The sequence below is a fragment of the Asterias rubens genome, chromosome 10 (assembly GCF_902459465.1).
Source record: "Asterias rubens chromosome 10, eAstRub1.3, whole genome shotgun sequence".
Taxonomy (NCBI): domain Eukaryota; kingdom Metazoa; phylum Echinodermata; class Asteroidea; order Forcipulatida; family Asteriidae; genus Asterias; species Asterias rubens.
This window is the reverse complement of record NC_047071.1, coordinates 20074094-20218272: the sequence shown is the minus strand read 5'-3', so window position 1 is coordinate 20218272 and position 144179 is coordinate 20074094. Positions and strand designations below refer to the sequence as shown.

The following is a 144179-nucleotide window of genomic DNA, read 5'->3' as shown; positions in this document are numbered from 1 at the left end:
AAGTAAGTTTTGTGGTCATTTCCTTTTGTGTTTACCAATCTATGACCCTAATTCTTTGTGTGTGTTTATCTTTTTGTCTCTTGTAGATGTTGCCTGCAACTATTGACTGATTGTCCGTCTGGTGTACAGGAAGAGTTAGATCTCATAGCTAGCCTGGCACTTCTAGATGATTACAATGTGTCCATACTCCCACTGCAAGGTAAGTATATACAAACTAACTCTAAACCTTATAGCTAGCTTGGCACTTTTAGATAATTACGATGTGTCCATACTCCCACTGCAAGGTAAGTATATACAAACTCTAAACCTCGTAGCTAGCCTGGCACTTTTAAGTGATTACAACTAGTAAATTACATTGTTCATGGTCGAGCGGTTTAGCGCAGCGGATGTATCCTTGACTTTAAAGACTTCTCTTTACCCAGGGGTAAAAGGCTACCTGTGAGGGCAGTGATAGTTCTTGTGATTGAATTAGCCTTGATTGCGCTACATATTTGGCAGCACAGGCTGTATACTCCCCAGGGAGCTGAGATGGTTTAAGGAATTAAATAAATAACCTAAATGACCAGGAGTACTAATATTGGAGAGCCTAGTGTCTCAAAGTTTCTAGTCATGTGCTTGATGATGAGAATAAATAAGTTACATTATATTATTATTTTGTTTGTGTGTGTTTAGTGAGGCTTAGTGCAAATCGACTTGAGCTGGTTAAGACTGTCTTAGCTTCGATGCCTAGTGCTTACAAAGACTCCAAACAGGTAAAATTATTATTACTATATTTTTATCTAGATTTGCAAATGGTGCAGGGGTCAAGAATTCAAATTCCACTCAAGTGGTATGATTGTTGATTCTATTTTTCGGCAGGACTTTAGAAGCACTGAGCAACAATACATATCACTAATGGGAGTTGGTTAAAACCACAAATGTGCTACCCATTTTTTTAATTTATTTTTTTAATGGTAAAACTGATAAATTTTGGCTAAAATTGTGTTTAACATTGATTATTTTCTATTTCTATGAAGATTCATAGTCATGGTACATGTATCAATACATGAATTTATATATTTCCATTTTAGCTTCTACGTCTATCCAAACTTCTGCGAGTATCAGGAACCAATGCAGAGGATAGGAAAGGCCTTGTTCTGGTGTTAGTTGCTGAAGCCGCGTTGGCCGTCTCAGACTACAGAGGGATGCATCATACATGTACACAGCTTATACAGGATGGGTATAGCCCTGGTTGGAGTGTCTGCTATACACTAGCCATGGCAGAGGAATTCAGAGATCTCTCTGCAAAGTAAGTTCTGAACCTTCAAAGAATTGTCTTTAGGTTGTTGTTTGTAACTCATAAGATAAAGTTCAGTTTACGGTAGTTTCTGACTGGTGAAGGCTTGCGTGTACAAAATTTATATGATTGTCACAGTTACATATTTCTGGAAATGTAACCAAGGATGTCTTACAAGTGAACTTCAGCACTGTAGTTCACAGGCTACTTGGTTTAGGTGTTTTAAAACAATAGTAGGAATAATAATAGCAATGCCCATTTTGTAGGATGTTTCATTATTTAAAGATAGATCACATTGCTGTATTATGCCATCTTTTGTATGAATAACCATTTTTATTTTTGAAATCAGACGAGAGCTCCTGTCCTTCTCATTGGCTCACTCTGACGCTGAGTCTCTCCAGGTCATCATGAAAGCCAGAAATGCTTTGGAGACACAGGTCAGCAAATAACTTCTTTACTTTCTCATAATACTAAAATATTTCCATCAAGTCGTTTTATTTTTGTTGCTGTTTTTATTTTTTTTATTTTTAGGAAGGGGGTTGATTTCAGAGTTGGGTTTTTATCTATGAGACCCCTTTCACTGGCCGTCGTCACTTAGGTAGAACAATGCAAACCAGGCTTTGCTCGTCTGGAGGTTACTATACATAAGTTTGCCCAAATCGCAACTGTCTCTATAGTCTGAAGAATTCAAATGTAAGTGGTAAATTGTGATTTAGCAAGACATTGTGCCTGACACTGTTCACATCTTACTCGCAATTAGTTTATTAAAAAAAAGTATTTGGGTTTTTGTTTTAGATTTTATGCCTCTCAGTGAATGCGCACTCATCACACAGTACTGCAAGCACTACTGTAACTGATGCCGAAGAACAAGATCCGGAAGCCATTGATGATATGGAAGTAGACACTGCAGAAGCATTGCAGGTAATTAAAGAGCAACGTTACCTTCAAAATGCTCAACATGGCGCTGTTTGGAATTCCTCCTTTTTAAGAGTTGCTCAAGGACCAAGAATGTTATTTGGTTGAACCCATTCACAGATGTGTGTTAAGCACTGTATAGTCAGTACTTTTCTCGAGTCCACTGAAAGCTAAATCCACAGCATATCACGTGGGTGCGATACAGACATACAACCTTTGCCAATTAAGAGCAATTTAAAAGAGCATTCAAGACTAATTTTATGTCACAAACTTTTGTCTGATAATGTTCTTATACCTTACATTTGGTTTTATATTTTAGTTGATTAAACTTGAGTGTCCTTTGTATTGCATCATGGTAGAACTGTGCATATATAAATCTTGATTATTATTGTTGCTTTCTTATAGCCTGAAGATCAGACTGCGCTACGTGCAGCTCTTGGCAAAACAACGGCCAAGACGAGACAAGTCTTAGCAGCAACAGGCACTACTACCAAAGCAGTTCTTGCTGCTACTGGGACGACAACCAAGGCCGTACTAGCCGCTGTAGGGGATAGGAAATGGTGGAAAGATACTTTGAAATGGGTACGCCCTCTTGGTGGAAACAACAGTGACATGGCAGAAGTGTATGGGGTCATAGGTCATGGGAACGCCAAGATGGAACGTCATGGATGCCATCCATTCTACTCAACGATGATCAGTAATCATTATGTTGGAAAGGTCAGTTTTTCAAGACCCCGGGTTTAGTTTTGTGATTTTGTTCAAGATACAGTCAAGTAAAATTGGAAAACAAATTCTGTGGAATGAAAACTTTACGCGCTGCCTGTTCTTTTGCCAACCAAAATCTTGTGGCTGTGATGTCAAAGAGTCATCTAAACTTGCAAATGTGGTATCATTTTAAAGAGGAATACAGCTTTGCATTGATATATAACCTAATACAAACAGATTAATAAATGATAAAAATATACCCTTGATTGAAAAAAGTTTCCTAACTTTTTGTGAGCAGTTTTCATGTGCCATGCCCGATTTGTCTTCTAAAGAATCCCTGAAGACATAATAAAGGGGGGGGGTATTGCATATAGAGCATCTAATGCAAATAAAGGTATATTTATCTGTTGGCTGAGCTAGGTGTATCTTAGCCTGAACGTCTGACGTCATTCTTGGAGGCTCGTGAATAACGCCAGAGACCGGGCTAAAAAAAATGCAAAACCGGCGTGTAGTTTGAACTCTGACCTCTGTCGTTTCACACTATAGATACGCAGTCAAATTCCATTGCGGACTTGAGAGAAGTGACTATTTGGGCATCTATGTCACTGCACATATTCAGTCATATCATTGTATCCAATGGAATCACTGGATCTAGCAGCAGCGACCTGTCTTTATCCTTGCGGATACCCTTTATCCTTGCGGATAAAGACAGGAGCCCAGTCTAGGTGTATCTAGAATTCAATGTTTGTGCTATTTACATGTATGTTCACAGGAGCAGATAGACTATAGTGTGTATCGCATATCTCAGAATGATGGGGCACCAGTGAAAGTCAGTCAGGATCTCTTACGTGCTGGACTGATGGAGGGGACCAGTGAACCCAATCTAGTCACACAGAATGAAGGTCAGTGCTACTTACCCCCCCCCCCAATAAAAAAAAAATCTAAATTTCATTGCACATGCCTGAAATCGGAAATAAAAAAAAACATGTAACTATCTGGGCATAAACCATTCTCATAGTATGTAGTATGGATCGCATTGTTTGATTAATTCTATTTTTCATTTGGTTTGCTTGCTTCCAATAGTTTTATTACAAGTTGCTCTGGAGGTCATGACCTATGACCTGACCCAAGGTCTTTGCCTTCTGCTGGCTCTACCAAATGTAAGTTTAATCAAATAAAACATTTTCTTACAATTCTAAAGTAGAGGGACATTTATTTAAACCTGTTTGTCATAGAAAACCATGAATGGTTTCACATTGTACTTTAGTTACTTGTTTCAAATATTTGTCATTGGTTTTCTATTGGTCGGCTAGCAGCTGTTAATAGTGTTAAGGGTAATGTTTATAATTTACTGGCTTTTTGTTTATTTACTGGAATTTTTCTCCATTTGTTACTTGTGTCCAGCCTTTAGACGCTGAACAGTGCTTTGAGAAACTTCCTCGCACCGCCCTGACCCTACAGCTAGCTGCTTACTACTACGCACTCCAGCTGAACTCTTCCACTAACACAACCACAGTCATGACCCCTGACCTTAGGTACCAGCAGTCACCCAGTAAGCTGATTGGCCAAGTAGTGAGTCAGGTGACTGGAGACAATGGTGGTGATTGGTCAGATGTTGAGAAGTCACTGGTATCCCAGCTGCAGTGTTATGTGGAGTTATTGGCTGACTTTACTCAGGCTGAGTCACTGCAGGCTTTAGGGCGAGGTGAGAAAGTCAAACCCCTTCACGTTGAGGTTTTTTCAAAATTGTTGTGGCCCACCAGTGGTATTTTGAGTTTCTTGAGTTACCATGGTTACTGTTTTCCATTGATTAAACAATTGCCAGTTGGTAAGACCTCTGCTGTGCATTGCATAAGAGTTATACATGTACATGTACCTGTTAATGAAATGTTGACATGCTGTTAAAATGATGTATTTTGTGTAAAGCAGTTAATTTAAGTTTATCAAAGTTTGGAAACATTTCTTTCCTTTTAATATGTTTTTGTCTCTTGTTTTTTAGGTGTTGACGTGGCTCGCTTCACTCAGGATAAAGAATATAAACATGAGACAATCCTGGGTCTTGCCATGTAAGTGCACATTCATTTAAGCTATTAATGTTTAGTGGATTGTTTCAGTTGAGTAGTTAAGAGCACCGGACTCAAGCTCTGGTGAATGTGGATTCGAGTCCCAGTCTTGACACTTATCCTAACTGTTTTTTACTTATTTGATTTGTTAGTGTACACACATGTCTATGTATTGCCTTTAATTACATGTTTTCTGTATTTTCTCTAAGGTTCTATAATGGTATGGATTTTAATGTTCTTTAAATTGTTAAGCGCCCAGGAGCATGTTTCATGGATAGAGGCTATATAAATTGTCATCATTATTATTGTTTACAATTACACAGTTACACTTATTGCTAAAAGAAGGGGCTTACCCTGGTATTTCTGGCAATGGCTGCTGAATGCACCACAGTACATCGTAACCCATTCAAGGTACTAAACGAATCAGTCTCATAATCTAAACAATTCAAAAACTTGCTTTTCAGGACCACAGAGGAAGAGGTGTATAAACTGTCGGTGTCACTCGCTCATCGTTATCATTTGCCTCTTTGGGAGGTATACATGACACATCTAGAATTCCTATTCACAGACAGCGGGTAAGAAATATAAAAAATTGTTCTAAGATTGTTTTGGTTTTGCCCTACACATAAAATAAAGAGTGCATTATAAACTTAAGCTTTGTATTATTGTGATCAGGCATGTGATTTCTCAGGATGTTTCCTGATTTCAGGATTTTCTCAAAACCTCTAGAAGCCGTCACATTTTCTTGAAAGTGAAGCAGTCAGAAGGAAAGAAATAATCCACATTTTGTCCAAACCTGTAGTTGTGTATTTCTGATGTTGCACAGAGTCCGTAGTTTTCCCATTCGTCAAATTTAATTCTTTCATCATGATCTACAGATGTGCTTATATTGTCATTTTCATTTGTTTGTTTTTACAGCTTTAAAACTCCAAAACTGGAAGAGTACATCTCAGCTCTTGGCATCCTGCCAACACTAACATCAAAACCCATTGACTTTGCTGACCGCCTCAACCTATACGTCTTTCCAACAATAGAGGGCAGCGATCACAACAGGCTTATTTACTACTACTCACTTCTTCATAAGTGTGGGTCAAAGATCAAGACAGGCTCGGTGACCCCTGACACACACATCAAGTCTCTGAAGAAATTGAAGTCAGCAGCACCAGGTACAAATCATAGAGTTATATATAAGAACTAGTAGAGGGCGCACTGGTGATGTTGCTTGCACATACGCGACGGGACCGCAAAGAGACAGGCGCGCCATTCTGTACGCGCATTGAATATGAAGTACACGTTGGAGTTTGTGTTTATTGAACGCTATTTGTGATTCTGTTGTGTCAACTTACAAAATTGCTGCACAAACACACGCTGTTCGATGCTGTTTTGTCAACTTAGAAAATGGCCGCATGCGCGCATGCCGGGTCCGCGTATATAGGCCAGTGCGCCCTCTAGTTCTTATATACAACTCTATGGTTTAAATTCATATGAGGTCATCGTCGTAATAACCTTGGGTGCAATTTTTTAAGAGTCAATGTTTGTTTTTAGGCGATATGGTGTTGCAGCTTACGACAATTTTTACTTGCAATTTGACTCCATAAATGTCAATCTTGGCAGACAGTGTTTGTTTGTGAAGTTTTGCTACTTGTTGTCTGACTGCTAGTTTTTGTAAATTTGTGATTATGATGGGTCATTAATGATTTTGTGGATTTCTGATTTTGCTGATTTCTGATTTATGTCATTTCTGATTGTGTTGAGGTGCAATTTTGACTAAAAATATGATGACTCATAACAAGTTTTGTAATTTGTCCCCTGACTTGTTTGTAGTGACAATGTGTTCAAGTTAGGTCAAATTGAATCGGTATAGGATTGAGTGTGTACCAAAGTTTGAAATCAAGCGCTGTAGTTTAAGTCTGTGTTGTAACTGAATACTTTCCGATACTGTTTTTTTTTCAGGGCTTGATTATAAGAGCTTATTAGAGTCTGTGGTGTAACTGAATACTTTCCGATACCTGTTTTTTTTTCAGGTCTTGATTATAAGAGCTTATTAGATGGAGAGACTGATCCAGTGGATGTGATTGGTCCAGTGCTGAGTGGAGCAAATGTACACGTCATTGCTAAAGTAGCAGCTAAGATACCTCTACAGGTATGTTAATTGGTGCTCCATCAACCACCCTTTCCAACCTTTCTTTCAGAACCACCACAACTGGCGTGTCATTTTCACATCAGTTTTTTTACTGGTCCGTATTTTATATCAAATAGGTATGTTTTTCAAAGCTGAACGAGCCAGCGAACTCTGCAGAGTTTAAAGTGACTGGTCCTCATTATGGGTCCCGTGTACTACTATACACATATTGACTGGCGATGAGGTAACTAGTGTATGTCTATTCCCCCGAGGGACTTTGAGTGACCAGAAGAGGGACTTACGCCGAGGGAAATAGGCCCCTCTTCTGGTCACTCATAGGCCCGTGGAGAATAGACATACACTAGTTACCGAATTATGCCAGTCAATAATGTGTTTTATAACACAGCTCGGTCTTAAATGTCAAATGAGAACAGAAATCTGGAAAAGAAAGGAAGTTTTGTAGTTGCTATTCACGGTTCAAGTCAAGAGAGGGCTCTGTAACCGGGCACTATTTTCAAAGACTAGTGCCCGCTCGGGTACTCGTTCCCGTAAAGCACGCCGCGCGATCACTAAACTCTAGTAGTTCATCCCAGGTGACCGTATTTCAGCCAACCAGAATACAGAACAAGCAAGAGGTGTGTTATAATCTTAAATATTACTCTATTTCTATTGAACTAACTTAACTAAAAGATATCTGCTTAGATTGTGTGTGTCATCTCTGCCTGATTATTTGTGATTGATCGTTACAGGGAGGTGGGAACCTGTCTTCCAGTCAGGTGTTCTTGGCCTACATCATCAAGCTATTCTGGGAAGGTGATCAGGGCTTTAAGAAAGCTCCAGAGTCTATAGTAAGTTTAGTTTTGTTATCAATTCAATTCAAAAATAGTTCATGGCCTGACGTTTGGACCCTAGCAGAGTCTTTCTCGAAGGCTAAATGACATCGCAACAAATATGAACAGGTAACTAAGTGAAAAATAAGCAGTGAAGTGGAAATACATGAATGGGGTTAGAAAGCATACAGAAAAAAGCAGGGGGTAAACAATGAATAGGGGGACAAAAAAGGGGGGGGGGGGTGAAGGGAAGGGACTGGCTTGACCACAAGCAAGAAGATGGAAACACAAAGGACAACATCAAGGGTGGTGAGGTTGGGTAAAAAGTAATTTATTAGTGAATGAGGCTCAGGCTAAAAGGCTGTGGGGAAAAAGGAGACGGCAAAACAAAAGGTTTATAAGTCGTTTCCTTCTTGGATGTTCAGACAATGGGGTCCAATGGTCTGGAGGCGTCTAATCCAGAGTTTCTCCCTACTCAAACGCACAGTCTCTCTGTGGTTGCCTAGTGCCTCTATGCCCTGTAAGATCATGTCAGAAATGGAGTGATTAGGAAGATTGAAGTGATGACCTACAGGTGTATCTAGCTTTTGGGTCTTGACTGTAGATCTGTGGCCGTAGAAACGCCTCTTGAGTGTAGTTCTTGTTTCACCTATATATTGAACACCACAGACTCTGCAAGATATGAGATAAATGAGATTAGTGGTGGTGCAGGTGACATGACCCCTTGTCTTATGGGTGGTACCGCCGGTGTTACTGGTGAAGGAGTCCGATTCCCTGATGTGTTGTCATTTCAATTCAATTCAATAAAACGTTTATTCCATACTCTTGTTGGAGAAAAAGAACAATTGTGAGAATTAAACAGTACACAGAAATGTAACAAAATCAAAAGCACATAAAATTGTACAAAAACAATATAATGTTAAAGCAAATAATAAATAAATAACTCGGAATGAACTATATACAAGAGAGGAGCTAGAGCATGAGGCTGTTAGAGTAAGCCGAGGCTTGTAAACAACAGCCTTTATACAGACTAACAAACAAACAAACAAACAAACAAACAAACAAACAAATAAACAAACAAACAAACAAACAAACAAACAAAAACAGGGAAGAAGAAACAAGGACAAGACACACAAACAATGACATTACAAAATGCTGACACAAGAAACACAAAGAATATTAAACCAGGCTAACTGAAGACAACAAAAGTAAAGAGATAAGTAGAGAAAAAAGCTATGTACGTAGTGGGAGAGGAGGACTCTTTTATATGAGGGCTTAAATTGACCCACAGACCCTTACTGTTTGTCTTGCTTTGTATTTACTTTTGTTTTTATATTATTTATTTTACATACTATCTGCTTGTATTTGTTATTGTTTAATAGCCAAATAAAGAATAAGACGGCATTGTTCTTAAATCGCTAGAGATAGCGTTCCAAAGACGTGGACCAGTGAATCGAAGGGTGTTGCTAGAGTACAGGGTACGGGTGAAAGGAAGAAACAGGTTATTACGGGATCTAGTTGAGTAATCGTGAATTTCATAAAGAGTGATTAAAATAGACCTCAATGATAATGTTGGGAGTGTTTGTCTTGCATTGTTTGTTATTATACCAAAGAAGATATTGCTAAAAAATCAAATTCTGTCTATTACAAAAAAATCAATTTCAGTAAGTAATTTTTGTTATTTTCTTTTTTAGGGGTAACACAATGAGGAGTGTACAATGCCCTTACCCTGTGCCCCTCTATCCTCTAGTGTAATCACTAGTAGCCAAGTTAAAGTCATTGTTTTATCTTCTTGTTTGTTCAGGCTGACTGGCTTCATCGTTATGAAGGATGTGGGGAGTTATTCAATCGCATCAATCCGGCAGATTTTACCTCCTTCATTTCAAACGTTATCTTCACTGAAGACTCCATCCAAAAGGTTTGTATTGTTGTATCTGATATGCCCCCAAAATCTGATATGAGTCTTTGAATCAAAGCTTTGCGAGTGTATTATGTTCCTCTTATGTTCCAGTTAGACACCTGTAATGTTTAATCAACTCTGCAGAAATTGCAATTTGGTTACCACTTTTCATGTGTCTCAAATGTAACTGGCATAGTCAATGTTCAATGTGACTGTAGTTTTGACCTTGTGAGGGTGCACTCCACGGCTAGATTATTGTATCACAACTAAACAATGTTTTTTTCTATAACAGAGGTCAAACAAACAACAATAATAATAACATCAAGGGAACAAAACACTTTGTTTCACACTCAAATGGCGCAACCAAGATAATCGTGATGATGGTTTCCAGTACATTGCGTCAACACTGGTTGCTTTTTGAGTTTGTAGAAACTAGAAGTTGTGTATGAATCACTTGTTAGACACTGAGAATTTGATGCTACAACATTGGAGACAGAAACACAAACTAATGTCTGTCATTCATAAAGTTTATAAATATCGTTTTCTTCAAGTAGCTGGAGCTTGATTGCCGTCAGAAAATTGTGACTAGAGCTTTGAAGTTCAGTCGTCAACAGACTGGTAAACAAAAGCTGGCCACAGCAGTGGGAGCCTTTACTGTGGATTGGGCATCAGAGAGACTTCAACAGTACCTGAAACATCTACAGAGTCTGGAATCAGACGGGGTACAGGACCTTAAGGATTATGATAAGGTACTAAATTAGTAGCTACATTTCTGATTTCCTTTTAAGTGGGTTTCTCAGTTTGTTTTAATGACACCCTGGATGAATTCCTTGCCATTTGAACCAGGAAAATTAGTGTAAATTATATTGTTAAATAGGTTGCCATCTACAATGGTTGAACCAATAAATGCTCACATATTTGAGCACGTAGTGTTAAGATGTTCATAGTGGGATAGTGTAACACTTTTGCGTGCTTTAAAAATTTGCATGCGTTTTCCCTTTTGCAGATAAAATAGTTTTGATGAAAAAGTAGGAATTATTCATATTGTTCTTGTTGTCTTGCAGCAGAAGACTGGGTCATCGTTTACTGTGCAGTATGACCTTACGCAAGGAGACACGGATAAGGTGAGATTGTAAAATTGCACGAATGTTGTCTGGTTGTGGTTAGTAAGTTCTGATGGCTGGTAGGCTATTTACCATAATTGCTCGTCTTAATCCAGGTGTATAAATGGAAGCTTGAGAGAGTTGTGGCAGTTTGGTTTTGAATTAACAACCCCTTAACACTAATTTAAGCATCCAAAACTTCTCCTCAATTGAAAGAAATTCCAATCAATTTCAGATGAAGAACTTAATGATGTCATTACTGACTGGTGGTGCAACATTGGAGCTTATTGATGGACTGTTGAAGCAGACCACTCTAGACAAATGGACGTCACTCTCAGCGGTCCAGCACACACTGCAGGCATTGATGACCTCTCTGATGGGAGACAAGGATGAGAAACCAGGCAGGGGTCTGGAGGATGTAGAGACTCTCCTTAGTAAGATGGAGACTGTACTGACTACTGTCAACCAACATGAACAGCAACAGTAAGTTACTGTCTTGTCTATTTCTTTAGTATTTTTACTGACTACTGTCAACCAACATGAACAGCAACAGTAAGTTACTGTCTTGTCTATTTCTTTAGTATTTTTACACGCTACTGTCAACCAACATTAACTGCAACAGCAAGTTACTGTCTTGTCTATTTCTTTAGTATTTTTACTGACTACTGTCAACCAACATTAACTGCAACAGTAAGTTACTGTCTTGTCTATTTCTTTAATATTTTTACTGACTACTGTCAACCAACATGAACAGCAACAGTAAGTTACTGTCTTGTCTATTTCTTTAGTATTTTTACTGACTTCTATCAACCAACATGAACAGCAACAGTAAGTTACTGTCTTGTCTATTTCTTTAGTATTTTTACTGACTACTGTCAACCAACATGAACAGCAACAGTAAGTTACTGTCTTGTCTATTTCTTTAGTATTTTTACTGACTACTGTCAACCAACATGAACAGCAACAGTAAGTTACTGTCTTGTCTGATTCTTTAGTATTTTTACTGACTACTGTCAACCAACATGAACAGCAACAGTAAGTTACTGTCTTGTCTATTTCTTTAGTATTTTTACTGACTACTGTCAACCAACATGAACAGCAACAGTAAGTTACTGTATTGTCTATTTCTTTAGTATTTTTACTGACTACTGTCAACCAACATGAATAGCAACAGTAAGTTACTGTCTTGTCTATTTCTTTAGTATTTTTACTGACTACTGTCAGCCAACATAAACAGCAACAGTAAGTTACTATTCTAAATTAAGTAATAAACTACAAGGGAACCTGACTGAATACATTTTTTTAAAATTTAGGGTTGAACAATGCTTCTTTGTTCAACCCTAAATTGTTTCAAACTAACTTAGACAGTTTCCCTTGTGGTTTATTACTTGATATATGAAATAAAATGTTGCATCCCCTCAAAATTAATCGATGAATAATCTGATAATCTCTCTGCTGCCTCCCAGGTTGTATCCCAAGTATACAGCTGTAGGGCTTGTGACACCCCCCCCTTGAAATGTACCCGGCCAGATAGCTTGCTTGGTTGGTGGAGTGCCAACTCGTTTATCTGGAGGTTGCAGAGTCAAATCCAACTGAATTCTAGAAAAGAATTAACCCAATTTGTTTATATTTATTTCCCCAGTCAGTTTCCCTCATGGTTTATTGCTTGATTCCGTTATTACTCCTATATCTGTCTTGGAATTAAACTTAGATACCATCAAGAGCAACTAGCTGTGCTGGGCAGTGAAACTGTGACATGTAGGCTAAAAACAGTGAAGATACCATCAAGAGCAACTAGCTGTGCTGGGCAATGAATCTGTGACATGTAGGCTAAAAACAGTGAAGATACCATCAAGAGCAACTAGCTGTGCTGGGCAGTGAATCTGTGACATGTAGGCTAAAAACAGTGAAGATACCATCAAGAGCAACTAGCTGTGCTGGGCAGTGAAACTGTGACATGTAGGCTAAAAACAGTGAAGATACCATCAAGAGCAACTAGCTGTGCTGGGCAGTGAAACTGTGACATGTAGGCTAAAAACAGTGAAGATACCATCAAGAGCAACTAGCTGTGCTGGGCAATGAAACTGTGACATGTAGGCTAAAAACAGTGAAGATACCATCAAGAGCAACTAGCTGTGCTGGGCAGTGAATCTGTGACATGTAGGCTAAAAACAGTGAAGATACCATCAAGAGCAACTAGCTGTGCTGGGCAGTGAAACTGTGACATGTAGGCTAAAAACAGTGAAGATACCATCAAGAGCAACTAGCTGTGCTGGGCAGTGAATCTGTGACATGTAGGCTAAAAACAGTGAAGATACCATCAAGAGCAACTAGCTGTGCTGGGCAATGAAACTGTGACATGTAGGCTAAAAACAGTGAAGATACCATCAAGAGCAACTAGCTGTGCTGGGCAATGAATCTGTGACATGTAGGCTAAAAACAGTGAAGATACCATCAAGAGCAACTAGCTGTGCTGGGCAGTGAATCTGTGACATGTAGGCTAAAAACAGTGAAGATACCATCAAGAGCAACTAGCTGGGCTGGGCAGTGAATCTGTGACATGTAGGCTAAAAACAGTGAAGATACCATCAAGAGCAACTAGCTGTGCTGGGCAGTGAAACTGACATGTAGGCTAAAAACAGTGAAGATACCATCAAGAGCAACTAGCTGTGCTGGGCAATGAATCTGTGACATGTAGGCTAAAAACAGTGAAGATACCATCAAGAGCAACTAGCTGTGCTGGGCAGTGAAACTGACATGTAGGCTAAAAACAGTGAAGATACCATCAAGAGCAACTAGCTGTGCTGGGCAATGAATCTGTGACATGTAGGCTAAAAACAGTGAAGATACCATCAAGAGCAACTAGCTGTGCTGGGCAGTGAAACTGTGACATGTAGGCTAAAAACAGTGAAGATACCATCAAGAGCAACTAGCTGTGCTGGGCAATGAATCTGTGACATGTAGGCTAAAAACAGTGAAGATACCATCAAGAGCAACTAGCTGTGCTGGGCAGTGAATCTGTGACATGTAGGCTAAAAACAGTGAAGATACCATCAAGAGCAACTAGCTGTGCTGGGCAGTGAAACTGTGACATGTAGGCTAAAAACAGTGAAGATACCATCAAGAGCAACTAGCTGTGCTGGGCAGTGAAACTGTGACATGTAGGCTAAAAACAGTGAAGATACCATCAAGAGCAACTAGCTGTGCTGGGCAATGAAACTGTGACATGTAGGCTAAAAACAGTGAAGATACCATCAAGAGCAACTAGCTGTGCTGGGCAGTGAAATTGTGACATGTAGGCTAAAAACAGTGAAGATACCATCAAGAGCAACTAGCTGTGCTGGGCAATGAATCTGTGACATGTAGGCTAAAAACAGTGAAGATACCATCAAGAGCAACTAGCTGTGCTGGGCAGTGAATCTGTGACCTGGCTGAAAATAGTGACTATGTCAGTTTCAGATATTGTAGGAAAAAAGTCCAAACAGGGAAAACCAACTGAGCCAACCTGAATACCTCAGCAATGCTGTAGTTTCTCTAACCTTTGTCTAATGTTTCTTCCTCAGCAATGCTGTAGTTTCTCTAACCTTTGTCTAATGTTTCTTCCTCAGCAATGCTGTAGTTTCTCTAACCTTTGTCTAATGTTTCTTCCTCAGCAATGCTGTAGTTTCTCTAACCTTTGTCTAATGTTTCTGTCTCAGCAATGCTGTAGTTTCTCTAACCTTTGTCTAATGTTTCTTCCTCAGCAATGCTGTAGTTTCTTCAACCTTTGTCTAATGTTTCTTCCTCAGCAATGCTGTAGTTTCTCTAACCTTTGTCTAATGTTTCTTTCTCAGCAATGCTGTAGTTTCTTCAACCTTTGTCTAATGTTTCTTTCTCAGCAATGCTGTAGTTTCTTTAACCTTTGTCTAATGTTTCTTCCTCAGCAATGCTGTAGTTTCTGTAACTGTTGTCTAATGTTTCTTCCAGGGGTACTCTCATTAAAGCAAGTCAAGTCTTAGATGTCCTCAGACCATTTTGTAGTGACAGCTCCATTGATGCCAAGTTACGAATTAATCTGCTGCTAATACTGGAAAGGGTAAGCTAATTCACATGGCTGAAATATGTGTATAAACCCAATTCACCGGACATCATTATCAAAATAATCTTAGTTTTGCCTTTTTTGGGAGTCAGTGTTCAAGCGCTACATACAAAGTGTCGTCCTGAGAACAAACGACATCCATAATATAATGTAGGAACATGAAACACTATGTGGATTATATGGACACACATCCTTACAGCTACTTTTAACAGTGTTAAAGAGAAGGATTTTCCTTGAATAAACAGAACGATGGAATGTCCATAGAGTGACTGCAATAAGGAGGAGTGTCTCCATGTGTTTTATTTTGTTTGCATTTTGCCCATGTGTTATAGTGTAGTGCGCAGTTTAGACATAGTGTTTACATGCTTACCACCATTTGTACGAGCAATTTGACTCCCATGTGTTATAGTGTAGTGCGCAGTTTAGACATAGTGTTTACATGCTTACCACCATTTGTACGAGCAATTTGACTCCCATGTGTTATAGTGTAGTGCGCAGTTTAGACATAGTGTTTACATGCTTACCACCATTTGTACGAGCAATTTGACTCCCATGTGTTATAGTGTAGTGCGCAGTTTAGACATAGTGTTTATATGATAATAATATCAATAATAATACACGTTTTTATATAGCACTTTTTCACGGGGTGTCTCAAAGCGCTTCCGACATTATTACCCCTGGTCACTGGGCCTTAAATCATTCCTTAAACCATCTCAGCTCCCTGGGGAGTATACAGCCTGTGCAACAATTATATGCGCTACATGGCTAAACCAATCACAAGAACCATCTCCGCCCTCACAGGTACCCATTTACCCATGGGTGGAGAGAAGCAATTATAGTTAAGTGTCTTGCTCAGGGACACAAGTGTCAAGACCTGGACTTGAACCCACACTCTGCTGAACAGAAGCATCAGAGCTTGAGTTCGGTGCTCTTATCCACTCGGCCACGACACCCCACAAATGATGTTGGTGAAAGGGGTCCATATAATATATTTGTGTAGTAATTGGCTTGCTGTGTATATTGAATAATGTTTGGGTACTGACAATTAGAAATTGGTTATTTTTGTTTTTTAGACCTTCAACCTTGATGAGGAAGATTCCATGTTGTTGCTGTTCTATCGTACGGAGGCTCTTGTATCAACCCTCTGGAAACAACAGGTATATTCTTAACAAAAACTATAGTAGTTCACTTACGGGTACATCCATGTATACAACTCTTTTGGGAGAAGCGTTGACTCAGAGAAGAATTGATGTGTTCTTGACTTTTCAAACAGCATACTTGTCTTCAGCAGAGCTTGAAGCGTTGAGACCACACCTGCTCTTCTCTAAACCAACACTTCTCCCAAAAGAGTTTAATACTTCTGGTCTCCCTTTTCTCTAGGCCACATATCTTTATTTGTTACGCTATTCTCATCCACATTTGCAGGAAGTAAGAGCTCGATTTATACTTTGCTAATCAGAAACACCATAACTTGAGTCCAGTATGCTTGCCAGCTTGGCTGTGACACACCACTGGTGTAGATATAACTTGAGTCCAGTAGGCTTGCCAGCTTGGATGTGACACACCACTGGTGTAGATTTAACTTGAGTCCAGTAGGCTTGCCAGCTTGGCTGTGACACACCACTGGTGTAGATTTAACTTGAGTCCAGTATGCTTGCCAGCTTGGATGTGACACACCACTGGTGTAGATATAACTTGAGTCCAGTAGGCTTGCCAGCTTGGCTGTGACACACCACTGTTGTAGATTTAACTTGAGTCCAGTAGGCTTGCCAGCTTGGCTGTGGCACACCCCTGTTGTAGATTTAACTTGAGTCCAGTAGGCTTGCCAGCTTGGCTGTGACACACCCCTGTTGTAGATTTAACTTGAGTCCAGTAGGCTTGCCAGCTTGGCTGTGACACACCACTGGTGTAGATTTAACTTGAGTCCAGTAGGCTTGCCAGCTTGGCTGTGACACACCACTGGTGTAGATTTAACTTGAGTCCAGTAGGCTTGCCAGCTTGGCTGTGACACACCACTGTTGTAGATTTAACTTGAGTCCAGTAGGCTTGCCAGCTTGGCTGTGACACACCACTGGTGTAGATTTAACTTGAGTCCAGTAGGCTTGCCAGCTTGGCTGTGACACACCACTGGTGTAGATTTAACTTGAGTCCAGTAGGCTTGCCAGCTTGGCTGTGACACACCACTGTTGTAGATTTAACTTGAGTCCAGTAGGCTTGCCAGCTTGGCTGTGACACACCACTGGTGTAGATTTAACTTGAGTCCAGTAGGCTTGCCAGCTTGGCTGTGACACACCACTGGTGTAGATTGAACTTGAGTCCAGTAGGCTTGCCAGCTTGGCTGTGGCACACCCCTGTTGTAGATTTAACTTGAGTCCAGTATGCTTGCCAGCTTGGCTGTGACACACCACTGGTGTAGATATAACTTGAGTCCAGTAGGCTTGCCAGCTTGGCTGTGACACACCACTGGTGTAGATTTAACTTGAGTCCAGTAGGCTTGCCAGCTTGGCTGTGACACACCACTGTTGTAGATTTAACTTGAGTCCAGTATGCTTGCCAGCTTGGCTGTGACACACCACTGGTGTAGATATAACTTGAGTCCAGTAGGCTTGCCAGCTTGGCTGTGACACACCACTGTTGTAGATTTAACTACATTTTGTTTTGATGATATCTATTAGGTGAGTGAAGAGGATGTAGCTACTAACGAAGCTCGCCAACGTCTCTTCACATCACTCTTACAAAGCAGCCAGGCAATGGATCAGCTTATTACTCTCTCCAAATTACTGCAGCAGTGGCCTCCACTTCAAGTCTCAAGGTATGGATTGAAATAAGAAAGATTATCAACTTCATTCAGTTGGTTTTTAATAGGCATGTAAGACCTTGTTACTACTCCTTGATTCCCTTTATTGTGACTAACACTATATTTGTGTTTATTCTACAGCACCGAGACTGCAGATACTCCGTGGGTTCAGCTACTGATTGAATGGATTCAACATGAGGATAGCTGCCAACATGAAGAGGTCTTACTCAAGCTCTTTGAATACTTCCAAGAGAATGATGTCATCAGCTCAGAGGTGGGTCATAGGTCATCACACAAACCATCAATACGTAGTTCCCAGTCAGGACTCAAATTTGCGGGCAAAATCCACAAAATCTTGAGATGCATAGCCCAGAATCTTTACTGGACCAGGATTTCATTTACAAGACTAGAGTAAAAATGAGTAGAGACTTGAATCAAATCGAGAAGTCAGTTTTATCATTTTTAAACTGTTTAATTGATCGTACACTTGAGAAGATTTATCTCTTCTGTCTTTCCTTGCTAGTGCCACAAACTATTTTTTCGAATGATTTGCAATGTTTTTACTTCGTTATCTTTTGGACAGTGTGTTGAAGTATTGTACCAAGAGTTGGTTGCCCAAGGAGCAATGCTGACTGCCATGAAGCTTGTTTTGGTTACCAGAGATACCAGACTATATCCACTCATCTTGGAGTATATGCAGCAAGATACAAAGGTAATAGCAACAATTTTACTTTTAATTTAAAAATATTTATAGAGTGCCTTATGCGAGGGCCTTTAAGGCATTTCACAGATAAATAAGATTCAAAAACATGTGTTAACAGGAAAAGGTAAACCAAAATACAATATTATTGATGCAAAGTGATTGTAAGTGACATGTTTTGTTTGTTTTTCAGATATCTCCAAGTTCCTATGACAACCAACTATTTTGCCTTCTTGTTGATAATGACCTTGTTGCTAAGGTTGCGACCACACCCTACTACGCCCCTCTCATCCAATTCCTGTTGACCTCGCAGGAAGCCGAACCTCTCAAACCAAAGGTCAAGGTCATTGTAGGTCAGCTTAGAGCAGCAGGTCATGAAACGGCAGCAGGTACATTGCTGTTGAGGTTCCAGGGGGCACATTCAATGTTCGGCACTCTGGACACTGCTTACTCAGCACTTAAGTGTTGGTTAGGAAAGTAAGAATGTTTCAAAAGTAAGAATGTTATTCACGAGCGGTTGGGCCGTTTCATTTGTAAGTCTTCAATGGCATTGCAACAATGTTTAGAGTAGCTTTATTAAAACTATTATTTAAAGTATAAATTTCTGAATAATTAGCATTTTAAGATTTTTGAAAACAAATGATATTGAGTTGAATGCGCTTGATTGCTAGGCCATAACACAGCTCATAATGGAATAAAGGCCCTGTTGGAAACCAGGGCCATAACACAGTTCATAATGGAATAAAGGCCCTGTTGGAAACCAAGGCCATAACACAAATCATAATGGAATAAAGGCCCTGTTGGAAACCAGAGCCATAACACAGATCATAATGGAATAAAGGCCCTTTTGGAAACCAGGGCCATAACACAGTTCATAATGGAATAAAGGCCCTGTTGGAAACCAAGGCCATAACACAAATCATAATGGAATAAAGGGCCTGTTGGAAACCAGGGCCATAACACAGATCATAATGGAATAAAGGCCCTGTTGGAAACCAGGGCCATAACACAGATCATAATGGAATAAAGGCCCTGTTGGAAACCAGGGCCATAACACAGATCATAATGGAATAAAGGCCCTGTTGGAAACCAGGGCCATAACACAGTTCATAATGGAATAAAGGCCCTGTTGGAAACCAGGGCCATAACACAGTTCATAATGGAATAAAGGCCCTGTTGGAAACCAGGGCCATGACACAATTCATAATGGAATAAAGGCCCTGTTGGAAACCAAGGCCATAACACAGTTCATAATGGAATAAAGGCCCTGTTGGAAAACGAGTCTTTGGCAGAGGCTTGACTTGGGCTCCTTTTTTCAGGGCTCCAAGCTAATTGGCTCAGCCCAAACCGTTAGGCAAAGCCCAAACCAGGCCAAGCCTTGCGAGCCATGGGGCCAAGCTCAAACCAAGGTTTTAAAGAGGACATAATTATGTTAAAAATGCTGTGATATTTCAAAAAATGATGACTATATAATAGAATAATGCAAGGCCTATAATATCTATTGTAAAGCAACAGGTCAATGATCGTGTTGAAATTACTTGACCGGAAACTAAACATTTTTGTTAACTTTCATTTTCATTCTAATTCATCATGTGGTTTTGGACAATGTGTGAAAAAAATTACAAATGAATAGCATTTGGGCCATATTTAAGAAACCTTTTGGAGGGAGTCCTTCAGGAAATATGTAAAACTCTTGTGTCTAGTGGATTAGTCCTCATTTTTAATTATTGGCTCCAGCAACAAAAAAAAAGAGAAAAAAAAGAAAAGCTGAACAAACATAATTATTGTTATTGGGAAGGGTAGATAATCTTGGCATTCTATGTTTAATGAAACACACCAAACGACAGATTTGTGAAAGTATAAGCTTGTAATTTTGTGGTAAAATGTTTCTGTGTTTTTAATGGTTTTATGAATTTTGTGCAAATGGATATTGAGCTTATTTCTATCACTACAATCGAAATACATCCATTTTACCATATTGATCAATGTTATTGTACTAAAACTAATATTAAAATTACAATAAAGGAATGGAATCAAACAAAGTTTGGGGATCAATGGCGATTCTCATCATTTTTACTAACCCATTAAGTTAGTTTGGCGCCCTCTATAGCCCAACCATCCTCAATATTGTTTCACAGGTGACTGCTCTATAATCCGACACCCCTATTTTCCGACACCCCTATGTTCGGACACCCCTATGTTCCGACAACTCAATCTATATTCCGACAGCCCTATGTTCCGACACCCCTATTTTCCGACACCCCTATATTCCGACATCCTTATATTTCAACGACCCAAACACCCCTATGTTCCGGCACAGGCTATGTTCCGACAACTTGCACCAATATTTTGTGTCGGCCATTTTTAAAGAAAACGGTGTGGCTTAAAGAAATAACACAAGGCCGCAAGTTTAATTTCTGTATAAAAAGTGTTATTCTGCTATAAAAAAAACCCAATGGTTTATTTAGAAGAGGACTGAGACATGGAGGGGGTGGTAGGACTTAATTATTTATTATTATAAATTGTAAACAAATTATTATAAATATTAAATGTTTTTTGACAAGAAATTACACATCAGCGCAATAAACGCAGGGGAGGGTTGGAATTGTTATAAATTGAAGGCTCATGAAATGTTATCAACACGTACACGCACCTAACAATAGCAAAGTACCGAGTATTTTATTGCCAGCTAACTCGAGAAGCCATAACTCATGTTTATAACCACACAACAAATGAAATGCATGCCTCAACAAGCCACAAAATCATGTGTGATTCGATTATCTTAACTTGATTCCATCACTTTTAAAAACAGTACAAATTCAAATTCTTATTATCTCGCGGCCGCCACTTAGTATCTTGCGGCCACCACTTGTTATCTTGCGGTCGCCACTTAGTATCTCGCGGCCGCCACTTATTATCTTGCGGCCGCCACTTATTATCTTCGGCTGCCACTTAGTATCTTGCGGCCGCCATTTAGTATCTTGCTGCCACAACTTCAAGTTGTGTAATTGAAAACAGACATTGGGACAGGTTGTCATTCATAAAGACGTAAAGTCATGCAAAAGTTGTCGGTATTTTGCAATGTTGGACAACATGGAACGGGATTTATTAATACAAGTTTATTTCCAGCTTGGATTAACCTACAGGGAAAAACTGTGCTCTTTAGCAGCCAATCATAGAATCATAATCAGTATGCGGACCCTAAAGCGTGAATTGAGAAAGATTGGACTTTTCAGAAGAAAACACAAATCTGACTTGTTAGATGTTGCCATGTTTATTGTTAAAACTAAAACAGACCAAGGAAATCACCAAGGATACAGATGGCTGCATTCGAAATGTGTTTAAGTGGCAACCGCAAGATACTTAGTGGTGGCGGCCGCAAGATAATAAGTGGCGGCCGCAAGATAATATATGGCGGCCGCAACTTACTAAGTGGCGGCCGCCAGATAATAAGTGGCGGCCGCAAGATAATAAGTGGCGGCCGTGAGATAATAAGTGGCGGCCGTGAGATAATAAGTGGCGGCCGCAAGATAATAAGTGGCGGCCGAAACTTAGTAAGTTGCAACCGCAAGATAATAAGTTGCGGCCGCAAGATAATAAGTGGCGACCGCAAGATAATAAGTGGCGGCCGCAAGATAATAAGTGGCAACCGCAAGATAATAAGTGGCGGCCGCAAGATAATAAGTGGCTGTGCTGTGAAATACATCTCATTCAGTGAAACATACATGCACTTGTCAAGTGGCACCAATAAGGCTTCATACCAAACCCCAAAATTAAAAATAAATCAGAAGTTTAATTTACTCGTGGAATATTTCCCCCAGTGCCCCCCCCCCCCCTCCCGCGATATGCCACCTCCCATCCGACCACAAAATTAAAGATTGAGTTTTGAGGTTTTCCATTACCAGAGAGTAAAATGTTGCATCTATAAGCCTGAATGATAACTGATGATTTAACATGCAGACAAGAGCGACGATATTAAGAAAGAAACGAAGTCGCACCTTTTTGTGGCACATCCTTTGAATGTTGCCTCTGCTCTTCCCTGTAGTGGCTATAATAAATTATAATGTCAGACATCCATGCCCCAAACAATTAATTCTTATTTTACGACGATTTATTTTATTCTGGTCAAGGCAAGACTAACATGTTATTAACGTTGAAAGCCCCAACATAAAAACCACCAAACTTGTTTTCTGAATTCGTCATTAGTCATTTTGACAGTTTCATGAGCACTCATTGTGAAGTCATCAAAACACAATATTTACTCAGTTGCTCATAACAATCTAGTTTGGTTTTTCTTTATAAAGTTGTCGCGATTTACCTTGAAACTATTTTCTTTACTGTCTAACTGTTTGTTCCTACACTCGGTACACTACAGTAACCTAAATGGGGGAGATGGGCAGAAGGAGACCCCCCCCCCCCCACGCAGATACATTTCCTAAATCCAGCTTGACAACCTCACCACATACATTGAACAATATTGTTTACAATTTTTGCCATGTGTATGGAAACGTAAATATAAATCCCCGAATTTAGAGAGATCATCCCCCTTTCTTTTTTACTTCGCATAATAAAAAACTATGTTTAATTGAGGCATACCGATTCCGATTAGATTCTGAAAAGATTTAAGAAATGTTTCTTGGAAACGGGATAAATTCACAGCGCACGGGTCAAAGAAGAGTTGCTCCCTTGGAGCTTCTGGTGAACCCGTGGAGGAAATCCCGCTGAACTACCGGTGTGTTTGGACTCGCGATAAAGGGAGAAAACAAATTTCACAACACCAACATTACTTCTCAGTATTTTATTTCTCAACTTTTCAAAACGTCAGTTTGTCAAAACATTAATACAGGTTAGTGATTGAAAATATCTAGAAGGAATTCAAATAACTGCTTTAGGCTGGAAATACTGTACAAGTCATGTTTTTGAGGGTTTGTTTTGTGAGAATAATTTCAAGTATTTGAAGACTGTTTCGGAACGAAACGAAACCATTTTGATTGAAATGCTCTACAACACTCCATTGCACAAAATAATTATGGAAAAACGTGCATTATTTTGTTGCCTATGACCATGACATCCAAATAGATTTATCATTTACTTTCCCTTGAGGATGAAACCATAAGACAATAATATAAACTACACATAACGACAAAGATCTACTATAAGACATAATGACCCCTCCCTGGACATTTTACACATCCCCTCACAATACTTGTTTATTTGTACCCCTTTCAGCAAAATGATGTCTTCGAGAAATGGGCGTGGTTTTGTTGAGTGACAGGATGACGCGTTCATTCAAAAAACATCAATACGTAATTCTTGCATTCTTAATAAGGAATGTGTGTACACGGTGAGCGAATGGTTAGCAAAGCCGTGTATTGTGTTTCGAAAAGGAGAAAAGGGCTGTAATTTCTCCCGTTGAACCGCACGACTGAATTCGGAGATTGAAAACTTCTTGAAGCTGTTTCAGCGCCATCATCAAGCAAGACGTCTTGATAGAGAATCTTAGAGAATTGGAACATGGGTTGGAGGAAGATACCCCTGCTCCTGCAGGCGTTGATGTTACTTATTGCTACCATCTCAGCAGAGGATTTCACTTTCGGTAAGTTGTAAAGAAACAAATAACCCTGTGTTTGGTGTCCTGCCGATTTGAGAAGTCGTTTTGCAATTCTACAGGGCCTGGTGCCAGAGGCACGACTTAATTGCAAAGGTCATTCTTGTCCCTTTCCTGCAATATAAATTAATTCAGAACTATTACTTACGATTGTCGGATGATTAAAAACAAATATAGATACATTATTCTGAATTTAACACTACATTAAGATCAGACCGACTGCATGAATACGGTCAAAATCAGAATTCAAAATGGCCGCTGCGCCGGTTGGTGTCTTCAGTGTAGCTCTTGGAAACGACGAGTTCATGAGTGTGAGTTTCTTTGATGAATTCCACTAAGGGGCTGTATTAACACGGCTCTATAAACTGCTGGAATGCCAGTTTTCACTGAGAACATAAAACAGCATGATCTGTCTAAACCCACCAGGTGTTCAGCAGGGGGCATATTTTACTACCGTCCATACCACATGGAGGTATTTCTACCTCCATGTTTATACCACCGGGGAGGACCACCAACAAGGCTCTGATCCATAACCATTATTTTAAATGAACTGGCTAACACTGTTCATGCATGATTCCGTAACATTTTATTTATTGAATCTTTTGAAGTAGAGTGAACAAGTTGTAGTTGCCATTTTGCATTAATTTTATCCTATGTCTACATTTATACACAAACATGTATTCCTGTCTACATGTACACACATACAATACATTGTATTTGAATACATCGTAGCCTTCACAACCAACCTGTCCTGTGTTTGATCCATGATGAGCACCAAACCACCTACGATCATAGTGTGATGAATTTGAGCTCGGACACAGAGGAGAATGTTACTACAGAGCATCTAGAATAAAATCAATCAGATGATAATGTTAATCAGTGTGATGTTTGTTGTTAATATCATTCAATGGAAGCTCTTGCCCCAATGAATACTATAATTACATCAATAAAACCCCAATTTCATGATGTTGTCCGATTGCCTATCACTGTGTTCTTATTTCCTCCATGCTTGGCCAGAGGGATGCCTGGCATATTATTATCAATCTTGCCAAAGTCCAAACATTTTGGTTTTGTGTAAACCAAACCAAGGAGGAATGTTCCCTTCTCCATGGTTGACCATAGAGTGGTTTTGCAAAGTCACATTAAACATAATTAAGATACTATAATTCTTCTCAAAACATACAAATAATTTCAGAACATTTCCCCAAGACCATGGTATGCGTGATAAAAATGCCGTGGTGGTTTACCGGTACAGAAAATGAGTTTATTCATTGTATATGCAATGTATTCAAAACAATTATTTACTTTGAAAAATATTTGGTCGAAAAGGACAAAGATAACTTTATTCGGCGAAGTGCTGCAATGTATTATTTGTAATCATGAAGTTAAATCTGGCCCAGCTTCTCCTGTGTGAACCATGGCGTTTTATTTCTGAAATATTGTTTGGCTTATAGAGTAACAAGTTCCTGCCATTGAACCCTCTGAATGTATACTCCTAACCAAACCAAAGGATTGCTTTGTAAAGAATTCCTTTTACTTTGTCAGGTCGCCTTTTTCACACGGCGAGTGGTTTTTTTTCTGTACAAAATGGAAGGGGGAAACATAACAAATCTTTTGTCATTCAGTGATCGTGCTTAATGTACCACCCAAAGCTTTTGGGGTAGAAAGGGCTTTTATAGACAACAAATGCCTTCAAAGCGGTCCATACACAGGGACCATTTTACCGTAAGATTGTATTTTACAAAAAAGGCATGTCCGTGACAATTTTTGTTTCTTTCGTGAGACCTGTTGCTTCTCTTTACAAAAAAAGCAGCAGTTTATCTCATAAGGTTTGAAAACTTGATATATACTAAATTGTTCATCATGTGCATCATCCCACTTGTTACTTGCACTGTTCATAAAGTACACCGATTTCCTTCGATTTCCTTGCTAGTTTCATGTACAAGAGTGGTTAAAAGGTTCTTTTTGTAGTTTTTCTTGAACTTAATCAAACAATTTCTTTGGAAAGAACACTATTGTGTAAATGAAGTTCATACTCTTGACGTTTAAAAAATACGGTATGGTTGAGAAATAATCTGTGTTTGGATGTATTTGTTAAATCTGCTGTTTTTCTGTGAAAACGTTATGATGGGGGTGGGGGGGGGGTAGTCATTGAACTACACTTTACAACTTTCCTTGAACTGTATGGGTTTTGTGAATTATGTCCGTTTAACCATGGATGACTCCTTCCATGGTTAAAAGTTGCTGTCAGTGTTTAAAAAAACAATAAGTAAAATCTTTGTCAGCAAATCTAACATTTTCCTTGAAATGTTTGTCTCCTCGTGAATTATGTCGATAAAGTTGACAGTTGCCGTCAAGATTTAAACAGAATCCGAACATTTTTGTTTGCACGTAGTCACTTTTCTCGAACAATCAACATAACTTGAGTAGCATGAGACCGCTGGTTATTTACCCCTGTGTGAGGGGGGAAATGCACACCCCTATATTAATATGCGAAATCCCAACACAGTTTAACAACCGTTTATTGTGTTCTGAATGATCGGAATTATTAGTCATCTACAATGAATTTTCGAATTGTGAATAGAGAGTCGACAGTTTACGAGGGAAAAGAATTTCAGTTGTCCTGCGTCATAATCCAAATCACCCTCAAAGAATGCCCTAAATCTTACCACGATGTCCTTCTGACTGGAAACATGTCCAGAGTGGTCCAGCGCATGGGAACTATGTGATCCATTGTGTCGAGAGCATTTTTTTAAGAGATTTTATTATTGTTAGGAGGAAGTCAGCAAGCAAATATTCAAACGTGTTGAATCAGAATGGAAACTTTTTAGAACGCTTCTAATTTGTTCATCATTTACTCGTACAACATAGGGAACAAGTGGGCAACTGCATTCCCAAATTCAGGCAAATTAAGAAGGGGGGAAATTGACATGGAATGCGAAAATATAGAAAACAAAAATAGTTTTTACGCGCTTCAAGAAAGTGGAACTTGTGCTGTTATCTGTGTACAATTTCTCGGGAAATTCTCCCTCCTCCTTTATCCAAAAGTCCTCATACGCTCATTTTATCATAGTTTGGTCAGGATTTTTACAGGTCACAAGTGTAAACTTGTTCCTGGCCGTGTCAATCTAAATTACTAAACGAAAACGAAACTTTATTTTGTTATGTTCGTGTGAAAACCTGTGCATTATTTCAAATTTTCACAAGTAATAGCATCAATAACTGTTTCCGCGTATAAAAACCATAAAACTTGCAAGATATTTTCGTCAGTTGGTAAGCCAAAACACTGTTCAGTATCTATGCTTTGAGGTACAGGTACTTAGGTCAGTTACAGGTCGGCAGTTGCTTTCATGGAGGAAGTTAAACCAAAGCCAAAACATTCTACATATCGCAGTAATTGGACCGCTGTGGTAGGCCTGGGCTGGATTACGAACAATCTGGCCGTTGGTATGGCAACATTCCTGGGTACAATTATCATATGTTTTTGTTTTGGTCCTGGGACATCTTGACGTGGATGACACCTGCTGACCACGACTGGGTCAAGAAGTACATGTAATTTATGCACTTGGGTCAATCTGACGTTTGTAACTACCATTGACCGTAAATAAGATTCCTTAAATTTATGGTTTGCAGAACGTCCTTGGGTTTAATTGTTTCTACAACAAAACTTTGTTATTGGGAATTCTAAAAAGTAACTGTAAATATATGTGATAACTTTTCATGGAGCTTTTATGTCTTCTTGAAATAAAGATGGGTTTAGAGTTTCCCCATTTAATTGGTTATTTATTTTATTTATTTATTTATTTATTTATTTATTTATTTATTTATTTATTTATTTATTTATTTATTTATTTATTTTTTTATTTTATTTTTGATTTTTTTATTTATTTATTTATTTTTTTATTTTTTTTATTTATTTATTTTTTTATTTATTTATTTATTTATTTATTTATTTCCTTTATTCATTAAATTCTTTTTGGCCGGGGAGTAAGTAGGCCCAACATTTCACAGAAGTACATTTATATGTGAGATACAGGCCCTAGTGAATGACTCGTAATTTTCGTCAACAAAATTGTGTTTGTGGTGACAGAGTAGCCGTTTGAATGGTTTATGATTGTTTATTTGACATGGAAATCGTATGTAGATTGTTATTAACCTTTTAGTTGTATAAATTGTTCTGGTTTGTTCATCTTTAAAGTAATTGATTATTTAAAATATTGTACCTTCGAACTCCTTTCGAGTTTGTCGGTTATTTTCACTCCATTAGCCCAGCTGTTTTCACTGTGGAGAGCAATTAAAACCATCGTGTTAAATTTAACATAAATAAGGAATAAACCTGGGACTACAAAACATGTCTGCCACAACAGTTAGTGGCAGAAAACTGAAAGCTTGTATTTTCTTTTTTTAATACAGTTCTGAAATACATATTAATGTCAGCTTCTATTAACGTCTGATATAAACCATCAGTTTGCGGACACCTTTCCTGATTAATAGTCATATGAATAATCTCTAATTGTATTCTATATTCTATTTTATTCTAAATAATTATTCACAATAACTCTTCCCTATTGTGACACACACACAACCCCCGTCATCAACACGCCATGCTCTGCAAGGCCAGTCACTGGTTGGGGTGTGGCTCAACAGTGCATCTCATTTGCATACTAGTCTACTTTGCATAATAAAGCGTTACAACAACATTGTTATTGAAAGGCAACTGAAACCGGCCTGTCTCGGTTGACTTGTTACGCGCAAAAGATGGCTGGCCTTCCAATGGTATGTGCAGGCAACTGGTTGCCGTTTTCTGAAACGGTCGTTTCTATTTGGGCGCCATTTTTTTATTACAATTTGGAGTGGGCCTTGGTGACTGCTAGTGAAGCACAAAAGGTTACCAACAGTCATATCTATTTACTTCGTGACAAACTAAGGTCCATACCCAAACTTTTTGTTTAAAAACACGAAGAGTTCCACTTTCGCTTGTATTTAAGAGTAATTTACATTTACACGTACAATTTTCTTTGTCAGTTGATTTCAACTTGTATTTTAATCGAAATTGCAGTCAAAAAACGCGGGAATGGCAACACCCCAGTGCTAGACAGAGGGCGCTGTTTCATAAACCAATAAGGATTCTCAATGGGAAATTGCTTTGTCGTGACTTTATAGATCCGTTTGCCCATTAGTTGTTGTTTTTGTGTGGATTGTTTCCCAGTGGCTCATTTGAATATTTGTTATAATTTCTGTAAAGTTTACGACAGAAACATTGATTGATCGTAATGAGTGAGACATACAAATACCGAAGGTTTTCTCTGAGTAAATGCTCACAATGTTTCAAAAAATGGCGTCTGAATTTCGCATGATCAAGAATCATGGTTTTCGGAAAAAGAATCAATCACAATCAGTGTTTTTTTTTCCGACGTCATAATAAATTTGAATCTAATTTAAATAGAAGTCACCTAAGCGGAATGATGGCATGACACTCTAATAGTTACTAAATGAACGGGTATGCTGGTAGTGTGGACCCATTGCTATATACATGTATCGCCAAAAAAAAATCGTTCTGGTCCATACATTCTTGTTATTTGAGTCATTATATTTCGTTATGTGTTTCAAGTTGGCAATAAATCATTAGAATGTTGAAGGTAGTAATTATTATGAAATGAGTTCAATTTTAAAGCAAAAATGAAAATAAAGAAAGACAGAACACAATAATATATTGATACATCACCATGCAATGCCTCATCATTTGAAACAATAAACAACAAAAACATTTTTTTCAACTCTTTAAACGGCAATACATACCATCAAACCGCTGCACGTGTCGTCATCATGACGTCACTATAACTGTCCCTATAACTGTCCCGACATCAGCCATTAATACCTGAAAATATACATAAATAGGAAATTAGAAAATGGAAGGTATTCTGAAATGTTTGTATTATCATTTTAAATCCCTCCTTCACATTGATTAAAGAATCTATATTTCCATTATTCGTTATTAATTTGTTAATACTTTTAATTATTTATCAGTATGATGTGCTCCTATTGCAAAGCACCTGTTGTGAAAAATATTCTGTGAAAGAAGTCATTCTACACCAAAAGACCTCATATTTTAAAGTTTGACTTTTGCTTTGATGTTTTTGTGCAGAATCTTTTTACGGCAGTGTATCACACATTGACGATGAATACAAGAAGATTGTTGATGATGCCGTTCGATACGTGAATACAGAAGACCGAAATGGAGATCAATTGAGAGTTACGCATTTCCAATCCCGTATATCACAAACTCCACCTTACGTGAAACAGTTCAGCACTAACCCATACCAGGCTCTCAAACTAGGTAAGTGTGCTCTAAGCCTTTATGCGCCGTTTTTGAAAAGGCACAAAGGCATTTTCTCCTTGTTTCTTTGTGTGATTTATTATTATTTGCTTGTTTCTTTTGGGCATTTTTCTTCTTCACATTTTGAGCTGACATCATTTTGTCCTTCCTTTTTTTAGATGTATGTCCATCTGTGGCTTCCGCTCGTATCAATGGCCTTATGATTCCTAATGATCTATGCGTGAATTGCCGATCCGTTGGAGGGATGGTCAGTGATGCAGTCAGTCCAACCATTGCATTAGATCAGGCTCAAGGCTCTAAAGCCATCAAATTGCTGCCCACTACCGATGATATTTCTGATTTGCTGGTTGGGCTTATCAATTATACCAAGTGGTATGACTTCATTGTTCTGTACGATCAAGACTCTGGTAAGTGTCTGTAAATACCCAATGTTTCTTAGAATATCAGATTAACCTAAGTCATTAATCCAGTTGCCTCCTTAATTTAATGAAACCCTCCAATCTCACCCGTAACAATAGCACATCCTTCATGTAGTTGTTGCTATGGGCTAGTGAAAACCACTTCCTAAACTTGTACTGTGGTCAACTAAAAACTGGTGTTTAAAATGCCATTATCTCTTCCTTTTCAGATGTGAACAATAAATGGTATAAATAGATTGATTTGTTGAGTGTGAAATGCAACTTCATTTGACCCTTAAACTGTGATCATCAATACATCAGAAAGATTCATATGACAATAACATGTTTAACACCTGTGCTATCTACTATAGCACTTACTATAATTACAGGGGAAAACAAACACACACTAATGTCCTCATATGATCAAGACAAAGCGTGATCCAAAGAAAACTTGTGGATTGATAACTAACAATTGCACGTTTGTATAGTCATGAAACTATCTGGTTCGGGCATAGAGTTTGATTTAAAGGAGAAAACTGGCACTAGACAAAACAAGCAAAGTGTTTACACTTGAGGTAACCAGTTGTTTTAACAATGATTGATACTCATTTAACATATCGCTATTTGCTTAAATGCTGTTGTAAAATGTCTAGGCAAAGATGATTTGAATTTATGTCGCATTTAATCATATCTTCATCCTCTTGTTTCTCCCCAAAATGGTATTATTTTAATTGTTTCGTGGTTCAGACTTCTTAAGTATAAGGCTTTCAAGTTTAATAAAGTTCAAGGGTTACTTTATTTCCACTGCAACAAAATCATTAAATTTGTCTAAATTTCGATTAAAACCAAATCACTTTAAAATTGTTCCAATTTGTAGGACTCGATATGGCTGAAAAGATGATGGACTTTGCTGAAACCTACGGCTGGAATGTCAAGTTATTGAGCGTGTTGGACCATGATGCATTGACTCAAACACTGAAGACATCCGCAGTTAAGAATCTTCTACTTTACTGCGAATACCAAGAGAATGCAATGGAAGTTGTCAGATTGGTTGGTACCTTGTCTTACTTTCTTTCAAAATGTTGTTTATTCCATAATTGTCATGCTATTTACCAGTATTAATCATGGTATAGTACTGGCCTCGTGGATGATTCTGAATGGTCAGACAATAGGAAGTTGTGAAACATTCCGTTAAAGCCAGTGGACACTATTGGTTATTGTCAAAGACTAGTCTTCTCACTTGGTGTATCTCAACATATGCATAAAATAACAAACCTGTGAACATTTGAGCGCGGTCGGTCGTCGGAGTTGCGAGATAACTATGAAAGAAAAAACACCCTTGTCACACGAAGTTGTGTGCTTTCAGATGCTTGATTTCGAACTTGAGGTCTCGAAATCAAATTCGTGGAAAATTGCTTCTTCCTCCAAAACTACGTCACTTCAGAGGGAGCCGTTTCTCACAATGTTTTATACTATCACCTCTCCCCATTACTCTTTACCAAGTACGTTTATATGCCAATAATTATTTTGAGTAATTACCAATAGTGTCCACTGCCTTTAACATGTTTATATAAACCTTATTCTGTGAAGTTTTCTGACGTCATTACCTTTCATTTTTCATTTATTATCAGCTAAAAATGTACGATAGTAGATGTCAACTCCCTCAATTTATTAAAACTGTCTCCTCTCTATGTTTGTTATTATGTAATAGTCTCTGACACTTTTTTATGATTAATATAGAGTGGTGTGTCATAATTAGATTCTATGTAAATTTGACATGTATTTTTGATATGCATTTTTGAAATGTATTTTTGATATGTATTTTTTATATATTTTTTAATAATAATAATAATAATAATAAGACATTTTGTGTATTTTTGATATGCCTTTTTGATATGTATTTTTGTATATGTATTTTAATAGTAAATACATAATTGCATTGTGTTTGTCTAAAGCTTTTTTAAAGTTTTTTTCTTCTGTTCTTTCCTTTTTATCCCTTCAGGCTATGGACAAGGACATGATGAAGGATTCTTACCATTGGATGCTTGGCAATGTGGTGGGTATATTGATGGACCTTTAACATTTTACAGGAGATTTTTTTTATAGTATACTGTACATGCATTGTGTAAAGAGGGCTAGATGCAGATACGTGGACTGTGATACATTTTGTGATGTGTGTAGGGTGTCGTTGATGACCGGCCTAGGGTGATGGAATCAAGTTCTATCGTTTACAGAATGTGGGTTCGAATCCCCAGTCTGGTCATGTCGCAATACTTGCGTTCTTGCACAAGGACTGCCAGGGATAATAAAGACATATACTTTACTTTACGTTGGAATTAACTTCAAGAAACATGTCATATTTGATAAGAATCCTAACATTGATGATTTTACTAACAACAACTTTAAATTCTATCTCATGACAGAACATGCCACTGACTTGGGACGATGTTGCGAAGATTAAAAGGGGTGGGGCTTACATAACACGCCTCCAGATGCAGACTGTGAACAATGTAGCGTCTGACCTTTCAACCCAGAAAGCAGAGCCAATTGAGGAGTGGCCATTTCGGTTGAGACTTTCTTATGATGCTGTGGTTCTATTCAAACATGCCCTAACGAAGTACAAGTTAAGAAACAACAGATATCCACGGACTCCAATTCTTTGCCAGTCAAGTGACAATTATGTTGTCAGCCCACTCGAGGAAGATCTTAAGAGTGTGAGTTTATTTCGGATTTATCTTTCATTCTTTTATGCCAGCTTGTTTGTTTATCCATACTGCAACTGTTTGGTTGTTGTTTTTGTTTTTGATGTTATTTGTTTCGCTTTGTATTGGTAAGATTGACATTTCAAATTAAGTCTTTTCGGCTTCTGTAAATGTCCCCCATATTAGTTTGCTCCGTAACCATCACCACATTGTATTATATGTATTGCATTATTCATATTTTTGTTTGCATTAATTACTTTTCTCAACCAGTTCTTGATTATTTTCCTTAAGTTGAATTGTTGTTCTAAATGTTTTGACTTTTCCCTTCTTATAAAATATGGAAATAAATGTTGATTTGACCTGAGGCGTTTTGTATCCAGTGTCTAGCATTTCACAGGTCGGTCTTACATCATTTTTTTGTTTTTCCTTTGCAGGTGACATTTGAAGGTCTTAGCGGCACAGTGTCTTTCGACAGTAATGGCGACCGAACAAATTACACAATCGATATCTACATGGGAAAAGGAGAAACTGTGTATGTTCACAATTCTGTTGAGGTAGGCAGTGTACAGATCCACGTTTCAGAATTATTTTTCTGTAAACACATTCTTTTTAATGTAAATATTTCAATGAACTCAATCAGCTCTTGGGCTTCGATTGAACTTTTAATAAACCAATAATAATAATTATTTATAAAAAATGGTTGTCCTAATGAATGTCGGCCTACAGCTTAATAGCCCAATTTGATCTAATATTGACTTATATCCCAAGAAACAGTTCTTTCATTCTAACATGGGTTTTGGCTGGTAACTGTATTCTTCCTCCTTTCTATTTTAAAGGAAATCCACCCAATGGGAAAATGGACTCAAAGTATTCGTAACTGGGAGCTAAGAAACCCCGGTAAATGGCACAGCCCAACCCGTCTATCCATGAACCCATTTAGGAATGCTGCTGTGGATACCATAAGAATCGTATCATTGGAGGTTAGTCGAGGATTCGATCTGAATAGTAGGGTTCTGAGTTTGTAGAAGCATGTCCTTTATTCTAATTGATTCATAAGTGATGTTTGAAGCTTTGCATGGTGTGAATGATAAGTATGGAAACAATATTGAAAAGAGAGAACAAAGAGAAAGGATCCATGGTATTTCAGTATAATTTTGAGAACCTTACAGTGTTGTTGTTTGCACTTTAACCAATGTGTAGTATAAGTAAGCTCTAAAACCTTGATAAAAATCATGTTTATGACCTTAGAGAGTTAGAGCTTGCGTTTCGTCATGATATTACATTGCCGCACTATTGTCTAAATTGATGCAAACAACATCAATAAGGTCAGTTTTAAGTCTATACTTGATGTTGGGTTGTTTGTTTGAACTAGCACCCATTTGCAGTTGAGTGGAGACAGACATACCTTAATAAACCCTAAAGTAAATAATAACCCTTGACCTGTTTGTGGGGGCTGCTGACTGGCAGTGCCATGAATGGATGAGCGATCTAGCCCGTTCAAATGCAAAGCTTTAGACTTCACATTCAATCCTCTTGTATTGACCAACCGTGACAATATTTCCATTGTGCGTTTTCATATGACTAAATCTGGTGGAATTTCGCTCGACTTCGACATAAAAACAGCTTCTCAAAATAAATCTGTGCACTGTCGGTTGTGTAATTATAAGGATTAGTATAGAAGTAAAAGAACCACCGACGAAAGCACCTTAACCAATTCTTAAAATTCTTGAAACTAATCCCGAAATTGTATTGCAAAGTTTGCAATGTTTAACTTATAAAATCAAACATGAGTTTTCGTGAGCTGTACTTATCATTATTGTTCTATTTTCAAGCTATCAAGCCTGAATGAAGTTCATATTGTTAAAATAAAATCGTTTGTTGTTTAGATTCGTTATTATTCAGTATAAATCACATTACGACTCCTGTATGAGAAACACATTCGATAAAGTAGGCGGTTGTTTTAGTATAGGTTCACAAGGGGGTTCATTGCCAACATTAACAAATAGATTGTATTTTAGTTTACCTCTTCGTAATTCTTCCTGTGCTGTTGTCTGATCTTTGGAATGTTTACCGTAATCCCGTAATCTTTAATCTGTTGTTTTACATTTTTATATCTCTTGCCTGTTGTGTTATATTTATATTTTTATACTGTAATTGTTTTGTGTCGACCTGACAGGTGAGATTGATAACTAATTTGAAACTGATACCAACCACAAGATACAACAATGTTAAGATTAAAACCCTAACTTGCTTAACCCCTCTTTCCCCCAATACAGGAGCCTCCTTATCTTTTGGATGACAGTCGCGTCGGTATCCAAGGTTTCATCCCAGAGTTCTTGAAACATCTTAAGAAGCTCATGGAAGAAGAACTTGGCCACGATTTCTCCTACGAACTGGAGCTGGTTTCCGATGGAGACTACGGTAGATACGATATCGACTCCCATAGCTGGAGCGGCTTGATGGGAAGACTAGTCAATGGGGTATGTATTATTTTACTTTTTGTTTGTGTAAGTCAATTTCTCTTTATTTGCTGTCATCTTGCAAATGTTGCTTAAACTAACTCACACTTTCTAATTCTTGTCTTCTTTCAAGACAATACAATATTTTTCTAATCCTTTTCGAATAATGCTGTAAAAATTGTGAATTGCTTTACAGAGATTCGAAACCGTTCAACATTCGAATTGTTTGTTTTTTTAAAAATGAAGAATGATGTTTATTGCCATTTTGATGTTTATTTTGGGTTGCCTTTCTTTTCATACTTTGTTATGCAAAATATTGTATCCGTGTGTGCTTGTTGTGTTTTCGGTTCCCGTTATTTCTCACTGCTTCTCATATGTCATAGGGCCTACCGTGTTTTCGTAGCCACTTCCGTTCTCTATGCTTAAATATAGTGAATTTTAGACTCTTATTAAAAGTGCACCAGTCTGGCTTTATAATCGAGCAGCAAGGGACTTTGAGTAGTTGTCTTCCGGCCGGATCATTCATTAAGTTCTTAATGTGTTTCTTTACAGTATGCTGATATCGCTGCTGCCCCCATGGCCGTTACGCCCCTACGTGATGAGTATGTTGACTTCACCGTACCTTTCATTAAGAGTGAGCTCGGTGTCTTGGTCAAACATCCTAGTTGGATCTGGGAGTACCCCTTCGCACCTGTCTTTCCATTCCGATGGGATGTTTGGTTAATCAATTTCTTTGCTCTGATTGTTGTTACCGTAGTACTGACTTTCATCGGGGCATTCAACAAGGAGGAATGGAAGAAGGCATCGGAGCGAGGTGAAGCATCACAGGAACAAAGCCAAAGCTTCAATGTTTGGAATTCATTTTGGTTCTCTGTAACGACCCTGTTCATGCAGAGTTACGATGCATCACCCCGATCATGGTCAGGTCGAATTGTGGCAGCTTTTTGGTTCTTCTTCTGCATCGTTATGGTGTTTCTATTCCTCTTGAATTTAACACCATTCCTTACAGCTTCTAAAAGTATTGGTATCGTCCGTGATGTAGGAGGTCTTCTGGATGAAACTGCTGTCGATGTTGGGTTTATTAAGGATAGCCCTGCCTATGACTTCTTCAAGTACTCTGACGTTGAAGACTACCGTCGATTCTGGGAGTACATCCATGCAGCTAATTCTATGTATGGTGATGAAACCACGATAGAGGTTCGTGCAGAGGAAGCTGTCCAGAGGGTCCGTCTATCTAATGGGCGTTATGCTTTAATCCACGACAAGGAGGTGCTTAAGAAAGAGGCTGATAGATGGCCATGTGACCTCTACATTACTGGTGGTCACTTTGCTCTGGTCGAGTATGGCCTGGCTGTACAGTCAGGATCACCACTACGTGACCAGCTGACCTATGCCGTGAGACGTCTGCAAGAGAAGGGAATCATCGACGAAATCTGGAAAAACAACAGCAACAATCCACTTTGGGTTGAGATAAACAAGGAAGGCTCTTGCCAAGGTAATGCCACCATCTGGGAGGTACAGGGTCTCTTCTCCTTGACAGCCGTTGACCTCAAGGGTGTTTACTTCATTCTCATGCTTGGAATGGGTTTCGCTGTTATAGTATTCGTTCTTGAAGTCCTAGCTTTCCAACTTGGGTACGGACCTTCAAGCCCAGGCGCTCCTCGCGACAGACAAGAGTTGCAAAACCTTAGATCAAACGATAAAATGGGAGGTGGTGGTGGAATGGGGCAGGCAGGTGGAGCCGGAGGTAATGAAAAGATGTGGATTTAGGTCAGGGTCAACAAGTTCTTGGGCTGCAGTGCAAACTTTAAATTTGGGACTGCCTTTGTACCTCTTGAAAATGTTGTAAACCTTTTACATGCCCTCTTTGGAAGTAAACTTTTCATTGATCTTCAAACTTTTAATTTGGGACTGCCTTTGTGCCTCTCGAAAATGTTGTAAACCTTTTACATGCCCTCTTTGGAAGTAAACGTTTCATTGATCTTCAAACTTTTAATTTGGGACTTCCTTTGTACCTCTTGAAAATGTTGTAACCCTTTTACATGCCCTCTTTGGAAGTAAACTTTTCATTGATCTTCAAACTTTTAATTTGGGACTGCCTTTGTGCCTCTCGAAAATGTTGTAAACCTTTTACATGCCCTCTTTGGAAGTAAACGTTTCATTGATCTCCAAACTTTTAATTTGGGACTGCCTTTGTACCTCTTGAAAATGTTGTAAACCTTTTACATGCCCTCTTTGGAAGTAAACGTTTCATTGATCTTTAAGAGCAACATACATGTATCGGGCTAGTGGTTGAAAATTCAAGCTCGAAGTAAGAACACCTTCGTTTTGGAAAATAAGATCGATAACTACAGTCCGTTTATAAACAGCGCGTCTTGAAGATGTTCCGCTTATAAAGAGTAGATTCTGAAGACCCGATTCTTACTTCTGCTCTGTGTTTCTGTTCTTTGCTGTCCTCTTAAACAACGTTTTGTTATAAAGAGATAGTTTGGCCAGTCCCAGCGATCTTGTTGCAGTGAGGGTCTATTTAGAATGTTTTATGTAATGATCGTTTGATATTGGGTTGTAGGTGCATCATTTTACCATGTTAACAGCACGACGTTGTATACTCATTTGAGTGAACCCTTTTTAGAATGATGAATTTTAATATTCTTATATAATGAGTTTTAATTCGTCATTCGCAGAACAAAAGTAGTGTTTTTAATTGATGTAATATTATCTTGTTTCAGTTAATTGAACGTTTGGTTTAATTTACTTGTATATAGTGTAGTCTTGATTACTTGTTTTCGTGTTTTTTGTGATAATAAACAATTTCAGAGGGCTGAATCACTTTTTTTCTTGGGGGGGGGGGGCTTCGATTCCCTTATACATGTACTGGCATTTCCATTTGGAGTAGGACTGAGTAGCACATTGTGTCTCCGTGTCAATTACTGAGAGCAAAACAGTTTTTTTCTTTAAACTACAAGTTGACTTTAGCAAGGTATTGTGTAAATAATCAAGTTCAACTTAACGCTCAAAATCGTGTTGTCTTTTTCTTTTCTAGTTTTCTTCTCTAACATTGTTATTTCGTGATCTCAATTTGTGTACAAAGTTGAGTTTTTGACAACACTATTTTGAGGGTTGACATTCCAGGAAAGATTTGAACAAAAGAAGAAACGAATGTTAAATGCAGTTATTGATTTTCAATTAATGCATATGTTAAAATGTAAAATTGTTAAATGATTGTTTAAGTTGCTTTTAGGTGTATATTTAGCTTTGCTTACAACAGTTTATAAGATTATTTTATATCCGTGAACGCCCTAAGACTTTTTACCAGAGTTTTTGTACTAAAGATTAATCTTTGTTGCCCATGAACATTAAGACTGGATACAGGGTATAGTACTATATAAAGCTAGCAGGCCTACATGTAAATGTTTGACTCTACAAAAAGTTGTAAATATAAGTGGAATATTTTGAAGTGGCATTCTGTCATTTATGAGTATTTATCCCTCTTGCTTATTAATTTAAGGTCATTTGTCAGCCTTAACATATTTTTTTTCATATTTCTGTATCAATAAATCGGTCTTAGTTTTACATTTCAATACTTTGTAGAATTACTGAAAACATTTCAAGACATTTTCTCTGGTGGAAGGAAAATAAACTAACTCCGATATTTTGTAAATGTTTGTAACTTTCGTTTCGGTTCTTGAGCTTCACCAACCATTGCAGATTCATTAATTTAACACATTTAAATTATCAACTTCAAATCACAGGTCAAGTTTTTCGCGTCGCAAATTGAAGTTGAGATGCTATGTGGACAAATCCAGCGATTCGTTGCTCGGTGACTACAAGTATAATTTTGAAAACAATGAAGTACATGAAGCGTTAATATTTCAGTCACAGTTGCCATGACTGTTGAATGATAAATGCAAAATCATTATACAAAACCCTATAATGAAATTCAGTATTGCATATTTGAAGGGATTTGAAAAAGGACAAACAACAATCCAGAGTGTCAGATATGGAGGGAGTTTACTGACAAGTTTTCGTAAATGTTGATTCGTCTTAGGGGTTCAACCTCAGGCCAAGTTTTTTTGTTTATATGAAGAAAAACAAATTTGTATAACAGATGGAGGAAGTTATCTTAATTCAACCGTTTTTAGTCTGGCTGGTACACTGTTCACAAAAGTTCCTTTAAATCTATTAAATTACATGGGTTACTAAACTGTAGAAATGCCACCATTTCAACATTATACCCACTATAAGCGCAACAATCCGTCATTTCAACATTCTTCCTAAGAACTGGATGCCAGTTTCAGACTAAATTGTCCGCAAATACTCTCATCCCTGTTAACGAAAACTGAACTTGAATACTTTCCTTTCCATAAACCCCAAGGTCAATATCGAGATAAATATATTGCTTTGTTTCCACCCATTTATCTTGACAGGACATTTATGGGGGTTTATGAAGGATAATAAAAGTTGAATTCCCAGTAGTGCAGTATCGGCCACTGCCTGCAATCCTGGTCCCACATCAGCATCTCATCTTACCTTCCTGCTTTTATAAAATATTATCGTATCTTGGCTTATTTCCTTCCAGAAGGCAGACCCCACTTAATATTTGACCGTCGTAAATTTCCTGATGGAGGGTTTTTATTCCAAACATATTTTTATTCCGACGGAGGAGTTAAGGCACCCTGTCCATTGGGTCCTAATGCAGGTGTTTCAAGCCGTCAATGTTGTATCCCCATGGGGTTGCAAACGTTTCGCAGATGCACGAGGAGGGCCGGTTATAATGAAATGAGGATTATTCTAGAAATCACGTAGATTTCGAGAAATTATTTTGAGCTTTTCGCACAGCGAGCATGAGATGCTCATCGTTGGGTTTTTTTTTCGGTTTTTTTTTCATACTTGGTGCGTTTGCAGCTTGATGCGTTTGCAGCTTGATGCGTTTGGTGAGAACAACAAATTTTGGAAAAAGGGCTGTCACCTTCTCCTACAAATACTACATGGCACATGAAAGTTACAAAATGTACACGCGTTTAATCAAGCTAGCTACAGACTGTTGAAGTCTCGCGCGTATGAAAACAAGGGGAAAATCGAACCAAGACTAGGCTATATCATGAAACAAAATCATCTTTTAATGTTCCATTCTTACAGAAATCTTAAAATAGAAAAACCCATAGCATTTTGTATGTAGGCCCTAATCAAACTTATTTGTTAAAATTGTCCTTGAAAGAAAAAAAAAATACCCATTTGCAAACTATTCATGAATTTGTCGAACCATGGGTTTAACGATAACATGAAGATCAGTTGGGCAAAATGTCTGACCTCGACGTATATCCAATTAGGATAAGGTCTACATATCCACCATTTGATTCTTTGTGTATCCCCTCTCACTCTTTGTGAAATGTAAACTACTAATAGAGTTCTCTCTTTAAAGGAACACGTTGCCTTGGATCGGACGAGTTGGTCACTAAAAAGCGTTTGAAACCGTTTGTTATGAAATATATATGGTTAGAAAGATGTTTTAAAAGTAGAATATAATGATCCACACAAGTATCACTCAAAATTGCACGGTTTTCTTTTTACGTCGCGAACTATCACGGTCGGCCATTTATGGGAGTCAACATTTTGACTCCCACACATGGCCGACCGTGTTATTGGACGAGGTAATAAGAAAACCACGCAATTTCGAGGCATATTTGTGTAGATCATTGTATTCTACTTTTACATCATCTTTCTAACCATATGCATTTTATAACAAACGGTCACAAAACGCTTTTCAAAGACCAACTCGACCGATCCAAGGCAACGTGTTCCCTTAATTCGCATCATGTATATACGAACCAGGCATAACTAAACACAAATAATAGCGGTTTTCAGTTAATATCTGCCAGTAGCTAAATAACAGGCAACAAATGGATAATAAAACGGCGCCATGTCTGTCCGAGAATAATGGCTGACTACCAGCATTCACCGTCCATAATTGCTCTGACTATTATCAGTTCATGCGGGAAGAAAAACCGTTTCGTTTAATTTTTCTGGCCGCCTTTATTCGAGATTGAATGAGTGTTCGGACGTCGGAGGTCACAACTGGGTTTTGAGTCCAAAATATTTTCTACGCAGAGGTGTTTATCAACATAAAATCGAATAGTTGACTAAACCGCATGTTTTTCTTTTATTGGGGGGGGGGGGTGGATTGTACTTGGACGGTGTGAATGTGCATTGTCGTAAATAAATCCACACAAAGCCAGAAATGGGGGCATTTCACCTGAGGTTTGATTGTCCCTTGAGAGGCAAAGTCATTTATTATTGGGTGTAGAGATTTACGACTCCCGGCAATTGTAATAGCAAGGTGTTTACTTCGCCTTTGCATTTTTTCCAATTCCTCGCATTTTAGGATCAAACGTTTCCCTTCGAAAGTAAAAAACTAAGATTATGATCGACCTATGAAACGTGGGACTTTTTCAAGCCTTAACTTTGAAGTAAGACGAATAGGCTCTTTACAAAACGTGCTTGAAAGGGACGCCAATATCGCTGGTGAGGGAACAGCTATTTGTAGGGTAGATATCGGGGTTATTTGTGCATTTTAATTACAATCAGTTAATTTTACCAACAGTCAGATTATATCATTCATGAGAAAGGTATGCTCAAAGGCAATCGCAGTTTGTCCTTGAAAAGCAATATAGTAGGCTATAGAAAGGAAGAAGGCGATCAAAGCATACTGATCGAAACGTCGAGTTGAAACCAACGGTTCTTTTCAGAACCGACCCCAACTCATTAGAGATAGTCATTACATGGTGTTACCGCAAACCTTTCTATATCGTAATTCCACTCTGCAAAGTTTCAAATCCTACTTAATATAGTAGGCATACAACAAGTATGTTCAATGTTTTCAAAATGAAATGATTCTACGATCCCTTCTCCTCGCTAGAATACAATGTATGCCGAAGGACACGTGATGATGAACAAAATGTTCAGAACATTGAACAATATTAACCCATTAACAACCACAGTCAAAAGCCATCTTGCCTTTATATCATACTCTTGAGTGTTATGTAATTATTCGATTAAGGTTCGAGAGGAACGTCTTTACTAAACCAATTCAGGTCCCCTGAAATCGAGGTGCGACAACAGGTCAGTCGCGAATAGTTGGTGTGAAAACATCACTACTCAGTAATTGAGCTTTGACTGATTTATGATTTCATACCGGAGACCAAACCATGAACGCCCCATGTGCTTCTGCAAGTGTAATGTTCATGTGGATTTAGGCCTCTTATATCAATATTTTCGGCAGTAACGTTAACACTAACCGCCCTTTCTTTGTGAAAAAAATGAAAAAATTTAATGGCTAAACTTTTCTCCGAGGTGTTTTGTTCAAATTTGCTTTTACACGATGAAAAAAAAATCATGTTGGAATTAGGCCCACAGCAGCTGCCCCTTTGTCAAGCTTGTCCCAACCCCAATAAAAACAGGCTAGGGTTTCATAAGTTTCAGCAACCCACATCTTGGGTATGAATAACATGTCTTTCTGGGTCCACTATATTCAGAGTTGTTTTTCTTTTGTCTGACAAACCTTGGTTGGGGTAAAAACTTAGACAATAAAAGGAGAATTTGTTTTCAATTTCTGGGGCTGGTTTAGGGCATAGAAATACAGAATGTCTTTTAACACTGCCTGGGGTCCACGGTTATAAAAAAAACCTATTTATGCAGCTTCGGCATGATTTAATATGGCACGATATCTGAATTTGCTAAAGTTCACTTTGGGGTCACCTCGGTTGGTGGTTTGAGTTTGTTCATTTCGTACGTAACTTTGGCATTACTGTGATTGTTAACGTGCACCCCATGAGTTCTGAATTCTGATCTTCAATATTTAATTTGAGGGTCAGTCTGATGTATGTCTAGCCTTGACTTGTTTTATTTAAGAATGAGACACAGAGGTAAAAATTAAACCAACTGGACGACAGCATCAGCTGATCCAGTTGGATCATTTTTCAAAGTCATTTGACTGAAATGTGAAATCTTGCAAATTTAGTCATAGGTAAGAGTGCGATAAATTTACTCACAATGTGTCTTAAGACACCTCTTGGTTTTCCGAAGGACGTCATACTTATGTGAGACTGAGAGGATAATAGTACCCCCTCCTCCTCCCCCCCCCGAGAATTGGTGGGCTTTAATTTGATACCTTCTGCACAATCCCTCCATTTATTTCAAACTCAACTTGACCCCGTTTAATGATAATGTGATTAGGTTTTAATCCCTTTCCGAATGTTAAGTTTTAAATTTGTAACTTGACAGCAATTCAAAATAAACCATTTCAAATCAAATCAAATCATGTTGTTTATGAAACATAACGAGTCAGATACTTCATCATTTTTCATAGAGCACCACACACTGCCAATTTAAGTCGATGAGTTCCAGACAGAACTCGTGCTCTCATAGAACCATTTTGTTGTTATTTCTGAATTCCCTTTAAATTGAAATTAATCTTTTCCTGCTGGGTAGCATTTTTACCCCTTTGTGAGATAAGAATTATCCTGTCAACCCTACACGACGCCTTCTTATATCATAATACCAAACCCTTCTTAAGTTACATTTCTTGGGGTTTCTCTAAGAATGTTTGTGGTATATGTTGAGTCAGGACACTGTTGTCTTTACGAGGCTTGGTTAGGGGGTAAAAAGAAACCAAACCCTCCATGTAATTATTGGTTCCGAATATTCGATATTGAGAAACCAAATCGCTGAGGCATTCCACTTAAATCGAAATATTACAGTTCCATGGGTTGGTTGAAGTCTGCCTGTTCACCCCTCGCAATGCTAGACACTTTGTTATAATTATTAGATTGAAGCTATATGTATACGAATATGTTAATATTACACGCAAAGTATTGAACTACATTATTACTGTTTATATTCGGTTTATTTACCCCGATTCGTTTATTCGGCGCAGTAAATCCATTATACCTGGTGGTTGCAACAAATATCCGAAAAAAAACCATTCTCATTATAGTTGCTTATAATTGTGTTAACTTTTTTGTTTTGTCTGGTTTGGTTTTACAAGACTCGTTTGTTTCACCGATTAACATACTTTTTTCCAGAACTAAAATTTGACAATTTATTATTTTTAAACGCGTTTGCGAACATTGCCCAGATCATTGCCTAACAATCGGCAAGGTGACGCCTCCACATTTTGAACAATGGAATAACAATTAACACATTTCTCAATTTGTCTTCTTCAATTAATAAACATTCCTTATACTTTCAAAAATCGAAAAGATTCAAAGTACTTTTCCTTTTCAAATCTAGTGGACAAAAATATGCACAAAAGGAAAAAATTTGATATTTTATTCCCCCGATAAGAGGAGCGGTTCCGTGCACTATCGATGTTGTTTTAATTGAAAACTTGACAATTTCTGATATTAACAAATCAGAAACAAATTCATAGTAGACCTACTGTAGTACAGGGAGAAAACAAATAATTGTGGCATGGCCTACCTTTGGAAATCCAAGATGGCGAATTAGTTGATCTGATTAGCATTTCGTGGTTCGTAGTCGGCTGCATAGCTCTGTAATATTAATGAGAGGGGCAATAATTGTCTATTTCTTGTCGTTTTTGTCATTTAGTGTTCAACACAAGGCTTGGTCTTTGTAATCATAGATACTTTGCCTTTCATCAATACGATGAAGCTTGAAAACACAATTTCTAAGGTAGACGTTTTGAAGGCAAATTGTGGTTTTATTTGGCGTTATTTTGTTGACATAACCTCATAAATATAGAGCAGGTTCAATAATCATACGGATGGTATCCAAACAGTAAACTGCAGGTCAGCGGAATAATTTGGGTCAACCTTACTATACTTGTTTAATGGTATTCAATGACCTTTATGATATTGGTCAAAGTTACTAAATCATCCTTTGACAGCGAGAAAATGGCGATAATAGTCATGTTCATCACTCTGTAGATGGGTATGGTTGTACTGATAAATAAAATGAACGAGATTTGTGTCTTATCTAAATGAAACGAGTAGAGTTTGAAAACAGACAACGTTTACGGAAGATTCACAAACTGTTAATAATGCGATTACCTTAGTCCTGGTTCCTTCAACCGCAGTGGAGTTGACTTTCTGACTCTTCAGAATTTCCTGCTGTGGCGGCTTCTCAACTCGGCGGGTTGCTGAACCTGGGTTCGTATCTGTCTACTTGTCCTCCGGTGTGGTACATCTTTCAGCAGCTTGGCTGATGAGGTGGGCTAGCTACACCGAGGTAGAGCTAGCTTGCACCGAGTAAGGCTCTGTTTTCCTGCCGTTGGGCGTCGGGAGAGACACTAAGGGTCTCCCTTGTGTCATAAGGCATGCACGACCTCCTCACACCTTAGCTGGGTTGCGGAAATTTTATGTTCCGAGCCAGCTGTTGCTATTTGCGCTGAGGCTAACCCAGGTTTAGCGTCGAAAAAGGCGGTTGAAACAAAGATGGCAACCACATAAACGAAAACAAACGAATGTTTGTTGTTTCAAAACCAAATTTTCACTGCCTTGCCGTGAGAAGAGTCGGTTCAAAATATATTTGAATCATAGACGCACTGCAAATGACTTAGGTTTTTTTCAGTTCTGTTTGGAGAGGGGAAATCCCACAAGTCATTCAGGTGTGTTTGCTGATAGGTAGTGTTTGAATGTTACAAGAGATTGACCAGTATAGATGAACCAGATTCACAGCTTGTACGAAACATCCACATCTATTCATAAAATTAACCAGGCTTCTTTTGGCCGGCATCCATTTAGTCACGTAGTAGGGGGCGTGGTTGATAAGTTCAAATCTTGCAGTTTTGCATTTCAATTAACATGAAAAAAAAAATACATACTAATATGATCATGCGCACAATGTAATGTGTCGTATAATAATTCAAAGCGGTGACAATCCTTGGCTGAGGTATGAGAGATGTTGAAAAGTCGAAAACAGGCTGTTTATTGCTTACCGCGTCGCTTCACATCCCATATTGTTCCTTTACTGAAAGGGGTCAACTTCTTTCATAAATCGGTGGTGCGTGATAAGTACCGCCTCCTCTCCGATTCGGGTCTGGTTTCCAAACGAAAAAGAAGAAATTATCGACATCATAGATTAATCATAACCTGTCGTGAAAAGAGGAACTACTTTTTGTGTACTCATCTGAAATTTAGATTTGAATAATTTGTTGGCAGTCCAGCAGGCATGGTGAGAGGACGTAGTGTGCACGTAAACCAGTATCAAGCCGCTTGGATCTACTTCATGTAGCGGTTGGTGAATCTATGCGGACTGAGCTTCGAAACAGTAAGAGGGTTTTGTCGCTCACATTGCTACGTGACGAGGACTAGCTCAAAGAGAACAACCCATTTTTCACCGTTCACATTTTGCTGATGTGAACATAATTTGTCGCCAACTGTTGTTTACCGCCAAGTTTCCTCTAAGGTGTTCTTCAAAGGGAGAGAGGAAGGCCGACCAAGAGTTGACGAAAATGGCTGTCCATGGATGGATTGCGGTTCAGTTGGTTTTAGCCCTAATCGGTTATGCGACATCATTCGAGTACAAAATTGGTAAGTTTCATTCCGTCATTTTTGTTTTCCAGATTGCTTGTCAAAATCGTTGACTTTGAGTTTGAATTTGGGCGCACTTATTCACAATGAAAACGGGAAATTAAAAGCTAATTCAACTACAAAGTATCGTGTTATTTTTTAGGCCTACTCATGTTGGTTAAGATGGTCGGAATAAATTAAAATTAAACCGATTGTCTATGGCGGTGTCAACGTCACACTTCCAATGTTTGCCACTAATTTGTCATCATGGCATAATTTCATAATTACAAACGACCAGGGAAAGTTAATTGTCGTAGTTTTATCTCAATTGTGCATAGTTATGTGTCTCTGTGAATGCAGTAAATTTGTTTTAGTGTTTCATGTTAATTTACAGTCGATTTCTTAGAAAAGGAGCCGAGTATTTTTAATTTCCGATTTTACAGTCAGATAGTGTGGTGTCACAATTTTACCAAACATGCATTTCCACAAATAATGACGTCATTGTTGACGGTGCTGTGGTGCTGTGCATTCCGGTGTGACTCTGTGAGAAGCCTTTTTGTGGGTGTTTGAATTTCACAAAATAAGCAAATATTTAGTGTCACTGTAAGTTATTTTGCGAAGAGTTAGTTCGTTTTCCTGGATGTTTTCCTGATTCTTATGCGTAATCTGCGTTACGGGTCAATGGGAAGCTGACCAATATGGGTTTGCGCTATATAGAAGAGGTCAGCATGAACGGGGGGGGGGGGGGGGGGGGGGTGGGGTTGGATGGAAACACCGTGAAGGTAGAGAGCGTTTCATCTGGTTTTGTACATACGCTAAGCTTCATATGTTTGTGTCTGATATGAGTAGTATTTGAAGGCCCACGCTGTTTGCAAGTGTGTATCGGAATCAGGATACATCCAATGGGGGTTGGATGGATTGGAATGTGGCTAATAAGGTTGAGATGACTGAGGTGAACAGACAGTGATTGTGGAATGATCATGAGTCAGATCAAGATGATTGCATTATTTATGATTTATTACGTTGATGATTGTAATCAGGATGATTATATTGATTTTGATCATGATGCTTATTAAGATGGTATGGATTTTTTATAGCGTTAATTATTATGATAAAGATAATCATGTGATAATAAAGATGAGGATGTTGATGATAATGATTACGATGATTGCGATGATCATATTGATAGTAATCAGGTCGGGTGACCGCGTTGATCTTGGAGGTGGTGATAGAGAAGTGGTGATTGGAGTCAAGCATAATGGTAGTATAATCAATATGCTAATTAAAGATGATCCAAAAGTAATTGTGACTTAAGTAGCGAAGTATACCTTGTTGTTTGATTCTTCATTTTCATGGGGGTTTTTTAAACAAAAAAACTAGGCTGGTTGAACATTACATTCCGAAAAGTATTTATGTTTCGCTTTTTTCTCTCCTTTTCTTTGTTTTCTTTGAAATTTGTGAGTAAAATCCATCCCCAGAAAACTTCTAGATACGTTTCTAGCTGTCTTGGCAAGCGTCTTTTTTAGATGGCATGCCTAAGATGACTACTTTAATTATAATCAGTTTTAGCTGAAATGTATCTACAAACTTGGTGTTCTGACTTTGCAGTAAGTTGGTACCAAGTGTTTATACATGTACTTGTACATCGGCAGTATGCTCATTCGGCAATGGGCTCATTCATTTATACCTTATTTGAAAAAAATATCAGCGTGCTTCAGAAAAAGAAAAACAAATTATGTTAACTCTATTAGGGTCAATTAGGGGGTAACTTGTAGCCCTTTGGTTCTCCAAAATAAAAAGAGAAAGACCTATTGTTCAATATTGCATTCCTGCCATGTTTCTTTCTTCGGTTGACAATGTCGAATCAAATCTCATTATTCTTTAACCCATTATTTTCAGTGATATTCAGATGCATCGGAGTAATTGTAAACTATTCTGTTGTTTTGATAGGTGCAATGTACGGCGCAAACACCCACGAGAAAGATTTGTACAAGAATCTATTTACGGACGCGTCCGTGTTCATCAACAGGGACCGGGAATTGTCGAATGATGGTAGAGACAGGATTTCCATCTACAACTATGCACCGGTTGGTGGTATAGAGTGGGCTCTACCAAACACACCCCAAGCTCTTAGAGCAGGTAAATGCTTTTTACCAAGTAGATAGTGCAGAGGGAGGAACAAACCCAAATTGATTGGTTTATTCCTACAAATAAAAGCTTCACAGCCTTAAGGAGGCTGAATTGAGTTTTATGTTAAACATCTCTAAGAAAAGTTAAAAATTAAATTTTAAAATGTACACAAAAAGACAATCCCCCGAGAAACAATGTATGTGCATTTTAACCTGGACCTGGGTCCCGTGGGCACTGACCCGGGTCCTCCTGGGATCTGACCCGCTCCCGTGGGCTCTGACCCATCCCTAGGTTATTTAGACCCGGAGTCTGATGTCTCAAAATTATCTTGAAAAGGGTGAGAGTCTGATCTGAAGTACTTTTTTGACAACTTGTTGGGTCAGTCTGACCAGCCATGCAGTCATGCTGTATTCGGTTAGTCTAACCCGGAGCGGGTCAAATCTGACTCTATAGAGACTTGTTTTGTGTACATCAATACATAGTTACCCATAATGACTCAAATTGTCAAATAGTTTTCTGGACAAAAATTACTTCTCCCTTCAAAGTTTCTGAACAATAATTATAAACCCAAAGTGTGTTATGATTGTGTTTTGTATTGGAAAGTGTCAATTTGGAACATGACCTTCTCTTTGACTATTGTCCACACGTGGAATGGGGTCAAATCCTTTCGCTATCCAACAATCAGTTTGGTGCAGCTTATATTCTCTAAAAGGTCAACCATACGCTCTAAATGGCTCTTAGTCTTAGGTGGGGCAAAGTTTACTTTTTATAATCTATGTGAAAGACGACAAAAAATGACTTTTTAACAATTATTTGGTTCCAATGCTCCCTGCAAAGCAAGAGCAGTCTCAAGATATGGCACATAAACGTGCTTTTATAAGGAATGCATTTTAGTTCAGAATGTACCTGTGTATTCCGCCACGTGCATCCTGAATAGGCCAAAGGTCACGTGCCATCTGCAGTGAAGTGTTACTGAAAAGGTTATGGTTCTTCCTAATCCAGGGAATATTGAAAGGAAAAGGTCAAGAAAGTTTTTAAAAGGTTTTAGGGAACAGATAAAAGTCTAGAATCGTTGTTGTTATTTGTCTTTTAACCAGAGTTGATTTACTCTTCTCTCTTTTCGTTTGACAGCCTGTACGTTTGCTAGCTCGGTTGATTTGCATGGGTTGATCATACCATCTGACATGTGTCCAAACTGTGGCGGTCATACAGGTCGGATTGTAGGTGATGCTTTTAGTCCAGTCATAGCCTTAGACCAAGCTGAAGGTTCTAATGCCTACAAGATGCTAATGACTGATTCAGACCTAATGGACCTCTGGATTAGCGTAATCAATCATTACAAATGGCAAGACTTCATATTCATCTACGATGGAGATTCAGGTAAAAAAACAAACTTTGATACTTAGTGCATTCAGATTCCAGTAGGAACCAAGTTCATAATATGAAAACTCGTCTAAGATCACAGATTTACATAAAACTTAAACGGTCTAACTGTTATGATACTATAATTAACCTCCCTTGAAATATTTCTGTATGAAATGTCATACTTGGTGAGAAATAAACGATCATTTGTTAATAAGCATGTGGTCCGATGCCTACTACATCTCATTCAATAATTATTTTCTCACGAATTGTCTGTCATAAATATTGAGATTTAATAATGCACTACCGAGTGTTGTACTGGATTGAACATTATCAGTCGTATACCCATATAACTAGCAGAGTCTGATAACCAGTGGAAACGCATCCGTTTTTTGTGACTCCGAAAAGTCGGCTAATGTATGTTTTAAAAACATATAACAATATGTTTGGCTCTTACATGTTTATTTTCTCTTATTATTATTCTTGTTTAGGACCTACTGTTAGATTTGCTTCTTTCCCTCTTATAACTTGTTGTTTTTGCCTTGCTCATTTAGCTTACTCCGTGGCCTTGATGTTAATGGCTATGGAAGAAGATAATGATTGGCATATAGTGCCTTATGAGATTTCTGAGGATTGGGATGTTATGGCTAAGGATCTCAAGAAGAGAAGAATTCAGAATTATCTTCTCTACGTTCATGAGGAAGAACTCTTACCGGACTTAAGGGACTGGGTAAGTTTCTTGTTTATTTGTTTTTGTTTCGTTTTTCCGAAACAAGTTGTAGCTGTTGCAAACTGCTTAAAATGCAGACAGTAGACATGGCCTGACGTTGACCCTAGGAGAGTCTTTCTCTAGTTTGTTTGTTTGTTTGTTTGTTTGTTTGTTTGTTCCTTTGATTTCTACTTTTAATATTTTTGGGAAAATTCTTTGTTTTTGTTTTTTATTTAGTCTGAAACATTATGAAAACAGTTTTGAACAGCCGTTCTTTACATAGTTTATGTACGTAATTATTGTAATGTTCGTAATGGTTTTAGATTATAGATTATAAAGTTAAATCTAAAGTTGAATTAATTTTCCGATTCAGATGTTGGATAGCGGTATGTTTGGTGACAAGTATCACTGGATCTTTGGAAACATGGTAAGTGAGACTCTTATTTTTGTTGCAAATTTCTTGTATATCATCAGACATGTATTAAATTATCTTATTTCTAAAAGTCCATTTGGACATGTGAGTTCCATGTAGACCTTGCCTGAACTCCATCTGCTGTTTGTTCCCAATGTTTCATCAGACAGAATAATATCGTTTTGAAAATAATATGTTCCAAGGAAATATGACGAATAAAGTTGAATCAACTCAGCAAGTTCTTTCTGATGTTTTTCCCCTTCCAGGAGCCTCCAATTAGTCGTAACTTCTTGGACGACAAGCTTCGGATTCATACTTCCTTCTTGACTCGCTTTAAGATGGAAACCGTCTTTGGAGTGGATCAAGATGTCCATACCAGAAACCCCATTCCTCCAAGGAAGTGGCCGTTCAGGCAGAGAACCGCGTACGATTCTATGGTGTTCATGGCTAAAGCTGTGATGGCTTATCATGCAGAGTGGAATAGATGGCCTGAAGCAGTCCCAAAATGTGGAGAAGACATCGTATGTGACTTAGACCCGACCATGCAAAAGGTTTGTTTACCACAATAATCTATACTTTCCGTTCACTCAAAACATCGTACGTGACTTAGACCCGACCATGCAAAAGGTTTGTACACCACAATAATCTATACTTTCCGTTCACTCAAAACCTCTCTCAATTTAATAAATGTATACAGCAATTACTTATCAATAATACTCCCCGACAAATATCTATAGTAAAAAAGCAATAATTTGGGTTCGAGTATAGCATGTGTTCTTTAAAATTATTACTTTGAAAAAGTACCGGTAGTTATTGATATTAACCCGGTTGACATTGCGTTCTCCGTGTCGTTGAAGTAGAAGAAACTGGACACTTTTGGTAATTGCTCAAAATAACTGTAAGCAGGAGAAACGGCTTCTTTTAAAGTAACGTAGTTTTTGAGATAATAAAATACTTTAGGCATGACCCCCTTTATCATGCATCTAAAAGCACACAAATTTGTGCAACAAGGGTGCCTTTTCTTCATTGATATCTTACAACTTCGCTGACCAATTGAGTCAAATTCACTGGTTTTGTTATGTTATGAATATTTTGGGATACACCAAGTGAGGACACTGGTCTTTGATAATTACAAAAGGTGACCAGTGCCTTTTATGTTAAGAGACGGTTGGGTGAATGATAGCATTATTTGGGTTTTTGTAGATCTCCCATGAAGGACTGAGTGGCGAAGTGGCTTTCAATGAAAACAGGGATCGAGTCAACTACACGATCAACATCTTCATGGGAAAAGACAAGCATAACATCCTACAGGTAATCAAACACAAATTCACGACATCATTTACGACTAAATTAGCTTGCGCATGTTTTTGCAGAAATCGTGAACAAGTGACCCGTTTCTGGTAAAAAAAAACCAGTGCCAAATTGGTTGAAGTCTTATTGTAAGTTCGTTAATTTTAATGTTAAAACAACAAATTTAATAACTGATGAAACTGAAAAATTGTGTAACCCTCCTAATGGTCGACGTTATAGCCTTATATTCGTTTCAGTTTTAAAATTGCCATGACATCATGTGAAAGGGATTGTATACGTTTGGTTATCACTCTTAAATTTGAAAGAAATACAAGCTTTTGGTAATGGAAAAAGATATAACTTTTTAGGCGCCAGAATTGGTATATAATATGAGAATACTCAGATTGTGCTTTAAATTATTTGGGATTATTTTTCCTGTGTGGACATAATCGCTCCTGATTTTAAGAGGTATCTCAAAGACTTGACCTCTTTTTGAAATGACATTTTAGCAGATTAGTTTTAATGTCTACATCTACATTTACATCGGTTCCATAACAAGATGTATACTTTTCCTGTCACGAAATTAATCATCGATTTGTTTTGTTTTAGGCCGGAAGATGGACTCAAAACATCGACCATTACGAGCGGAAGAAAGGAGTCAAGTGGCCAGAGGGCAAGGGTCGCCTAGACATGTTCCCATTCAGGCAATCTGATCAAGGGTACATCAAAATACTATCCATTGAGGTAATTTGATGAATATTCATGACTTCTAAATCTAAGGACAGCATTTATTGGCTGAATCCTTCACGGTATATATACCATGTGACCTGTGACATCGCATGTTTACAACAGAGCCACAGAGACCGGACTTCTTGCAGGCATGTTTTTTAAGAGCTCAATGGAAGAAAACATGAATTCTTATATATTTTATGGAGATTGATTTCTAACAACTTTAGGTAATTATAAAGAAATGCGGACTTTGTATAACACTTGAGCTGATGATGAAATTATGCCAACAGATGTAAATTGTCCAATATGACCAATGTAGTATCTGACTTTCCGGACAGGCAATAAAATGTAGACCCACCAGTAAAACACCTCATCCTTTTTATTTGTTTATAGGAGCCACCTTTCATGATGTTAAAGGATCGTGACTACACTCGCGAGACTCGTCAGGTTGAAGAGAATGATGGTTTAGACCGTTACATCGGTTACATTCCAGAGTTACTCCAACATGTCAAGAGAGTATTCGAGGAGGACATGCACATGGAATTCAAATATCGAATCGAGCTAGTCTCGGAGGGATACTACGGGAAGCGGAACCCAAACACTGGAGAATGGGACGGCCTAGTCAAGGAATTACAGGACTCGGTAAGTGGTTCCAAGATCATTCCCAAGAATGTATTTTACCTGTGTTGGATTTCACAAAGAATTAAGACTTATCCCGAGTTAAGACCAGTTACTAATCCTAACTTAGGACTAGCATTAAATTGTTAGTATCTCCTATAAAGAGTCATAGGACTAGTCCTAAGTTAGGACTGTCTTTCTGAAATCGACCCCAATATTTCGCTTATTTGGGTCCCATGTCCCCCGTCCTGAAATCCAATAAGAGGTTCTTTGATCATTCCTAGATGTATCATTATTGGGGACTTAGGGTGACGAACCAGTTTGAGTTATGTATGTGTGGGTTTAATGTCCTCAGTTCTCCCTGTATTAAATCAGAGGTTCATGTTCTGTTGTTTTGCTATTTCAGGATGCAGATCTAGCAGCAGCAGCTTTTACCGTGACCAGGCCAAGAGAAGAAGTCATCGACTTCTCTAAACACTTCGTCAAGAGTAACATAATGACCCTGATGAAGCATCCTAACTGGAGACGCGACTTCCCCTTTAACTTTGCTTTCTCATTCCACTGGGATACCTGGCTGGTCAACCTCTTTGCTCTTGGTATTGCCATCTTAGCCATATGGCTCATCATGAGATACCACCCCCTGGAGTATAGGAGACAGGCTGCCACAGGAAACGCTACACAAGAACAGGCCGACAGCTATACCCTTCGCAACTCAGCATGGACGCTCGTATGCATCATGTTCTGGCAGGGTCACAAGTCATCACCAAAGTCTTACTCTGGTCGAATTATGCTGGCAACATGGTTCTTCTTCTGTATTGTCATGCTGTTCCTCTTCATGTTGAATCTCAGTGACTTCATAGTCATTGACAAAACCATTCTCTTCATCAACGACCCAGTGGATCTTCTGAACGAGCCACTCCTCAAAATCGGCATGGTAAGGGATAGCCCCACCCACAATTACTACTCCATGTCTACCAATCCAGATGACCAGCAGCTGATGACACTTATGGGGGTGTTGGATCGAGCTCCATTCGTACAGAAGTTGAGAGATGGCGCCCTCCGTGTACGAAACGACAATGGACATTATGCCCTAGTCAGTGAAGAGATCATGCTTTCATTCTACACCCAGAAAGGTCCCTGGTGCGACCTGTACATCGCTGGTGACCCTGTCAAAAAGATCAAGTTTGCCTTTGCCACGCCTTCTGGCTCTCCGCTCCGAGACCAGATAACATACGTCATGAATAAGCTGGGTCAGGAAGGCGTCTTGCAAGACCTGGCTGAGAGGCGATGGTTCGGGGACCAAAAATGCGAGAATGAGACGATCTGGGAGGAGGAGAGCCTTCTGTCCATCAATGCTAATGATCTGGAAGGTATATACTACGTCCTAGCTATGGGTGTAGTTCTTAGTGTCATCATATTCTTCATAGATGTCTTGAGTTTCTGGCAGTATGGGAGTTGCTCCAATTCAGGTACACAGCTACCACCGACTGGCCAAGTCGCCCGTCGTAATCGGCAAGGGGATAACGGCATTCGTCTTACCGACAACCCATCCTCGTCAACCCCACCTCCTGTCCGAAATGACGGCTATGATTACGGTGCCAAACCAACCGAAAAATCACCAAACTTGTGGATTTGAAACACATACTAACTTCAATGTTGTATTGTCTTTTTTCCCTTTTATATTTTGTTTCCGAAAAAGTGAATTAACAACAGTGACATTTTCTATGTCATGATGTGCAACATGCGTTTAAGGTCATATATTATGAGAATAAAGAATGGAAAAGGAACTTTAAGAACAAAGGCCTTTTACAAACGTCGGCTTGGATCTCTAAGGTATGGGCTCCGACATCAATTTTGAAGCAGTGTACATTTTGCATGGTGTATTTAACATTAAAAGGATAATTGGGTCCCAGCTGGGGAATAAGCCGAAGTTTAGAAAAGGCCCAACACTGAACAAGAAAATAGTAGAACAAGATCATCTTCAAACTCTCAGTTCTTAACCTTACCATCAGTTATAAATAAAGACATACATCACCCCACCCAACATGCCTTTAACGATGCGTAGTGATTGTAGTAAAATATTCGTTTTCAGACGTGTGGACCATTTTGTATAAACACTTGTTAATTTTCGCGGAAAAGGTTGTACTAGAAACTCATTATAAAATTATATTTTTGGTTTCCTACCTTGGGTTTATACAGTGTTCAGGCTGAAACGCGGACAATCTATTTTTGTATATATTTGGAAAATTTACAACTCTTTTAGGAATAGCTAGCGAATATTAGTTTAATACTGGTCTCGAGGCTCGGAATGTATATTTTCGGATTAAAACTTTTGTACATGTATCGTCATACATAAAATGTTTGCTCGTTTAGCTTTAGATTTTGCAGACACTATTAGTATTACGAAGCTCTAGACGGACACCTAAAAGACAGCTGTAAAAAGAAAATTCCCTGCAATGGGCGTGTCTTTGTCACGAGTAACTCACGAGCACCCATCAATAAGCACAATTCTTAAGATTTTGTTTGTTAAATAGTTCAAAACAACAGTCAATTAATTAATTATCATGTTATTTTATACATATAATGAACGTTTTTGCCTGTTAATGGGACATTCAATCTTTCAACTCACGAAAAATATTCTCTCCGTTGCTCGAATGCAAAATTATAATTATTTGTTCAATAAAACATTCAGGTAGGTAGATCTTTGTAGTTTGATGGCAAAAATATTTACAGAAATGTACAAAATTGTGTTCTGGCTTCCACTGCGACGTTGTTTTCCCGTAGGCCAAGCCCACGTGACCAGCAATCATCCAATCAAATGACAAGGACGAACTTGGGTGTCAGACAGTGTCACACGAACTGTCACTTTTTTTGTTCTCACTGTGTGGTGTGTATCCTTTGCTGTCATAGTGAATAATCTTGCTCAATCATAAAGAGCAATTCTTTCACATGTATAGATTTTACAATGATTAAATGTATTTACTTGTTTGCAAGATATTTTACCAAACGTATGTTAAATACTATCTTGATTTGTAACATTTAGAATAGAAAATCAGAACTTCAGTTTGATTTTGTCATATTTTGGTTAACAGTTGAAATATTTGAATGGTGTTTAATAAATTACTAACCGCGGGATATTTTATATTCTATAATGTGTCACCTTTTTCTAAGTGTGAAAAAATAAATTAAGCTATTGCACACTGCTACCAACCAAAAATATCTGTGGTATAAATGCATTAAATAGTTAACGGAGTTTTTGTAGTTTAGTTAGCATTTGGTGAAGACGACATGGTTGATGTAGCAGGATGATCAGACTAGGAAAATCGTTTTGGGTTTGACTATTTGTTCGAGGAAATAATCAACAAGTGCACTTGGTGATTATTTCCTCTGCGGTGTGGGTCAGATTTGCGGAACTGTCCTCATAAGGAAGCATTCAATCGATTTAAAATCTGAACAACCAGCACCAGTGGAATGTCAGGTGATGATTTGGTTCTGAAAGCTTTGTTGTGACTGGAGTATTCCATGTCTATTGTTGTTAATCAGTGTCCATGACGTGTACGAGTGTCAAGTAGTCCGGTGGCACATTCCAAGGTTGATTTGCATTTTGGATTCGGCGAGGAGAGAGTTTGGGGAAGTATTGCTTTTTCCAATGAATCAAAAGATACAACTCAAAATATCCTCGATGGACTTGGCTGGGCATCTGGATTCTATACTACCAGGTTTCATGGTGACATCAAGCTTATTCAGACTACAGCTGTCTGTGAAATGGCTTTGACTGAATAAAACAGTAGATTAATACAACTTGGATTAGCTGCCTACGTCCGCAGACAGTTTGCAGAAGTAACGACTCAAGAACCACTGGTCTGATCGGATCTAATGTAACACTCGATCAATCAGATATGTAAGTTTAATCATGCTTCAGTTTCAGACTGTGTTGCAGTCAAGATGTTTAATAATATTGGAACAAAAATTCGTTGATGGTCGAATACAGGAATGGGGCCAAAACAATCCTGCATGAGTGGAGCTGTCAAGACCCCTGCAAAGAATGTTTGGTGTACAGTGCTTCTAAAAAAATACTTTGATAAACAACAGCTTTCCCTGCAAACGTGAAGAGACTTTATGTTTTTAATGTTTTTCATTAAACTAAGTTGTAATTTTTCTCACAAGCGATTTTGTCCCCAAAAAACTTTTGAAAGAAATATGCCTTGCTCAGATTTTATCAAATTTTAGACAAATTTCAACAAAAATGCTTCTTCAACTTTTAGCCAAATTTCAACCAACTTTGTGAGGCTTACTCCTTGTGCTTTTATCAGATTTTAGCCCATTTTCGACAAAAATACAAGACTTACCCCTTGTGCTTTTATCAGATTTTAGCCCATTTCAAGACAAAAATACAAGACTTACCCCTTGTGCTTTTATCAAATTTTAGCCCATTTCAAGACAAAAAATATGCAAACCTATACCCGTTGTGATTTCATCAGATTTCAGCCCATTTTCAACAGAAAAATGCAAGGCTTACCCCTTGTGATTTTATCAAATTTCAGCCCAATTTCGACAAATATGCAAGGCTTAACCCTTGCGATTATCAGATTTTAGCCCAATTCCAGACAAAAATGCAAAACTTACCCCTTGCGATTTTATCAGATTTTAGCCCAATTCTAGACAAAAATGCAAGACTAACCCCTTGTGATTTTATCAGATTAACAAAAATGCAAGGCTTACCCCTTGCGATTTTATCAGATTTTAGCCCAATTATAGGCAAAAATGCAAAACTTACCCCTTTCGATTTTATCAGATTTTTGCAAATTTTTAACAAAAGTGCAAGGCTTAGCCTTTGTGATTTTATCAGACTTTAGGAAAATTTTCAACAAAATGCAAGGCTTACCCCTTGTGATTTTATCAAATTTATGCCCATTCTCAACAAAAATGCAAGGCTTACCCCTTGTGATTTTATCAGATTTAAGCCCAATTCTATACAAAAATGCAAAACGATTTTCGATTTTATCAGATTTTAGCATATTTTAACAAAAGTGCAAGGCTTAGCCTTTGTGATTTTTATCAGAATCTAGCAAAATTTTCAACAAAATGGCAAGACTAACCCCTTGTGATTTTATCAGATTTAAGCCCAGATTCAACAAAAATGCAAGACTTTACCCTTGTGATGTTATCAGATTTTAGCCCATTTTCTATAAAAAATGCAAGACTTACCCCTTGTGGTTTTATCAGATTTTAGCCCATATTCTATAAAAAATGCAAGACTTACCCCTTGTGATTTTATCAGATTTAAGCCCAATTCTATACAAAAATGCAAAACTTTAAACCCCTTTCGATTTTATCAGATTTTAGCATATTTTTAACAAAAGTGCAAGGCTTAGCCTTTGTGATTTTATCAGAATCTAGCAAAATTTTCAACAAAATGGCAAGACTAACCCCTTGTGATTTTATCAGATTTAAGCCCAGATTCAACAAAAATGCAAGACTTTACCCTTGTGATGTTATCAGATTTTAGCCCATTTTCTATAAAAAATGCAAGACTTACCCCTTGTGGTTTTATCAGATTTTAGCCCATATTCTATAAAAAATGCAAGACTTACCCCTTGTGATTTTATCAGATTTTAGCCCATTTTCAACAAAAATGCAGGTCTTACCTCTTGTGATTTTTCAGATTTTACTCCTTGTGAATGTTTATCAAATTTTAGTCCATTTTCATCAATACAAGACATTACCCCCTTGTGATTTTATCATTTTTTTAGCCCATTTTCCACAAAAATGTAACCCCTTGTGATTTTAGCCCAGATTAAACAAAATGCAAGGCTTACCCCTTGTGATTTTATCAAATTTTTGCCCAATTATATAAAAAAATGCAAAACTTTAAACCCCTTCGATTTAATCAGATTTTAGCAAATTTTTAACAAAAGTGCAAGGCTTAGCCTTTGTGATTTTATCAGACTTTAGCAAAATTTTCAACAAAATGCAAGACTTTACCCTTGTGATGTTATCAGATTTTAGCCCATTTTCAACATAAATGCAAGACTTACCGCTTGTGATTTTATAATATTTTAGCCAAATTTCAACAAAATTGCAAGACTTACCCGTTGTGATTTTATAATATTTTAGCCCATTTTCAACAAAAATGCAAGACTTACCCCCTTGTGATTTATCAGATTTTAGCCCATTTTCAACAAAAATGCAGGACTTACCCCTTGTGATTTTATCAGATTTTAGCCCATTTTCAATAAAAAATGCAAGACTTACCCCTTAGATTTTATAATATTTTAGCCCAATTTCAACAAAAATGCAAGACTTACCCCTTGTGGTTTTTCAGTTTTTAGCCCATTTTTCAACAAAAATGCAAGACTCACCCCTTGTGAATTTTTCATCAAATTTTAGTCTTTTTTCATCAATACAAGACTTTACCCCTTGTGATTTTATCAGATTTTTAGCCCATTTTCAACAAAAATGCAAGACTAACCCCTTGTGATTTTATCAGATTTTAGCCCAATTTCTATAAAAAATGCAAGACTAACCCCTTAAAATTTATCAGATTTTAGCCCATTTTCAATAAAAATGCAAGACTTACCCCTTAGATTTTATAATATTTTAGCCCATTTTCAACAAAAATGCAGGACTTTCCCCTTGTGATTTTCAGATTTTAGCCCATTTTTCAACAAAATGCAAGACTTTAATAGCCCTTGAGATTTTATCAGATTTTAACTCATTTTCAACAAAAATGCAAGACTTACCCCTTGTGAATTTTTTATCAAATTTTAGTCCATTTTTATCAATACAAGACATTACCCCTTGTGATTTTATCAGATTTTTAGCCCATTTTCAACAAAAATGCAAGACTAACCCCTTGTGATTTTAGCCCAGATTAAACAAAATGCAAGACTAACCCCCTTGTGATTTTATCAAATTTCAGCCCATTTTTATCAAAATTGCAAGACTTACCACTTGTGATTTTATCAAATTTCAGCCCATTTTTATCAAAAATGCAAGACTTACCCCTTGTGATTTTATCAGATTTTAGCCCATTTTTATCCAAAATGCAAGACTTACTTACCCGTTGTGATTTTATCAGATTTTAGCCCATTTTTATCAAAAATGCAGGACTTACCCCTTGTGATTTTATCAAATTTTAGCCCATTTTTCAACAAAAATGCAAGACCAACTTCTGGTGATTTTATCAGATTTTGACCCATTTTTATCACAAATGCAAGACTTAGGCCTACCCCTTGTGATTTTATCAAAATTAACCCCTTTACTTGTGATTTTGTCAGATTTAAGCACATTTTTGACAAAACTACACGCTAACATTGGGCGAAAGTCTGATAACAATTTCGTTATATTCAGAACAAATTGGGTAAGAAATTTAGAGTCAAAATAATTCTAGTCTAATCAAATAAAGTAAAACGAAACTTGTTCTAAGATTAGAATATTTTATTTATGAAATGTTACTGACAAAAACAACATCTTTGAACAAACCAGAAATTTATACACACTTCATAAAAAATGCTTATCTACAAATGGAGCTAAATCGCTGGTACTTGTGTAAGTAATGAGAATGGTTAATTAGAAGAACTTAAAACTTTCTTAATTATTGACTTAGATGAAATAAACTGTCACTACAGTTCCTCCTCGACAGACCAACAAATAATACACAAACATTCAATTAATCATATGCATGAAACTTAAAGTTAAATTGAGAAGATCAAGAAGAAAAATACATAAAAGTAAAACAAATAAGAATAATAATTATGAAAAGAACGAAAAGAACAATAAAATTACTAAAGGCAAGTCTCAATAGAAACTTCACCTTTAATGCTTTTGGCATATCTAATCTGACCAGTTACAGTTGAAGACTATTAAAATGGAATGCAGAAATCTAGTCTTTCCAGTACAAAACAGCGAAAACTGAAGTTAAAACATCTATCCCTTATGCAAACATCATATTGATTAACTTGCAAAAACAATTACATCAACTTCTTAAAGGGCGTAAGAATATTTACACTGACAACAGACCTTTTTTTTGTACAAAGTGTTGTTGATCTATAAACAAAATACAAAATTTTCAAACAGTCGCACCAAATATAAATAGGCGTATTTCTGTTCAAATTCATTTTGATAATCACCTTTTTCAGCCAGGAAAACTACGCTGTCTTTATAAGACATGCGATTACAAGATCTAAAATAACAGGCCAATCTGTAGCTTTAGAATGTTGTGAAATATGAATCAAAAGTTGAACTAGGAAAACGAATCATTGAATATATATTTCCCACCACAGTACAACAATTTTTACTTTACAATCTCAACAAAAATATTATTGTTTTCAACTTGATTCTCAGATATCACCCAGAAACCTAATGGTACATGTGAATTATCCTAGAATAAAAGAGATTTATTATTTTGCCACTGGACAAAGCCACATGTATTTGACAGGAACTTAGAACCAAAAATACTGTCCTTTTGTGAAAAAGAAATTGTCCCAAACCTTAGAAAAAAATTCTCAGTTTTTATTTTAGATCCACATCTTTTCATCTCCCCCTCCACCACCGGCACCCCCACCGATTGGTTGTCCACCACCTATGGGTTGCCCACCACCCATGCGTTGACCACCTCCCATTCCATTACGGCTGCTGCTCTTTTTGTTTCCTCCCCCGCAACTAAAGAAAGACTCTATGGCAAAGGTAACTACGGCGATAACAATACCCATCAGGAGGATGTAGTAGACACCCTGGAGGTCCACAGCGGTCAAGGAGAACACGCCTTGTTTCTCCCAGGTGGTCAAATTACGACATTCTAGGGGATACCTATCCAGATTCCACCATTCACGTTCCAGATCTTCCAAGACTCCTGTATCTCTGAGAGACTCAATAGCACTTGACAGCTGATCTTTAAGAGGAGAATCCTTCTGAACAGCTAGAGCATATGTAGTACGGGCAATGAAGGTACCGGCCACTAGAAGATCACACGGCTTCTTGCTGGCTTTAAAGTTCATTTCAGCAGCCTCACCAATGAATGCGTAGTAACCGTTAGAATCACGTACTTTCTCTATCCCTTCCTTGATGTTCGCGACCCAGGGTGATGGAATGCGGGTATTCATGTGCTGCCAAAGACGCTGGTACTCTGGTACACTAGACTTCTTGAAGAAGTAATAGGTGGATCCCTTCTCGATGGAGCCAAAAGCCACCTCTGTCTGGTCGAGGAGACCCTCAGCAGTGGTAGCGTAGACGAGCCTCTTATTACTGGTCACAAAGTGGGTCAGGTTAAGAAGATAGAGGAAGACCATGATGATGACAAATACCCACCAGAAAGCTGCTAGAGTACGACCAGCATTGGACCGAGGAGAAGCATCAAAACTCTGCAGAAACATAGAGGTAGTCGCAAACCACATTGAATTCTTCATGCTGAAGTTGTCTGCATTCTCCTCGAAGGTTTCCTGTCGCTCGGCAGCAGCACGCCACTCATAGGGGTCAAAGTAGTTGAAGAAGTACAGCATGGCACTAATGATAAAGAAAGCCACTAGATTGACGATCCATACCTCAATACCTAAGGGGTACATGATACGGAAGGGGTTGTGCTGAACGCTCTCTGGGTGTTTCATCATCACGGTGATACCACTACTCATGAAGGGGTAGGTGAAATCAACAGCTTGAGCTCGATCTGGAGTCACAGTCAGCGGACCAGCTGCTACATCAGCTTTCTGTTTATCAATAAAGCACAAAAGAATATTGTTTTAGTCCCCAAAACCAAAAATGGTTTAAAGACTCCCACATTTTCCCAAATAAACTTATACTTGTGAGTTGACACACTGTTCAGATGTGTACTGTATGTAGATGAAATTAGCACCAAAGGCTGGCGTAGTGCATCTATCATTCAAAACCATGTGCAGGCCTTGAACTTCTTTTTTGAAGGGGCACACAGCAGTTTTCCTTTATTAATGGGCACCTCTTTTGGGAAAATCTAAATTTGTATTGGCACAACAGCAAAAGCACAGGGCACCAAGGCAATTGCTGTGGGTGCTGTGGGCTATTCCAAGGCATGAATTTTTTTTCTTGAGTTGATACGTCTATTCGCATTGAAGGCCAAGGACATAGCAGATTACTTTCTGAGGTAATTTTGGAAACTTGTTTTTGTATTAACTGTTGATGATTTGAAATAATCATGGATCTGCTTTCTGACGGTAAGCAGGCCTGGAATTATAAGTAAGCCATGACCCCTGTTGCCCATGGTCTTGGCCTTGGTGCCACTATAAAAGCTTCCAAAAGATTAATTAAAAGCTTTCAAAACAAATTGAAAATGCTCTCTTAAAAATGAAAATGCAGGGTGTTAAATCAATCGTACCTTTCGAATGACATCACCAACCATTCCATCCCAGATGTGGCTGTATGGATGTTGGCTTCCAAACTTATTGTCTGAAACAAGCTCGATCTGGTAGTCAAAATCAATCCCCTTGACATGAGTCTTAATTCTCTCCAAAAGATCGATGATGTAACCTTCATAGCGATTGTTTCCTACCCAGCTTCCAGTTTCAGTGAAGGTGCTGTTGGCAATCCTAGCCTTCAAGAACGGTTCAGCCTGTGAGCAGAGAAGAATTTGTAATTAACCGTTATAATACTTCTTGACATGAATGTTTTACAGCACTTCATAGACAATTTAAAAATCTAGAAATCTATCAAAGGCAGAAGGTCCATTTGCTTTTGAAAGAGTGGCTCCATGGTCAAATTTAGTTTTGTTTTGCGACCACTTTGCAATGGGTAGTCTCCTTACAAAAGTGGGAGAAAATCAAAATTCTGCACCATTGGAAGTCAAGAGGTTCTGCTTATAAAGAGTACATTCTCAAGACCTGAATCTCATTTCTGCTTTGTATTTCTTTGTTTTGCTCTCCTCTCCAGGTCGTGACACTTGAAAATAAAAATCAATCAAATTCTCCATAAAACAAAATGTTTTGGGATTTTTCTTTTGCCTGCAAAATTTAGGCTGTAGTGTATGAGAAAACTCTCTGATTGTGAAACAAAATCTGACGCACATCCAACCTGAACAGATAACCGGATATGGTTATCGTATCTGTATACTAGCGCTACCTTTCTATTATTGTTAAAATGCACTATAACAAGAACTAGGTATTACTATCCTGATAACATAGATCATCATCAATGTTAAGAGTAAAACTAACCTCAATGGTGACGATTTTGACAGTCCTCTCTGCAGCATAGTTGTGATAAGTGACATTAAGATGACCGTCACTCTCCCACTTCCTCTTCCATTTCTTCTCCCAGTATGCAGGATTCTGAGTCCACTCACCTCTCTGAAACAAAAAAAGTACATTTTTTAACATTTACAAACTAATTTCAAAGTGGACACTATCAAAGTCCTGTGTTCATTAACTTTTTTCTCCCAAACTCCTGTATGTCCTCTTTGCTAAAATGTTTTCTTGTGAGATTTTAAAATAAAACCAAACAAAAGTTACCATGACAGACCACTTAGATAGACAAAACACTTCAGCAAAACCAGAAGTGACAAAGTATTCAAAACCATAAACGTTAGACAGAATTTCAGACACAATTGCTGTCGACCAAATGTCAATTCAAGGAAACTTTCATTATCACTCTTCAAATTAATGACAACGGAAGCTTATAGAAGCGTTGACGGTATAAAGCATTTTGTGAAACATTACACTTTAAAGTAATGTGGTTATGTAAAAATCAGTTTGGACGCCCCAAACTTGGAATCAGAGAAGCATTACTACAGCCAACACTCAACAAAATTATTGATACACCTGTAGGACATCACTTCAATCTTACTAATCACACAATTTCTGACTTGGTTTTACATGGCATTGAGGCACTAGGCAACCACAGAGAGACTGTTAGTGGGGAGAAACTGTGGATAAGGCGCCTTCAGAGCACTCAACCCCATGGTCTGCACATCCAAGGAAATGGTCAAACACGTTTTGTACAAATTATTTACTTTTGTCTCCAACCTCTCACCTTTAATTTTGTTATCTGGTGTAACCACCAAGTTTCCTCTACCCCCCCCCCCCCACCAGCAATTTCATTGTCTGCCCCTTCCCTTTTCCGTACACGTATACCATGGAGGTAGAACTGCCCCCCTCTCTCTCCACTAGGCCCTAACTATATTTTTGCGTCAACATCAGAAGCATGGACAGCTTATTTTTTGTGATGCAACAAAAACTGAATTCCTAGTTTCATACTTGTTATAATTTTTTTATAGAACTTACCATTTGATCCAAAGTCTTGAACTGGCCACTGTAAATTGAAATGGTGTAGTTGACACGATTACCAACATCATCAAACTCAACATTACCAGAAATGCCTTCGAACGCAACCTAGAAAAGAAAGAAAAAAGTAGAAGTTTAACATTCATTTCTAAAAGCCTTTAAAAAAAAATAACAGTGCAAGAGTCTTGAGGTTGGCTGCTGTTTAGGATGAACAAAAGGTACATGTTAAGTCCATTAATATTAATTTCTCCCAGTTCCCTTACCCAGCCTCTTAATCACTTCATGTTGGCTATGGGTCCAGACACGGACAAACAAACAGCAAACATTTGTTTAAACCTTTGGATTTTTCTCACTTTTTGACAACACGCAGACGGCTGATATTTGTATCCAGCCAGACTTTACACTGCATATCATGCACAGGCAGGCCCATTGTGACCTCTTAGTTTGACCCATACAAAGAGCGACAACAGGGGATTATTGTGTTACCCCTGGTTCCTGACCTTTGACCTGATAAACAAATATAGCATACAAGAATGGACAGGTTGCCATCATTTTTCACAATAATATTCAGCTCAATGGGAGAAATGTCCAAGGGGGGAGGGGGCGTGGGTCTGTACACTTTTTAAGACTCAAACAAATAAATTTTTTATAAATGTAGTAAAAATCCAATTGATAGTTACCCGTCTTAGATACGTTGTGAGTGTGTTCTGAGTTGGCACAGCAGATGCTGTAGGACAGGGGGGCATCTGTGTATCCCCAGGAAGAACTGCCGTTCCTGAAGAACCTTGAGATTCTTCCCATTCACGATACATCCTTAGAGCATGTCCAACAGAGATGACTGCATCAAACGCAAGACGGTCTCTCATTGGCCACTCATTGGTTGACGTCGTGATTGATGTAGGAAGTGCAAACTGAATCTCTCGAGTGTAATTCATACCGAATCGAGTGATGTAGGCATTGGTTCTCTCAAGATCGGTTTTAAAGGTTCTATCCAGTGACATGTCCTATTAGGAGATTGACAATTGGAAAGTAAAAAACAATCATCAAAATAGAGTCAGAAACATTATCTTAGACTTAATACTGACCTTGGGGATCAAGTTAGGACCACCTAAATTTACACCAAAATTGTTAACATTTATGCTAACAGGTCAATAATACTTTAATATCTGAAAAAAACCCAACTGAATTGTACAAATGGCCATCATTTACAAAACTGCTATGCTTATTTGCAATGTAAAATTCAGTCTGGTGCTTGACCTTATTACATGATATTTTGTCAAAGTTGACATTAATCTTTCATATTTCATAATAATATACCGCACAACTATTCTGAGTTGGCACAGCAGATGGTGTTTAACAGAGGTGGGGGGGGGGGGGGGGCATCTGTTTGTTTCCAGGAACAACCTTTAGATTCCCTCCATTCTTGCTACAACTTGATGGCCTTCCCAGTCCTGGACCTTTCCCCCTGGACCTTTCCCCTAAACCTTGGCTTGGGCTACAGCTTCATCTTGAACTCTGTCATTAATTTTGTAGCAGCGTACTTAATGTACGGTCTTTCCAACATCGAACGAAGCCTGGAGCCTATGCCCAAAGAATTCAATCAAAAGGGGATGTGTGAATAATAATCAATTCTCTCCAAGTTGTGCCACTAGATGAGAATTCAGTTTTGTTGCAACAACTTTGAAATGGACACTCTTTAGAAATCCAAATCCAAATTTGATTGTTCAAAATCTTTTTATCTTCTCCATTTTGAGAGGTTTTGAGGAAATAAATAAATTTGGATACTTACAATGTTTCCCAAAACCCAATGGTAGTTAGCAGTCAGAATATTCGCACTTGGAGTTTGCTGGGCCTGAAATTAATCAATCACATAAATACATTAAGTACAAGAAAACTATGTGGTCACCCCCCTGCCAAGTTTCAAATAAAATATCACAATTAATCTGTAATAAGAGTTTCAAATACAATTTTGTTAAGGGTAGGCCTTTATAATATAAAGTGAATGTTTTTAAAACACCACATTGATATGATGGATGGTTGATCTTTCTGTTGTCATTTCACTTTTTCTATAAAGAATTACCTATTATTTTAGCTTCCGGTGTCCTAGGGAAATCTGTACCCAGAGATTCTACCCCACATGGGAAATTAACATGGGCTTGAGGAAGATGATTCAATAGAAGGCGCTGTCAGAAAAAGTCTACTCACAGTTTGCCATATTTGGGGAACAGAATCGTCTGCCACACTGGCATCACATCAACAACTTATTAAACAATAATTTCCACAGTTTCCAGGAAGACGTTCTTACCCAAACCAAGAAAGCTTTAGCGGTGGTCTCTGCAGAACAGAATACGAATAGGTTCTTGGTTGATTCAGCTCTAATTCTAACTGAGACATCTAAGAAGCTTTGGTGATTGCTGCTGGCTAGCTCAATGGCCGTGATATTCCACTCTCGCTCTTTCTGAATGCTCAACACTTCCTGAAGAAATTCAAGAGCTGGGTTCCAAAAACACAAACAACACACATGGAAGTTAAAGACCTATTCTTGAACGAAACCGGCAACAAGTGATATTTGCTGAAATTCATAAACTGTTTTCATCAATAAGAAAATTGAGTTCACATGAGATTCTACAGATTTAAACTGTGTAAAAAATCCAATCATTTTGAAAAAGCACCTAAGAAGGCTTCTTAGGTGCTCTTCAGAAATATTTGCAAAAAGCTCTGTTGTAATCACTCATGTTGCGTCATGTGTGGGAGCTCCATTTTTGCAACATGGAGGTATAAAAAAAGCAACATCCTACACATGACGCTCAATTGTCATCAACAGCTGAAGTGTTTCTAGTGTTTCAAAATTTGTGTCAAATACAAGAGTAAAAGTGTAACTTATTATCTTTTGGTTGACTGCCATTTGGTCAAACTATAGGTTTTATTATCTCCTTGGCAACAAAACTCTTCCACTTTCTTTCACCCCATGATGTTTTGGCCAGGGGTTTCCTCAAAAGATGTTTGTTATAAGATCGCCTAGACTGGCGGTTGGAGATATGGGGTTGGAGTCCTTCTGAGACATACAGTAGACTCCCGTTATTAAGAGCTCACATGTTACGAGGTTCCGGTCGATACAAGGTTTTTTGCCGGTCCCGAACGGCCCCATGCGTGTTTCAGTGCATTAAAATACTGATTATACGAGCACGGTAGTAGCGAGAACACGGTTATAACGAGGTAATTTGGGAGACCCATTACGAGCAAAACATTGTTTAAAACCCTTCTATAACGAGAACAATTCAAAAACGCCAACAAAGGAAATACATGTACAGCTGGTAAAGTCGATATTTGTGGCTTTTAAGACATACAATAGAGGTGTAAAGTGGACGCTACCGCTAGCAACACTAATCCGAAATTGGGAGTCACGAGTCAGCAAGCAAGGTTGTTAATTCCAAACTCCGGACAATGGTGGGATTAGGAGGTTTGCATGGTTCAAACATTGGAGAAATCTTAATACAAGAAAACATACTGATCCACTGAGTTTATAAGCGCATTATAAATTTTCAGAAGAAAAAACCCACCCGCGACTTACAAGCAAAACTAGTTGTGTGATCATATATTATTGAATGCAAAAGCAAGATTTTACCTGGTATCCCACATTGGCAATGAACCATCTAACATGACACAGGTGTTTACCAATGAAAATCAAGATTCTATTTTTTGTTGCTGCGACAAGTGTATTGCACATGCACACACATGTACTGAACAGCATGATTCAGCATGAACAGCATGATTCTTCCCTGGTATCTCGCGTTAGCAATGAACCTTCTATTATTACACTAGTGGTTACCAATGAAAATCAAGCTTTTATTTTATTGACTGAAAATTTTCACAGCGTGTGCAATATGCATTGCAGCAGCAAGATTTTCCCTGGTATCCCGCAGCAGCAATAAACCATCCAGCATTAAACAGGTGGTTACCAATGAAAGCCAAGACTCTTTTTATTGCATTGGCAATAAACTGCCGGCGACCAAAGAGAAACTGCCCAAAACATGAACGCAAGTTAAAATCTTACACTTTTTTTCAATCTTGTAAATGTAAATTGATTTTAAAATTGAATTTAAAACTAAACTAACTTAGTTAAAACAGTTTTATAAGCCCCACGTTGTGCTTGTTTGTGCAGTACATCGCACACACTACTCTATGCACGCAGAATGCATCTGTGTACACACGTGCGGCCATTATGTATATGCAAGTACATGTGTTGTGTGCATGCACAATGATGACGTATGTATCTATATTTAGCGCGCTGCGTTTAAGGCGAGATTCGGATAATACGAGGAAAATGGGCCAGTCCGGGGGACCTCGTTATAACGGGAGTCGACTGTAGATGTATGGTGGTAAAGTGCCTTTTAAGGGATTTATGTTCATATCTTTAGAAAAGCTGGTTATTTCATCTCTAAGCTGTCAAATACAAGTGCACTAAATTATCAAAACCTAAAATACATTAAAAAAAACTTACCATTTCCACCGTCATGAATGATGATGAAGTTCCTCCACTGGAAGTAAGTGAGGATGTCAACAAAGAAGGAGTTAGTGTCTTCAGGAGAAGGGTGCATCTTGAAAGCCAAGGAGCCAGAATCATAAGACCCATGATCTACAGAGAATACCGGGTTGGAGGCGTGGCTTGCTATACCAGCAATATCTTCACATTCTGGGCATTTATCCTCAGATAGGATCATTGCAGAAGGAATCTCACCAGAGATTAAACTACAAACTACAAACAAAGTATAAAAGAGGAAAGAAAAAGAATTAAGTATACGGTCAGGATTGTATTCTGTGGCAAAAATGCATTGATTTGCATAAAACATTTTTCAGGTAAAATTTTAAGCTATATTAAGCCCTAAATCATTCTATTTCCTTGTTACAACTGATAATGTACTATAGCTAGCAGATTGGGTGATACTTATTAATTAAGTATGTAATTAAAATTGTACGAATCCTCTTTGCCAAAGTGAAGGATTCGAAAAGGACAGATGTTTTATAGGAAGCAAAACCTGGGAGGATTCAGAAGGATCTGAGTTCAGAGATTGGCACTCTCTCCTTCTGAAGGATGTAAGAAGTGTCACAAAGTTTAATAAATGGTCACTGAAAAAGAAAATACATCTTTCACTGGGATAACTAAATTATAATGTGTAACATAAAGTTGTAAGAACTTTCCAACAATGTATAATAGTAGGCCTACCTACTCCCATTACAGTACTTAGAACTAATTTGGGGGGTGGGGGGGGGGGAACCGCTAAAAGTTATGAAAGATTTTTATATTATACCAGGAGTTGAATGTATAAAACAAAATCCATGCAGTTATGTGGAAAAATAATTATGTACATCACAATTTCTCTATTAAAGTGTTAAGAAAGTAAATAAATACAAGGACTAGTTAAATGTTTCAACAATAGCAAAGTCTTATCTTTCTCTAACACTTTGCAACAGTGAGTTGCATTTGATGACAAATAAAATTTGCTGGTTTTTTTATTCGCGTCCTGGAGCTCTACCAACTTAGCTAACTAGCCCCAATGTTGGAAAACTCCATATTTTGCCAGTTAGGTTTAATCCAAAGGTCACAGGTTCAATTCTTGCTCTAGTCATTGTTAATTCTTTTTCTTTTTTCAAAATAATTTAAAATTCACACAGTTAGTTTCCTTGGTGGTTTATTACTTAATATGTATACTTCTGCTTGCTTTTCAAATTCAATGTTTTCAACAAAGCAAGGCTCTATAATATAAAAAAATGCTTTTAACTGAAAAGAGACGTTTCACTTTTAAAAGCATGAAAATAAGAACTTACTCTCTTCCAATGCCGAGTAGACAGAGTTTGAAGGTTTAAACTGCTCAGCACCAGTGAATGAGATGGTGTGTACTTCAGAGAGAAATGAGGTATTTCTCTGAATGTAACGCACTCCATCATCTATAACAACCTTGAGATCTTCAGATGCAGCTCCAAATAGTGCCGCTGTAAACAAACAAAACAAATAAATCATTTATAAATAGAGATAAATAGACGGACCACCTGTTTTACCTTTGACAGACCTCCAAAATAAAAAAAAATAAAAAAATACTCTTATTAATATGAGTGTAACTTATTTGAATTCTCCACATACTTTTTGAAAGCAGAATTAAACAATTCATTCAGGAGTTCAGTTCACTCACTCGGGTGGACAGAGTTGCTCCATGTGAATATTGAAACATTACAACTACTTCAAATTCTATGATGATAACTAACAGGGCTATATAACTATTCTAAAGAAAACAGATAGTGAGCATCATTACAATCATTACAGGTTTCATCAAGTCCAATTAAAAACAAATATTCCATTGATATTCAAATTTACAATTGTGCTTTGGGGGGTTTCAAGTTCATAACTAAATGTTGGTCAAAACTATGGATGCTCAATGGGCATGTCATTTCTGTGAGTTTGTGATCACATCTTTCATTTGACATGGAATAATCTTGCAGTGCATGGTTCCAGGGAGACTTGGTCGAGCAACACAAGTTGAAAAGGATGGGAAGATCGATTCAATCTTATATACTTCCAGCTTTTTTATGTAACATATATATTTATAAACTTTTGTGGCTTGTAGTGTTTTTTGTACTGTTTTCTGGCAAAAAATCTTCTTATGTAATTTTTGTAAATTTGATGTACATAAAGGCCGGAATTAATTTCCCTTCGTGGATAATAAAGTGAATTGAAATTGAAATTGATAATACAATCAAGAAAACAACAATAACAGATGACAGTGAAAATGACAGATTAAGAAGGCCTTTAAGGCAGCGTGTACTTTTTGTAATTGAGAAAAAGCAGTATCCTAAAATATATAACACAAACAATAAATGAGCACTAATCTGCTTTTGTTTTACGCACAGAGACAACAAAGGTTCTGTAAAAGTCACAGTCAAAGTGGAACGGAACTTCTAAACCCTCTCGAAAAGAAAAAGGATTCAGCAAAAATATGGAAAGAAAATGGCGGCCCGTCAGTTATAAAATTAGTCCTGACGAGTAGAGCATAAAAGAAAGTAATTTACATATCGATACGTCATTTTGTATGGGAACCCATTCGTGTGTGACCGTCTATGGCACAGGATCCAGCGCACACAATCAAATGCGACTATAGCCAAGTTAGGCCTAAAAAATATTTGAAAAAATGTAGGACGGCCAAAAAAAAATGATTGCGTCTTCATTATACAACATGATTTACTTTTATTGAAATGTATATGTATATGTATGTATATATTGGGATGGGGCTTTTAGATCGCGAAGAGCCAATATAAAGTTGTGTTTATTTAAAGAATGTTTCAGTAGTCACTTTCAATCGGTACGACCAAAGTCTCAGAGTCCCCTGGTTCAGCTTGATAACGAATTTACGAGATTCCAGAATTAAAAAGCAATGGCCGTGCCCAACACTCCGTAAATTCACTTTCTTTGGTTTGTAAAACTAGTTATCCTTGAAAGATAAAATGCTCAGTACTTACCGATGCTAACATCACCAGCCTCTCCATTATGAACGTAAAGCTGCATAAGCATTACTGACCACAGCACCTTGACGGTAGTCGACAACATGTTGATAACTTCACTTGATAAACGTCTTCTCTTTCGATACAAGACGATAACCCCTCTTACAGGGTGTTTACAAAATACTCCTGAAAATCGGCACCAATTGGTGACTTCACCCACTCCTCAAAAATATGTGAAACCAGGCTTTTTCAGGAGCCTGAAACGCAACCAGAATTTTTCTCTTTTTTTTGCTCCTATCTCTGCGTCAGATGTTGGGAGGTTGGTGAAAACGAACGGCAATCAATAGCGCCAAAGATCCCTTTCACATTCAGGTGGTGCGTGCCAATAGCATGTGTAATATTCATGAGGAGGCGTGGCAGACTGAACCATTATTCCACATAGGGGTGATGACGAGTCAGTCTGTTTGCATAATGTCATTGCTGAATGCTAAACTACATCACAGGTCATCCGTGAAAACAGTGTATAATGGCATTTGAACAAAAAATACAGCGTATGGTCTAAAAGTGAACAACACTTTTTCAGTCGACACCATCCTTCGAGTTTGACTCACTAACAACCACTTGTACGATAAACAAATATGTTTGTTTTTGGTCGTTGATGGGTCGGCACATCTGATCACGTGATCACACCACCCCTGATTCATGACGAAACAATCGTAACATCTAAATTACATTAAAACAATTTGGTTGTAAATGATAAGGGTTTGGTGTATTTTTTGGCGTAGAGCCTTTTCATACATGATCGTGGCAGGAATTAAAATGTCATGTTATCATTACTTATTATATTGAACCATAATTAATGGGAAACGCCCAAGATCAATTAGCCCTGTATATTTACATTGTCTGTTACATTACCAATTTAGCACAACGATTACTCTAGTTTTGGTTGGAGCACTAGAACTTCATTCAACAAACTCGCCTGATGATGGGCATCAACAGAAAGAGGTTGGAGCACTAGAACTTCATTCAACAAACTCACCTGATGATGGGCATCAACAGAAAGAGGTTGGAGCACTAGAACTTCATTCAACAAACTCGCCTGATGATGGGCATCAACAGAAAGAGGTTGGAGCACTAGAACTTCATTCAACAAACTCGCCTGATGATGGGCATCAACAGAAAGAGGTTGGAGCACTAGAACTTCATTCAACAAACTCGCCTAATGATGGGCATCAACAGAAAGAGGTTGGAGCACTAGAACTTCATTCAACAAACTCGCCTGATGATGGGCATCAACAGAAAGAGGTTGGAGCACTAGAACTTCATTCAACAAACTCGCCTGATGATGGGCATCAACAGAAAGAGGTTGGAGCACTAGAACTTCATTCAACAAACTCGCCCGATGATGGGCATCAACAGAAAGAGGTTGGAGCACTAGAACTTCATTCAACAAACTCGCCTGATGATGGGCATCAACAGAAAGAGGTTGGAGCACTAGAACTTCATTCAACAAACTCGCCTGATGATGGGCATCAACAGAAAGAGGTTGGAGCACTAGAACTTCATTCAACAAACTCGCCTAATGATGGGCATCAACAGAAAGAGGTTGGAGCACTAGAACTTCATTCAACAAACTCGCCTGATGATGGGCATCAACAGAAAGAGGTTGGAGCACTAGAACTTCATTCAACAAACTCGCCTAATGATGGGCATCAACAGAAAGAGGTTGGAGCACTAGAACTTCATTCAACAAACTCGCCTGATGATGGGCATCAATAAATAGGCCGTAGTACTGGTCTGTATGCTAAAAACAAAACAAAAACTAGAAGATGTGTCGGAATTTCTGGGTTAGGCTGGACCAAAAAGTGATTACACGGACGAGAAATTGCCAATTATTCTGACCAAGAAGTTTTTAAAGTGTGTGCTCTTAATGTCTCCAGTGAGCCCAAGAAATTAAACATTGATGAGACAATGAATGTTCTAACGCAGTGCGGGGGTGCAGGAGGCGGGGTATTTTTCCTAAGTGCTCTTGAACGTTTTTATTTTAATTTGATGAAACTTGCCACTTAATGTTCACTAAACCAAGTTCTACCAGATGGCGTATTACTACAGTCAACAATCTACCACTCAAGGGTTTCTTTATAGTTTGCCAAGTCAGTTACAAATAATAACAGGGAACAAAATGTCAAGCCCGAGCCGCACTCAACACATTGTAACGTTGGCTGCCAATGTGCGATAATATTTAAACATCATAAATCTTTTAGGCACTTCAAAGACTCGTTATAGATAAGAGGGAGTGGATTTATTATGTAAAGGTCACGACGTGATACATTCTAACACGTTTATACACGTATCCCACTCATGTATACTATACTTAGTTGATTCTACCCCCATGGTTGATGCATTCCTTCTCCGTGGTTTAATGGGAAATATTTTAATTGGTGAACCAACCTTGGGTTTTGGCTCCTTCTACGAATTGGCAACAAAAACTCATGTTCAAACTTTTCACGAGATTTTTTTGTTCACAATATAAAAAAAAATACAACGAAAGTGTTGTGTGCAATTACTTTACACATTGAAACTTTCAAAGTGGCTGAAATAATTATATGTAACTTGATATTTTTAAAACCGCACCCAGTTTAGTAAATGACCTCTAGTTAGTGACCACATGTATCATGAACATGGAAGCACTATGGAGAAAGGAAATGGCAGGACTATCAAGGGAGGCCTCGTCTTGCATATCACATTAATTGGGCCTAGCTACTGGTGTTACGCACGGCAGTGACCCGTACCTTGTTTAGTGGTGACACCTGTCACGCCGAGGTTGAGGTTCCTCGATAGGTTTGGGGTTTGTGAATGACTCAGCATTTCCTAAACGTGAGGAGGGGGCGAGTGATTTTCCAATAAGTGAGATTCTCTATAAAAAAAAATTCAAAAACGGTTCATGGGGAAAAGGGAAGTGTTTGTCTAAAAGGGAGTTTTAGTTTTTCGTTTATATAAGCCATTTTCTCCAACATCAACGGTTCTATTGCTCCATGGTTCTATCTGAATGTCTGGTACACATCGCGAAGTTCCAAGCTCGCGATATGGCTCTATAGCTAATTTTCTTTTGAAGTGGACCCCTAATATTGTAAAGGGTTATTCTGAATGCGAAAAAGAACCCCCAAAACAGTTATTTGTAGATTACAAGAGTGGGGACGGGAAATATGCACGAGGGCGCTATAATCGATTCAGAGCGGTTGGTTTCATCAAGGACTTGCTCTATGCATCTTTATGGTTTCATAACTACTGAGATTCAATCAAGCCTGTGACCTACTAGGCTGTTTCGCCCAGACACTAGATAGAAGGCTAAATAAATTGTTACGTAACAGTACAATAAGAAAACCTAAACAATATTGTCTAAAAAGATCCCGCCAAATATAAAAACGGCTGTTGGGGGCGGTGGTGCATGAAATAGCAATGAATAAACATTTAGGGGACATTTTCCACACCCACAAATGATTTTTTATATCCTTAATCTTTTCAAGGTATCGACTCTTAAAGGGCCATCAAAGAACCGGCTTTGAATAGAGGGAATTGGATGAAAGTGATCCATGGTGTATAATTACTGCAGACTGAATGAGAACGAAGAGTCTTTTTTGCCCTATTTGTAGGCTTTGGAGACCCTTAGCTCGAAAACACTTCTCAGATTCAAATATTTTAGTGAGAAATGACTTCTTCCTCAAAAACTATGTTACTCCAGAGGGAGCTGTATCTCACAATGTTGTGGTCCTTGCTCGATGTGTATACTATCGAAAAGAGGAGGGGTTCGCCCCGATGTTCCTGGTTGTGGCTGCTTAATGCGCCGTAGCACCTTGTAAACCCTTATAAGGTGCTAAATAATTGGGTCTCAGAATTCATCACTGCAATAACCTATCTTTCTGAAAGTTTGTATATACTCAGCGCCTTGAGTACCTTGTTTGGTAGATACGTGCGCTATATAAGACTTCCAGACCAACAAATGAACTCAAAATAGTAACATCTTAAAATCAATTTCATTTTCAAAACAAAACAAAAATTTATTATTTCAGAAAATCTGTTGTCTTATAAATACAACCTACTTGGTATTTTTCAAAGGCACACACATGATAATAATGCATAGAGAACCATTCATAATATATGATAATTTTAGTAAGAAAGGCAAGTAAAGCCCGTATGAAAGCAACATAGTAGTATTATTTTAATATCTGAGTAAATTAATTCACATCTTCAATCTTTCTTTGAACAAACCATACAACCAACTTGTGTTCACAGCTAAAAGGTAGGGCCATAATAATGACTCCGAAAAAGTGTAGATTTTATCCCAAAACTGAAATATTATAAAGATGGTAACATTAGTAAGCATCCTGCAAAATGATTTTCATCTAAAGTGCCCCCCCCCATGATAAGACAAGTATTCAACTTAAACATTCACTGGTGACTTTTATTGTAGCAAAACAAAAAAAGGTAACAATTGGAAGCTGTTCGTTATCAGGATTTGATCCAATAAAATTTGTCAGAGAAAGTCCCAATTAGTTTAGGATCAACAGTCTCACTAGACTCTATTGTAGCTAAGACAAATCTCAAAGAGAAAAGTTCATAAAGCATACAAAAATAAATCAATAATGCGAACAAAATGGATGGGAAGAAAAAACAGGAATCAACTGTCAGCAGTCAAAACATCTTTCAAAACCAAGAATTAACAAAAATAACATGAAACGCTTGTTTGAAGCCACCACTCTGTGTTCAAACAAGAACATCAAGGACAACTTCAGGTATTTGTTATAAAACAATATAAAAAAAACTGTCTGAAAAGGGTTCAAGCAAAGGCACACTTCAGGCCTGATACTTCATGGAGGCAATGGAGACAATTCCATTACCCTAGTCATTACATTGGTGCCCCTTAAAATGTTCCAATAGAAATTTACAATTTCTCCATAGAGATTTCATTTACCAAGGAGAAAACGCCATGGTGCCCTAGTCCTTTCAAGGAGTATCATGTCTGCACTTCAACGTTACACATCTCAATTGTTGAAGATGCTCAGTTTCTCTTGAACAAAACTTAAAGTTGAAAGCTGCAAACATTGTTACCCTGAAAAAGAGACAGACCACGGGGACTTGGGCATCTGACCCTCGTACCCAGGATTAAATTAACATCTTTAAGATGACATAACTTGTCCATTAGTTGAAGATTGTTGTGTACTTGGATTACTTCCTCCATTCACAAGATACTTGAGCCGAGAGAGATGCTCCATAGCCCTGACAAGAAACAAAAATCATCCTCAATCAACATGAAGAAGGAGATCCAAGACACACATTGAGATGAAATCTTGGAAAGAGTTAAGAACAATTGTAATTGACAGACATATAATGGTGTATTGGGCACTGAGGCAATGAAGCAAGGCGGCACTACAGAGGATTTGTGAAGTGAGTTAACAAATACCCAGACCATATTTTGAGGAACATAGCTCTTGGGAACAGTATCCTCAGTGGTAGAGAAGAACATCAGAAAGCCTGACTTATTGCATTTTGAGGAATAATATAACAACGTTTTTTGATCACCAGGTAGACATTAAAGTGTCTGAATTTCGATTAAAGTCTGAAATATCTCAACCCTGAAAGAGTTATCAAAAAGTAGCTCAAGCCACATGATGTCCACTGATCCCCTTTCCACCAATAACTAGGCCCTATGAAGAATAGGACCTGTCCAGAACTAATCAATTTCAATACACTGTGCTGCCCAACACATATTTCCCCCAGATTGCACTTCAGCAATGATGGCCCCAGATTTAAACATGAATCATTTTGTTGAACTGCACGCCCTCGGTGGACTAAGTTGGATCATGGATTTAGAGCCCACCAATAGAATTGGTCTAGGTAGAACACTTGAAGAGGGTCTTAGAGGAGACTTATGCCTAATTGAATCTGTACCTTTGAAGTGACTTGCCTCCCGGTGCCTCTTCAAAGTCAGTGCCACTCCCTGATGATCCTGTGTCTCTTCTCGTATATTTCAGGAAACTCTTTTCTCTACTTGTGGCCTACAAACAAATTGATGAAAAATACAAGATATAATTACACAATGAAAAGTCCATGAAAGTTTGTTTGTTTGTTGTATATTGGGGTGTTTGTTTGTTTGTTTGTTTGTTTGTTTGTTGATGTTGTTCTTTTGGGATTTGTTTTTTAAAGATCACAAGTACTGATCACCTTAGGAAATATTTTAGGTTGTGGTTAAACATTAATTTATAAATACCATAGACAGTTTATTCATTCTAATTGGTCATCACGTGGGGTTGTTTGCGGGAGCTAAAGCGAGGCGTTAATTTACGCGTAATGCAATCAATATGTCAAATCAAATATTTGAACACGATCAATGAGTATCAGTGATGCAGAAATTTGAGTTTTTAAATTTAATCAAGCATGCAAGTAAAATTTTAATAAATAAACGCCACAGTGGTCACTAAATTTACAAAATTTTGACACCTTAGTTTTTTTGAGATGTCCCAGAATGAAAGACTTGAGTAGAGAATATCCTAAAGTAAACAGAGAAAGCTTTTAAAGCTAAAACGATCTCTTGGATTGACAAGAACAATCCCAATGGAATGCATAAAATAAACAAAGGAGTCAAATGTAGAACTGCCAAGATTTTGCATCTTGCAATCAGGGAGATTTTACACCCAAGGCTGCTGCTGTTGACCACACCTCACTGTACCTTATCTTGATTCAAAGCAAGAAAGCAAACTAGAAGCTTCAGAAGCCATCTCATCCACAAAATTCCTTAAAGTCACCTGGAAATAGCATTTTTTTTCTTTCAAACATAAGAGTATATGCTTACGAACAATAAAACAACTGTTTGTCACGATTTATATGTTTAAAAAATATATAAAGTTGTTTGGGGGGCTGACTCCGCCTACCCCTTTTGTGACGTCAATCGAGGCAGACTTTGCCTGCAATGCGTATAGTAAACACACGTGCAAAGTACATGTACGTCCAAGTCGTGAGTTGGTACATTTCAAAAAGTGTTTTTCTGCATTCAGCAGCAATACACCTGGTCGGCATTGCCGGAAAAAAACAAAAACAATTTTTTTTAAACGTACAAACTCACGACTTGGTCCGTACATGTACTTTGCAATTGTGTTTACTCTACGCATTACAGGCAAAGTCTGCCTCGATTGACGTCACGAACAGCGCCCTCTCGGGTCGGGGTCTACTCTTAAATTTGTAAATAACATAAGAACTTTTTTTTTTAAACCTTAGTTAACTGTTTATTCACATTCCACTCCACACATATATTAGTGACAAAAGCTTTATTTTGAAAAAATACCACTTCCAGGTGACTTTAATTTGATTTCAAAGCTAGGCAATACAGTCCAGTAATAGTTTGGGGAACAAAACTGTCTCCTGACGATGACTAGAGCAAGCTAGTCGAAACTTTGAGACCAACCCAAGAACTGACTTCGCGGTAGTATAGCTAATTACAATCCTATAAGCTAAAGTAGTAGTCCCAGCCTATTTCTATACCATCCGCCCAGGTATAGTTAATACGCAGGACAGTTCGTTAGAAGTCTCCCGAACACCCGAACAGTCTACTTCGCGGTAGTAGAATTAAGCAAGACAGTTCTCGAAGAACAAACTCTACCTGGCAAGTAGATACACACATGGTGTTACCGCAAACCAAATATATATTGATACCTCACCATGCAATGCCTCAAATCCTATAAAACTGCTTTGGTTTTAAATCTTTAAAATAAGAGAGTAAAACCATGTTCAGCCAAAAATTGATAATTATCTTTTTCATCTTGACTTCACAAACCACAAAGGATGGTTCATGATGTTCAGGCCAACACTGCATGTTTTGAAACATAACAAACAAAAAATACATCACCAAAGCCAGCTATAAAACTGTTCATGATTTTGGAGTAAACAAACAATTAATAAAGACTTTATTAATGCCACAATATAAAACAGCCGTAAGATTTGGAACAGAAACAAGAAACTGTCGTCAAACCTCTGGGAGAGCAATAAATTCTCAAGATTCCCACTGGATTGTAACGTGATTACAACTCCCGAATTTCACAATTATTCTTCATATTGTATAGGCGGCTATACAAAAGTAAAATCAATGGTTGCACTACACTAACATTTGGTCCAAATGGGTGTACCAAACAGATTAATATATAAACTGTACAGACACAACCTTTTATTTGTAAAGGTATTATACAGGATTAACAGAGCTCCCAAGATATTTGCAGACAGTAGTCATGTTTTGAGCGATCAACCATAATAATATAGGCCTTAGTAGAGTAACAAACCTGTGAACATGCTTAATGTGTGAGCTGAAGCGGGAGAAAATAGTGGGAAAAAACCAACAATTTTCAAGTGGTTAAAGTGTTTCCACTTTTAATGAAACTTGATTAACTTTTGCTTTAAAGTTTTAAATTCTGCCAATCTATGCTGATTGTGATGTAAAAAGAGCAGGGATAAAAATAATCTGGTGGCATGGTTGGCTAGTGCATAAAGCACTCGCCTCTCACCACTGTGTCCCTGGTTTGATTCCTATCTCAGGTCAATGAGTAGAGTTGTGCAATGGTTTTCTTCTATAAGGTACAGTGGTAGGACAACCTATGGGGTGACTTTTAGAGCCCTTGGCCATCTGTAATCTAACACTCAACCCAAATCCCCCCATCTGGCAGGTAAGCCCCAAAAAGTCATTGTTTCAAACACGTCAGCTGTTTCTAACGCCCAGCAAAGTAAATCATCAGTCCCAAGGTGCAAATATTATAGTCCCACAAATATGAATTTATGGGTCTGTTATGAAGAAAGCTAGGACCAACAGTCAGAGTGGTAAGTGTGGATATACATAAGACATAAGTGTCAGGCGATAAAAGAAGGGAATGGTTTTGTATGAGGAAAAGTGGAGTCAACCTTTAATAAACTAGCGTTTATTCCCTAAAAATAACCACTACCCCTGACCCTCACCATAGTGACACAGTTCTGTGATGTCAAGTTATAAAACCACAAGGGAAACTGACTGGCTAAATTTAGATAGATTGGGATTGATCAAAGAAAAATTGACAAGAACTGGACTTGAGCCTGCCAGCTCTAAATTAAAATGCTGGCGCTCAACCAACTGAGCTATCGAGCCCCAATGATTCTATTTCTCCCAATCTTTCTCCTCATATCTTTGTTTGGGCAGCCAGTCAGATGTGATGTAATAGGCCTAATGCATTTACCTACAAACCCTTTCCAAGTTCAATCAGAATTCTGGCTCAAAAAAGTTCCTTTTACCAACTGCATTTTTTAAATACAGCATTATTTTCTTCATTTCATCGAAGGGAGAAAAAAATCTTAAAACCACTAAGCTCTAAGAATATCTGAGGAATTCAGTGTTATATTTACAAACATTAAACTCAGCATAAAAATAGACAGTAAATGTACATTCAACGAAGACACCATCTGCGTCCCTTCATTATCTTGCCATGAAATCAATTCCTTCAACTCATTAACAGAAGTGCCACTTCGGAATAACTTAAAGTTCTCATCTCCTATCAAGTTATCTCAAGTCTGCATGTATTTATTTAATTTGATATTCAGATAGAGTTTGAGTTTAAAGCAGTTAGTTACAGGATTATGCAGGGGGGAGGGCAATCTTGCATCATCCTTGGTTGTAAACTTCATGCAAATACCAACCAAACAGAGAAATGTGACTTAACAATACGAGTATTGTCAGGAAATATATTATTAAATCATTAGACATGCCAGGTTAAAAAAAATTGCCCAAAACATAAATGAATAAACACATTTCCTTCACTTCTATTTCATCCATGGGATTCATAATTTATTCTCACTGACCAAAGAGAACTGACCCAGACTACTAACAGCTGCAGTGGGTCAAAAGCATGCACTCGATCTATCTCATGGTCAAAGCAAAGAGAAAGCATGGTCTCTAATGGTGAAAGTAACAGGCTGAACTTAATCGCCCATATAAGTTCAAAGATGTTTATGCTTTGGGCAAGCATCTCGGTTTAAGAAAAGGAAAACAATACCTGGAAAAGATTTTGGACAGTTTATGATGAAATCTGACAGTCAAATTATCGAAGGATGAAGTATTTAGTTCTCAAATCTGAATGTCAGTTTTCTGTTCTATAATCACTATACATATTGGACCAGCCAATATGCCATTAGTGAAATGACAACTTTGACTGCCAACAGGCAAAGATCAATAGTTCAAAGAATGGGGAAACTGCCCCCCCCCCCCCTGAGTTTGGTTCTTAAGGTCAGTTTCATGGTACAAAAGGTCAAATGAGGTCAAATTTGTAGCTGAAGGGTTTATGTATCAATTTAGAACTCTAATAAATCTATTTTAATCATCCTACCTAACAAATTTGTGAAATTAAAAGCAAAATGGAATGTTTTTACAAAGTGAAGATCACATCAGAAAACAAATCTGAATCTTTATCAGGAACGAAAGTTGTAACTGACAACAAAGTCTTCAACTAGGATCCACATTTCATGGCTGTGTGCATCATGGCCAGAGTAGGGAATCCTACCACACAAAGTTTAAATAAACATCCCATGAGAGTTCCAATCTGAGCTCCTGTTGAAGGATAGGGGACTGCATCATGTTGTCACTCATGTGAGAAAAGTACCGGTATCCCCTGACTTGACCATGGAGGTAGAAATAGTTTGTGACCAACTTGCCACTCATCGCAACAAGTGGAGGTTGGGATTTACTCAAATAAACATGACCTGGAGTCAACATAAGTGCATTCTGCAAACACAAATGTTGAGTCAGAATCAGGTGGAGAAGAAAAAGACAGAATCCAGAGCATTTCTTGGTATCGAACCATGTAACTTGGTGGGTTTGATGGTTTGATCTAAAATATTTGACATTGAAACATTGGAGAATAGTGGGGTTTAGGGGTAGAGGAGTGTTTGTACCACAGTCGATGGGTTAAAGGTGACGGTGGGGCTGGGTTAAGTGATGGTTAGGGTCAATAATATGTTTGTAGCCAACACAGAAGAGTAATTCAACCCAAACACCCTGTTTTTCTACAATTTGAAAACACTTTTCCAACTACATGTACTAATATTGGAGAGCAGCTACTAACAACTATGGAGCAGTGTCATAACTAGGGGTAAGGATTCTGGTCTATAGAGGTGTTGAGTTTCAGTTGCTGTGTGGTCCTGAGTGATAAGATACACTAGAGCATTGAACTAGTAGAAAAGAGTACTTGTCCACCAGTATAGAGTGTTTATGAAAATTGATCACCATTCAAGGTAAAAATAAGGGAATCAATGTGTGGTGAAGAGGTTTTCGACTAGTGGTTTAATCCCAACGAGGCCTGGTTCTTGATAATTTTACCGAGACGAACTAGAGGTAAATTATCAAGAACCAGGCCTCGGCGGGTTTAAACCACTAGTTAAAAACCTGAAACAAATGTATAGGCCATGCTTGTCATTCAATTATTATGCTTTCATCTAACTGCATTCTGCTTGACTGTTAACACTTCATTTTAGGTTTACTTTGTGTTGTGTTATGGTGTCGATTAGAATTTTAGAAAGACCCTGCTAAGGTTCACCCTACATTACATCTTTAATAGTACAAGGATATAATTCAAATACAGTCAGTGTTGAAAGTCTTGGGACCAGTCTCGGTCTTAAGACATTATTTTTTCTAGTCTTGGCTTCTGTCTTAGACATCCAGGGGTCAGCGACAACATTGGATACAAGATAAGAACTGTGCTGTGAAAACAAATTGCTGGTAGGTTATCATTGAGTTTGTAAAGACAATGGCTCAAGAAAACTTATTGTTTTATTGCATCTGGGTATTGAAAATAACATCCTGGTAGATAATAAATGAGTTTGTAAAATAATGGCAATGTTGATTAATAACCAACTCTAATGCTACTCAACACATTTCCAAGATATAGGGAGATTGCCAAGATTACAGATAGAGATTTCAGTTGGTAGAGCACTGACGACATGCAGGTGAAAAATATGCAACTGGATTTTTGTTTAATAATTTGATTGTGTCAGTGAGTCCTGCTAGTGGTTAATTACTGTTTCTTAACACATCTTTTTGGTGACAGTTTGTAAACTTATGAACTTCCCTGGCTGACTCCTATAGTCATGATAATTGTTGTTGTTCAACGATTTAAAATGTAAAATTTACTTTAAAAATGTTACCGTTTTTGATAAAAAGCACTTCAAACAGTGGTTCACATAAATTACCTAATTTGTACATGCATCAACTGTTCTTTACATGATGTTCCTAAGATAACACACTAGTATGCCTTTACAAGTTTCCTTAGTAACCAAATAGTTGAGATATTTGGTACAAAGAATTTGACCTAGTAACAGACTGGGACCTAGTGTGTGGAATTTCATTCTCTCCATGCCTTGACCTTAACCAAACCACATGGGGGGAAACACAACACAACACCCATCCAGTGTCAACTGTGGGTCCCACAGTTATGCACTTAACTTTTGGAGTGCACTTGAAATATTAGGACCTTGAACAAATGGATGGTTAAAATGCAAACAGTTTTGAAGTTGACTACAAACATATTCAAGGATTCTGTACTTCATCCGTAGACTAAGCAGTTTGTTATAAAGTTTGAAATAAATACATTAACTACAGCCTTTCAAGCTGACACATGGTTGACTTGAAACAATTCCTCAATCATTTCAATGGGAATCTTTGTTGTGGCAGCCATTAATTACTTTGCACCACAAATTGGAGAACAAATGGGTGGTCTGGGGGGGGGGGTAAACTGTAATGAACTAGCATCTTGTCCAGGGAATAGCAACATTGTTAGTTGTGCAATGCCAAGGAAACTGATATAAACATCCATGACAAGCCCATGTGGCCCAGGACAGACTTTATTTTTATGGCATTACCTCCATGGTCCCTCCATGTACAAAGTGGTAGTGCCAGTAGCAGGTAAAGTTAGTCATTGCACAATAAGATTTATTCAAATCTTGTTTAACACTGCAAAGTTATAACCTGGTTTCAAGAATACAGCCCATTTTCTTGGCCTTGATGAACAAAATAAACCAAAGGAATGCCAAGTTCAGTTTCTTCGAACAGTTTGAACAAACTAAACAACAAAACAACCAGGAGAGCTTTTGGCTCTGTGCAGTAGCCATGGTCAATATTTAAATAAACTAAAAAGGTTCATTCAAACAGTGAATCGTGGATTCCCACGTTTGCTGAAAAGGCTCCTTCTATTATGAAGAAAATACCAGCAGAATATTTTCATAATCAACCCACGCATTTATTGGCGATAACATTTGCTAATGCCCCAGAGTTATGTAAAACCTATGTTGGCTAAATACGTCAATGTGTGCTAGTTACCGGTTTTATTGCTTTGAATGCCCCTCAATACAACAATTTACTTTGTTTACTTCCTTACAAAAACTGTACAGTACACTATTTTTTTTCCAGTTTCATTTCAGAGAATAGAAAGAGTGCCAACGTTTAACCTGCATATTTTTCTTAACCAGTTTACTTAATTCACCCAGTTAAATATCTCACAGGTTGGGTTTCTTGAAAACAAAGAAAGACTGTTTTCAGAAACCAATCACCACTCTCTTCAGAGTAACATATTTCAGGCTCTGACTGAACTAATTCCTGCTTGTACATTGCAGCATGTAGTAAATTTAGACCTCGGGAATAAATACACAAAATATCACACCAGCAAACCCATCCAGCCTCCCCCCCCCCCTCACTTTCTATGCCTTCATTGTGTTCTAAAACCCTTTTTTAAAAGCTTAATTATTATTATTATTTTTTTTTTTTTGGGGGGGGATACTTCTTTATGGGATATTTTTCTATTTTGTCATAAATACCGGTATATATAAGTTTTTTTGGAGGGGGGGGGGGGGGGCTCTTTCACATTTCAGTCATGGTATACCTCCCAAGTCTCACGTCATCCGACTGTGAAATCTCTTGTGCCCACCATTCACCACCAGCCACCACCAGGTACAACTTGTGAATAAGTCAACAATGAAACATCCTTGGCTTTGTTAAAAGCAGCCAGCAAATATTCCTCAATAAGCATTGAAGCTGTTATGGGAAGGTTTTTTATAGCTAGGGGCTTCATGGCATTATTGACCTGTACAATTCTTATTATGATTACAAAAAGACTTATGAAAATAATGGTAAACAACATGGGGCAATGCTGTCATGAAAACAAATTTCAGAAGCGACAAGTTTCGTTAAGCTGCTATACTTTCCTAGGGTGGGTCTGAACGGACTGTGCAAGTCTCACGCAAATAACAAATGAGAAAACAACTCAAAAAGAAGACTACGTTTTTCTACAAAGTAAAATTTTCTTTTTTAATTCTATTTATACAATATTCTAAAAAATTAAAATACCCTTATTTCCCTGAATGAAAGCTAAAAATCAACTGCTTTTATATTGCAAAACTCTCTGATTGATCAACCTATTTGCCCTGATCTGACAGTCATGCATGTGACTTAAGATTGTCATAAAAGGGAATTTCCAAGCACAATTATAGACTCTTTACTGAGAAACCTAAAACAAGAGAATCAGCTGATCATGCCTTGACAGTTAGTAGTAACACCAGTTATATACCATGGAGGGTGACACAAAAAGCTCTCAATCTAGAAACAGACCACCTATACTGAATGATTGATGCCAGTACTCAGTCATGTAAAACTGCAAGTTCGGAACTATTTTTTCCCCTGCATACAATAAAAGCTATTCAATGGCCCAGCATTGAATGATTGTTGTATTACACAGACCTCAAACTCATGGCACCTGCTATGGAATTAGAAACCTGGGGATACAAAGGGCTTCGTTTTAAACCACTCTCTGAATGAACCATTAAAAGAGAATAACAACTCCAAAACATACGTTGGGTTTGGGGGCGGCAAACCCAAAAGGAAACATGGACACGTATGAACAATAATCTGACATCATTCTTACACTACAACATGACTCAAACTTCAATAATTTCTCCCGCCATGGTTCAACAAAATAAACATTTGTTGTTTTTATTACATAAGTGTTCTCATTTCATATGGTTTATATTGTTGTATAACTTGAGGTAGCACCATTTTTAACTTGGACCAAACCTTCACCAACATCTTGCTCACAGATTTTAAAGATTCAGTAAATAATTAGATTCAATAGAAAACTTCAAAGCCAGTTTACTCGTGCCTGTTTTATAACTTAACTCAATAACAACCACCTTAGACTTCATCAACAATAGGGATGAGATTATATGAAATTTAAAAGTTAAAAAAGACCCTGCTAGGGCCGAAACATCAGGCCATTAGACCCAATTATGTTTTGGGTTTATAGTTCTTTTTGGTTGGTAGCAGTAAAGTCTAAAATTGTTGTTACTTCACAACAGTTTTATTCTGGCTCTTTCCACCTTGAAATATTCACAATATAAAATAAAAAGGCTTTCATCCTCTTATTTTAAAACAACCCAAGGATGATCAACAGTTGGATTTCTTTAACTTTGCCTAGAAATCCATAGGTAATCTATTTTTAGTTTATTTAAAACAATGGATTCTTAAGTCTTCTGTGGTGTTTCCTTATGACTATACCGGTTATTTCCTTGCCCTTGTGGTTGAACAAATTTAGACATTCTTCAACAAGCAGTGGTTATGAAAGCAAATTCAAACTGGATTTATCTTCTATTGTTCACTCTCTGGCAGTTAACAATAACCCCTTTTGCCTCAGCAGACTCCATTCATATTCAAATGAACAAGGTGACCCATTATGACTTGGTCATAATCTGGTCTGACACCATCACCACATGAATAATAAAATAAGCTCCACCCACTTTGGGTGGAACTCTGCATATTTAATGAGCAGGGGTAAAAAATAGAGTTAACATGTACAGGTAGGATGGTAGGATCCACTCTGGTACCAGGAGGAAGGGGACACCAGCAGGCATGACTCATAGAGCAGGAGGAGGGTGGGGTAGAGACCGAGTTTCTTAGAATCATTGAGTTGTTGTCATTCTGAGGTCAAGTCCTAGGGTCAAGTCCGAGACTAATACAAATCCGAGTCACAAATCACTTTACACGCTTTCTTCAATTATTTTGGGTTGGTTAAACAAAGAAAAATTGCCTTACCCTTAAGCGAGACTTGAACCAGCAACCTTTGGATTAACATGCTGGCACTCTACCAACTAAGCTATTTATTTAACGCTAATGTTGGCAGTCTCTGATGTGTTAGATCCCTGGCTATATGGCAGTTACAGGTTGAATGGTTTCTGACTTGCACTCAGAAGAAAGACACCGACATAATCAGGGAATGCCAGCATTAGGGCTAGATAGCCCCGTTGGTAGGACACTGCCACTTTAATCCGGAGGTCAGCCCCGTTGGTAGACCACTGGCACTTTAATCCGGAGGTCAGCCCCGTTGGTAGACCACTGGCACTTTAATCCAGAGGTCAGCCCCGTTGGTAGACCACTGGCACTTTAATCCGGAGGTCAGCCCCGTTGGTAGACCACTGGCACTTTAATCCGGAGGTCAGCCACGTTGGTAGACCACTGGCACTTTAATCCGGAGGTCAGCCCCGTTGGTAGACCACTGGCACTTTAATCCGGAGGTCAGCCCCGTTGGTAGACCACTGGCACTTTAATCTGGAGGTCAGCCCCGTTGGTAGACCACTGGCACTTTAATCCGGAGGTCAGCCCCGTTGGTAGACCACTGGCACTTTAATCCGGAGGTCAGCCCCGTTGGTAGACCACTGGCACTTTAATCCGGAGGTCAGGCCCGTTGGTAGACCACTGGCACTTTAATCCAGAGGTCAGCCCCGTTGGTAGACCACTGGCACTTTAATCCGGAGGTCAGGCCCGTTGGTAGACCACTGGCACTTTAATCCAGAGGTCAGCCCCATTGGTAGACCACTGCCACTTTAATCCGGAGGTCACAGGCTCAAGTTCCGCTCCTGGTCAAAATGAACTTGTTTTTGTATACTCGCTGAAGTGCCAAGATTTTTCCCATCGCCCATTACGAAAAGAAACAAAAGGGATCCGAAAAATGTATCTTCATAGAAGCTTTTGTTAGCAAAAAAAAAGTAATACACTTAAAGAGAAGTACAAATGTACATGAACATGATACAGGTGTATCCACCTGCTAATTAACGGTATATTTATAGGTTCAGGCTCAGCTGATGTTACAAGCCATTACTGACCCCAAACAAACTAGGTATCCTGACCCCAAACGAACCTAGGTATCCTGACCCCAAACAAACCTAGGTATCCTGACCCCAAACAAACCTAGGTATCCTGACCCCAAACAAACCTAGGTATCCTGACCCTATCATGATACCCCTACACTCATTATCCCGATATCTATCATCAGCTTGACTAACAGCAACCCTTACTGCACCTACTGTTGACTGACACAGGTGGTCTGTAGCACCATACTCCTAAACCCTACAAAGAGATCTTCCATCCATAATCCAAAGAGATGACCCTGGTTCATGACTCCACTGTGGCTGTCTTCACCTTACTCCCTAGGGAGGGGGTGTAAGTAGGTGACCTGGTTCCCTATTAACCCCCTCCCTCCCCCCCCCCCATAAGGGTGGGTGGCGGGTGCACTGGTAGAGTGCTAAAAGGTCTTAAGAAGTTTGACTAATTGTGGATTATAATCAGAGTGCAATCTTATATTTGGAGGAGTGATCATCAAAACGAAAACAGATCCATTTGAATCGTTTTAAAAACAAAACATCTGCTCTTTCATAGCGCAATTCCAAAGAATGGTTATTATACTTCAAACATTACTCCCTTTGGAGTAAACAGCCTTCGCTTCCAAGTATGTAGTGCACTAAGCTAAATCAATCACACCTCGGTACCTATTTAAATCCCTGGGTGAAGAGAAGCAATTATAGTCAAGTGTCTTGCTCAAGGACAGAAGCGTTGCAACAGGGATTGGAACCCACACTGATGACTCAGCCACCAGAACGCGGAGTCCAATGCATTAAACCACATGGCTACTACACGCCAAAAACAAATCTTCACCCCAAAATATTTTCATGTCTGGCATTCTCTTTGGATGATTTACAACACAAAGATTTGCATTCGGCAAGTAGGTTTTATTAAAACCATTAGACTTTAACACTACATAGCAATCCCCAATCCTGTTGCCACCGTGTTTAGACTGCAGGACTTGCAATCACAAGGTTATGGGTTCGAATCGGCCCAGCTTACTGCCGAATTAACAATGATTACAAAAAGAATTGTCATCTAGATACTGAATCACACTTTCTTGATTTGTGCAATTCATAGGTTAAACCAATGTTTGTATGAGAGAGAGGTTGGCGGTTGCCTGCTTAGTGTTAATATCCCCTTGTGGGAGTTGGGGGAGTCCCCTCTTTGGGTAGAAAATCTCAACAAACAACAAATACTGTCCAAGTTGAGAAAATCACCATCAGCCAGACATACACATGCACGAAAACCACAACAAAACAAAAACAGTTTCTTCTTCTCCATAACCTGACCACTATGTTCAAAGGGTTTTTCACACACTTTGTCTGATGATGTGATAATTCATGACGTGTTGATAGAAAACTAGAACGAAATGTATTTTTTCCCAAAAAAACCAATGGTGTATCTTCTCTGAACATGAGATTTAAAATAAAATGCTAATTTTAAAAGATTTTGAAAGCCATAAACCTAAAAAAATATATAACATAGTTCTGGGAGTGCATAGAAAAGTCAGACTTAAATTCAATTATAAAGACGTGCCTGGAAAAGGAATAAAGTAGTTACCACAATTCATAGGTTAATCACCTGCTTTTATGGCACTTGACATCAGGTCAAACAGTACAATAATAAATGGCAGAAGTCACAAAAACACATGGCTTAAACAACTCAGGGGGCATGGAAAAACACTTGTTTAAAGGGTATAGAGCTGACTTAATCTGATAAATAAAAATTATTGATTAAGCTTAAGAAGCGTTCAACCCATTTCCATTTTCTTGTTTTAAATCTACACACAACCCAGACTGCTCAAAGTAGACAAGTTGGTGGGTAAGAGAACAGTGTATAAGAGTGTTTATAATAAAATCAGGTGAAGCAACAATCAGGCTAGGTGAGAATAAAGGTTTGATTCAAAGCGTGCACTAGTAATGAACTTTGTGATCCCCCACCCCTAAATCTAATTTTGTTTTTTCCCTACCCCCCCACCCCTCCCTCTTTGGCACCCGTACAAAAGCTTTTAAATTTTAAATATATTTTAAATGGGCCTGCAGGAATTCCAACCCTGCCCTAAAGTTACGTCATACCATAGAATTCTCTTTGGTCATACATCTCTTCAACAATTGACAATAGATATGAAAATATTGATAAATGCCAACCAACTGCATTGTTGGAACAAAATTCCTCTAAACATTTGACAGGATTTATGAGGGCTTTTAGTGGCAAAGTACAGAACTGGGCATAAACAAAATATGACGGAGTGGTTTGAGTCGTTTGTTTAGTTGGTACTTGATCATTAACAATGATGTTTAAATTAAAGGGAATGTTGCCTTCAATTTGGGCACTTTGGGCCATAAAAAGCGGTGGTTTTGAAATGTGTAACAATAATAAGATAATAATCATAATAAAAATAATAATAAAGGAAACTTATAATGTGCCATGTCTGTCACAGGTGACACTCCTGGCGCAGGAACCCTTACAAAGCTAACAACTGAAGGAACTATTAATTAAACAAAATAAACAGAAGGAGAAGAAAAGATGTTTTCAAAATAAAATATAACACATCACACAAAAACCCTTAAAAATATCTGGTTTTCCTTTTACTTAGTGAACAAACTAGGTCAGCCATTCTGTTTAAATAAAATTTCTGACTACACAAAATGGTAGACCATATTGGTTCATGAAGTAAAATGTGTATTTGTGTGAATCATATATTTAAAATATCTTTTTAAATTGTATTCATTTCATAACAAATGCATTTAAAGCCCAAATCAAAGTGCTCGATCCAAAAACGTGTCCCTTTAAGTACCAGCACATTCCACAGGCTCTTCTAAAGAAAAAACAAGGCAAAAAACAACAACAGAACAATCGGCCCTATGTTTTAAAATACAGGAAGCTGAAATTGTTCCTATTTTTTAACCGACTCTACTAACTTATCAACAAAATAATTGAGAGACTTCATCCAAACCCTGTTCTAGATGGCCAATAGGTGGCAGCAGACATATTTTATGGTGCACACAACTAAGGTGTGGCTTTTCAATCACCATTAATTAACCAGTTGTTGTACATTTAACTATTATTTGTGTATGTGGTTTCCCATCCTACCATTAACATCAAACCGAAATGTTGTGGGTGTTCCTAGCCTCTGTAAATAGTTTAAACTTTTCAGAAAGTATCTTGCAATCCACTTCAAAGTCAGCCACAAACCAAAACGTAAAGGTATATAAAGCGCCTCATTAAGGACCCTTCCAGCACTTTCCAAACCCCCTCAACCGCATAGTAAAACTCCTGGTACCCAATTTGTTTCGATGCCAGCTAGTTGAGATCAAGTTTACAACCATAAATTATTCTAGCAACATTTGGGATTTTCTTATTTCAACTTGACAGAGTAATATATTGAGAAGGATTTGTAAGGATCCAGATAATGTGTCTGTAATCTCCCTCCTGGGATAAAGGAGTTTGTTTTGAAGTTTGTTCCGGAATGTTCCAAGATCATAAAACCTTCCTGTGATTCCCTCTCTAGAGAGTCGAAAATGGGTTTAGGAATTCAAGGATCGAGTCTTGGGATACCATGAAATATTGGTCTACAACTTTGTCCTCTTATAAAATAACCTGCGCAACAAAGAGGTGAATAAACGGTCAAAGACATGAAACAACATGAATAATCAGACCTAGTTTTGAAATGGAATACAATGAAAATAAATCAGTTGGCAAATGTACTTCACTATGGTAAGAAGAAAACTTCTCAGTAATTGAAAGAACTAAATTGTACAACAGCAAGGTTTTAACAAGATGAGACTTGCCGGTGGTTTTAAGGAAGGGGTGGGGTAAGGGTAGGAAGGCGGGGAGGGGCCCTTGAGGGGACAAACGTGTCAAAGCCAATTACAAACAAAAGTGTTTCTTCCTATGTTGATGTTCATTTCCAAAGCTCATACCCTGCTTCTTGTAAATATGCATTACTAATCAGCAAAAGAAAAATCACACATTTCGTTGATTTTGATTGTTTCTTCATCAAAGGTATTGATAATGGCAATAACAGTGTGGGGCACCAGTCTTCACTGCGTGGTAATGACCTTGGTTGGTGGCTGGACGCTGTTAATGGACCTAGCTTTCGACTCTGTCCAGCAGCCAGTAGTTAACCCAGTCATTAGCACACATTGAAGACCAGCTCCACAAACTTTAATCGTCTAATTACAAATCAATTACAACTAACCTTTGACCCAGACTGTGGTGACCAGGATGAGGTCGATCGGATTGAAGAGACGACCTCTCCTGCCTCATTGGTAGGTGCTGAAGTATAATTGGTAGGCACTGGAGTATCTTTGGTAGGCGATGATGCCTGGGAATTAGGGGCCATTCCTTGCAAGGTGAACAGCATATTTTTCAAAGCTTCTACAGGGCCTGGTTGCAGTCCACCGGTCAGTTTCTGAGTCTGCTGAAACCAATTTTTATAGGAATTCTTAAAGATCGGTTCATAGATTAGTAAAATCTCCAAAAATGTCTTGGTACCAGATTTACTACACATCTCAAAACATTAGCCTTTGAGGTGAGGTGGAGACTACAGTCCCGAGTGTACTGCTTGGTTTAGGCGCATACAGACTAATCTTTCCATACTTAGTAATGCCATTCTATTGTGTCCGCCATAGCTCAATGATGCAGACATGAAAATAATCGCGGCATCCACAGCGATTGCCCTGGTACCCTGTGCTTTTGCTGTTTTGCCCTTTGCAAAATTCAAAAAAAAATTTACATTTTTCTCATGGAAGTGCCCCTTAACCGAGGGAAATTGTGTACCCCTTCAAGAACGAAATTCAAGGCCTGAAAATGACTTCCACTAACCTCATCAACTGACTTGAGACAATCATCCAAGAACTTAGCAACGATGTCTTGATTATGATTCGCATCATGCTCTTCGGTACCCTGTGCAGATTTAAGAGGTTTTCTGTATGAAAGGAAGAAGGAAAGACGAAAGGTTCTCTGTGATCAACAGAATAATGAGTTAAGGTTTCGCATGGTGGAATAAGATACTATGTATTCTTTCAAGACACAGTGTATAAAATCCCTCGCAGGGTGAGCACATCATAAGTAAGATTGAAATACAAAAGTCACAGATTTGCACATAACTTACATTGGGTAAAATGGTCATGGTAGAAAACTTTTGATGAATTTGTTTTGCTTGGAATGATTCAACTTGGTCCCCACACAGGAATTCCTCAGAAAAGGGAATAATGGAACTATAATAACACATTCCCACAACTGTATGCAAACCATCCAAAGGGCGCTTAAATTATTGTTGTTTTTTCTACTAATGGAAAATTTGAACAACAAAATGCGTACAATGCAGAAACAAAACAATGAGTAAACCACATTGTTTGATAAGGAAAGAGCCAAGTTGTGGAAACAAAAAAATAGTTAATGGCCTGATGTTTCGACCCTAGCAGAGTCTTTCTCGAAGGCTAAATGACAACACAACAAACATGAACAGGTAACTAAGTGAAACATAAGCAGTGAAGTGGAATATAAAGAAACATGTCTGTACAACCCTAAACAACATTCACTTTGGTCTCAATGGAGTTGAAATACAAGATATCTGGAACATTCAATAATACTCCCATAAAAAAAATTCACCCCATAATGTGTTTGATCAGCGCAAAAAATGTTCCAACCAAACTTTGGGGGATTTTCGTCTTCTTTTCTTTCCTTCGCGTTCTTTTCTTCTTAGGGTCATTGGACTACTTCAAGAAAAGCGATTCATTGGGGAGGTTCATTGTACAGAACTGTAAACAGCCAGCGGGCGTCTGTTTTCAATAGCTGTTTATGTGACAACCACCCTGCCGAAAAAAGTAGGCTTGGAAGTTTGCCAAGTTCTGCGGTTTGTAAAAGAACTGTGCTGAAGGGGGGGGGAGGGGGGCTTTGCTAAATTAAACTCATTGACATTGAAAGTACCGACATTAAACTAAATGCCTGCATATTTGTAACATGCACGTATGCATCTATTCAATTCAACATTGCACACGTAGGCTACTTTTAAAATACAGGAATTTTATACTCTCCTATTTAAAGGTATTATACAGATTAAGTAAAGATTCAAAACATCATAGTCTGAAAGCTTCTACTGATTAGGAGAGTTGGTACCCTTGAACCTTTTCTTTTCTGTAAAACATTTCTCTCTGAAATGAACCTTTTCTTTTCTGTAAAACATTTCTCTCTGAAATGAACCTTTTCTTTTCTGTAAAACATTTCTCTCTGAAATGAACCTTTTCTTTTCTGTAAAACATTTCTCTCTGAAATGGGGTCAGATTCAAGAGAACTGTATCTGAAACTTAAAGAAAATGCAACTGCTGGTTTTGGTTTTTATAACCAAAATAAGGGACAATGCGTTGTTATGCTGAACAGTACCATGGTTTTCACTAGTGACCTAGGTACAGGAACAGGTATCACATAATTGTTTGTTTAGTTTATTTTCCCATCAATGAGTTGCACAAATCAAAAATCAATTCGAACCCACAACTGTGTAATTGCAAGTCCTGCAGTCTAACCACTGGACCACGATAACAATAAAGTTTAATTAGCACTCTAGCTTAATGCTACCTTGTTCTAAGATCTAATCCTACGTTACTTAGTCCTGTACTCCTACAACAACCTACTAATTTCTACTAGAAACATTCAATTCAGCCACAAGCGTGATGCCGTTCCTCACATGGTATCAACAACCCCTCGTACAAGTTCACTAATCTGAGATGACAGTCAGCCTAATTCATATCAGACGGATTTCCCCCGAAATTTTAACAGACAGTTAATTCTCAAAAACTAAACAAAGTCCTCAAGCGATGCAGGAAAACTGCTCCCACTTTCTACGAAAACCGGACATGTACGTCAACACAATGTCTAGACAAATATTTTGGTTTAATATTTTACGAGGTTTGAACGCCACATCTTTGCGGTTAGGAGCTACCTGCAGAATAATGGCCTGAAACCACCCCCAGATTTGTGAAAATTATGGAGAAGATTTACAGCTTCTCCAACAGCTCTTTGACAGGAACAGCGGGGGAGAGTAACTCTGCAATGACCCAGGCAAACATGATATGGGGAACGGTTGGAGGTAAAGTGAAAGGTACACGTACAACGTAGTCCGGGAGTGAAGCGTACCCACCCTCATTCCAAATCTCTACTGGTACTCAAGGAAACCTTTTGGGGGATTATACTGAAAAATTTTTGTTTGAGATCCTCCTCCCCATAATTTTAAAAAGTGGAGAATTCTCCTCAAACTACTTTGCAAAATATTCATCATAAATAGATTGAGTAAATTGTGAATTGTGATTGAACTGGTAGTAGGTTCAATAGAATCTACATGCCTACAAAGCTACCATAAATCAACTTTATTTTGACGTTTTGTTTTCAAAATAAAAATGTGAAAAACGAAATCAGGAGCATTGACGCTTCCACACCTGTGCCACTTTGCATTTATACCCCCCCCCCAAAAAAAAGAATAGAACAAATTAAACTTCACAAGCTGCTTCCCAACCCAAATTTAAATTCAAACTCTACAAGTTTTCCAGCTTGACATTACAAGGTCTTAAATAATCTTAACAAACTTTACCTGTGAGTGTCATTTTATTTAAAAGAAAAAGGTGAAAACGGAAACATTTGGGCAGACACTGTCCTTGGTCTCTCTCTCTTGAAATGTTCCAATGCAAAGCATCAACCCTTAACTTTCCATTTTGACTATAAATATCTTTTTAGAATTTGCTTAAAAAATCCACACTATAAAATAACCCATGGTACAAGCATAAATTACCAATCATAGAAAGTACATGTGTATCATCTGATTGTGATAATGATCATCACCATGGCAACATAAAATATGATTAATGGTGGCATGTGGTTGTTCCTATGGTAACACACTAAGTACCCATACTAAACAGGCTGATAGTGTGACGCAGGGCATTTCTTTATTCTCCATTTTGACCACCACGCCAGAAGGGTTATCCCCCAGCAGGGTGTTCCCGGATCCATTATGTCATCTGAGCAGGGCAGTGGAATAACAAATCGCCAGGGTAACAGCAGGATACCAGTCATCTGAGCAGGGCAGTGGAATAACAAATAGCCAGGGTAACAGCAGGATACCAGTGAGCAGCTGCTCGTGTTACAGACCGCCTGGTACGCATGTGAATCCTTTATATTTCATTCATGGCTTGCCCAGGGATCATATTCAATTACCTCCACTTCAACAACAGTTCAATTAAAGCGGTTTGAGCTATTTTTGGGGCCAAATGTCTCTTCAAAAAGCTACAACAAACCTTACAGTAACACATCAAAGTTATCACTATGATAAAAAAATAGCTGTGTACAAATTAATATCTGACGCTAATTTTTTTTTTATTGTAAATATTTTTTATAAATTGTATTCTATGTTTCTAGTAATGAAAACATGGGTGCCTCATGAATTCATAGACTTAATCACTGTACCTTTCAAGCCTGAGGAAACCTACATTTATAAGCAAAGGTGATGGCTATGTGAACCAGGAACACCAAGGCTTAGGGCCTACCCCTACTCTTCCAAGAGAAGTGTTTTGGGTTACCAATGTTAGTTCACAAGACATACAGCTTAATGCCCCATCTGATGGACAAAGCAATTATAGTAGACAGGTAGGCCTATCTTGCTGACACTAGTGATCAACAGGGAATAAATCTATACTTTGCTGATCAGAAACACTAGAGCTTGAGTCTGGTCTCTTGTCTGCTCTTAAATAGACCGATCCATTAAGCTCCACTTCATTGCGTATTGACCAATCACAATACAGCGAAGGTCCGACAAATAAGGTCCGACATGCAAGCGCGCATGCTTGGGGCGCGAGGCAGAGTTGTGCAGAAAGGCATTGGAGAGGCTCACGTGTTCTTGCTCACATGTGCGTCGTGGGCAGAGCCTAACCATTAGTAATGGATCGGTCTATTGTTACTTGATGGAATGCCAAGCCAAATGGCTAAGCATGAAGGGTAAAGTCATGGTTCAGGATGGTCTTCAACTTTGTTGAGACCATTTTGCATACTTTATCTTGGCCTTTTGTTTTTTAAAGAATGCTGGTTATCCTTTATATGTTGTTGAAATTGAATTGAATTGAACCGAAATGAATTGAATTGAATTGAATTGAAATGAATTCAAATAACCTGATAAATAATGACTATCCACCAATTATTGGGATGAAAACTATCTCGCACATCCCTTGAGAGTTCCATAATGAAGTTAGATATTATTTAAATACATTCGAGGGAACATGTGGATGATGTGTATCCTAAGTAAGTGTTGTCTGGTTTCAATCTAGCGAGGGCAGCATTTAACACTCATGGATGGACACAATGGTTTGACTGTTAGTATCCCACCAACAGAGGGCGGTGTGATGAATTTGTGGTGAGAGCCACACAAACAACACTGTGACAACCCCAACAGAAACAGTGACTAACCATTTCAAAGATTTGAAATGTTGTTTAGTAACAACAGTTAAACAATATGCCTCAGATTAAGCTTCGATAAGTTGTAGTTTAATCTGAGACAAAATAGTTTAAAAAACACAACTTGACCTAACACTCTCAAGAAAAGTTCCTCATTAAAATAATAAACCACAAGGAAAGCTGGCTGGGTAAATTTTAAATGATTTGGGTTGAATAACAAAACATTTACTAGAGCGGGATTTGAACCAACACCCTCTAGAAACATGTCGGTGAGCTACCAACTGAGCCATCAAGACCTATGTTGGTATGTTGGCAGTCTCCCTATTTGTCAATATCTTAACTCAGGGGTGCCAGCCTTACAACCGTTTACTGCAGTGTAGCCAGGGATCATGCCCAAATTACGATACAACTTGGGAAGCGGCAGCCAGAGGATCACCTTAAGGGAATGTGACTTTTTGTTTCAGATATCAATATAAACAAGGGAAATTAAAGTGACTTGGTTAATTTTTAACCATTTGGAGTTGAACAAAGAAACATTTTCTGGAGCAGGGTGTGAACCAACAACCTCCGGAAACTTGCCATTAAAACGGCGCTTCCATTCAAAGACCTTAAAGTCTATGGGAAACTTTGAAAGGGGCACCAAGGCCAATACCAGAGACAACCAAGGGCTTTGTGTAATTCCTTGGAAGATATTAGGTCTTGATAACCACCAATTAATCAGCCAAAAAGACTTTTAAATTTTAAGAACATGAGATATACTCACAGTGATGGCAAGTTCTTCTCCCAAGATCGATCCCCATCTAGAACCTCATCAGTGAGTAGGCTGTTGTCATGGTTATCTGTGTTGCCATGATAACGATGTGAGCTGCTTGATTGGCTCTTGGCTGCTCGTGCATCATCAAGGACCTTCTGTGCTCTCAAGAGCAAAGTATCTTCTCTCTGACGCTCATCTGAAGAAAAGAGACAAATAATTAGAGCGTTTTTGTAGTGATGAGTGGATTCTGATACTTAAGTTTTGTTGACCTACCACTTGTCAAGACTCATTAGTGGTGCTTTTGCTGTCAAATTCAGAAACTCAATACTAGAGTTGAGATCACCGTTGTAGACTTGGCATTTTTGTTTGCAAATCACCTCCATTTTTGGGCAAGAATTAGCAGAAATAACTTTTTATGCAGGTGAAAAGACAGCCTGCATACTAATGCCCAAATACAACTTACCTTCTGCGAGAGTTCTCTCAGTCTGTCGTGCATCAAAACGCTGACCTCTTCTACTACTCTGTGACCCTGATCCTCTCTCAACAAAGTATCCATTCAAAGATCGTCTGGCAGATGTCACCTCAAATGCAACAGAACGCTTAGGTGTACTTGCTAATGATGCTGCAGGTCCCATTTTAAGGGAAGAGAGTTTAAGGTTAGCGGTTCCCCTCGTGGACCTCAAACTACCCCTCTTAGATGATTCAGTTTGAAGATTCAAAAACCGTGAGTCTTTCCTGATGCTGGAAGTCTTTATTGAGTTGGAAGGTAAGTGTTCCTCTGTCAATGCTGTAGTACCGTTAAAAAAATAAGAATCTATATTAAACTGAGATGGAATACTGTTGGAGTTTGTCTCACGTGATGAGTATTGTCCTCTTGAGTTGTGACTGGGTCGCTGAAATTCTTTACCAGTTGGAGAGGCCATGATGAGATCATCTGTGGTGAAACTTGAAGCTCTCTTCACTCGTGGATTTGCTCCAAGCTCTAAAGAGTTTCCTTTTCTACGATGAGCTTCACTGAGGAGATCATCAGCTGAGTTTGTCCTCATTAAGGTATGAGAAGCTGGAAGGGTATTTTCAAAACTTTTCAAGCTTCTGAAGTTACTTTGTTTTTCACTTATTATGGTAGAGTTGAGTTCCTGAATCCAGCTTGGAGGTGGCCTTCCTCCTTCTCTCTTGGATCTTACTAAACTGCTGATCCCGGAAACATCAAGATCCTGCACCCAGCTAGGAGGTGCCCTTCCACTGATGCCAGTCTCAGTTGCAACACCACTCAGACCCGTCTTATCAATGTCTTGGATCCAACTTGGGGGAGCCCTGCCACCAAGACGAGCCTGCGAAACGAGGCTGCTGGCACCTGTCGTATCCAAGTCTTGAATCCAACTAGGAGGTCGCCTACCTCCTTCCATTTTAGAGGCATATGGTGAGGCAACATTTTCATTCCCCAAGTTTCTTTTCCTTTTATGAATATCATGTTTTGACGAACCAACATTGGAAGTAGAAAAACCTCTCCAGTCAGCTTTTCCAGGAATGGGAGTTGGAAGTGGTTGTCCACTTTTCAAGGCATCACCAACAGTACCTGAGACTGACTTCTTAACTGGAGAAGTATTAACCCGATACCCAGAACCCCTTTCTTCCCTTCTTACACATGACCTGATAGAACTATCGTGAGTTCTTCCTCTGGTGGTTTGATTGCCATGAGAAGACCCGGCAAACCTCTGCTCATATTCTCTTCTGATACTACCCTTTTCCAGGTTAGATTCTGTTGGATTCCTTTTAGGCCTCTGAGATGGTGGCTGAGTTAGAGTTGGATAAAGAGGAGCATGAAGAAGAAGATCTGTTGAGAGACTTGTTCCACTCTCCACCTCCGTTATGACTGAACTCCCAGGTAGAGGTGAGAGGTCTGCTGTCAGAAGGCGAGAAGACTCTTGCATTGATTCAGCTGCAAATAACAAGAACAAATTATTCAACTTGTTGTTATCAACATATTATTTGTTGAACATAGTGGCCGAGTGGTCAAGCACACTTGACTCAAGCTCTGGTGTTTCTGTTTTGTGGACTTCATGTTCGAGTCCCGGTCTTGACACTTGTGTCCTTAAGTAAGACATTAAATTAAATAACATAAATTCATCCACTAGCCGATAATGATCAAGCCAAGGCAATTATTCAAATGTGTTTAATTACAGCATTACAGCCTCTCAACATCAGGCACACACTGCCGTCTAGAAGTGATCTACAATGCAGGGGGTCAAGGGTTCAAACCCCATCCGAGTAGTTTGAGAATGTTTTACTCAATAGTAAGAGATAACTTTCCACAACAGTCTGGCACCTTCAACATAATACCAATATTTCAAAGGGCAATAACACAAGTAACTAAGGGACTAGACAACACTGCCCAATTAACCCCTTGCACAACCCAAAGTACAAAAATTACACGCACCTGAGTCAAAGTGTACACAAAGGATGTCAATGGTAGAAGCGCATTTTGCAGAGGTGCACTCCGCGTCTGCACAGGGTCAATACACTTACCTCTTTCCCTTTCCACGTCGCCTTGAACCATCTCACTGAATGATTCATCCAGTAACTTCTTGGATGTGTAACGTCGCCATTCATCACTAGTATCCCGTACACCGGTTTCCAAGCTACGGTCAACAGTTCTTAGCATCACTGACCTGAATACATGTAGGTATGGAAAACAATCAAATTATTTTTTTGCAATGTCTTCTGCACTGTATCCCTGATTCACAAAACGTGAAACTACAACATAATTATTCAGAATGCTGCCGCCAGACTTGTTACACGCCCAGCCACATTCAAATACTTCGCACCCTGCACCCCGTACCTGTCAATAGGTGCATCATATTTAAGATTCTACTCGTCACAAATAAATGCATCCATGGCTCAGCACCAGCCTTCTTTCGGAAACTCTTTCAAGTGTATCAACCAGCACAACCAAGCAGCCTCCATTCTAGCTCAACATTGCTGCTCATTACACTAGTCACTCACAGTAAGACATACAGACATTGGTCATTCATGAATTCACACTTTGGCCACAAAACTCTAACAGGGGTGAATACCTCTACAAACCTTGGAGTAAAGAGGTCTTCTACCGTCCGATGGTAAGTCTGGCTCAGAGGATTAGCATCTTCAAAATCACTGATGTAAGCAGCAAGTGCAGCAGTTGCAGATGGATACTGTGTATTGTTATATGTCATGATTGAAGCTCGTCCGCTTAGACTCTGGGTGCTATGGAGAGTGTCATTGAGGCCAGAGCGTGACAGAAGAGATGAATTGTGCAGTGATTTGCCGAGAGGAGACTTGCTACTGGTGGGAGTACTGGCTGATGGTCGGTGCCCTGCCATAGCTATCTGCTTTATGATGACTTCAAGACTCAAAGGTGTTTACTTGCCAAAGATGGCACCAACCATTCGTACCTGAGATTTACAAAATGAAGATTTAAATATTACTTGTCGTTTCAAATCTCTTGTCTTGATCATTAGACAGTCTACTAATAGAAATAAAATAGAAGCCTCATGACCAGGACTCGAACCCACACCCTGATGACTTATCACATAGAATTTGCATTTGATGCTCTAAACCGCTCGCCCATTTCAGGTTACAAAATTAACTAAGAGAAAATACAGTTGGCTATTGTAAACTGCTAAATACATGTACCAACCAAAAGGCCCTATTGCATAAATGCAAACAAATAATTATTGGCTTGACCTTTGACCATTAGCATAAAGACTGCTAGGATGGAAACATCAGGCCATTAATTATTTTTCTCAAAATTCAGTAACCTGAGCTTTTTTTAACACATCTTTGCAATGCTCTTTGCATTAGGTGGTTTGATCAAGTTGAACATTTACCTGTGCTTCATCATGTTTGACATCATATCCATCAGCGTGATGTAATCTTGAAGTTTACTTCTTTTTCATCCTGAGTCCTAGAAGATCAACAACGACACCACAGTCAACCTTTATCACTTGCTTCTGTAAAAATATACATAAATGAAACATTCAATATTTTGTCAACAAAAAGGTTTAGTCTACAGGTACCAGTCTTCAATGGAGAAGTTGTGATTGGCCAAGTCAATATCTAAAACAGATGAATGATCAAACAAAAGGAAAAGAGTTGTATTCCAAACGTTGCCAATATAAAATAATTGATAAAAATTGCAATCACCTTTTCGCTGACAAACAAAGCAAGTACAATGAACATTATTCCTAGTCTGATACACAGGTTTGTTTTTGTGAATCTCAGATCAAAGGGATTTACTAAAAGTTGGAAAATTTCTACACTGCAGTTAATCAATTCAAAATTAAACTTACATTGAATGATACTCCCACAACCAAGAAAATCTCTGTGGTGAAAAGATGGTGCCAACTGTACGGCCAAAACCGTTAAAGCCGATTCAATTCAAAATTCGATCCAATGATCAATTACAACATCGATAAATAAAGGGAAACAAAACTAAAACCGGCCCTACAAGTACAAGCTTTGTAAGACATGGTAAATGAACAAAGCCACTTGTAAACTAACCAATGTTTAGTGATGCTGACGACTCATGGACAAAGGTCTTTCAAACGGACCTCCTACTTGCAATTGCAAACTCAAGCCAATAGGAAACAAACAATGGTCTTTGATTTCACTTTCAGATGCTTTCAAGTAGCCCCATCAATAGTGCCAATAGCTGGACTCCCTCCGCTGCTTGAAGGAGGGAATCCGGCTCTTGGCACTATTCATGGGGCTAGCTTTCAAAATGTTCTCTCATTTGTGACAGTGTTTAACTGTTAGTGTTAGCATGGTGTTGGTGTTATAGTCATGCTATAGTTTTAAATTGTCCATTGTTACATGAGGCACCATTACAGGCGCTGTCTTACAATCCCAAAGAAAAATTGAAATGTGAGTGGCTTTTCTTCTTGGAGATTGCCTGCACCTGGTTGCCTGTAAACTGCCTCATGTGACATGGCCCAAAAGTCTCTGACTGCATCCGTTTCTAGAACTTTGAAGCAGCCGTTAACCTTTCTGGTTAGTGGGAAAAGTTTCTGTGTCACACCACCACTTTTTCAGTCGATATGAAACAATATTGTATCTAATTGACCTCAACGACAATGATGAGATACATGTAGGCCCCTAACTTTTTTTTTGTCCGGTTAGTGTTCCAAGAAGCGGCATGCATTGGCTGTTTCACGTAAAAAAAAAAATAAAAAATATAAGTTATAGCTTAGAAAAATTTTACATTTTTATAAGAATCTTTGGACTAATGACGCCGTAGGGAAAGGACGTGCACTAAAAGAGCTCCGCGTCTATTGAATATTATACACATAATGAATGTTTATGAGTGCAATGGTGCGAATATGTTCATGAGTTGAAAGATGGAATGTTCTATTCAACGAGGCGGAGCCGAGTTGAATGGAACATTCCAGCTTTCAACGAATGAACATATTCGCACCATTGCACGAATGAAAAACATTCATTATTTGTTTTATATAACATCCAAGTAGAACTTTGTAATTTTGATTGAAAGATACAACTTTCAAAACAAACAATATCAACTGTAGAAGCCGAATGCTAGTAATTTTACCATGCCTTCTTGCAGAACACCTGCTGCGTTACCAAAGACACGCGCACGCAGTGATGTTTTTACTCAGCTTTTTCGTTCCATCCGAAAAGTACCATTGCACGCTGCCAGCGTGCAATGGTACTTTTCGGATGGAACGAAAAAGCACGGTGAGTGACTCAGCGTGCAATGGTACTTTTATTTGCTATCACGTGACGGACAATCCTCCAATCAAATGGCAAGGATCTGCTTGGGTGTTATATAAAATCGCCCAACCGTGCTCACTGAGTACTCACACTAGTAATAGCCATGCCGCCTAAACTACGAGGGGGAAAGAGGACCGGCCGTGTAGCAAGCCCTGCCGCCAAGCTTCCAGTAGCCTCGGAAGGCGAGGACAGCGACACTGTCGGTGATAACAACGACGACCACCTGGAGTTTGAAAACTTTGTGAGGTCTACCCTCTCAAAGTTAGTGGAGGGCCAGCAGCAACTCGAGGCTCGACTGGCTGCGTCAATAGAGTTTAATAGCGAGAGAATCATTGTTCTAGAGAAGGCTAATTGGGCCTCGAGATGTCCGTCAGCGCCCTCGAAGGGGAACTTTCTGAGGTGAAGGACTGTCTGTCCAAACAGGGAGAGGAAATCAACAAGCAGGAGAGGTTTGCAAGATGAAACAACTTTCGTGTGGTGGGAGTGCCCAGGTCGGAGAGCGAAAACTGTGCAGAAAAGATTTCCAACATCTTCACTACTAAGTTCGACTGGGACTCAAACCCCCCGCGAATCGAGCGTGCCCACCGGGACGGACGGGACAACAACGGTCGACCACCCCATATACTGGTTAAGCTGCTTACGTACCAAGATAAAGTGAGAGTAATGAAGGAATGGCGACGAGTTCTGGAGGGGTCACAGCTACACATCCTGGACGACCTCACATGACAGGACTGGCAAGAAAAGAAACGATGGAAAACCGAGGTCAAGGCTCTTTACGATAAAGGTATAAAGCTGCGATTTTTCACTGGTAAATGGCGATCGAGTACACAGCTACACATCCTGGACGACCTCACATTGCAGGATTGGCAAGAAAAGAAACCATGGAAAACCGAGGTCAAGGCTCTTTACGATAAAGGTATAAAGCTGCGATTTTTCGCTGGTAAATGGCGATCGAGTACACAGCTACACATCCTGGACGACCTCACATTGCAGGATTGGCAAGAAAAGAAACCATGGAAAACCGAGGTCAAGGCTCTTTACGATAAAGGTATAAAGCTGCGATTTTTCACTGGTAAATGGCGAGCGAGTACACAGCTACACATCCTGGACGACCTCACATGACAGGACTGGCAAGAAAAGAAACGATGGAAAACCGAGGTCAAGGCTCTTTACGATAAAGGTATAAAGCTGCGATTTTTCACTGGTAAATGGCGATCGCGTACACAGCTACACATCCTGGACGACCTCACATTGCAGGATTGGCAAGAAAAGAAACCATGGAAAACCGAGGTCAAGGCTCTTTACGATAAAGGTATAAAGCTGCGATTTTTCACTGGTAAATGGCGATCGAGTACACAGCTACACATCCTGGACGACCTCACATTGCAGGATTGGCAAGAAAAGAAACCATGGAAAACCGAGGTCAAGGCTCTTTACGATAAAGGTATAAAGCTGCGATTTTTCACTGGTAAATGGCGATCGAGTACACAGCTACACATCCTGAACGACCTCACATTGCAGGATTGGCAAGAAAAGAAACCATGGAAAACCGAGGTCAAGGCTCTTTACGATAAAGGTATAAAGCTGCGATTTTTCACTGGTAAATGGCGATCGAGTACACAGCTACACATCCTGGACGACCTCACATTGCAGGATTGGCAAGAAAAGAAACCATGGAAAACCGAGGTCAAGGCTCTTTACGATAAAGGTATAAAGCTGCGATTTTTCACTGGTAAATGGCGATCGAGTACACAGCTACACATCCTGAACGACCTCACATTGCAGGATTGGCAAGAAAAGAAACGATGGAAAACCGAGGTCAAGGCTCTTTACGATAAAGGTATAAAGCTGCGATTTTTGGCTGGTAAATGGCGATCGAGTACACAGCTACACATCCTGAACGACCTCACATTGCAGGATTGGCAAGAAAAGAAACCATGGAAAACCGAGGTCAAGGCTCTTTACGATAAAGGTATAAAGCTGCGATTTTTCGCTGGTAAATGGCGATCGAGTACACAGCTACACATCCTGGACGACCTCACATTGCAGGACTGGCAAGAAAAGAAACCATGGAAAACCGAGGTCAAGGCTCTTTACGATAAAGGTATAAAGCTGCGATTTTTCACTGGTAAATGGCGATCGAGTACACAGCTACACATCCTGGACGACCTCACATTGCAGGACTGGCAAGAAAAGAAACCATGGAAAACCGACGTCAAGGCTCTTTACGATAAAGGTATAAAGCTGCGATTTTTCGCTGGTAAATGGCGATCGAGTACACAGCTACACATCCTGGACGACCTCACATTGCAGGACTGGCAAGAAAAGAAACCATGGAAAACCGAGGTCAAGGCTCTTTACGATAAAGGTATAAAGCTGCGATTTTTCACTGGTAAATGGCGATCGAGTACACAGCTACACATCCTGGACGACCTCACATTGCAGGATGGGCAAGAAAAGAAACCATGGAAAACCGAGGTCAAGGCTCTTTACGATAAAGGTATAAAGCTGCGATTTTTCACTGGTAAATGGCGATCGAGTACACAGCTACACATCCTGGCCGACCTCACATTGCAGGATTGGCAAGAAAAGAAACGATGGAAAACCGAGGTCAAGGCTCTTTACAATAAAGGTATAAAGCTGCGATTTTTCGCTGGTAAATGGCGATCGAGTACACAGCTACACATCCTGAACGACCTCACATTGCAGGATTGGCAAGAAAAGAAACCATGGAAAACCGAGGTCAAGGCTCTTTACGATAAAGGTATAAAGCTGCGATTTTTCGCTGGTAAATGGCGATCGAGTACACAGCTACACATCCTGAACGTCCTCACATTGCAGGACTGGCAAGAAAATAAACGATGGAAAACCGAGGTCAAGGCTCTTTACGATAAAGGTATAAAGCTGCGATTTTTCACTGGTAAATGGCGATCGAGTACACAGCTACACATCCTGGACGACCTCACATTGCAGGATTGGCAAGAAAAGAAACGATGGAAAACCGAGGTCAAGGCTCTTTACGATAAAGGTATAAAGCTGCGATTTTTCGCTGGTAAATGGCGATCGAGTACACAGCTACACATCCTGGACGACCTCACATTGCAGGATTGGCAAGAAAAGAAACCATGGAAAACCGAGGTCAAGGCTCTTTACGATTAAGGTATAAAGCTGCGATTTTTCACTGGTAAATGGCGATCGAGTACACAGCTACACATCCTGAACGACCTCAAATTGCAGGACTGGCAAGAAAAGAAACCATGGAAAACCGAGGTCAAGGCTCTTTACGATAAAGGTATAAAGCTGCGATTTTTCACTGGTAAATGGCGATCGAGTACACAGCTACACATCCTGGACGACCTCACATTGCAGGACTGGCAAGAAAAGAAACGATGGAAAACCGAGGTCAAGGCTCTTTACGATAAAGGTATAAAGCTGCGATTTTTCACTGGTATATGGCGATCGAGTACACAGCTACACATCCTGGACGACCTCACATTGCAGGACTGGCAAGAAAAGAAACCATGGAAAACCGAGGTCAAGGCTCTTTACGATAAAGGTATAAAGCTGCGATTTTTCACTGGTAAATGGCGATCGAGTACACAGCTACACATCCTGGACGACCTCACATTGCAGGACTGGCAAGAAAAGAAACCATGGAAAACCGAGGTCAAGGCTCTTTACGATAAAGGTATAAAGCTGCGATTTTTCGCTGGTATATGGCGATCGAGTACACAGCTACACATCCTGGACGACCTCACATTGCAGGACTGGCAAGAAAAGAAACCATGGAAAACCGAGGTCAAGGCTCTTTACGATAAAGGTATAAAGCTGCGATTTTTCGCTGGTAAATGGCGATCGAGTACACAGCTACACATCCTGGACGACCTCACATTGCAGGATTGGCAAGAAAAGAAACCATGGAAAACCGAGGTCAAGGCTCTTTACGATAAAGGTATAAAGCTGCGATTTTTCGCTGGTAAATGGCGATCGAGTAACGGTGAGGCCTTTCACCTTTCGAGATGAAAAACCAGTCTATGTTTTCCACTTTGGTGGGGTTTTTCTTCATAAAGAAAACTGTGACTTTAGTTGAGCACAATTATTTCCTCAGTACTGCCATTCGGGGCGATTTTAATGTTCGTTTTATGCTTTTTGGAAAGGAGCTCTTGTGTATTAGTAGGTTCCATCCCAATGATCCATCTTTTGTGGGTCATTCGTCGACCTAGAAGATTTTTTTTCAGGGGGGTTTGGAGGGAGGATTTTTTTTTCATCCTCTGTTTGCGGGAAGGGTTTTTGTGTCTTGTGGGATGCAAGGGGTTTGGAGAGTGGGTGGGGTCAATGCAAAAATCCAGGGTAGCATATATTCTTTTCATATCGTCGATTCACTGTGATATTTCTATCTTGTATTTCGTTTCTTTAATAATAGAATTGTTAGTATGCACATGAAAAGTAAGTTTATAATGATTGCCAATACACTCCTTTTTTCCTCACATAAATACAACTGCGATGGAAAATAGTCAGTTTTCGATAGCCTCGATGAACTGCCGAGGGTTGGGAAACTTAGCCAAGAGAAGAGATGTTTTTCATTTTCTTAAAAGTAAAAAATATTCTGTTTATTGTTTACAAGATGTTCATTTTGATAAGGGCATGGAAAATCTTGTCCGGAATGAATGGGGTTTTGAGTGTTTTTTTAGTTCTTTTAGGAGTAATTCCAGGGGAGTTGCTATCCTTTTGAATAACAATTTCGAGTATAAAGTCAAGCGTGTCAAAAATGATGACAATGGTAACTTTTTAATTTTGGATTTGGAAATTGGAGAGTACAATATCTCCCTGATTAACCTGTATGGGCCAAATAATGATGACCCTGGCTTTTATGATGATATGTGTACTGCCCTGAATGATTTGGATAATACTCATGCTATTTTATGTGGGGACTGGAACTTGATATTAAATGATTTCCTTGATTGTGTTAATTACATTAATTTGAATAATCCTCTGGCTAGAAACAGAGTGCTTAGTTTATGTAACGACTTTGATTTAATAGATGTTTGGCGAGTTCACAATCCAGATTTTCGTAGATACACTTGGAGACAACACCAAACTCTGAAACAATCCATGTTGGATTATTTTTTAATTTCCTCGGAGCTTAACTCTAAAATTATTAGTAGTGATATTAAGCCAGGGTACAGAACTGATCACTCTTTGGTTGATATTAAATTGGATCTTAGCGACATGGAACGTGGTAAAGGGTATTGGAAATTTAATAATTCACTTTTGACTGATAATACTTACTCCGATTTAGTTAAAGACACTATTGGGGAGTTGGTAGATGAATATGCCGCTTGCCCTTATTTACGCTCCAGCCTAAGAAAAATGCATCCTCGTGACATTCACTTTGTTATTAATGATCAAGTTCTTTTTGAAATGTTATTGATGAAAATTAGATCCAAGACGATCTCCTACTCCGCTTGGAAGACGAAAGAAACCAGAAAAGCAGAGTCCATGCTTGAGAAAGAGATTAGTGTTTTTTCTGTTAAAGTTTCGGAGGGTGATCTTTAGTCGGTTGATCTTTTAAATGCTAAGCAGACCGATCTTGTTGCTCTCCGTAAAGCTAAGATGGAGGGTGTTCTAATTAGGTCTAAGACTCATTGGATGGAGGGTGGTGAAAAACCCTCAAAGTACTTTTTAAATTTGGAGAAGCGTAATTTCATCAACAAAGCGATGAAATGTGTTATTAATGACGCTAATTGTAAACTTACTAGTTCAACTTTCGGTCACTCAGAAATACGGGATTATTACTCTCCTGCCAAAAGGGAACAAACCTCGGCAGTATTTGAAAAACTGGCGCCCCCATTTCGCTGCTGAACACATCTTACAAAATTGCCTCGGCATGTATTGCAGAGAGAGTGAAATCCTGTCTTCCCTTTATCATTCATGAAAGTCAGAAAGGATTCATGGCAGACCGTTTTATTGGAGAAAATATTAGGTTGATGTACGATTTACTGAACCTCACTGATAATAATAGTATTCCGGGTTTACTTCTTTCTATTGACTTTGAAAAAGCATACGATTCCATTTCTCACGATTTTATTTTTAAAGTGCTCGATAAATTTAATTTCGGTCCCTCAGTTACAAAATGGATCCGGGTACTTTACAACCAAGCCTCGTCATCAGTTTTAGTTAATGGGTTCCTTTCAGAATCATTCCAGATCGGGAGAGGTTGTAGGCAAGGAGACGGATTAAGCCCTTACTTGTTCCTTTTGTGTGCAGAAGTTTTATCCATGTTGGTATGCAATGACAAAATTCTTGAAGGTATTAAGGTTGAGGGTACAGAATTTCGAATATCCCAGTATGCGGATGATACGGTATTGTTTTTGAATGGCACCGAGAAGTCTTTGCAAGCAGCGTTTAAAATTCTTGACCTATTTGCAAGTATTTCTGGATTGAAGGTTAACATTGAGAAAACGAACGCCATTTGGGTTGGTTCTAAGAAGGGTTGTGGTGAAAAGCTTTGTGAAGAGATTAAGGTGAACTGGGTTGAGGATGAGCACATTTTTAAAATTCTTGGTATTGAGTTTTCTACTGACCTAAATTCCATGGTTTTGTTAAATTACAATAGAGTTATTTGTTCCATTCGTGGACAAATCTTCAACTGGTCTAAGAGACACTTAACCGTTCTAGGGAGAATTGCCGTTGTCAAATCTTTACTTTTGTCTAAACTTACTTACCTTGTGTTAACCATCCCCGACCCACCCTGTAATATGATCAAAGAATTAAACACTATGTTCTTTAACTTCATTTGGAAAGGACACGACCGTGTTGCTAGAAACCAAATGCTCCAAGATTATGGTCTGGGTGGGTTGCGGATGGTTGATGTCCGTGCTTATATAGACGCTTTAAAAATCACCTGGTTACGTAGACTTTACAAGGCTAACCAGTCGTCAGACTGGTCCACTTTATGTAATCATATTTTTGGCATTACTCGTTTGTTATTATTGGAAGGTGGCTCAGCAAAATGTGTGGGTACGCAAAGAATTTATAATAATTTTTGGCTCGATGTGTTCAAATCGTGGTCTAATTTTACTCGGGTCCACTTACCCACAACTACAGTGGAGGTACTAAAGAGCACGCTTTGGTTTAATGATAAAATTAAAGTTGGTGGGAAGTGTATTTATTATAAACATTGGGAAAGCAAAGGAGTTAAGTTTATTTGTGATCTTATTGACGAGAATGGGGATTTTCTCCCTCTTGAAGATTTCAAGAACACATTTAGTGTCCACACTAACTTCCTGGAGTATAGTGGGGTGTTAAGAGCTATTAATTCGTCCTTTAAGGACATCTTGATAGAACACTCGCATCTTAATTTTCCTTTTTTACCTTTCAACCTTGAAGTCCTTTTAAAGGACAAAAAGGGGTCACAAAAGAATCTATCATGTTTTAGTCCTATCTAATAAACAGGTCAAAAGGAAATTTATTGACAAGTGGAACGTCAAACTTAATACCAACCTCGATTCTTCGAAGTGGTCTTTGATTTTTAACATTCCCTACTCATGTACTGTGGACACTAAACTAAGATGGTTTCAATTTAGATTAATCCATCGGATCCTGGGCACTAATTCATTTTTGTTTAAAATCAATAAGACCGACACTAATCTCTGTACATTCTGCAAAAAAGAAGAAGAGACCATTTTCCATCTTTTCTGTTCCTGCACCCATACTATTTCTTTTTGGTCCTCAGTGTTTTCATGGATAAAAGAACAGACTAATTTCTCCCTTGCAATGGATAACGAAGTCTTTCTTTTTGGTAATACCAAAAATAGCAATGTGGTTAACTTGATCCTGTTGATATGTAAATTTCATGTGTATACAATGAAAATGATCGGGAAACGCCCATCACTTTTAGTTTTAAAACGAGAGGTGAAAAAGTACTATTCAATGGAAAAATTTATGTTTTTTACTAATGGAGTAAACTTCAAGTTTTATCAGAAATGGGACTCATTTTTGATCTTAGGCCAAGGTTAACTTGCTTTTATTGTTAATGGTATTGTATATTGTATTTGTCATGTAAGAACTGTTTGTACGAATATTGAGTCAAGTGACAGTGGAAAATAAATGAGAATCCCTGGGATAAAAAAAAAAAAAAAAAAAAAGAATCTTTAGCAAAGCATTTGCAAATAATCTTGAGAATGTATCAAGCCGTCACTTTTTCACTCATAAAAAGTAGAGACAAAAAACATTAATATTTATTATACAAATTTCAAGCAAAACAAGGCGTTCAAATTCACTGTAGAAGGACTAGCTAGACGAGGGATAATTTTCCGCACGTAGCCACCAATTTATCCGACACATGTTTGTTGTGTTGTTGTTTGCATTGATTGATGCACACAGCACGAGCAACTGTAACAACTAACTTGATACCAAACGTGTTGTACTACCTACACTAGTGGACAAAGTCATCATTTAGTAAGCCCTGTGATGTGTCATAGTAATTCCAAAAATGTAAGGAATAAAATGAGGTATGTTGGAGTAGTATTTTTATTGAACTTTTTTAAATGGGAGAAATTTGCAATCAAACTACCTCGCATTTTGCGACCTTTGAAAACTTAGCGTTTAAGACATGTATCGAAGGTGGGCTGTAATGGTGCCAGTGATGGGACCGATGTTAAAAGCGGAGCCATATTAACAGGTCAACAAGGTGGGCTATACCTACACGTACACGTAACACTGTTGTGCGTGCAGTCTGCAATGCAAAAATCAAAGCAAGCACCGTATGTAAATAAAGAACAAGACCATCAGTGTCACTTTATTTATTAAATTGTGACTTTTCCTTTGGTTCCAAACTGGCCCAGGCTAAACCACAGCCCATGTATATAATACTAACAACCAAATAAACAACTTGTCATTAGTTACATCAAGTTTTACTTACCGTGTTTTCATTTGCTCGACGGAGTTTTTGACTCGATGACGTTATTTTCTGTAAGATGTCGAATTGCGCCCTCAAGCGGCTGCTCAAAGTTTTTGTTATTGTGCTCTCTGGCAATATTTGTTTTTCGCTGTGTGGCGCCGCCACAGCGAAACAATTTGTTTTTGCCAGAACACATTAACAAAAAAATTCTTCGGGCGAGAGAAAGCGCGATCCGATTAATTTTTGGCTATTTGTAGAATTTTTTGTTTGTTGTTTAATTGTATTGTTTTAGATGTCAAGATGAGCAAATAATAAATCCATCAAGATTCAGAATAAAATTTGCATCACAGCCAGCTGTGCGCCACATAAGAACCACTTATAAGACTAAACTCCCTCTCCGTTTCACAAAAGACCTATCTGTTACATGTTTATTACATTTTGCAACCCCATCTCTGCTCTCTCGCCTCCGCTTCTATCTGACAGAGGCCATGCGGCCTTGGAGTTCAATTTCAAGGATTTTGCGAGGGAGCTTAAGACCGGCACGTCTGAATAAATTTAATCTTCTCTAAAACTGAAACGTTTCAAGGCTAACTTCATTGAAAATCATTGCCAGTGTTTCGTTCATATAATGATAATGTTCTTACATTTGTAGTATTCCCGAACAGGCCCTAACAAGTCTATGTGAAAAGAAAATAATTATTTTACAGAACATAGGGGACCCACAATTCCTTTTACTATGACAGTTGATCAATCTTTGGCTGATGTCAAAACTTGTTCACAGCCCTGTTGTAAATATTATTAACACCGATAGCCTACTTTATGCAGAGCAACCTGGCGGCCATACTCGGCAGTCTTTGCATCCCGTGAACCCACAGGGCCAGTAGAGTCAATCCGGGGAGATGAGGCTTGTTGAGACAACCCCGTTTCTAGACTTGTGTGAATTAACCTAAATGCTACATTGCCTATCAGCCATTTTCTGTCTCCCATTATCCGTTGCTAAGACTTACCGGACTGACTTCAGTACCAAAGCACCTTAAAATTAAAGGTAGTCTCTCACTTGGTTTTTTAATTGATATACCAATCATCCAGAGAGAGTGGGGGAAATACTATGTCGTTGATAAAAAAATTAGAATACATAAAACAAACAGAAATACCACTTGTCTCGTGCAAAGTTTGCATAAATTTTAAAATGCCCAGAAATAGGTTTCCTGACATAGTGTCATAATTCACCATTGAACGTTAATAAGATTTTGCCAAAGGTCGCTATTTCTATAAAACATTTAAACATGGAAACACAATAAAGGGGTACCACTTTATTTTGCAGTTTTGGGACTTATCCTGAAAAGTGGGGTGGTTCAATAATGATGTCTTAAACTTTCAGTCACTCTTACAGGCAAAGTACACTCAAAACTCCCGGGTCGGACCCATTTATGAATCCGTGTCAAGGTGTCCCGGAATCCGAGTTAACCAAATTTCTGGTCACAATGACACGGATTCCGAGTCACATTGACCCATAAATGGGGTCTGGCACCGTGGGACCCAAATCCGGGTCAATTCTGACCCGGGAGCTTTTAGAGTGTATACTTTTTTTTATTTTTTATATTTTTAAGTGCAATTTCTAAAGATGGTTGCGTTTTTTAGATATTATTGCCGAAAAACCGGAGTGAGTTATGTCCACACAGGAAGAATAATCCTAAATAGGTATACACAATCTGAGAAACGTTACGATTATCAGATTAACTTTGGGGCATAAAAACTAGTATCTTTTAACATAACCACATTGTTTCGAAGTGAAATGTTTCTCTATCGAAAGCTGTTGTAGGCTTCTTAAAAGGTTTTTATTGCAATTAATTTAAAGAGTGATTACCAAACGCAGACCTTCCCTTTAAGTAAACTATAATGTCCATTTACTTTGTTGTCAAAGATTCTGACTCCATTGTTCACAATGCTTAATGTAATTAGGCAGATAGGGTATAGGGGTAGGACAGTATGTAGTTATATAGGGTTGGGATAGGACAGTATGTAATTATAGGGTTGTGTAGGACAGTAGAATCGTAGGTAAGATGAAACAAATCGATCATTGCAATTTTATTTACATGTTTTAATTATCTACACAACCGCACGAGTCTAAAGCCATTAGTCTAATTACATTATTTATAATTAAGTTATTTTATCAAGGTTTATTAACAATGAATAAAGCACTTAAATATTACATCCTGATTAAAAAAAAATCATGAATAAAAATGGGGAATAATTACGTGGTGAGTGATGCCGGAACTTCGCGTACTTATATTTTACATTTTTGTTTATCATACTTGGGTGTTTGTTGTGAAATATCACTTTAGCGTAGCATGCACTGTAACACCAAAAGTATTTTTTTTACAATTTCGCTGTTTTATTTAATATTTAAACACTTTAACTGGACGGGGTTTGCTTTCTGTACAGTCGAAAAAAAATAAACATCTGGAAATAATGTCTCCAGGTAACAAGTCAACATTTATAATTTCGTACACTCTAGAACAGCTGGCTGGGAACATTTGATTTGTTTGTTGGTGCAAGAGATAGGAGAGGAATTTGACGCCATTTTGAAGAGAGTTCCGAAAGCAACAAGTCATTTTATTTGTGATGAAATAAACAAGTCATTTATTTGTTGATGATTAAATAGCTGTGGCCATAATATTACGATAATAAACCTCCGAAAACGAGTTATAAAACTACCTTTTAATCTCAAGTGCTACGCTAAAATGTTTTACGTCCCGAAATCTACACATCACATTCATGGTTATTCATAAGAACACGTTTTAGAATCTTAGACCCGGTTTTGGCTTCGTCGGCCACTGAAGATATAATAAGGTGCCAGTTTTAATAAACACTCAAGACCTGTATAGTAAAGAAGCCGGCATGGGGTAACGTGGTTTCCCAAACGCCTGCAGATAATTCCAGATGGCGGCACCGCATAGGGAAGCAATATGATGTTCCACCGCCCAATTTTTATATTTTTTTATTATGACAAACACATTATATCCTTAATTTAAGTAACAACAACAATTTGCAAAATTTATGTAAAATGTATTCCTGACTATCTGAATGATGTGAATTTAACATGTTTGCGTGCATGTAGAACTGTTTATCGACATGTGTACGACCCGACAGCAGCACATTGCCTCCAAATCTCAACAAGTTTGACTGTTTAGAAAATCTTCTACAAGAGCCGGTCATGCACAAAATCATGCAATTATTGTGTAGTGATTTAAATAACATAAAACTGCCTCTCCATAAACAACCACAAAAACTAAGGTCCGCCATTTTGTGGAGTCAACAAACAAACATGGTTTTACAAAAACAGCGAACCTTGCTCTGAATGAAATTACACAAAAGCTGCAAGATTTCAAGGGATGAATAGTCTATAAAATGATGTCTCCATCTCAATACATCATTTTATAACAAACGCTGTGTATGGCACAATCCGAAAGTAATGTGCCCCGTTAAAGTTTAAGCCATATTGTTTTATATCTTAGAAATAATACTCGGCTACTTTTGTTTAGATCCAATAATAAAATTAAAACTTCACTTCACCATTTTGCAGAATTATTTTGGTGCGCTAAAGATACTTTTATGTGGTCTAATATTGTTTACACTGTAGCACACACACTGTTACGTCTACTTATCGTACCATTTCTAAACATTGTGAATATGAATTATTTTAAACTATTTTTGTATTTTTTTATGAGCAGTTTTCATTAAGAATCTTGTAACGAATGGTGGACATTCACGGCTACGATCATTGGCTACGATCATTGGCTACGATCATTGGCTACGATCATTGGCTACGATCATTGGCTACGATCATTGGCTACGATCATTGGCTACGATCATTGGCTACGATAGACACCATAAGAACCAAGGTATAAAGGACAGTCTATCTGTGTTGTATCACCATTTTGTTCGAATGCAAAACAAAAATTTACAAAATAGAAAAAACCAAAAGAAAGATCATTAGAATGACGTCACTAAATCAACTCTCTTCACCACCTGCTGGCTAACTCAATATTATTGACAAACTCTTAAAATATCCAAATCGAGGCTGGGGAATTAGTCTGGTACCTTATCAAGATGTGATGCAAATAACAAATTAAAAGTTTCATGTAGAATAAAAAGGGGATTTTGTCCTTACAGCCTCGACTTCATCACAGAGAAATCATTGTAGTGAAGTGCGCCCTCTACCACATTCCACAGGAATCATTCAGTTGAATACAACACGCCCACAAAGTGCTACAAAATCTACAGTCGAAACATGTCGGCACAGAATCACAGTTGAAACCAACAGACACAAAAGTCACTGTCACTATCCTAATAATATACTGTTTGGCAAGAATGGCCCTTTTGGATATAACTTGGGTTTTCTCTCTTTAGATATAAGGTTGGAGTTATCTCTACAGAATAACGTGTACCATTGAATACCTCTAAGCAAATCGTACTATGTACAGAGCAGCAAGGAATTGACATCAACTACACGTTGGAGGTTTGGAATGGAAGATCTCGTTGTCTGAAGGAATTGATACGCGAATTCTGTTTTCGTCAAACATACATCTTAAAGCGATACAAAAATAAACCTTTGATTAATTTGTTTATACAGAGCAGTCAAATATATCTTATTTTACTGAAATAAAACTGTAAGCGTTTTCTGAGGAATGTATTTATCTAGTAGTTCATGTTATTTAAATATACATGTTTGTTTGTTATTGTTACATAATACCATTATCCGTATACTAACATACTTATGATACTGATGAATATTTTTCAACAATGGCCTTACAATTAAGATTATAATTTGCTTTGCAGTGATATACATTCAATAAGTAATTATTTCGTTGAACATAAAGTTGAACATGCATTTTCATTAACACAAAAATATACATAAATCATTTCCCAACTGCTTGTTGTTTCTCTGTTTTCTTCTCTAGCTCATGGATGATGTCATGTGTGACGTCATGAGCTAACCAGTCAGTTTATGCCATTCCGCCATCTGCTTCCTTGTCTCTCTGTTTCCTTCTCTAGCTCACGACGTCATGTGTGACGTCATGAGCTAATCAGTCAGTTTGTGCCACTCCGCCATCTGCTTCCTTGGGTTGCGAATGATATCCGTCCAGTGCTGAGCCTCGTTTTCACCAGCCTTGCTTCCGATAACGAGGCGCCCGATAATCTCGTTCTTCATGACCCGATCGTGGTCCAGGACCTGAGGGGAGAAAACAAATTTACCTTAATAATTATTATCATTTTAAAAATGTTGTTATTTACCCTTTCTTGCAATTACCGATATACTGTAAACTCAATGGAACACTAAAGTCATAGGGCAGTTGGACAGGGAAAAGCGGTCGCGTGCCATAAAGGGAAATAATTATCACACAAAATATCAAGGTTTTGGTCCTAAAATTCAATTTATCCAGATTGTTCTGATCCGAGCTATCCAACTTCACCACAACCGTATTTGATAACTAGTTTGAAGCTTAAACTGAAAAAGCAATAGCAGAGACAAATAATTAGAACCAATGAACATCACAATGTTATCCTGCGTAAGTCCAATTTCATAGAGCTGCTTAAGAACAAAAAGTAGCTAAACACAACAATATTATGCTTAGGCCCTACCAGAAAAAGCTTAGTCAAAATAAGAATACGTCACATGTACTATTTGTGAATGGTATCCGGATTTGTTGCTGAGCAGACATTTTGTAAGCAATATTATTTTCGCGGCTTATTTTAGGCAGCTTTTTGAAAATGGACCCTTGTATAGCTTTCTGCTATAGACTGTACAAAAAGGAATCGTGCGCATAACATAATTATGTGGACCCTTTTCCGAAGCCACAACTTTGGCCTTGGCTTTGGGCTCCGGCTTAGGCTTTCGTCATTTGTTTTGATAAGGAGTGCTTTCGATATGGAGCTTCGAGACGGAAATAGCCGTAGCAAGAGCCGTAGCAAGAGCCGAAGCCAGAGCCTCAACGGAAGCCGTGGTGACTGAATGGCTCTTGTGTCCGTTAAAGTACGCGGTTTGGTTCCCCATAACACGTGTGTAATGTACGTGGGAAATTAAAGTGTACGAAAACACGCGAGACTTGCATATCACACTGTTATAAGCAAGTCATTATGACAACAAACAACTCGATAACAAACAATTGAGACAATTTGCAAACACAGCTCCTAAGAAAAGAAAAGTAATCCAGTCAGGCACAGTCTCTCTCTACGAATAAACGAATTTTAAATTTAATTTGATAACTTGATTTGAATGTTATTCAATTTATATCGTCCAGTAAAAGTTGAATCACCGCTCGAACTAAAAAAAACCAAGAAACTCAGAGTCTTTAAGCATATATTTCCAATTGAATCTCAAATTGATGACATTCATCTTTATTACCCGCACGTATGTGGAAATAGACTCTCCTCAAGCATATTGAAGTAGCCCCCTACATCCAATCACAAATCCGCTCACTGTCTGAAGCGCGGTGGCATTTGCTTCTCGACTGACGTCTGATTTGTGGCTTGAGGCAAGGATACGGAAGTGACATCCTCATTAGATTTCACCCCACATTGCTTTACACACTCTAACATCGGGGACAATATTTTGGTTTACGTTTGATCCTTTAAAGGGTCCACCATTGTAGGATCGAGAAGTCAGCTACCAGAATTGAACGAAAGACAAATCGGATGACATTGGCATATTACTCATCTTGAAATAGGCATAGTCGTTTATGAGGCTCGTGTATAAAGCGTTCATGTGCTATTATGGCTGGTTGCCAAGTGGTACATTCGAGCAGTAGAACACGAAGCAAAAACCTATTCAATTCAGCTCAATTCAACTTCGGGTTTATGTACACTAAAATTACAACCATAATCCTAAGACTGCAAGTGTTAAGTAATCTTAAACAATCTAAACGGTAATCTAAAATGATTGTCAAACTCAGCGACGGTCAAAAAGTAGTGGGTGGAGATCTCAAAGAAATGTGCAGGTCATGAAATTGTTTCTTAAAAAAAAGTTAAGTATTATTTTGTGAATAAAGTAGTTGCCATTGTCATGGTATTTTTATGTGAAGGAACCTTTAAATATAAATATAGCGTAACTATAGCCTGAAGGCTTACCTGAAATTCAAGGCTGACGTTCTCCAGGCCCTCTAGTGGCACGTCAAAGAGGAAGGACTCATTGAAGACAGGATTTAGAGTTCTCTTCTTGAGGCGAGTTTTCTTCTTAGCCAGACGTTGGTTGTTATACATCACGTAGATCTTCACATAAGGATCTGAAGGAGATGAGAGAAATACAGAGTAATCAAGTTTCTTGCCTGGAGAGTCAAGACATTAGTCCCTCCGGAATAATGATGATATACATTGTGACGTCACGTGTTTACGTCTTGCAGGCCCATGCAATATCTGGTAAGAATATGTAATTTGAAGATGAGGCACCTTCTCGTTGGTGTAGCTTGGTGTATATTACGTTATCAATGTACAGTACTTCGCACTCTTAGCACTCTGTAAAATACTGTTTATTCCCTCGTAACACAAAAGACAATCTCTCCTCAAAAATATACTCCTGCTATTTTCTGCCCCCCCCCCCCCAAAAAAAAAAAAAAAAAAACACACACACAAAAAAACACAAATTATTATGTATACTGATCAACACTACCTTAGGCTGTACCCAAACATGTTTTTCCATCCCACCGTTGCAACATACATTCACGCATTGATACAAGAATCAAGATAACTGTTTAAAAAATATCCCCTTTTTCATTGTCACTGCAAAGTGTCTTTTCTTGGGGTGGGGTTGGTAAGTCCCAACCGCCTACTTTAACCGAGTGCGGAACTTTAAAAGAAATGTTCTGCTATGAATCTCCTCGGTTGCTGAATGAACATGTTTTTAATTGAAATGTCAGAAATGTACCAACTGCTGTATTCCATTTAGGAACATAACCCCACATTAATCCTTATCCTTCGAAAAGTTTACTCGAAATAATTACTTTCATCACAATTTCAAATTTATTTCGTTGAACAAAATCATATTTAAAAGCAAACCTGTCAAACCATCAAACTTGTTCTAAAACCTACTCAAAGCTGGATTATCGGTTGATTAGGTTAATAATTCAACCAAATTGACTAAATCCCTTTTGATCAATTAAGGGTCCACGCACCAGGCCCATAGTCACGACCTTACACTGTGGCTGCCACAGCATACATAGACACTAATACCCGTCTCACGAAAACAAACAACATGTTGTAATGTACACCCGCCGACTCATGGTAATAAACACTGCACTGAACCGCTGGAATTGAAATATCACTGCGACCGAGCAAACTACTATCATGCACCAGGTCTTATAAAAAGACAAAAACGGAAATGTATTTCAGTGTTTTGGGAAGTCTGTTTTGGTTTTTGAGGTTTTAAGAGACAATTATTAAGTAAAACCAAAATGTAGAATCTAACAAGGAGCAGTGCCAGCGAAACCAAAAACCCATTCGATTTGTTGTATCTTTGACAGAAAACTATTTTACACACTTCAAGACAGTTGTGTTAGACTAATCTTCAAATTTCCTAAACACTCCCACACCTCACCACATTCTAAGACGTTCTTTATCATTGGATAACAGTGCTCCAGGTTATCTCTCTTCTCTTTTTTGAAATCCACGAGTCCATTTTCCCTCATCTAACAAGACGTTCTTAATAAGATTCTCTTTTCTGCTTGTCTAATCACGCCCATATTCTTACCTGACAATCCAGTGACGTCCATCTTTGGAAGATTCTTAGCTTTGAGGACCACGACGGTAAGCTTATTGGCTGCTGGTTGGTAACAAAGTGACGTCAGAAGCTCACCACGTCCCTGGGTCTTGGAAATCTGCATAACATGTGATATTATAAAACCAAATTAAAATCTCTATCTGAATGCTGGGGGATATAATCAAGTTAACGGCAATAACATATTATGCGAAAACTCAGCTCAAAGCTCAGTTACAACAAAATACAGGTGACAATTGTAAAATGTATACCTTTATTTAAAAAAAGGTTGGTTTTTGTTTTTTCGATTTGTGAAACACTTTATTAACAGCACTTTCACGATTACAAATACCTCAACATATGGCTATGAGAAAGTATGCGACGTGAAGTATCCAAATCTGTCCATTGTTATTATTTTCTGAGCCAACTTTAGTTGGTTGTGAACATGTCTTCATGCAGTCGGGATACCTCAAGGGAGTCTGTTGAAGTACGCATAACGGTATAACAGAGGCATTCTATCTAAACAAAATGCCGGTTCTAATCATATAACACTACAATCAAGCTTAAATTTCAGGGGAAATATTATTTTGGCGCCTGCGTGGAATTAATGAGATTGTCGGCACCTAAGTGACTTGGTTCCTGACGATTGTAGATTCAACCGGAGTGCATGCCCTGTTGGGAGATGACAGAAATACCATGGACGTGAGATAACGTGTGTCTCTCAGCCTATAGGATTGAAGAAACTTTCCACACTACTAGTACATCAACACAAGCATGTCTCTAGCGAGCTTGTCGTCACATGAGCATTGAGTGAAAGGTGTAAAGAGAGACTGCGTGGAGTAACTCGTTGACAGGTGGTCTACGAAGTCCCAGTGGTTAATTTGATTTCAGTTCAGTCGCTTGGGGGCGTTTCATATTATTCAGTCCGCGTCCTAAGGAGAAACACTAATGTTCTCGGAGTGTGTTGTTGTTATGTCAAATTTCTTCCTAACAAATAAGACGTCGTTCGAAAAATGTCTCATTGTATTTACAGCCACAGATTATGGTTAAAATGATGCGACCATCTCAGATGGAGAACATTTTCTTGAGTTGGGGTTAAAGGAAATGTACAACAGTAGACATTGGCCCAATCGGCATGACCTGAACATGCATGCACATACAATATCAAGATTGTGATACACTTTAATGTTATGTTTCTCCTAAATATACCAATAAGGTTTGAGACAAACCCTACGTCACTTAAATCTAGAATACGATAACGGCTTACACAAATAGCGGCTCACATCCAAGTTTATCTTTAAAGGATTGCAAGGGAATTTTGTCTTTTCATTTGAAACAAAATAATAGGCTCTTAGGGAATATTTAGAAAACCAAAGCTATTCCAATAGCGCATGCAAAGTATTCACTGCTTTGTTAAGTGCAGTATATTGATCTTCACGACGAAGTGCACAGACAACACCGTAATAGCTCTATTACACCCAACCGTGGTAATTGAAGACACTGAACACAGACTATAGCTTCTCCTTGAATAAAAACTGATTTATCATCAACCAAATTATTTTTAAATTATTATGTAAGAGACACGGACGTGATATGAACCAGCTATAAGCCATACTGAAGGCTACTTGAAACTAAAAGATGTGCCCCCAACTTAGGTAGTGCCAGTGCTCTATTATTCAAGACATCATAGTACGAACACACATAAAAGATGTGCCCCAAACTTAGGTAGTCCCAGTGCTCTATTATTCAAGACATCATAGTACGAACACACATAAAAGATGTGCCCCCAACTTAGGTAGTCCCAGTGCTCTATTATTCAAGACATCATAGTACGAACACACATAAAAGATGTGCCCCCAACTTAGGTAGTCCCAGTGCTCTATTATTCAAGACATCATAGTAAGCACACACATAAAAGATGTGCCCCCAACTTAGGTAGTCCCAGTGCTCTATTATTCAAGACATCATAGTACGAACACACATAAAAGATGTGCCCCCAACTTAGGTAGTCCCAGTGCTCTATTATTCAAGACATCATAGTAAGCACACACATAAAAGATGTGCCCCCAACTTAGGTAGTCCCAGTGCTCTATTATTCAAGACATCATAGTAAGCACACACATAAAAGATGTGCCCCCAACTTAGGTAGTCCCAGTGCTCTATTATTCAAGACATCATAGTACGAACACACATAAAAGATGTGCCCCCAACTTAGGTAGTCCCAGTGCTCTATTATTCAAGACATCATAGTACGAACACAATCACACATATAATGTTGTACAGACTAATATAGTGCTCAACTCAACAATCTTCATCGCCCTTTAAGCAAACCATTTTATGAAACACAACAAGAGGGATACTTAACGATCTAAATATAATTTTAAGCCAGTACTTCACTTGAGACTAGTTTTCGGGGAACCCATCAGGAACATTGCGTCACAATTCCGGAACCATCTGCCCTAAGTGCGAGTCTGAATTTAAACCATAGTAATGCTATCTACCATAGACGTAGAGCTCACTATAACGGGCCTCCCGCTACATAATGTAGTTTGCTGTGCCGTACTGACTCGGCCGTTGATCTTTAGCTTCATCGGCATTCAGACAGGAACAACAGGTCGAACATGAATGTTAATTACGTGGCAACATGATCCATCAGTAGCAACTGCTCGATCTCAGACATTTAATCTTCTTCCTTCAAAGAAGTTTTGATAAAGCTGTGAATATAAGGGTTTAGTCTCCGAGAAAGACTCATGTAGTTTTTTGGGTTTTTTTTTTTTTGTAAGATTAAAGAGTGTTGTGATACGTTTTTCTGTCCAGAACTAAGATGACGCATTAGAATGTAGATGCAGTTTTCTTTTAAGTGAAAGCATAACGTAGTTTCTAAATAACTATTAGACCAATGATGTCTGATATAATGTTTTAGAATTTATTAATACTCATTAATTATAATGTTGAAATAGATCCAAGCCGATCTTCTTTCTCTCTCTCTCAAATAACAACAGTACAGCAACCACAGATGCTGGTGATAATATAAACCCCTCATATTCAAGTAGCTGCCTGTGGTGAAATATTATCTCTCATATTCAATATTACGGGAACTCATCAGCAACATACAGTTCGAATACTACTCCTTTGAAAGTCAACTCTATATGAGCCGATGTTAAACACATCTGATACAAAGATCTTTCAGTGCCCAATTTCATAGAGTTGCTTAGGCAGAAAAAGTTGCCTACTTGCCTGCTTAGCAAACATACGCATGAGCAGTCACAACTTTACATATCGAATGGTGTTTTGGCTAGTAACCTTACACGGGAAGATGACGTTTTAAGACTTTTCAGAAAATTATTTTTACAAAGGCTTTATCAAGTTAATCGAATCTCACACAAAACTACGTAAAATGTAAATTATCTAAGGTATATCCTGTGTTATTTTTGGTATAACGACCGATTCCTTCGCTACAAGTAAAGCAAATAAGTTAATTTCACAAAATACTATTGAGTTTATATCAGAATGGTGTAACTCTATTGTCCAGATGAGTTCCTTATTCTTCGGAAATACAAACGAAATTGCTATTTTGGGTCCATTATTGATAGAGCAACTCAACAAAGATAACAAATCAAAGACTGCTTCACATTGGAGAATAAAGAGAGAACAGAAAATGGACTTCCGAAGGTACTGACGTTGCGTTTCAACCGAGTGAGATATTAGTCACCAAGCAATACTGAGACGAAACTACACGCCATATGTCGCACATCCCTTACACTATACCTCCCTGTGACTACTGCGTATACTCTTAGACCATTGGACACAAAACCACGAGCAGGCGCAAGACAGAGGTAACACAAAATATATAAATAAGAAGCTCTGGGGTCTTAAAGGTCGAAGGCGAACGATTTGATGGCAATTATGAACATCGCACTTGGGGCGGATTTTGTTCCGCGTTCGCTTGGTTCCCGCTGCAGCATCGCGGCTGTTGATACGGCTTCTAAATGCACGTCGTGTTCACGAATTACTAATGACTGTCTTCGTATTCAAAGCACGCGCGATCTTCTTCTTCTTCTCTCATCTCTTCTTCTTGCATGATCTGAAGACCTACCGGAAACTAGAGAGATTTGACAGGCAATTTACAGGCGCTCTGCCCTAACGTCTTGGACATTACCTTCATTCACGCCTATTTATTTTTTCCACCCCATTTAGATTGAAGATAGGTTGTTTTGAGGTAAAGACGTTGACTAATGACCCCTGACTAATAAATAGTCCTTGCTAATGTTTAGCAAAATAGATTAATGGATAACACCTTTACAACTTTAGAAATTAACAGTCAAATTTTTACCAAACTGTTTCCGCTTTACTTGTCTATGGGTTGTAGGACTCAACGTATCTACAATAATGTTTGATTCAAAATGACAATGCGCAAACATGGTTCTAGCGTCTGCCAATCAACAACTTTTGTTAGATGTTAAATTTGCATCAGGGATAAAGAATATTCGTTTCGGTTGTACCCATATACAACGATGTGTTAGCACTGTGATACAGTCAGTACTTTTTAATTATGAAAACTTTTCAAATACCGAAAACAAAGTTCAGAGTCAATGAACGTGTAGCTGAACCAATCATTTAGAACAATCTTCCTTCTGTCATTAGGGAACCTATTAGTTTATTTCATATAATCTCTTAAGACTCACATCTATTAATGTTTATTATTTTTTTTAGGTGCGCGATGATCGTACTGGAATGGCGCAGTGTTATATTATTCACTTCTGACCGCTGTATAAACAGGATCAGATTCTTTTATTTTCTTTGCGCACCTCTTGCACATCAAAGTAAGTCTGGTCCCATTTTAATGAAGTACCGACTTTGTTCTTTTGGCTTAGCAAGAAGGTCCGTTCCATTCTTTGAAGCACGGCAGGTTGTTCCAATTTCAGAAACACAAAGGAACGGACATTCAAAAGGTGCCTTTGATGGAAATCCCATTTTATTAACAGCGTCAAAAGGCTGCACTCTTGGGTTTACTCATACACATTGCCATGAAATGAGGCGACATCGTAGAGGAGGTGGGAAACTATAGGGACCTCCCCTGGCTTGTCGAAAGGAAAACAAACGTGGTGTCTGAAATTGCATGTTTTCCGGGATGGCCGTACCGTCTAATGGGACTGGAGACTCAGACGGGTGGTCCAATCAAAACAACCCAGACCCTTGCAACGAGGGAACTTCGCTTGCCACATTCACATTAACGATTTATGGGTGATGTGTTCGATTGACGCCTCAATTACCATAGCAACCAGTGATAGTATTCGATTTTGCTTTGAGTTTTATTTTACAAGCTTGCTCTCCGGAATTTCACGGCAAGCGCAATCCACGCATGGCTGGCATTGCAAACAGAGGTTGTTCAAAGACAAACAAGCAGAATACTATCCCATGATTCAAAGTATATTCTTTGAGAGGTCTTCCGATACCCCATCTCACCATTATTCAAGATTCCAAAGCTATATGTCTGGATCTTCACGCTATTGCTATGTCATTGGCTTTACCAAAACAACGATATTTTATAGATTTGGTATTTATTTGATTCTCTAACTACATTATACAGCACTGGAAAGATCGCAAAAGTTCCTACGAAAAGGGAATCGGTCCTGAAATTGTTTGAACGTTATAAATTATTATTCTCCGACAAACATCATAAAATATTGCGTACCAAGGCAATATTCGTATTAAATTGCGTGTGTGTGGTAGGATCTACCAATGTGATGCCGTGCCAATAATGTGTGTGTGCATAAAGCAATGATTTGTTTTTGCACAAAGAAACTTAAACACAAACTTTTGACGCTGATTTGAAATGGCGAGAAAATATCACTGCCTCTAATTCAAAATTCCCGGATGTCAATTTCCGGGTGATTATCCAGCCAAAGAAACAGCTGTTAGTTCGGATCTCTCTACTGTTTAATCCATAAAGCACGATTCTCTATGATATTTGTAATCATACAAACAAATAAATTTAAAGTTATTATGGGTAATTAAAATAGCCTCATGGAATGCATGACAGTGTTAAACGATCGGGGTAATTATGAATTCAAATCAGGAAATAAAAGTTACAAACACCTGGAAGGAATATAAATAACTTGTTTGCAATATTGCGTCATAACTTATACCGAGTTACGTCTTGCCGATCAGAAAGGTAATCAGCCAACATTAAAAGATTAAAAGCGAGGCACATTGCTCTTTGTGACTTCCCCCCCCCCCGTCTAATAATTTCGCTCTTTTTGGTTAAAGCACAATTCAAAAACATTTCTCACCAGTCGTTCCCGTTTTCAACCAACCTGCACTCTTAAATCAAATACATAGTCTGACGTCACTGTAAAATGTCATCGTAAAGGACAACAGTAAGAAGTGGGCGATAGAAGTTGTACTTTATTACCTGGAACTAGGTGCCTCGGCAAGACCTTATTGGGGTTCTTGTTCTTTGTGCTTGACATTTAAGATTTGGCGCCAGAAGTATTTACTTCCAGGGAAATTATCATTCTAAGTGTAAGGCCTGATAGTCTGAAATAAACGATACGATATGCACTGGATGTTAATATACTGTAGCCTCATAGGCATAACGCAAGCCTTTATTAATGGAAACGGAGACTAATTTTAGAACAAAATTGTAGAAAGGGACCCTTGCTTAATTGCTCTAGTGTGAAAGGGACTTTAACTTATCTGTCCTAATCCACTCATAGGTTTTGCAAATATTCATAATCCATTGGCTTATTGTTTTAAAGACTGTGTGTGTGTGCTTTAGCATACGGTAACAATCAGTGACGAATCTAAATTTTAGGGCCACGTAAAAAGCATTGAACAGATTTATATCAAAATATCCCACAGACTATGTTCTACAAATACCCCTCCCGAATGGCGATACCACGCAGAGTGGGTGTTAAGAGTTACACGTACAACCACATGGCATAATAAAAATATGCAGTTTTCATAAAGCGCTTTATCACACCCGACGGGCGTTTTCAAATCGCTCCTTATTTTACATGACAGGTATGTATAATAAATGAGCCCCATTAATGTATAACATCTTGTAGGTTACAAGAATAGGACGTCATGTGCATACAGCCACGATAGAAACATAGGGGGAACCCCCTCCCTCAAGGATATCAAGTTCTTGTGATTTGTTTACGCATTGCAAAAACTCTTGGTGTTAAAATTGACATCGTGGATTTTGTTAGGTATTATAGATACCAAAAACGACTCAGAACTAAAACATCTGTATTTCTGTTTAAATATTACTGATTTCATTGTATTTGGTGTAATTTTAACACCCCAGTTTTTGCAGGGTTAGCATGGGCCCTGCGGCTTTTACATCCCATCGGAACGACAAGTGTTTTGCTCATGACGGGAACAAGTAAAACGTAATAGTGCTGAAAATAAAAAAAATGAACAGATATAGCAAATTCCAATAGCTACCTCTTCTGCACGTTTTATTTTTTAAGTAAAGAAACCAATATAAATTTAAGCCTCATCTTTCAAATCATTTCGTCGCCATTATTAAAATAAATTCTTAGTGGAGTAACCTGAAACATCAATGCTTTTAGAAACAGTGTCCTTTAGAAACCCAAGTATACCTTCCCTTGAAAGACTTGACCGTACCGAAGACCTACACTGAAAGAAAATAATGAATCGCACGATTCCTTCTTGATTTTCACCAGACTATTTGCTGTATTCATGGCATTTAATCACGTTGGAATGTCAAGGTTCACGGCAAGATGGAGAGGTTTTCTGAAAGGAAACTTCATCACAACCCAAGCGTAGTCTCCTAGATTAGGATCAATGTTCCCGGCTGAATCCTTCTCATGTTTTCTGCTTGGCTGCTCTAAGCCCGGTCCTTCCTCCCTTCGCACCTCACAACGAATGGTGCAAGAGTTTCTACATCAACCACCAAAAACTGTAGCGATAACCTGCTTTAATTTCTCTAGAGGGACGGACTCCACGGAAGGGAACGAAACAAATCTTTATGCTGTCCCCCTTTATCGGGAATGCTATTTTATTACTGCCCGGAGCAGGAATATCTGAAGATTGTGTCTGATGTTCTTGACGTACGTGCTTGAGAGTCCTATATGAGACGTTTCAAAGATATTAGATTCATGGTTTGTTCGTAGATTTGTCATGACAGCAGCCTTCTATTTCGTACAGTGAATATAAAATACTTGCAAGCAAAGGTGATACAATATTTATCATTGGACGGCCATTTCATGTTGGACGGCCATTTTATGTTTTATTTAGTTTGAATGTATGAGCACGTGTGACTGAAAAGAAGTGTAGTGAGACTAGTGCGTCCTCAGATGGTCAGGACGTTGTGGTTGTGTATTCATAATATGATCACTCAAAACACCACTGTTGAAAGAATACGAATGATTCTCTGTAGCTGTTGCACACAGTCGGTTTTTGCAAATTTTTCCGCCCATTAACGTCAACAAATCCAGACAACCATCCAGACAACATGATTGTCTAAATATGGATACACTCTCTGGGTTTGTTCGTCCACCCCAATTCCCATTGCAAATGCATGCCTCAGCTCTAGTATGAGCTTCTGTGTGTAAATAAAACATTAGCATCAGGGGGTCATGACCTTTCCCAGCTTGGTTACAACAATCATTCATCATCCTTATTCAGAGCATGAAGGACTGGAGGTAGAATTCTACCTTCATGTTCTGGGCTTGCTATCATCACACAGATTCTCTGAAGAGTCATGTTCACACGACGAGAACTGACAACTTACGCCCATTGTGTAGGCACCAGTTGTCTGTCCCAAAGGTTGCATGCGATATAATGACATACATGTATATTTACACGATCACACACATCGCGATTCGTAGCAAACGACTATCGTTTTAAGATCTCATCCGAAACGGGTTTTAGGAGATGTTTCTCCAGGGTATGTGTTTTCTATTCATGCCAATAGCAATCACGGGATGTAGTTTGGAAGGTAATAATAAAGCTTGGGAGAACCAAGCAAGACTATTCTGAAGATAATCAGAGCATAATGATCGAAACGTCGAAACCAACGGTTCTTTTCAGAACCACCCCAACTAATTTAGAGATTAGCATTACTTGGTGTTACCGCAAACCTTTTATATCGTATTTCCACCATGCAAATCCTATTTTTGTCCAGGCAAAACTCTCTGATGGGTAATAGCCTTAATGACAACTTCAAAGCCCATCCAGTTGCATTACGACTTCCTAAAATAAACTTTAAATCGCAGCTACCCATTATGTAAATAAATTCAAAATTGTATAACGTGCATGAACGAATCGTTAGACACCAGTGAGTCCAATTTATTTTCTTACAAAACAACCGCATTATTGTATACTGTTTTGTTTATGAGGTTCGACGTATTTCCCACCGAACTCCGAACTTCAAATCATGTCCGTCCTTTGAAAAGCAACATCGATTACATACTTTTACTGAGTGTTTACATTTTCCTTTATTATTAACCTACATTTGCCGGTTGACGTTTCAAAGGACCCTGCTTCGTCAAATTTGTGTTTGTTTATATTTCTCTAATACTCATAGAACAATCCCCTGAGAACATATCCCATTCGACCTTTATAGACATGTAGAGAATGATAAAGACGAGAGGTAAACACACGGATCTTGCTCAAATGTCATGGCGCGGGCGTCCCTTAAGCTCTTGAATCCATCTCGGATCAATGTTTGTCAAAACTCCTAGACGGTAGATAGAAACCTCATCCATATGGTCCAATTCTACGTCTTGAAGAAAGACGGCTGGGGGATGTAAGGTTACTTTACTTAGAAGAAACTCTAAGGTTAGGCCCATTGGTTGTAAACAGCAGCTTATTAATAATCTTGTGCTCCAAATAAATGCCTTAGAAAGACTCGGTAAACGAGCTTTAGTATGGATTTTTGTTCTTCTCGGCCGCTCATAAAATGTGTTTTCCTGGAAATTCTTTTTCAACAAGAGTTGGTAAACATCACTGAAAATGAGTTTGATAAATTTACGCTATCATCGACTTGATTGGAGTCTAAATTAGAATAAAATAAACATTACCTTTGGATGTCTCGGTTTGACCTCTCGGGTCAAACTGACGGGTTTCTCACTCAGGTCAATGTTAGCCAATGGCACGACGACCTCACCGATGACGTCATCTCTAGAGAAGCGATCGAAGCTCATGACTACAAAGTGCAGCGTGACTCCTTGTAGTTGGTTGTAAGCCAGACCGTAGAAAGTGAAGGTTTCCTCGTAGACTGGGTCTAAGGTCTTCCTCATGACTCGTGTCTTCACCTTGTGCTTCTTTTCCGGTAGCAGACATAGCTTGATGTACGGGTCTGAAGTACCACTCTGTGGATCCTTCATAGGGATGCCCTGTGCCTGATGGATGGTCACTGTAAAGACACCCTTATCCGTACGGTACTCTACAGTGAACATTATCTGTCCCAGTTGGGTCGGGTCATGTTCCCCGTACCCCTCCAACTTGTTGTCCCCTTGCCATCCAGACTCGCTCTTTACATCCCCACCTTCCGAGTAACAGTCCTTGTTGAAGGTTCCTGGATCCATACCACTACCCGTCGTGCTGTAAGTCTTCATCAAGGTTTTCTTCTCATGAGACAGTGGAGAGACTGGTGAAAGGGTACCGGGAGGGTAGCTCTTTGACGGACCCAATGACAACACCTTCCCGTGTACGGAGTCTGGAGATGATAGCTCTGGACTGCTGATGGGTTTGCTCGTTGGTCTGGTGTAGAAGGTACGACTGCCTTTCTCTACTGTACCACCATGGAAGAATGATGCCTTGTATTTACGGCGGTAGCAGTGGTAGACACTGAGGACCAGAAGTAAGACGGTTGTGACGACTGCCAGACAAACCCCAACAAGAGCTGCCGTGGACACTGGATAAGAAACAAGTAACAACATATAGGATATTAGTCAATGCCTAAGAATCGTGATAAATTGTCTGGACACTGGCAAAGAAACCAGAGATACAATGGATATTACAAGTCACTGAAGGTCTAAGAATTGTCTTCAGTTTTGGTATTTATTGATGAAGGTATCGGGTGATAGTGGTAGACTCGCTATAACGCTTTTCATGCCTTGAGGAATCAGGACATCTCCAATCCCAGTTCAGATGTTTTCGGTTTTCTGCATATTATACGATATGGCATTTTAATGGGTGTTAGGCCCTAGCCTACCTAGATAGCTTAAACTTTAAAAACTACCGGTCAGAACTCACCCGGAGTCACAAGGGACATGATGCAATCTTGGTCAGGTTGACCCGGAGAGTGGTTAAAGCAATTTTAATTGTAACTCGGATTTATGGGTCACTTCTGGGTCAGTCGGACACGGATTCCGGGTCATTTTGAGCCAGAAAGGGGTCACGACCCCTGGGATCCAGTATCCAGTATTCTGACCCGGAAGTGTTTTGAGTGTAAGGAATATTTTTTCGCATCATCACACATTAGTAAAGATCTTCATTCCGTAGAGAAAGCAACATTATGCCTGGGATTATAAACCAAATTTCCAACAAGTTTAGAGTTTTACTTAGTATCTTCTAGAGTATAACCTTGCTATAAATCTGCATTTGGGGGGGGGGGGGATGGGCCTTCATGAAACGCACCAAGGAATTGCTATCTTAGGCAAACTACGTCATCCAATCTCAATGCGTACACCAATCCGGCTAAATGTGTGCATATTTCCACACATTTCCAAGACACCCTTGGCATTTCACTTGACATGAAGAAACAAAAAAACTAAGGTAGCTGAACGGAAGCTGCAGCCCGGACCTATACGTGAAATCAGCAATGGCTGACTATATTTACTGCCCAGGCAAGCACATGACAGGATCCACTGGCGTGTATCATTATGTGTTGTGCACGGTATATAATTACAGATACAGCTGAAATAATCTGCCTCAAAATTTATGTAGGATTCTGGCGAGTTGCACATTTCTTAAAGTGCACGTTCCTTTTTTTCTTCAAAAAATTAATCAAAGTCTTAAAATACAACTGATGAGTAGTTCATTGATTGCATTTGCTTATAAAGGGACACTTCATCATTGTTTCTTGGAAGAGCATACACATTCTAACCCCCTCATTTGAAACTAAATCATATCAATTCATACGTCATAGATGTTTTCAAATTTATCTTTATCGATCAAGTGCCTAGTCCCAATAATATTTCAGTTTAAACTGTTGCCATATGTAAAGAAGAAACAAATTGTCCCCTAAATTCGACTACTCATTTCGGTTTTTTCTAAACAGTAGTTAGGAACGTGCGAAAAAAAATGAGCCGACACTACTTGGTGTTTGCTGGTTGAAAAATGTACGAACTCGTATCACGGGTCGGCGAATTTATTGATTTAAGAGTTTCAAAATTGGATGGGAGGTTTTCGGTTGTTGTTTTCCTGTTACGTTTTTTTTTTTTTTTTTTTTTGCGCAGTGGAAGATTGACTACTTTGCACCATCAGATGTAGGTTGAGCCTTTAAGTTATTCCGCCTCTCACGCAGCATTACGACTGATTACAGGCTAAATCTTCTAGATGGAAGAACAATCTTCAGAAATGAAGAAATGTCACGTAGGTTGGGAATCAAATTGTATACTTCTCATCTTAATATACAACCTCTGAGCAAGGACAGAAAACTTAGTCATTTCTAGTAGCAGGAGCGTTTCTGCATATCCGCTATGGCAACACTTTATCATGGAATAATTGTTTAAAGGAGGATTTACGGTCGTCGAGTAAATTGTTGTCATCGATATGTATTGGATATTTTGCGCAAGTTCACGAAATATTGTGATCTGTAAAACTTGCATCGTACAATGCTCTCAATTACCATGTCTTTTCGTACGGTACAAAAGTGCACAATGATATAAATAGTCGAGTATATTTATTCTGTCCTTAGCTAAGACTGTCAAACCTCATAAACGCGTCGAGATATTGGATACCAAATACCATAAAGCAAATACTAAAAAGTGAAAAATTAACTTAGTGGTTGAAATCTAATAATGACGAGCCTAGCAAGTTAACACACTTTTTCCGATACGGCAATCAACAAGCGGCGCTGATAATCTTTCCTCTAAACCGATTGTTAATTATCGAAGCTTGAATATTCCGATCGGACAGGAACGAGTTTTAATTCGGCACCAACGTCACACTCCTTTGTAAATTATCATCCAAGTCGCCTTCGGATGGCAGCATGCCTCTATTCGGGCTCTCAAGTACGGCGTCACTGAGACTAGGAGCAGTTGAGCGTGAATTTCCACAAATACAACGAAGACTGAGAATGTTGGATGGATATTTCAGAGATGACTTTACCTTAGCAGTGAGGAAGCAGAGTGTAAGAAGTATTATGTTCAGAATCATGTAGGATTTCACGAGACGTATCAACAGAATGGTATCGTGTTTTTAAAGTACAAGGAGGGCACCCGTTGATGCACTAAAGAGCTTATGACACTGCGGATCCGTATAACGTTGACTTGGAGGAGAAAGTTCAGTAAAGTACAATCTAACCTTGGTTTAAAATATAGAGTACATTCCAGAGGATGTCATGGCAGGCAAGATACTACACCACGAGCGAATAATGGATTTGTTTTCATTTTGGGTCACAATTTCCGCATAAACCCAAAAGTTACAACAAAAACAAACAAATTAGTGCCCCTTTCTCATATCAAAAGATGGTAAGAATCAGTCAATCTCTTGAAATGTAAGATGTTACATTTTCTTCCATTGAGGCGTGTATGAAATCGTGCCAGTTAGCAGGGAGGTCCATGCTAAGGTGACGTGTGACGTCTTAGATTACGTGGTCTACAGGTAGTCAACTCATTCACTGCAAAAACTGGGGTGTTGATGGATTCTCTTGGTATCCATGTGACAACACCGACACGCTGTTAATTTCACCAACGATGTATTACTGGAGATAAACAACACCATGTTGGTGTTGCCATATAGAAAGATACCAGAAAGAATCAATTTAACACCTAAGTGTTTACAGTGTATCCCCTTTAATACAAACGATTCACATTGTAACTCTTGGCCTCATCAGCTTCATCAAAAGACTAAAATATGCTGTGTCATTCGTCATTGAAATACGGGGATTTATTTGGAAAATACTTTCCATAAAAATCTTGCAATTTTCTCTTTTTATGTGGGAGTCATTACTGCTTGAAAACATTTATTTAAATGCCAAGCTGTGTGTTTTACGAGATACCACAGTCGGTCGGAAAACGGGACCATTCATATGGTGACATCAAATCCCATGCAGCGAATAGAATACGTAGGTTATAAATACTTGACTTGGTTACATACGCGGGAGCGTCTCTCTATGTAGCCGCACATTCAAACCAAAATTTACTTTAGACGAAACTATATCCTCACTACAATGATAAATACACACGCAATTTGGGCCACACAATGAACTAATGCTACAGGTTAGAGTCGGTGCATAGCACTATCGTCTTGATTAGAGGCTGTCCAACACCCAAGTCAAACCATACTGTCCTGAATGTGTGTATATAGAGTGCAACCAGGTCAGTATAAACAAGCTAGATTCCATGGCATAGGGTCTAGGGAGAGACAACTCTTCCTTCAATTTGTCGCTCCTTAAACACCGAGCTCTTCCCAGCAACCTCATCTCTCTGAAATCACTGCCCAAGTTGCATTGAGGCGCTTTATTGGCGCAGATGGCTGTTTGTTTTTGCATTAATGGAGGCCCGACCTCCCCGGGCAACGAGCCAACATTTTGGCGCGCTTTTGATGCAGCTATTATAATTCAGTTTGTCAGGAAAAGGATGGTTTAGCCCAAGGGGCCAACCACTTTCTTTATTTTCTCTCTGTCCTCTTCTCTCTTTACCTGCGTAGATCTCTCTGAGCATATCAAATCAGGAATGTTTGTCCATTGGAGGATGCAAATCAATCTAATATACGTTTATTTCAATCAGGATTGTTTAGCAAGAATTCTCAGGACGGGATGGTGCCAGGGTTTCTTCACGACCTTTTAATAATATGGATATAATTAGAATTGACCCAAGATGCAGACGACAGACTCGACTAGACAATGGAAGATAATTAGCTTGATGAGGACTCTTTCCTCCGTGGAGAGATAATGCACAAAAAAGACTCTGCTGAACTATCTTGGTTTACTTCATGTGTGGGTATCACAACAACGAATCTAAAAGTTACCATCTAGATCAAGTTTGGTCAGACTGATAATATACAGTTTCAATGCATATAGGTCACAATGTATCGAAATTTGACTCAACACAAAATATGACAACTGGCCATTTTTAATAAGAAGAGTGTCATTCGTCAACAGTCAATTCATTAACCATTAATGTTTTGATTTGCCTCGACTGGGGGATTCGGGGTGAAATGACTTGCCCTCTATTTCCAGCATATCGTATAGGACAAGTTTTGTAATGTCACCTTAAACAATACAAATAACAGGTTGTAAGACTTTTATTTAGGCATTATAAAGGGGTGGTGTATATTAGGGTTCCCGATTTATTTGCAGTGGCAGTAGGGGGGGGGGAGGGTCAAAGAAAATGAAGTGAATGAAACCTATAGCAAGAAATACTATTCCTCAGTGACAGAAAAATCATAAAGAACAGGACGCCTCTCAAAAGTCTAAATTTTGTTTCCTTAAGTGCCTTTTGCTTAAAAGTTCTACTCGAAGAAATGTCAGACAAACGCCTTCAAATCGACCGTATTTGAATTTGCAAAAAAAGTGGCTGAAACAACGAAATAAAATACTTCATGTTTGTTTAACATTTTCGAAAATCAATATACGAAAAAGTGAAGTGCAATAAATTTATTCATAGCAGTATGCACCCCCCCCCCCCCCTCGTCCTCGTTGTGTGTCCCTAGGGAACTCAGTTAAAGGTAGGATGCCGGCTACAACGTTGATGGGAATTCGCTCATACAGCATTGGTTCCCTTTGAAAAACTATGAAATATTTAGTTTCTTAAGCAGAGAGCCCTTCCCAGTAAGATCTTCGTATTATTATTATTACTTGAATATAATCTTAGATGGATTGATACCATTCCATGTTTTACCTTCTATAGTACAACACATTGCAACAGAGAGGATCTTTAAATACAATTATTATTCAGTTATTGTTGGGTGTTTTTGTTACTTCTTTTCTTATAAATATTTTGTAATCTGTTTATACAAATTCCGTCTCGTTGCCAGAAGCAAAACTGCATTGATTACAGGTAAAAGGAAACCTTTTATGAAAACGACATTTTTGTCTGAGAAAATATTCCGTGCTGAGCTATAAACAAATGACCCTTTGATTTGATTTTGTTTGACAATTTGTATTGTTAAGAAACGCAATAAATGACCGGTTTCAACTGATTTAAGGACGGAATAAATTCAACTGTGATTTGAATGGAACCAATTCAGACATCGTGTATTTAAATCAGGTCCTTCTTTTGTGTCGTTTCCACATTTATAGAAGATGAATGACACCAGACCATCCCTTTTTCTAATGATAATGGATTTAAAATGTTATTAAACCTTTTAAAAGTATATTTCAAACACAATGTCTCTTCCTGTGAATTACATGAGAAATGAGGCCCCTGTAAAATATTGTGTCAAGGTTAATTCTGCATTAATTTTGTAAAGTTATGTTGTTGTATCGCCATGGTTTGCTAAAGTAGTTTGTGATAATGTGATAAGCCGTTTTCAGACTGAACAAAAGATTCCCTCTGGGATGAAATAAAATGTAAACAAAATAATTAAATAAGTACAAAAACAACACAATGTCTACGGTTTGCATAGAGGATGACAACATCCCTTCGTGTCCCCCCCCCCCTTCATTATGTGCCGTCTTCTTGATAGACATAGAAGAAATAACCTAAGACGCTGTTTGAACATCGGGATTTTCTTTCACATGACAGCCGGATCAATGTAGTCAGAGGTCTTTAGTTACATGAAGACATTAAGACGACCCTGTGCGGCACATATCGGGATCATTCATGACATTGTGCCGACCCTTATCGGCTTCATAAAGCCATTGTATCAGATCGATTGAGTGAATAATGAAGCATGCATCCTTTGAAAGAAGTAATGTTACCGAAATATATCAAGGGTCATTCTCGGTTACCTGACATGTCTTGACCCCAAATGACCCCCATCCCATGATGGCCAGCCTTGCCTCATACCCGCCATTGAAATTCACCTCCTTCTATCCCTTCCCTATACTTTCAACGGATTGACAATCTTTATATATAGGGATAATACGACCATTGCAACCCCCTTTTGTTCGAAAGCTCTATTTTCAAGCATAATTCTCTCTGTGTTTTCTCTTTCTTTCTGAGTGAGAATGATAAATTACAACATTTGTCGCGCCAGGCCTTTCTTTAAAAACTCCATTAAATATACTCCTCTACAGAGCCTCAAGCATGACCAATCTATAGTCCTCGCTAAAACAAGCACTTTATATTTAAGCTCTCATTCCACGTTCGTCGAGAAATCTAAAAGCACTACATCAATTCAAGTTTTCCTGTTTTCTCTTTCTACCCAAGTTTGACAAGAGTTCACAGACTCGCAGCACTGATTAATATAATTACCATGAAGAACTTCAGCCAACTGTTTTAATAAATTGCTGATTTGTTCAGCAGCCACGCTGTGGTTTGCTGTGCACATAGTCAACGTGCGCGCAAATCTACTTTCTTAAGTGAGATGTACGAAACCGTTCACTTAGCAACCGTCGTCAAGACGTATGTGTTACGTCAATGTGACGTCAAATTGGCAACGCCATGTGCAATGAATGCATAAGAAGGTGAACTGAAAAGAACAACGATATTTAGTTAATAATTTTTGTTAAAAACCATACGAGACAGTTTTTTAAAAGTGGTCCCTTGACTAAACTGAACTGTTTTCACAGGTCTATTTCTAGCTCTGAGTTGCCGTTGATTTTATAAATTTGTTGTTTGGACTATTGTCAAGAAGCAAAGAAAGAAAAAAAGCTAGAAAAAACATGTATCAAATCAATAAACCCTTTTCGAAATCAAGGCTTAGGCTTGTAGGCTGTGGGTCTGGCTTCGTCAGCAATTAATTGAAAACGTATTTTCCGCGCACCATCTTCCTATACTGTGCAGAAACCTCCTCTGGAGTATACTCGCACATTACTCGCACAACTTTAAACAAGCTGGCGGTGCCAAAGCTGGAGCCAAACCGGAGCCTAAGCTTGAACCGCGTTTTCGAACATTTTCGTTACAAATATAAAAATATTGCACTATCCATGTCTTAGAAACCTCACTAAACAAAGTTTCTACTCGATTTTAACTTTAGATAAAGTGCTTTTTGTTGGCAAGAAAAATTGGTTCCATTTAATCTTTATAATACTTTGAGCAACTTGCTAGTTTAGAGAGTGTTTCTTAAAGCTTAATGTTGAAAATGTTCCAAAAGTCTACTCCGTAGTTATCAGAGAGGTAAAAACGAAACTGGTGTTATATTGTATAACCAATAAAGGACTTGAACATAACCTTCAAGTAGCGCCACCTTCCACATTCATAATACATTACGTCTAACCTTGTATGCACATGTGCGCACATAATGCTTGATATTAACATTAATATATTACATTTACGATTGGAATATTATAGCTTACTAAAAAGTCTTCTTATGATATGAATACATAACATTAAAGTTTTTTATATACGGCTTTTTGAAAGAGTTAAAAAAATGAAAGGTTACGGCCATGACACTCCTATTTTTACACTCGCCACCAAATTTATGAGTGTATGACGTGTACGGGTTCAATCCGGATGTAGTCGCTGAAATTAAATTCCAGCCACGAACCGGTAGTTAATCACGTACCGACACTAATCACTTTCTCTTAAAAA

General features: G+C 38.5%; 7 protein-coding genes and 1 long non-coding RNA gene across 11 annotated transcripts in view; 4 read left to right on the top strand and 4 right to left on the bottom strand.

Annotated features, from left to right (window-relative positions):
* The window catches only part of LOC117296117 (neuroblastoma-amplified sequence-like), a 61056-nt gene extending 41367 nt beyond the window's left edge, over positions 1 to 19689 (top strand). Inside the window, exons 34-57 of the mRNA XM_033778988.1 lie at positions 87 to 199; positions 673 to 752; positions 1071 to 1288; positions 1626 to 1713; positions 2072 to 2197; positions 2597 to 2908; positions 3669 to 3798; positions 3980 to 4056; positions 4301 to 4601; positions 4896 to 4962; positions 5424 to 5534; positions 5878 to 6125; positions 6984 to 7102; positions 7831 to 7929; positions 9716 to 9829; positions 10366 to 10560; positions 10876 to 10935; positions 11150 to 11397; positions 14881 to 14989; positions 16066 to 16149; positions 17668 to 17804; positions 17931 to 18063; positions 18373 to 18501; positions 18683 to 19689. Coding sequence (XP_033634879.1) covers positions 87 to 199; positions 673 to 752; positions 1071 to 1288; positions 1626 to 1713; positions 2072 to 2197; positions 2597 to 2908; positions 3669 to 3798; positions 3980 to 4056; positions 4301 to 4601; positions 4896 to 4962; positions 5424 to 5534; positions 5878 to 6125; positions 6984 to 7102; positions 7831 to 7929; positions 9716 to 9829; positions 10366 to 10560; positions 10876 to 10935; positions 11150 to 11397; positions 14881 to 14989; positions 16066 to 16149; positions 17668 to 17804; positions 17931 to 18063; positions 18373 to 18501; positions 18683 to 18970 — 3586 coding nt within the window. The 3' untranslated portion in view covers positions 18971 to 19689. The remainder of the gene's footprint in view (positions 1 to 86; positions 200 to 672; positions 753 to 1070; positions 1289 to 1625; positions 1714 to 2071; positions 2198 to 2596; positions 2909 to 3668; positions 3799 to 3979; positions 4057 to 4300; positions 4602 to 4895; positions 4963 to 5423; positions 5535 to 5877; positions 6126 to 6983; positions 7103 to 7830; positions 7930 to 9715; positions 9830 to 10365; positions 10561 to 10875; positions 10936 to 11149; positions 11398 to 14880; positions 14990 to 16065; positions 16150 to 17667; positions 17805 to 17930; positions 18064 to 18372; positions 18502 to 18682) is intronic.
* A 3273-nt stretch (positions 19690 to 22962) lies between these two features.
* LOC117295467 (glutamate receptor 2-like) lies at positions 22963 to 39654 on the top strand. Its single transcript, XM_033778136.1, has 10 exons — positions 22963 to 24085; positions 30243 to 30434; positions 30593 to 30841; positions 31710 to 31882; positions 32835 to 32888; positions 33256 to 33546; positions 33969 to 34088; positions 34371 to 34514; positions 35811 to 36014; positions 36546 to 39654. The coding sequence occupies exons 1-10, from the start codon at positions 24004 to 24006 to the stop codon at positions 37761 to 37763; spliced, it is 2727 nt and encodes a 908-aa protein (XP_033634027.1). The 5' UTR covers positions 22963 to 24003; the 3' UTR covers positions 37764 to 39654.
* Positions 24081 to 47097, bottom strand: LOC117295468. Its single transcript, XR_004519686.1, has 6 exons — positions 46061 to 47097; positions 45471 to 45541; positions 29897 to 29975; positions 28321 to 28378; positions 24844 to 24941; positions 24081 to 24211 (listed from the first exon to the last, which is right to left on the bottom strand). It is a non-coding gene; the product is annotated as an uncharacterized LOC117295468 (long non-coding RNA).
* A 188-nt stretch (positions 47098 to 47285) lies between these two features.
* Positions 47286 to 57913, top strand: LOC117295466 (glutamate receptor 1-like). The gene is made up of 10 exons (XM_033778134.1): positions 47286 to 47542; positions 49472 to 49660; positions 50783 to 51031; positions 51568 to 51743; positions 52096 to 52149; positions 52401 to 52685; positions 53338 to 53445; positions 54034 to 54168; positions 54547 to 54795; positions 55178 to 57913. Exons 1-10 carry the CDS (start codon positions 47464 to 47466, stop codon positions 56405 to 56407), a joined length of 2754 nt encoding a protein of 917 aa, XP_033634025.1. The 5' UTR covers positions 47286 to 47463; the 3' UTR covers positions 56408 to 57913.
* A 4283-nt stretch (positions 57914 to 62196) lies between these two features.
* On the bottom strand, positions 62197 to 74849 carry LOC117295648 (glutamate receptor 1-like). Its single transcript, XM_033778356.1, has 10 exons — positions 74523 to 74849; positions 72840 to 73004; positions 71515 to 71769; positions 69319 to 69506; positions 68803 to 68865; positions 67694 to 68017; positions 67014 to 67121; positions 65949 to 66080; positions 65117 to 65350; positions 62197 to 64475 (listed from the first exon to the last, which is right to left on the bottom strand). The coding sequence occupies exons 1-10, from the start codon at positions 74608 to 74610 to the stop codon at positions 63291 to 63293; spliced, it is 2742 nt and encodes a 913-aa protein (XP_033634247.1). The 5' UTR covers positions 74611 to 74849; the 3' UTR covers positions 62197 to 63290.
* Positions 74850 to 74894: 45 nt separating this feature from the next.
* LOC117296116 (acidic repeat-containing protein-like) lies at positions 74895 to 76283 on the top strand. The gene is made up of 2 exons (XM_033778987.1): positions 74895 to 74962; positions 75428 to 76283. Exons 1-2 carry the CDS (start codon positions 74895 to 74897, stop codon positions 76281 to 76283), a joined length of 924 nt encoding a protein of 307 aa, XP_033634878.1.
* Positions 76284 to 78532: 2249 nt separating this feature from the next.
* LOC117295404 lies at positions 78533 to 116654 on the bottom strand. Of its 4 annotated transcripts, none has more exons than XM_033778043.1 (10): positions 116607 to 116654; positions 105784 to 105906; positions 105002 to 105348; positions 104444 to 104586; positions 102381 to 103856; positions 101927 to 102113; positions 96553 to 96655; positions 95927 to 96148; positions 80454 to 80560; positions 78533 to 79781 (listed from the first exon to the last, which is right to left on the bottom strand). In XM_033778043.1, the coding sequence occupies exons 3-10, from the start codon at positions 105274 to 105276 to the stop codon at positions 79682 to 79684; spliced, it is 2613 nt and encodes an 870-aa protein (XP_033633934.1). In that variant the 5' UTR covers positions 105277 to 105348; positions 105784 to 105906; positions 116607 to 116654; the 3' UTR covers positions 78533 to 79681. The 4 variants fall into 4 exon arrangements, with proteins under 4 accessions (XP_033633934.1, XP_033633935.1, XP_033633936.1 ...); XM_033778044.1 differs by having other exon boundaries at positions 95927 to 96145; XM_033778045.1 differs by lacking the exon at positions 78533 to 79781 and adding an exon at positions 81003 to 81052 and having other exon boundaries at positions 80459 to 80560.
* Positions 116655 to 118660: 2006 nt separating this feature from the next.
* LOC117296114 (synaptotagmin-4-like) lies at positions 118661 to 136588 on the bottom strand. The gene is made up of 5 exons (XM_033778986.1): positions 136570 to 136588; positions 135393 to 136228; positions 125332 to 125458; positions 123717 to 123871; positions 118661 to 121821 (listed from the first exon to the last, which is right to left on the bottom strand). The coding sequence occupies exons 1-5, from the start codon at positions 136586 to 136588 to the stop codon at positions 121672 to 121674; spliced, it is 1287 nt and encodes a 428-aa protein (XP_033634877.1). The 3' UTR covers positions 118661 to 121671.
* Between the last annotated feature and the right edge of the window lie 7591 nt (positions 136589 to 144179).

What these genes read in the sequence shown, in the direction of transcription:
- LOC117295467 (XM_033778136.1), top strand. Translation starts at nt 24,004, where the DNA reads ATGGGTTGGAGGAAGATACCCCTGCTCCTGCAGGCGTTGATGTTACTT. An exon ending in AGCAGAGGATTTCACTTTCG is followed by an intron (nt 24,086 to 30,242) that starts GTAAGTTGTAAA and finishes GTTTTTGTGCAG; the next exon opens with AATCTTTTTACGGCAGTGTA. An exon ending in TGGGAAGACTAGTCAATGGG is followed by an intron (nt 36,015 to 36,545) that starts GTATGTATTATT and finishes GTTTCTTTACAG; the next exon opens with TATGCTGATATCGCTGCTGC.
- LOC117295466 (XM_033778134.1), top strand. Translation starts at nt 47,464, where the DNA reads ATGGCTGTCCATGGATGGATTGCGGTTCAGTTGGTTTTAGCCCTAATC. An exon ending in TCAAAATACTATCCATTGAG is followed by an intron (nt 54,169 to 54,546) that starts GTAATTTGATGA and finishes ATTTGTTTATAG; the next exon opens with GAGCCACCTTTCATGATGTT. An exon ending in TCAAGGAATTACAGGACTCG is followed by an intron (nt 54,796 to 55,177) that starts GTAAGTGGTTCC and finishes TTGCTATTTCAG; the next exon opens with GATGCAGATCTAGCAGCAGC.
- LOC117295648 (XM_033778356.1), bottom strand. Translation starts at nt 74,610, where the DNA reads ATGTTGTCGACTACCGTCAAGGTGCTGTGGTCAGTAATGCTTATGCAG. An exon ending in GGCTGGTGATGTTAGCATCG is followed by an intron (nt 73,005 to 74,522) that starts GTAAGTACTGAG and finishes GTTTGTTTACAG; the next exon opens with CGGCACTATTTGGAGCTGCA. An exon ending in TTGGTGATGTCATTCGAAAG is followed by an intron (nt 64,476 to 65,116) that starts GTACGATTGATT and finishes ATTGATAAACAG; the next exon opens with AAAGCTGATGTAGCAGCTGG.
- LOC117296116 (XM_033778987.1), top strand. Translation starts at nt 74,895, where the DNA reads ATGTGTAATATTCATGAGGAGGCGTGGCAGACTGAACCATTATTCCAC. An exon ending in ATAGGGGTGATGACGAGTCA is followed by an intron (nt 74,963 to 75,427) that starts GTCTGTTTGCAT and finishes TTACCAATTTAG; the next exon opens with CACAACGATTACTCTAGTTT.
- LOC117295404 (XM_033778043.1), bottom strand. Translation starts at nt 105,276, where the DNA reads ATGGCAGGGCACCGACCATCAGCCAGTACTCCCACCAGTAGCAAGTCT. An exon ending in GAAGACCTCTTTACTCCAAG is followed by an intron (nt 104,587 to 105,001) that starts GTTTGTAGAGGT and finishes ACATGTATTCAG; the next exon opens with GTCAGTGATGCTAAGAACTG. An exon ending in CACCACAGTCTGGGTCAAAG is followed by an intron (nt 80,561 to 95,926) that starts GTTAGTTGTAAT and finishes ATTTGTTTGTAG; the next exon opens with GCCACAAGTAGAGAAAAGAG.
- LOC117296114 (XM_033778986.1), bottom strand. An exon ending in TCAAACCGAGACATCCAAAG is followed by an intron (nt 125,459 to 135,392) that starts GTAATGTTTATT and finishes CATGTTATGCAG; the next exon opens with ATTTCCAAGACCCAGGGACG. An exon ending in GGACGTCACTGGATTGTCAG is followed by an intron (nt 123,872 to 125,331) that starts GTAAGAATATGG and finishes CATCTCCTTCAG; the next exon opens with ATCCTTATGTGAAGATCTAC.